This window comes from Semicossyphus pulcher, unplaced genomic scaffold (assembly GCF_022749685.1).
Source record: "Semicossyphus pulcher isolate SPU_LCO1_2020_fin unplaced genomic scaffold, fSemPul1.0.p SCAF_9, whole genome shotgun sequence".
Taxonomy (NCBI): Eukaryota; Metazoa; Chordata; class Actinopteri; order Labriformes; family Labridae; genus Semicossyphus; species Semicossyphus pulcher.
In genome coordinates this window covers 19248802-19370122 of record NW_027211770.1, presented here as the reverse complement: position 1 = coordinate 19370122, position 121321 = coordinate 19248802, and the positions used below count along the sequence as shown (strand labels likewise).

The window sequence follows — 121321 nt, the reverse complement described above, 5'->3', positions numbered from 1 at the left end:
AAGGCGCAACTTCTTACCCTTCGCACCACTGACATTAGACACTGCTTTAAACATATATGTGTATTCATTTCCTCCAAGGAATGACTGAAATGTAAATACTGTCCCAGCAGGTCCAAAACCAGCCAGTGATTCACGGGCCTCCGACGACCAGCAACAGGATCCTCCAGCTCGCCTTCATGCACAACACGAGCAGCGACTATCAGCGCGTCCCTCTCTGCCAGCAGACTTCCGCTGCTCAAACATGGGGTTTCCTCATGATTCGTTAATCTGTCACAGAACCAAACGTGTAACGAGGCAAAACACAAATCTAAAAATTCCCATCCCACGAGAACACCTCCTCTCGCCTGGTGCGGCCAAGAGTCAGATGGCTGGGGTCGCCGCCTCACATGTATGTACACAAACACAAGCAAGCGCACGCTCTCTTCCTCTCTGCAGGCCCTCATGATGCTGTTGTACAAACCATGGATGACTCTCATATAGTGAGACATAATCCTCCCACAGCTCGTACAGCCACACACACACACACAGACAGGGATGACCAGGGATTGTGTGAATTACAGTAGAAGCAGAGAAAACTTGACGGCTCAAAAAGCTCGCAGAAAAAGAGTTTGATACGCCGGAGGGGCTCGACAGTTCTAAAAGTGGATTAAAGGAAGCCGGGGACGACCTGACAGCCGTACAAACCTTTCAGCAAACGGAAACCGGCTTGTTTATTCTTCGCGGAACTTGTCTCCAGGCGGCACAGTATCTGCCACCAGTTGTTCAGCATGCGATGGAAATCCCACTCTTACATAACATACGTAATTAAGCTAAAAAAACACACAGAGTGGTGCTACCTGTTCCTGATGTGGCTTATTTTAGCATTCCGACTCAAGCACCTTTTATTGGAAGTGAACATGATGAAAAGTTTTAGGGAGTGAACAGACACATAAAACAAAAACAGATGGTGTCAGAGCAAGGAGAAAAGTATCACCCGAGCCCCGCCAGAATAAATGTTTTGATAAGAGGAGTTAGGGATGTGTGGGAGACAGATATTCAAACAGAATCCCCTCAGACCATTAAATTTTCAATCTTGTTTCCCTCCTCTTCTTCTTCCTCTTCGCTCTCATCCTGTCGGCCTCAGGCAGGGATCAGAGCTGGTCAGGGATCTCTGTCTTAAGCTTTGGAGGGCTTTTGCGAGACTCGAGTACACACAAGTCTGATAAGAGGAGAGAGAATAGATCAAAATGAGGTGGGGTGAAACTTTAAAAAGTGAGGTGTTACAGAGAAAAGACGCATGGAAACAGTGTGAGTCAGCTGAACTGAAACGTAACAGGGATGGTAGAGACAGTCCTCCGGCGGGTGCATGAACCCATCTGCCCGTACGCAGGCTTGTGCTTGTACAGGTTTTTATTGGAGTTTGAAGACGTGTAGGAGTGCACCCATCCCTCCCGTGGTCTGTGTTGTTGCTGCTTTTAGAATATGATCACATTTGTGTCTCTTTTTTGGTCCTGGCTTTATCACGTCAGCAGCCGTCGTGCCCTCGAGCTGATGGCTCTCCTCTCTAACCTCTCCCTCTGAGAATAACCTTCGCAAGCACTGAACAAAAAGGTCAGAGGGAAGATAGATCAACATGATGATACAATGAAAAGGGTATAAAGGGGCTTTAAGAGGCTTAATCACCGTAATATGCTACTTAATGACTGTAGTCGAGCACAGACTGCATTCCAAATAATCACCTTTTGTTCACCCAGCCTCTGTCATTACCGTTAGCTTAGCCTTGTTAACACTTGGCATTGTTTCATCTACACATGGACAGCTTGTCGCCCTGCTGCCCTCTGTCCCTTTATCCCCCGGCCTCCTGCGGGCCTTCGGCCCTCTGGCTCATAGCGGCACACTCCGACAAGCTGCTCCTTCTCTGCCGCCCACAAAGGCATGTCTCCCGGCCTCTATTCAAACCCATTCATCTGCATACAGGTGGTCTCCATTTCAAACACAAGGGAGGCACACTTCTGCTTAATGGCGCTCCATGTGTCGAGATTTTCCCGGTAGGGGGGCCAAAAAGTGATTCCTGCAAAGACAAACTTGTAATGAAGTGCTCAGAGCATCTTTTGGTAGCAAGGGAGGCTTAGGTCTTTGCAATTGTGCAACACATACGCTAACAGGGGATCAAAATAAGCACAGGCATACAAACAGAGGAAAACAATGTTGCATGTGTGTGTCAGTAGGGGGTAAATGAGCCTCCTCCCCCTCTTCCTGGACTAACACTGTCTCACTATTCAGACCACAGGAATCATTAACTGGCCCAGTCAACAGGCACACTTCACTCGTTCGCTCTCTCCCCGCCACTCTGTCCTCCTTTCGGTCTCCCAGGGACTCTCACTACACACACACACATGCTGGCACACAAAAGCACATACAAACCCCAGTGAAATATTTAACCACGCTAGTCAGCTTGCATTGCCTCCGCTATCATTTGTTATACTGTATCTCCTTGTCTCTCCCCGCCTGTTCTCTCAGCTCATCTGTCGTCTCTGCTGTCTTTCCTTCCTTCCCTTTCTTCTGTTCATCTGTTCAGTTATTTCCACGGAGCCCTCACCAGCCCCTGGCCAGAATGTGCCGGGTACATTACTTTACTTTTCTCTTTGCTTTCTTTCGCATTGCTCTTGAGCATCATCCCTTTCCTCTCCTCTCTTTTATGCTCTATTGCTTCCTTTCACTTCCTACTTTCCCTCATCCTAGAGTTGTCCGATTTTCTTCCTGCTGCCTCTCCCCTCCCTTCACTTTCAGTCTTTTCTTATCCGTGTTTTTCTCCCCCCCCGCCACAACTACCTCGGGCAGTGCATTTGTTAGGAGAGAATCCATTATCCTCCTCCATCCTCCCACCTTCTGTCCTCTTTATCTCTCTCTCTCCATCTCTTTCGGTGTCTCTCTCTCCTCTCGTCTCCTCGCATGCTCCTGGCCCCGGCCCTATATTCATTAACATAGTGTTAATGATCCCAGATGGACTGACATGTACTCTATGGGGGCGAAGTGCGAGTGGCTTCTTCCAGGGTGTGCGTGGGTGGTTGTGTATGTGTATGTGTGCGCTAGTGCATGCACGGCTGTCGGATACATGTGTGCACGGTTCTGTGTACATATGCGCGTGACTGTGTTGACATGTGTGCATGTGTTCATAGCAGCATCACATGAATAAGAAAGACATTGCTTGTTTCTCTCCCGGCAGGAGGCTGATTTGTATGATAATATTCATCTCTTACGACCTTCTGTAAGAAACCGAACAATAGACGAACAAACATGAATGTTCCAGCACTTTAATGGAGGACAAAAGCTTTTTCATACGAGGCTGTCACATTCATACGTGTTCCTTATGGCAACAGTAAGAGTCTGTCATTCGGGACAGTGTCTCAGCGCTGCTATTACATGGGGCATTTCCTATTTGAGAAGGGTTTTAGAAATGCAAACCATCCCATATACATTCTTTTACAGGCCAGTTCTAAACATCTGTGTGTGAGGTTACAATATGAGACACAAAACTGGCTTAAAAAATTGGGTAGTCGATATCCAAAACCGAGACTCTCTCTTCTGGCTGGTCGTCGTTTACTGTAACGTTGCAGGTATAAACAAAAAGGAAGAGGACCCAGATGCAGATTGATTTATTAGAACAAACAAAAGGCAACTGAGTCCAGGCAAATCCAACAAAGGTCCAACATAAATCCAATCAAAAAACAGGCGAGAACACGAGGCAAAAACACAGGGAGCCACGAGGAAGCTAGGCAGGTGACTACAACAGGTTTCATTAGGGTTGACGAAGACTTAAAGATGATAACGAACTGGCGCGGAGATGGGAAGACTTCAGCTGCAGATATACTTGCTTTTAACTACGCGTTCCTTGCATCTGTTCGGAGCGTCGGCTGTGCACGTCCTAAAAAATTAACGCTGCGCATACGCAAGATGCAGTATGCACATGAACAGCAGGGGCAGCGTAGAGCTAGAGGGGATGTGTCAACACAGGGACAACAAGGGCAGAAAGTTCTGAAGACAAGCTGATAAACCAAGCCGGCAATTATCTCCATCTGTACGATGTGTCATTACCACTGCACAGCGACAAACATGCTGGTGACAGATAAGTTCCACTTTAGAAGTCGACATTGAAACCTGCAGGGAAGGAAAACGTTGGAGAAACGGAGTGGGGATGGTGCCGATGGTGTGTTCTGTCCACCGAACACATAAAATGTGTCGCTTTTTCTGCCCTGATCTCAGAAATAACATTGTAGTAACCTCCCGGAGTGTCGCCACGTCAGTTGTTTACATCCCGGTAGTTGCATACGGTCTGCGCTCTCTGGTGTGTCCTCTAGAGGTATCCTCCAGTAACACGCGTAGTGCATAGACAAGTATGTGAACAATTACTTTCATGACGCAGCCGGTTGTGTACGCCAACGCAAGGTTAAGCAGCAGGTATATCTCCGGCCTTAGACTAAGGCCATGTCCACACGGAGACGGGTTTAGGAGTAAACGCCAAAGTTTTTTGGCGTATGGTCGTTTCGTCCACACGGAACCAGCGTTTCAGGAGCCTTTATACGCACATTTTTGAAACCGCCTCCCAGAGTGGATAAATCCCTAAACGCCACCCTGGCGTTTCCGTGTGTACAGCCTATACAGATCTTTCTTGAATCGCGCTGCCTCCGTACGTCGCGCATGCGCTAACCCCACCACCACCATCGTCTTCAGCTTGTGTTTCTTCTTTGTTGTTACACTTATACGCATGCTCTATTTCTTCTTCTCTGGTTTGTTGTATTTGTGTGGCTGCGTTACAGCGTCACCCACAGGCCGGTTGTATATATTAGTGCGTTTCAGCGGTTTCGTGGGGACGCAAACATTTCCTCAGACGGCGCCGCGTTTACGGAAAACTTTTTCAAAACAAAGTCGGCTCTGTCTCCGTGTGGACATGGCCTAAATACACAGGGGAGGTGAGGCTAATCAGACACAGGTAAGACAATCAAGGGGCAGGTGAAAACAATCAGGGCAGAGCAAGTAATCAAACAAGTGGGAAAAACACATAAAGGCAGGAAGTGGCTCAACACGAGGGACACAGTAAAACAGAAAATGATACCAGAACATGAAAATAAACTAGATATTAAACTAAACAATAACAACTTGTGATAGCTTACAGTCCAGCTAGCAACTATAAACACAAGAATGCAGTTGAGAGTGGGATTTTGCTCTCTCTGACCCCTTCTCATAACAAAAACCTTGCTCCTCTCCTGAAGTTGTTAGTTCAGTTCATATAAAGTCAAATCTAACTGCAAAAGCATTCAACAACATAATATGCAGTATATAGAATGTTTCCAACTTTGGGATGAGGCCTTCAACACAATGATGCCTGTGTGAGAATAGCTAAGGTCATAAAGAAATGGTGTAAATTAGAGTGCAAGAGCTTGACTGGCCTACACAGAGTCCTGACCTCAACCTCATACAGCACCTCTCGGATGAATTGGAATGGCAAATATGAGCCAAATATCCGTGGCAGACGTCACTGATGTTCCTGTGGCTTAATGGAAACACTTTTTTTCAATCTAAACATGGATGTTATGCTAAGTATGTCAATGGCCAGACCCAAAGGATCAACAAGTTAGAGAAGGCCACAAGGAAAAAACCCCTCTGCTAACCAAGTTTAGGTCCCGTGGTACACACTCACACACACACTCACACACACCGTCTGCTAAGGTTACAATGTTACAGGTGCAAGGGCAGAGTGCATGTATGTGTGTCATGGATACGTTAGCATTCCCTAAACGCATACACACATTGCTTGGCCTCTCTCCAAATATAGTTTGCTGCATGCTCACTCGTAGCATAAATCTCAGCCGACAAACCGTTAAACCAAAGTTTCCATCTCTTTTGGCCAAACACCAAAAACACACCAAACAACACTTTATTTTTAAATTCTTCTCTGTAATACATTTTCTTTTCTCTCTGTGGTGTTTCTTGTCTTTTCTCAGTAATCCATCCAACCCTGTCACGCTGTTCTCTCTGCCTCCTGTTCCGTCTCTCTGTTCTTTCTTTGTCTACCATTGGCATGGTCGCGCTCATTGCATAATCGCACTGTCGCTTAATTATCGAGGACGCTCTGTCTGGCACTTGCCAGGTCAGGGGGCTGTCCCTGTTCCCTTCTACATGTAAACAACCTCAACCCAGGAGCTCAGGCTCTCAAAGGCACACCAAATCAATGGCTGTCTTTATCCGAACCGTCTTCTCTGCGTCTCTTGTTTTCTCATGCTGAGCTGAAGCGTGGCATGAAGCTAATGTGCCACTAGAAAAACACCTGTTGATGCATTTACAAAAAGCAACTTCCAATATCACACAGCCAGATCCACCTACACCAAAACACTCACACAAAATGAGTGTGCTAGCGTTTATATTCATTTATTTTCTTTCTTTTTTAGTAGTTTTACATCTTCTGCAAAGGATGCCTAAGATCACATTGTGCAGCTGATAATGGTAAGAGTACAAAGAGGAGTCGCTCAGGATGAGAGCGCAGATGTGATCCTTGAGGAGATTGTCTAATGAGAGCCTGAAAATGAATTTAGTGAGCACAGTCCATTAATAATTGATGTACTCTAGTCAAACAGCGGATGTGTATTTGTTTGTGTGTGTGCACCTCTTGGCAAAAAGTGGTCACCATGGTGATCTCCTAAACTAGGGTCTCCTTAATGACAAACGTGGGCGGCAGCAATATCTAGTCCAGTTATAATAAACAGCACACAGGGAACCATACATTTACACACAGGATTTATAGAAGCTACTTTTGAGCGTGGCTTTTATATTTACAATTTTGGTCATCAGTCGTGTTGGGTGTGTGATTTTTTTACACACCAAGTTGGCTGTGTAGAACTGAGGATGCGGTAGCAGCAGTCCAGATGGGCAACATTAGAGATCAGACCAGAGCCAGAGCTGCGTCTGTGGATTTAGAGGTCATTAACTTAATGTTTCTGCAGACTTTGGTAGTGTAATAACACAAAGAGGAATTTCATGTAGAATTTACATCCTTTATCAACACACATAGGCTATTGAACATGTCAGGTTTAATACAGGTGATTTTGCTATCTTAATTAGATTTGTATAAATATTTAATATGGGGGGGAAATCCAGTTACCGTCCAGAATCACAAACCTATTAGGACATAGATGGCTTTTAATTACCATTTTGGACAAAGGTAGGGGGATGAATAATTTACACAGTTTAATTGGGGCTAATAGAAAGACTTCCTAAGCTAATGATTTTCTACTGCAGACATGTAGACTTAGACATGATCTCAGTATTTCTAAAATCCTGGCTCTGGCCCTGGGTCAGATGGTCAAGTTAAGCCATGTTATCTTATCATGTTTTCCATCAGTACACAGCAAAACAGTGTAGATACACAAATTATGCAGGAATGTATGGTCATAGTTAATACAAAAAGTACTAAATCAAAAGCAATGCATAGATGGGTTAACATTTTTATGCTTGCCTTTTACCCCCACATTGTTTTGGAATTAAACAATTAAACTGAAACTATTAAGTTAAGTAAAACATTGTTATAAAACAAAGGAATTTACCTGTAACCAGTTGTGTTGCATGCCACCAACCTCAAACTGGCCACAATCTTAATGAAGCCTTATCTCAGTCTGTAAGGACTCGGTACTATGTGCTTTTAAACCAAAATGTCCTTTTAAACCAAAATCAAATCAAATCAAACTTTATTTATATAGCACCTTTCATGCAAAAAGAATGCAACACAAAGTGCTTCACAGAAAAATTAAAATCATATCACTAGAATTAAAAACATATCACAATAATACAAATACTGGAAACTTGCCCCTCCCGACCCACCCGCAGAGGCACACATACACTTTATCACACACAGATACAGACAGACACACATGTACACGTATGCACATACACACTCACACACATACACCCACCCACACACACGCACGCAAGCACGCACTCAGGATAAAACATGGTAAAGAGACATGGCAGGACACTGAGGAACAGGTGTCCTTTAAACCAAAATGTCCTCTTAACCAAAATGTCTTCATAAACCAAAATGTTCTTTTAAACCAAAATGTTCTTTTAAACCAAAATGTCATTTTAAACCAAAATGTTCTTTTAAACCAAAATGTCCTTACAAACCAAAATGTCCACTAAACCAAAATATCCTCATAAACCAACATGTCTATTTAAACCAACATGTCTTTATAAACCAGCATGTCCTTATAAACCTGATGGTCCTCAATTGGTAAGTGAGTCGACTTGACAATCATCAAAAAATGTACAGGGCTTAACCAGACATTCACAAAGATACAAATACTGGACGGTTTGAATGGTTTTATCATTGAGAGATTAGGACAGGCACAACATGTTCCTGTTGGGATTTTCTGCCTGATCAACAGAACCCCCCGCCCAACTGACACACGCACACACGCACACACACACACACACACACACACACACACACTTGCTCTACTTGAGTGATTTATGGAGTCCAAGGTGCTGGAATTATCCAAGTAACTTTCTTGTGGACAGGTTGTGCGTCCAGTTTTCTGATGACAGCAGGTGATAGGTTGAGGGAAGGTCGGGTCAGATTTTGGAGGTCATTGGGAGTTAAAACAGGCAGTGAGTGATAGTTTAGTTGGGGTGGTGGTCTCCACCCAAGCTCTTAACTGCAAACAGATGGTGTCTTCGACCAGGGAAGGACTAATGGAATAAAATACCCTGATTCAGTTAGACTCACGCACAAACACATTGATCCTGCAAGGAAAGAGGCTCATGGGGCTTTGAGGGATGTTTTTCGGATCATTCAGATGCAGGGAAAGGGAGGTTCTTTTTGGAGGAGTCTTCTCATCAGGGACTCTACTCATTCAACTAAAATGTTCTGTTCTGATGTGGGCTTTTTTACAGCTGTCAGACAGGGAATATGCTCACGACCAAGCAGTCTTAGTCACTGTGGCATGATGCTCAAAAATTAATATGATGCATTGTAATACATAATTCATGAATACATGTCCCTTGATGACTCTTGATTTTGACAAAGACACTAAGACTGGAATCAAAGTAGGATGGGTGCGTGCAGGCAAAACGAAAACTTTGTGATCATGTTTGGCTTTGATCACTGCCATCTGCACGCTTGTTGGCCAAAGCTGGAGACATTTCTGCACAGTTTTCAGAATCTGAAAGCTCCCAGATTTGGGTGTTGCACTGACCTTAGACTTAAGATATTGAAGGAAACCACCAGTTCTTATATCGCATGCTTAAAAGGGGGAAAAGCCTTTTGGTGAGCCTCCTCAACAACATCCGTACAGTGGAAGCATGTAATTTAATACAGCCCTCCTGCCTGAGGTCAGGTTAGCTTAGGATGCACTTAAAGGGCAGGTCAGGGGGTTATACAAAGAACGGCCAAAGAACAGTACCGGACAGGATTACTTAGCTCCTCAAAGTCTCTATTGTTACTCTTACACGATTAAAAGCAATCCCATTACCGCGTCCACGTCTGCGCAGGGGATGAGGAATGAAGAGGAGGCACAGTTTGTCTGGTTATAACAGGCTTACGGGTAAGGTCTGTGAACCTCAAAGCGCTACGAATCATTCCTCTGAACTTTCAATATTTGTCATTTCATCTGTACTTCACCTCACTTCTAAAATCACACTTCTGTAATTGGTTTAACTGCAAATAGAGAGGATATAGAGATGAAGACACTGGATATTAGGATGAATCCTGTGCCATCGCAGAGGACTGATTTCTCGGTGCATGCAGGACCCCTCCCTGCTTCACTCTCCTCCTCTCTGTCAATAGAATCGAGGATCTAATCCCATTATTGGATATTACACTTAAGTGGGTTAACGTCAGTGGCTTTGCCTATCACAGGGATGTTTGTGTGTTTGTGAGTCTGTGTGTAGAGTGAGCTGAATGTACAGAGTACGTCAGAGCGTTGGCTTAATCAAAGGAAGACGTCAATTACGAAATGGTTACTGCAAACGAAATAACTAGCTCATGCCCTTGTTACCACATCAGATGGACCGTGTTGAATCTTGGGTGTTCCAAATGTGTGCTTCAATTTGCGTCATGAGCATGTGCATTCCATAAACACTTTTAATATGTTTTATTTCTTATTACTTGTTATTTTTGAATTTGTATACAATATAATCCAATGTATGGATGCATCTTGGATTGTGCAAAGATGTCTTACTATTTTTGGCTGACCGCCAGGGTCAGCATGTGACTGACTGACTGACTGACTGACCGTTCTTTCACAGCTGTAGAGAGTTGCGACATCACAATGGTGGATCACGGAGCATATTGGACCTCCACTGACCTGACTCTCTCTGAGTCTACATGGCTCTGGATACTTTGTTCGGGGAGTAGGCGGGCTGCTCATCTGCTGTTCTCACCTACGTCCACAGTGCTCATCTGCTTTCAAACACGTTGTCATCGGCCTCATGAGGACAGTCCTTCTAACACATTGCCAACAAAAGCGCACATTGACCTGACGCGGTCAGCCACATACTAGATTCTGACCTAGTCTTGTGATATCCGCAGTGTGCCATTCTCCCTCTCTTTGTGTGGAAGAAAATTATCATTCCTCACTGCAAAATGTCACTGTTTCATATCACCCTGCTTGACTTAAGAGGCTTTCTAAAACACTGCGAGCGACAGGAGTATTTAGCATTCATGTGATCGTCTTAGAAACACTGATATGGATTTCAATAAAATGTCACCTTTTAAAATTGATTTGTCCTGCTGGCTTCTGCTCCGCACTGTGTTTTTGAAGCAAAAAAAATTTGTAGAAATAAAATAGTAAACCTGAAATTTCATTAAAGTAAGTTGGAGGATGATATGAACGCCCATTTAATCAGTGAACCCTGACGGCTCGGGGGAAAAGCTCTTAAGTCAAGCCCTCTCGAGGTTGTCATGTTCTGCAAGGTACGTAGGCTGATAAGCGAGTCAACGGTAAGCTGCGCTTGCAATTTCAGATTGTACAGAGACATCTGGAAGTGGTGTTTTTTAGTGTCTTAAAAGGAGAAAGTAGTTTAGCTTGGCACGTCCAGCTTCACGCTGTGATGTGTGTTTGTTTAAGCTGCACGGTCAGTAAAGAAGTTGACTGTTTTCTCACTATTCTGGGAGAAATCTTAATTGCAGTCTTTCTTTGTGGCGAGCTCACTGTGGTTCAGGGCTGTGCTCATGTGCTCACACTATTCTGGCTTTCTCTTACACACACACACACACACACACATGGTCATGGGAGCGATCCCTGCAGGTCTGCATCACCTCTTTGCTGGCCTCCACTCCATCATGACCACACTAAAAAATTAATCCCTGACTACAAATGGCTGCCAAAAGGGTGGCCGGTTCAATTCCCTCTCCAGCTGTTTGTCTTGTACGTCTCTGTTGAAGCGGGGCAGAGAAACGGCCAAAGATACACTCCAGGTCAGCTCTTACATTTCTAATTACAGAACAGAGTGCAGCAAGGAGAGGGCTGTTAATGCACTGTGGTCTGCTCAGACTGACTGCCATAATTACAATCAGGCTGGCAGAGCCGGGCCCCGTCTATAGGGCCGAGGTGTTAAACCACCCGTGGCTCTCATTAGAGGACATGGGCTAATGAGTGCACTCCACACACATACACTGGGAACCCACACAAACACACACACACACCATGTCCACAGTTCACTGTGCCTTTACTGCATCTTGGCAAGCTTAATTTCACACTTTTGCCTCCAGTGACACACACACACACACACACAGACGCACCTACCCTGAGAGGGGTGTGATTTTAAATAGAGCTGTTATGAATGGAGCTGGGAAAGAGCCAATTAAGAGTGTGTAATTCTAATTATGCCATTCATTTTACTGCACACCAGTCCACAAGGGAACCAGAAAGAGCAGGAAATGGGTGTGAGGGGGGAATTTTAAGGGAGAAGTAAAACGGTGGAAATATGCGAGAGAGGAAATGTTTCAAAGTGATACAAGGAAACAGGGAGATTTAAAAAGAGAGAGGTAGGAACAGAGAGAAAGAGGGAGGAGAAAAAGAGGCACAGGGTGAAGGGGGGGGGGTAACCTGAGCTCAGTCCTGATAAAGCCAAATTTATTTTGGAGGGTAACAGAAACAGCTCAGTGTCACCACGCAGATCTACAGGGCTGGGGAGAAGAGGAGAGTTGGATTCTGTCAAAGAGAGTAAATGAGGGAGAAATATGTAGATTGGGTTCAAGAGGTACACTAGAAAAATAAGTTAAAAAAATAAAGAAAACTGGGAATTAGAGACATGATTTTACACTAGTTTTAATATAAGGAAAGAATAAGCAGGTAAAGCGGAGAGGCGACTGAATGAAGGACTAGGATCGCCTGCAGGGCTGTCTGAAGAGATGACGGCAAACACGGCACCGATTTCAACACAGCAGCAACAAATTATGTTTATATAGAGAAATTATGATGTCAAGTCTAAATGTCAAGTTAAGGAAATCACAGCGTCTATGAAGTAAACACCCAGCGCACACGCAGCTCTGGACGTGTCCGGCCTCTGGGGCCTGGGCGGTGTATTTGTTAGTGTTTGGGTGGGGTTCATATGCTTGAGGGCCGAGCCATGAAGTGTTTGACTTATGTTGATCTACATCTGCGTGCTTGTTGGCACTGTTAATGTTTTATTAGGATTAGTGTTGACTTTTCTGCAGAGAGTGACCTCATGCGTGGATATGCAGCAGAGAGAACGAGACCAGAATCACTCAGATCGTCTGACCCAGTAAAAGACAAACATTTCATGGAAAAACACAAGGGTGTGTGGATTCATACAATATGTCCAACTTGGCAGTGTCCACCCAAGGGGACTGCTCTGACCTACATCTTACTGTCCATAGTTTCAGACAGCTAACAGTAGGCTAAGCCCTACTTATGGACAACATTACGGACACCTCCTGAAGCTTAGCAGATCCTGGTCCCTTGCCATTAATTCAGTGTTAATACGGCTGTAGGAGAAAATGAAGGCTGCGCATTTGCTTGTGTGAATTAAGAAAAAAGATGCTCAGAGGACAAACAGTATTAAGGGCAGTTTTTTTTTGCAGACGTTCAGCCCTGATTTTCTGTGTCCTTAAAGCACAACCCAGTGCACTGGAGTCTACGCAAATGAGGAACCAGTTATTACTGTCAAACCTGGATCGGACTGCTTGGTCTCCTCCGGGTCAGGAGGATCAGACGGATTCAGACAGACTGCATTTAATTGACAGATGCTTGAGTGAAAGAAAGAGCAGGCAGTCTCACATATCTATCAAAAAGGCACATTTTCTTGTTTCTGTCGAGCCTGAGACGAGCGGATTGAGAGGGTTATGCAGAGAGAGAAGGGTGGATGGAAGGGAGGAGAATTGGAGAGAGTGCAGGGTGCTAGATTGTAATTATGCTCTGCTTTCCAATGGCCAGTCAGTCTGGGTAACCTTGACAACAACAGGCACAGCTGGGTGGTGATATGGGACGTGGAGCTGGCGTTTTTCTCACATATAATCTGCAAAAACAGTCAAACTATGAGAGCAAAGAAAATGACTGCAGGATTGACTGATCAATAAAAGGTCGCGTGTACGTGAATACTCACACGCTGCATGCTGATGTTAACGTGATATATTGCCGTGCTGAGTCATGTGTAAGTGTACGTGCGTTGGGTCATGGCGAGCTTTTATTGCAAGATCTATTACCTAGGTGTGTGTGCACGTAGTTCCAGATAAGAAAGTCAGAGAGACAGAGATATAAAAAAAAGGAGGGAGAACCTGTATAGTTGTTCTTCTTATCATCCAGACAATAAAACTTTTATCTCACAATTGTGTGCACAAAGTTCACCTGTGTACTAAAGAACGGACTTTGTAAGCCGTGTTGTCTGAGATGTCAACTCAGCTCCGAAGCTTTTTTCTTTCTGAGCGTCTGACTGAAGTGGAATCCATTAAATTCCCACAGAGACAGGCACTGCAAAGCCCACAAGGCTTACACAGGCACTATTGTCCCTTCATCAGACCACCATTGTCTCTGTTTGTGCATGCATGTGCGTAGTTATTGCCTTGCGCACCAGTGTGTGGAAGGCATCTGGTAGTGTATATAAGCATGTGAGTTTATGTACGCATGCATGATGGCATGTCGGCGTGTCTTAGGATAGGCAGCTCATGGATGTCGGGGTTTTATGGACTCAAACAAAACGCATGCATTGATGTGAAAATGTGAGAGGGAGCGAGAGAGAGAGGCTGGAGAAATACTGAAAAAGGATTGAAATGTAACAAAAGAAAGCATTGATACATAGATGTGAAAATGTGTGAGAGAGAGTGAGAGGGAGTGAACGCTTGAGAAATTCTGAGAAAACATTTTTCCAGTGAATAGGTGTTGACATAGACGGTTAAAAATGTTCAAAATCCATGATTAAGACAAAGAATGTGAGCACTACGGTCTGTCCAAACATGACCCCATTATTTCCAAAGATGGAAGCAAGTCAGAAAGAAAGAGAAAGAAACAAGAGCGAAGGATCCAAGAGGCCTTTTGTCTTATCACACATTAACTACGTGACATCATGCATGCTGGTAAGGCAGGCCACTGATACTACACTATTTACATCACCCAGAAACACTACTCCTGTTTACCTCACCACCTGCTCTGTGTCCCTGCATCTGACTCAACCATCGACGTGCTGTAGTGTCCACTCCCCGCGTGATGCTATAGTGCAGTCAGCTTCATTCCAGGCAATGAAACCTGAAACCTCCTGCTAAGCGCTGCAGCCTTGCGATACCTGTTTAGTAGTACCGCTCCATCATACCTGCCAATTGCAGCTTCTTTGTTCTTGTTAGCTCAGACTTTGTTATTGGGGAATTCATTTGGTTTCAGGAGACAGGCGGACCGAGCTGAGTAAACAGTGAATTGCAGTAAATCGGGCAAAGCTGCTGGGGGATCTTACACAGAATCTCTTTTATAACTCTGTATCTTTCCGACAGAATAGCCAAGGCCGCAGTGAATGACTTGCTGCGAAGCACTGAGCTTCATGGAGTGCTCTTCTCATCAAAACATCATCCTTATGAAAGTACTGACTTTACAATGGAAAAGTAAGTCATGGTTACTAACATGCTGCTCTGCTGTATAGCTTTAGCTTTTATAAAACACATTGCAAATCAAGGTGAAAGTAAAAAAGAAAAAGTTTGATCTTTTAGAAAACTTACTCAATGACTTTCTCACTGAGTGAAGGATTGATACCTTTCTCATGTGTGCACACTAAATGTGTGGTAAACGGCAGAATCTAAAGCTACTTAGCGTACATCATAAACAAAAACAACCAACCGTCTTTGTCCAAAAGTAACACAATCTAGCGACCAGTGTTGGGGGTGACGCGTTACAATGAATCCGTCAGAGAACTCAGATTACTTTTTTGTTCTAACAAGTAACGTGATGCGCTAGTTTTGCAATTCAAGTAATTTGTTAGTTACTTTTTCAAGAAAAGTAATCTGTTACTGGAAAAAAACCGCTGCATTTCCCCTTTCCTCTAGTTGCCACAAAAAGAGAAGATCACTGAAGCACTGTTTCTGATTCTGTCCTACTTCTTGGCAGGAAGCTGCGTACCAGCGGAAGGTAAAGCTACAGTTGTGTCAGCGCGCATGCGCAGCTACCTAATTCAGCCAGCGAGATAGCAGAGAGGACAGCATTTACTTTATGGAAATATTACCATTATTTTTAATTTGGGGGTAAAAGAATAAGAACACCATGACGGTGAAATGTAATGTGGCTCTGGAGGATAGGTGCTTGTCAGCTGCGTAGAGCTCTACTTCAAATTTGAAGTAGCATCTGCTAGCTAAACACAGCTCCGCTACACTGGTGGCGACTAAGAGCCCGTGCAGTATTGTTTTCTTTAAAACAGCTGCGCCTAATACTGTATGCCTCTGCCCAGTTCACTGTCATTTCTGTTATTAGGCAGCAGAGTTGCAGATTATGGGTTGTAAACGTGGCTATACAATGACAGTAGAGTCAATACATCCAAAGATAGAGTCCTGACAAAATAACCGACACGCGAAACAAGTCGTAAAGGGGGTAAATTTTGGTAACTTAAAAGTAATGTAACGTGTTACTTTTCTCAGTCGGTAACACAGTAACGTAAAGAGTTACCCCACACTGCCAGCGACCAGCATTTCAAAACTCACAACTTAACAGCCAGACAGTTTCCCATGTCCAGTCTAGCTACTTAGGAAAGCTAATAAACAACTGGCAGTAGCTTTGTGTTTGGCGTACAGACACATAATGTTCTCATCTTGAAATTTTCACACTCTGTAAGAAAGAATAAGCATATGACCAAAATGTCAAACATACACAAATCGGTAGAAAAATTAAAAATATGGCTCAATAGGTCATCGGTAGGTCCTCATAGGGAAGAGGTCAGGTTGAATGGAGGGGTCAAACAACAGATGACTTTCACCCATGTGTGTGTCACACCAAAAGTCAATGTTAACTTATTTAGACTTAAACATACTAATGTAAATTATTTAACCCAAGTCATGATTTTACCTATAATTACCCATTTCAAAATGTTAACCACGTGTTTGTTCTGTTATTGAGGCACGAGGACAAATGACCTCAAAGAGAGATCAAATTATACAGCTCAGTTTTGTCGGACATAGAGGAGTAAAGAGCTGTACTGTACAGTATCTATGTATTGTAAGTCTGACACTACAGAAATAACTGTGCCTCAGCTCTCAATTCTAGGTCAGAAAAATCAAAGGCTCTACTCGTCTCTTCCCATCACTTCACGGTTCCATCAGTCAACCAGTCTCTGTTTGGCTTCACTGCCATTTCCTCGTACCACAGAGCCCTCTGTGTCAGTCAAAACCTGGCGTGTTTCTGCTCAGTGATGGATCTGGACAGATTTCTGTTTGTGTCCAAAGGGAAACAATTAGCTCAGTGTGTGCGTCTGTGTGTTTGTGTGCTTGGGTTGGTAGTTGTGTGTACCAATGGGAGAAGAGCAGGCATTCAAGGCCTTCACTGAGCAAACTCATTAACCCACCATTTGTTAGAGCCGAGACAGGAGCAAACAAGATATCAAGAAAACAAGACGAATGGAGAGATTTGGGATTCATGTGAGAGAAAGAAAATGAGAATGGAAAGTTTCTCTGGGCTTAATGATTAAAAAACTTTTGCTGGTCACTTTGGTTCGTTGGAAATCTTCATTTTTTGAGTCAGCAATCGCAGCGGATTCAAATGCACCACACATGAACACAGAAAATGGCTTGATGTTGCAAAACCCAGCTCACCCAGTGTTCATAAGGTTCTCTATGTCTGCAGGCTTTCTTTGCTGGTAAGACAAGCTGAGGATCAGGTCTTGCTGCAACAGTTTGCATAAGCTCATGAAAAATAACTAGGCCAAATTGCTAATGTGGCAGTTTGTTCCTCTATTTCTGACTCAGTGACTCAGTGGTGCAATTCTCAAGTCTGATGTGGCTGAACAATGGCTAATGGTCACGAACTGAGGTGACCACAACACAAGTTGGAAGAAAATCACCTACAGTCTGAAAGTTTGTATCTGATTCGACCAACTTTCTGACATGTGTAAAATAACACGCACGTTTAAAAGCACAGACAGAAAAAAGACAAAAACTGGATCATTAACAGCTCAGTCTTTTTCTACCTTGAACCAGCTCTTATTGGTCAATAGACTGTACTTATGTAGCGCTTTTCTAGTCTTTGCGACCACTCAAAGCTGCTTTTACACTGTTCACCCATTCACACACATATTCATACACTGATGGCAGAGGCTGCTATGTAAAGTGCCCAACTGTCAATCAGTCTTCACATTCATACCTGTTGGCTATGCCAACAGCAATTTGTGCTTCAGTGACTTGCCCAAGGACACTTCGACATGTAGACTGAGGGAGCTGGGGATCGATCGAACCTCCGGCCTTCCGACTGGATGACGACCGGCTCTACCACTGAGCCACAGCCGCCCCTTGTTCTTGATAAACAAACAACAACGTTTTGTATTCAAGCATTTTTCAAAAAGTGGCTCCTCATAGTGAGAAAAGAACAGTTGTGATTAATAATGAACGATGGCCTTGGTCTATTTATTTGTATTGTATACTTTCAGAAGACAGCAGAAAAGGCACAGGTAAACACAGTGCATTGCATTTTTCCATAATTGTCATTGTGAATGTATCAGTGTATTCAAAATAACAATTGTAATTGTACAGAAGAATGCAAATTGAGACACAGACCTGGTTTTCAGACCTGTCTATCAGGTCTCAAGTTTAGCAGACGTTAATTTCATCGGTAACACCTGTGCTTATCTACAATGACAAGTCAGTCTGCTGTGAAAAAGGCTTGAAGAACAAAACAGGTGTCTAACTGTATAGTTACTATAGATACGTTGTAAAACTTGGTACATCTTTATGTCCATTACTGTCCAAAACAAATGTGGATAAGTGCCTAAAATATACAGTAAGGCTGGAATGAGCCTTGTGAGTTTTATGTGCCAAAAACCAAACGTAAAATTATAAGAAGACTATAAAAAACATAAGGGACGTAAAGTCAAGGTCGCTTACCATTCTTGCTCTGGCTTTTAATGCTCTCAACAGAAAGACACTCTCCCTGGAGAGGAAGAAGCAGACATGTCTTATCCTTCACCATCAGTAGCTTCAGATGACCATGATGCATTACAGCCTAAAACACGTGTTATGAGTTACTCTCACTTTTCCCCACAGGAGAACTCTTGCTGTGACTGTCATTATCACCTCCACTATCACCATTGTTGCTCACACCTCTATATATAAACAATGGCTGGATAAGTCCAGGCATGTTTGCTGAGACATGGTGAAAGTGGTTCTGGGAAATGTAGGAAAACACAAACCGAGGTTAGACAACTGAACAAAGGAATATAACAACACTTTGACCCAAAACAACAGTGAGAACAAGATACAGTGGAATATTGTGAGGAGAGGCCATCTGAAACCAAACCTTTTTCTGGGTCATGCAATAATGAGAAGTCATCTCCGTCAGAGTGTAGACGAATTGATAGCATGTTTGTATGTTGATCAGTGTAAAACACCACCTCTGTGGCGGCATGTCCAGATGTTCCCAGATTATTACTTTTCTCTCTCTATCCATCATCCTCCGGCCTTCTGTCCTGCCCCACTGACTTACTGCTGTTGATATGTGTAATCCCCACCTTTTATCTCTCCCCTCTCTCCCCCTGCGCCATGTCTTCATGATGTATTTGTCCTTCCATCACTCTTACCGTTTAATCTTTTCCCTGAAACAAGTGATATTTCTGTACTTGTTATGTATAACTGCTCTGTGGAGGGCTGAGTGTATTTATAGCCTGTAAACTGGAATGGTTTAACCCCCCAATAGACATGTGTGTTAATATGCTGTTGATTCCTAAATGAATCAGGGACAGCCTGCAGGATGTGTGTTAATGAGGGGTTTGCATTCATTCTAATGTACTTTATGTATGTCAGTGTGTGTGTGTAACGTGGATCTGTGGTGTTTTATCTGGGTGTGTTTACCAAACTAATATGTTCATATAGTGAAGACATAAGGGAAGCCATGTGATCAAAGCCCCCCTTGTGTATTATATCACATTATTTGATATCAAATCAGACTATATGACGAGACAAGTTTTTTTAAATGATGTGCATACCAGATTACACTAAGACTAAAAGTTTAGGAACCTTTTTTCATGAACCAATGGGACCAGATAAGTACAGGTGTGAAGTCCCTCTGTGAGTTTTTATTTTGGGGGGTTTAATGACCAGAATTTACTGATGGAGAACAAATAATCCCCCCCCGCGCGCGTTCTCCGGCTTCCTCCCACAGTCCAGCGACCTCTCATTGGGTTCATTGGTGAGTCGAAACTGCCCATTGGTGAGAATGTGAGTGAGTCAGCCCTGTGATTGACTGGTGATCAGTCCGGGGTGTACCCGCCTACTGACGGAGAACAGGTTAAGCAGTATAGATAATATATGGATGGGTGGGTGTAGCTGGAGCAGGCACCAAATCAGCTCCTTTTAAAAGTACACTCTGTCACAGCACATTTACTGAAGTCCACTTTAATTTATGTTGGTGTGATGCGACAGTACACTCTGTTAACATTTCATTAGATACATCTCTGTTCTTTATGCCCACTGATACCACAGCCGACACTGTGAGTGGTATTGTTTTTGGGACAGAGCTTTGAAGCAGTGTTGCATGTATTACATTATACTGCATTCAAGTGTTTTCAACTCTAACTTTTACTATCAAGATACGCAGGGGCCCGGTTATACAAAAACACTTCCCAATGTTACAACACAAGTCTCCTAAGGACTGTCAACGAGCAGGTTAGTGATGTATCGGCACAGCATCACCTCCAGCTACATGCTAGTGTTAGCATGCTACAATGACAATGCCAGGATGGTGCTCAGAATCAGTTTTATTAGCAGCTTATGTGTTAACAAAGGAGGAATTTGACTTCAATTTTAGCTGCTCTCTGTGTAGTTACCCAGAATGTAGATGGAAAATGAATATTACTTAATGAAATTGATTTACACTCCGGGAATGCGTCATATTAATTTGATGGCAATCAGTCGGATCATTTAGTTGAGGTCATGGTGGACGGACGAACTGATACTGCCATCACCATGGTAACACCTCTTGATTGGCCGAAGTTAACAACAGAGTAAAAATATATTTCTCTGACACAACATTACAGCCATCACATGCTTTACTGCAGCACTGTTATAAAGCATTGCATAAGACCGTGCGGATGTTCTCAGGGTTACACACTCCAATTTTATAATGTTACACAAATACATCTTCTCAGAATGGCAGATCTAACCCGTCTGTAAGCCCCTGCTCTGGATGCCCTGAAATATAAATCAAATGCTCCTGAGTGTCATGATGCACATCATCAGGAAGACCGACAGGAACTAGATGTGCACGTCCATATGAAGTGAGAGCATATGATTTATGTAACGTACTGATTAAAAAGGCTGCATTTAGTTAATGGCTTTGTTTGCATCAATATGCGTTATAATATGACCACAGACAATCAGAGGTAATAAGCTGATTAAACGCTTAGAATGATTGCATAAACTGCTAAATCAACGTAATCCTCTTCTCTGTAAAAGTGAGGAACTATTTTCTTCTTCTAAAAACATTTCGGAGCAGAAAATGTAACCGCAGCTGGGTCTTACGTGACTGTTCCTGCTTTTACGCCTGGTGCTGGTTAAACAAGGCTAATAGTGGACGAGGCAAACATTACTTGCTTCACAAATCAGAGGTTGCAGATTGAAAATGAATACCTGTCCTTCAGCCGCTGCCTTTGAATTGCTTTGAAAGTGGGTGTCTTTACACAAACTGTCAGCAGCGGTGGATAAAAAATATTCCTAAGAATTGCCTCATGTTCTATCACAGTACATGTTTCTTGTTGCACAAAGTGCCTCTGTGAAAGTGCGTGTGAATTGTTGTTTTTGAAGCGTCTACATGTGTCAGGATTTAAGGAGGACATGCAGCATTATTTATGATATGTGATGGTGAGATTGCAGCGGTAGTACAAACATAAGAACTGTTGTATTTCAGCATGTGTGCAGGCAGGAATCTGCTTTTGCCTCCTACAGCTGCCACTTCAGTGGTGTTTAAAAGCTTTTATTTGTGACCATCATGAAACAGGGCACTACAGCCCAGAACAGAAGCAAAGATAAGCAGAAGCACAGAAACGATGCATTAGAAGACCACACATTATTCCATCAGAAAATATTACAATCACATTTACAGACGAAGCGGGTTACTCTGTTAAGCATTGTGAGTTATAACCATTGACTGTCTATAAAGATGGACGAGGCGTCTCCATCTGCTCTCATTCCATGCCATCTTGCGAAGGTGACGTCATTTGAAGCTGGAGTTGCGCAGTAGAGATTGGCAGGTGGAGCAGTTGTAGCCACTTCCGCTAACCAGAACACACGCTTAACTTACTGAAAAAAACCCTGCAAAGATCCCGCACATCGGTGTATTACAGCAGAACAGCTTCCTTGTGTTGGTCTGAAGCATACGTTCACAGATATGGAAACTTAAATGACTGTAGTGACTGTTGTAGTTACGTCTCCTCTCGCCGTTCCTCCTCTACTCTGCTAATCAGGAACAGATCGGCTGCAGGAGCCGGATTGGTCAACGGAGCTGTCAATCATCCTTTTGACAACATCAAATAACTAATCAAAACTAAACTTGCCAGAAAACTGAACACTTGGACGTAAATCAACATGATAAGAACTAACTACAATGACTGAAACCGTGTATTTGGCGTGTGTTTAGATTTTATAGTTTGACTCATGTCCCATCTGTTAACATGGAGGAGGCGGGCTTTATGATCTATACTGCAGCCAGTCAGCAGGGGGCGCCCGAAATGTTTTGGCTTCACTTTTAGGGAGCTGTCACGTCGTCCATCTTTTTATACAGTCTATGGTTGTAACTAAGAATTACAGCTGATGTTGCTGTCAAAATTCACATTAACATTGATGCATGTTGAGAGCATTTCACTTAGACTTAATAAGCAACCATTAGGCTAAAATGTGCAGCAGGTTAAGCATTGAATGACCCGAGGCCTCGCCCGGAAACAAAAGATCAAAACCAGGGTTACATTTAACAGATTTTGAGGCGGCGGAACGTTAGATAACAAATCCATACATCAGAAAATGCATTATAATGATATGCAGTTCATTATTAACTCGACCTCAGGGTTAGTGACCTTATATCGCGGCACATTGCTTTAATGAGAAAGCACTGACAGGATCTATATTATAAAGAGCTGTGACCTGAATGGCTACAGACCTTACATCTGCTGGACAGGCAGGGATTTATCACATAATGATAATAATGGTTATACAATGGTCATCATAATGGTCCTATTCTCATTGCCATTGTAAAAACAGTTGTTTTTTTCCCGGCATCTGATTGATACATGTCAAGGGTCAGGGCAGAGTTATACAACCACTGGATTATAACGAGCTGTAGGCTTCAATTAAATCTCATTATGATGGGCAATGTCAGCAGATTCATGCACACCATTAACACAATCCTGGAAATATACGAAATCTAAATACTGTGATCTTTCAGTTTGTAACATCTGCCATTTATCCTCACATGACAAAATCTTGACCCCTGATAACACAACTTTATTTCATAATGTACAAAGGGCACAGATTATATGCGACACAGCTCAAGATAAACCCGAAATCCTAAGGAGATTTTAAATGTCGAACTTGAGGGTTGATTTGAGGCAACACGCTGCCACAACATGAAAGGACAGTCCGGGACACAAGAGGAACAGCTTTGAGAAAACTGAACATGTAGCTCCTGCAGCAGTAAGCCAATGTTGATTTGTAATTACATGAGATAAGATGCCGAGTGGAGGGTTAGTGCATGTCTTGACTAAATGAGAGAGGTTATTTGTGTTCCGCGGGGCACGGGATGATACACTCATTTTACAAGATTAAGTCTGGGCTGCAGAATCAGGGCCAAGAGTGGACGCTTCCCTCTGTCTCAATGCGATTACATGTGCTAACAAATACACGTGCGATTAAGCATACAAATAAAAACACATGACACACAAGCACACATGTAACAACACGTTGACACAGTGTTATATTTGCCAATACACGCCTGTTACCTAAAATGCACAATAACCCACATTGTCAGGATTCAGGTTGCAGCCTCGGAGATGTTTAGTAATCAGTGTCTGCGAGTGTGTTAGTGTGTGAAACGCGGACAGGAACTGGCACTTGGGCTCTGAGTGTGGATCTGATTTTCCAGCTTCGCTGCAGCCGAGACATTTGGAACAACAAGGAAGGATGCAGTAAAATATAGATTTAAAGTAAGAGGATTAGAAGACAGACAAAAAGGAGAAATTGATAAATGACTGGTGACATGACAGTGTAGTCAGCTGTCTCCTCAAGACTGACAAGCTTCTCCATGAATTTTAAACCTGCTGGATTACATTAAGATTGAGTAAAAGAAATGTGTGGTAGTGAAAGCACTTTGAAGGCAGCAGAGCTTGTGCACTGAAATCACTCGTTTGCAGGAACTGATAAGGTTGTTTTCAATTAACTCCTAAGACCTGAGCTTCTTTAAAAGTAAATTACAATGGCAATTTGACAGCTGAACAATATACCAGGAAAAACAAACGTTAAGTGATTGACTTTCAGTTCAGTCTCATATTTAGATGTTTATGCATGTCATTTGAAACTACACTTACAGCATGATGTCATTCCCCTTAGATAAGCATAATTCCAACGAGACGGTGAATACAAAGGTTAAAGTTTCAGGTTACTTAATCACTTAGGACTACGGTTAATATAGGACACAAGGCTGGACTAACTGTCATTCCACATCAAATAAAAAGCTACATGCAGAACAAAATACTCCTCAGGATGCATTATGTTATATGTCAGGTCACAATCCACATTGGTTAGTGTGTAACAGCTGTTTTAAATCTGTAACACATACACATTGACACAATGTCCCATCAGGACAGCCTGTTATTTTTTTCCCCTCGTTAATTCCTCTATTTGGCCAAAGCAGGAGTCAGCATGTTGCAACGTGCTCACAGCTTCAGTCGTGCTCATCCGCTCCTGTGTGTGTGTGTGTGTGTGTGTGTGTGTGTGTGTGCGTGTGTGTGTGTGTGTGCGCACGTGCGTGTGTTGTGGCCAGACGGCTCAGCTATTTGTTTTCAGAGTCGTTGGGTATCTGAGGGACTTGTGGATAAAAGTAAAACTGGGACACTTAGAGTAAAAGAAAGATCGGCTGATTTTTGTGCAGAAGGGCAGAAACGTAGAGTCGAATGAGACACACGAGAGATTAAGAGGAGTTCTAGGGACACACCAGTAGCTAGACGACACGCCATATGCCCCCATGGCCCATTATCTACCACTACAGTCTAGCTTGTACTTGTGTGCACCCTGTGGATTTTCAAAGCTCGACCACAAAGTAGAGTATTAAGCTTTTTGTCAAACTTAATGGGACATAAACATGCTTATCCTCAGAATTACACTTGCATTCACAATAGTTTATTTATCTGAAATTGTACTGACATCAGGGCTTTAAAAATGGATGCCTGAAAGTTTAAAACAGGTCAATATTTTGGGGGAAAAAAACAAAAAAACATCAGAGCTGGGAGTTGATTAGCGTAGCTTAGCATAGGAGGCTAGACGCAATGGCATGTGGTTATTGTGTCTTTCTTCAAAGTAAAAAAAAAAAAGGCCTTCCAGCAGCTCAAATACTAATTTAACAGGTTGTATATTGTTTTTTTTTGTTAGCAAATCTAAAAAGTTGGATGAACTTCTGACCTGGAAAGTCACAAGTCTGACCTAAAAATCCAAGATGGCTGCTCGACATAAAGCTGTGGTAATGTACTGTTTGTTTTAGTCATACTCAAAGAAGGCTACTATTCAACTTCTATCTTTAGTCATGTTGCTAAGGTGTTAACGCAAAATACCCCATAATATGTTTAAATCTAATGTTATTGCTAACAACTCACCATATTGACAAGGCTACCATCATGCTAATAGTGGGAAGCTCAAATACATGATATCATGATGTCATTCTGCAGTATTTCAGTTGTCTAATCCTTTAAAGGACGACCATGACACATTCAAAATCAACAAACATATTTGATAACCCTTTAGCTTACAGTTAGACAACAGGTAACATTAGCATTCTCCCATTTACCTAACATTACCATTTGTAGTGTTACATGATACAATAGAAAGGGAGTAAATTCCCAGCTAAGGGAAATGTTAGCTAGCTAAGAGTAATGTTGGCTAGCTAGGGTAATGTTAGCTAGGAATTGGCTGACTGCTAATGTTAGCGGTTGTGAGTCGGAGTTCTAAAAAAATGTTTTACAGCAAAATGTCCCTCCACATTCTCAATATCATATTTTTGGTAATCAACAATTGATAAGCCTGCACAATGAAATGATAATGATTATTAATCTGTGTGATATTTAAACCTGGAACTCAGCATGTACAACATAATAACAGCATTTGAGCTCCCCACCCTGAACGTGATGTCAGAGACCAGTATCGAGTATCGGGCGATATCGGAGCTTACTCGTAAAACTATGCCGATACAACCGCAACCGATATCACTTTACGGCTTTGACGTTAGCCTCGTTAGTTAAGCAGGTAGGCGGAGATGGAGCAATGTAATTTTTCAGAAAAAGGCTTAGTCCTCTCAGCACTAGCATAAACACTCACGGCCAAACTGAAGCTAACAGAGTGTAACATAAACATTAAGGCAAACTCACTTACATATTCATGGACGCACACACGATAAAAAGAGTCCGTCGGCGATCACTGATGTCTCAGTAGTAGGTGCCGAAAACAAGTCCGGCCATGTCGCCCTCACTGCCGTGTTTGCGGGGATGCGCTGTGTAGTGCTGCGTTCAGGTGCGCTCAGAAATGGGAGAGTCCATCACGTGACCTTTTTTTTTTTTTTTACACTATGTGTTATGTTTGTGTTCTATTGAAATCCACTGAATGTGTTATAGGTTACACAACAGTAAAATGTGTGGCAGTGTCATGTTTGTGCGTTAAGTAAAACAAAGTTGAGCGTTAAAATGTCTGCAAGAGTTGCATCATTCTGTCGATTTACCTCAGAAAGTGAGGAACATCTGATGAAAATGTCATATCGGTACTCGGTATCGGCAAGTACCCAAATTTAAGTACTTGTCTTCAGTCTGAAAAAAAGTGGTATTTGTGCATCCCCAGTTTAAATGTTTCAGAGGCCACTTTGGATACAATTTTTTCTACTAGTCCTTCTAATCTGTGATAACAACTCCAAGCCGACCACACTACAAGTACAAATAAAAAAACTTGCATGAAAAATTCCATATTTAACCAAATGAGTGCATATTTGTCATAACCCAATGCTGATGAGCATCTGCACCTTTTATGAATCAGAGAATCATTTATGTCACCCTGACCTGACCTTTAAGTTGGAAATTAAACCCTTTTGATGAATAAATTAATATTTGTGTCAATTATGAAACAGCAGTCGTACTCTGTGCTGCCGGTGGTTGTACTGTACATGTGCACAATCGTTATGTGTGAAGAAATCCATCACGTGAGAACAAATACCACAATATGTCAAACCTGATGGCAGCCCCACGTGTGTGCGCGCGTGTGTGTGTATGGATGTCTGAGTCATGTGTGTGCATATGTGTATCTCTGCATGCATGTGTGTCATGTTTTTGACGACAGATATGATTCAGAAAAGCTCGTCACATATGTCTCACTCAACGCACATGTCACTTAGCGGTGCCAATGTTGTGTTATTTACGTGTAGTCAGTGCCTTAGAGAAACCAGTTGCACTTTGAAAAGCTATACAAACTCAGTTACAGTTCGTTTTCTCTATTTGTGTTAGTTATTGAAATTATAGGCCTGTTTTACATTTGTGTTCATCAACAGCTGATGTTGGAAAGCCTTCAACAAAAGCAAAAAACCAAAGCTGTGATTTTGTTGTTCGAAAAATAATAACTTGGAATTAGTTCAGATTTTGTCTGGCATTTATTTGATTAAGAGTCAATCAGAGTAGGAGTGGATCTATTCAGGCCTCAGTTTCGCTCTTTAGATCTTATTTCCACCACAGAGAGCACCTTTAAACAGATAATAGATATAATCTATATATCTTTGGTAAGAGTGACAACAATCAGTCCCGAGAGCAACCCACAAGAAAAGACACATGATGTCACATGGTGTCACATGCGTCACCCAACTTGTTGTTGTTGTTTTCAGCAATACAAAAACTAGAATGAAGACCAGAGCCTGTCGGTCCGGAAATCCAGCTGATAATCCTGTGATTAGAGGATAATGAAACAGGACATGGGTGGTTAGAGGTACACTTAAATAAAACATGTACGCTACCTACGCTCTGATTAATCAATTAGAGCTAAATCCATTAAGTGCGTCTTCTACCTCGCTTCACCCCAGACCAGATCCAAGCTTGGTGACACATAAGAGTACAATCACTATCTTATGCATTAGTGCACAGCAAAAACTCTTATATAAACACAGTCAATAACAACACACACATCTCTAATATTGATTTAATCATATACCCCTGGGCTGACACATTTTATACATGGGCATGTGAACACACCGACACGTGTAAGGGTGCATCTACATAAGCTCTGCACAGTGCTGATTTAAAGGACCAAATTACACTTTATAATTAACATTTTGTCCTCAGACTTTTATTCATGAGTCTGTAATGTGTGTTAAAGTATATGTGTACTGTATGGACTGGTTTGTGTCAGACCGCCGAGCCAGAGTAAATATAACCCTCCCATCTGTTAGTGTCGTACAGATGCTCTCTCAGAAATAGAGGATTAGTGCTAAACTTAGAGAAGAGGGGACATGTGATGAGAGGACGAGGGGAAAGCCAGGCAGTGACGAACACCACGGGCATAAATCTGGGGGCGACTGACAGCGTCAGAGCAGCCGCTCGGAGGGAGGATGAGAAAACGGAGAGACGGCAAAGCAGGCAGTGTAAAGTTGTGATGGAGGCCAAGCACGTTGCATCCATGTGAGGGAGGAAAGATGGGGGAGAAAGAGAGAGATGTCGAGAGAGACGTTACATTCAGCTGTCAAAGCGTCTCATCAAAGGCTTGAATGTGGTCGGTTAACAGCTTCTATCTATCTAGGAGAGAAATGTATTCATATCTCTCTGAGCGTATGCAAATAAAATAACTTTTACTGCATGTGTGCCACTTTTTGTCTCCAGAGACTGGCTCAATAATGATTCCTCTGTACACACCAAATCTTCTGGGTGTTTCAGAGAAAAAACTTAATTTAGTTTCATGAGAAAACAATGGAAACGTTGTTATTTCAGCACAAAACTTAATTTGGTAATCCTCAGGGCGCAACTTTATTCATTCATTTTGAGAAATTGCCCGTGTACGCTTTGTAAAATGTCATGACGCATTCAAATAAAAAGATACGAGAGGCCGTAATCAAAATCTCATCAGTTTTGTGTTTGTCAGGCCGAGACGCGTCGTTGCATTGGAGAGGATGCAATGAGCCGCACGAGCCTGATTGCCTTTTCATGGCTGATGGAGACAAAAAGTTCAGCTGTGTCCAACCTCTCAGTCGAGAAGCTTGTGCAGTGTTCAAATGTCGCTCGACTTCCACACTGGTGTGAATGTGAAAGAGTGAAGATGTCTACCAATGACTGTATATATAGATGTACAACGCATCTCTATCTGCTCTCATTGTACGAAATTGAAGCCAAAGTAGCCCCTGTGACGGGCGCTGCAATCTTGTTCTGATGACGTCATTTGGAGCCAGAGTTGTGCAGAAGCGATCGGCGGGCTGTAGCCACTTCCACTAACCAAAACACACACACTTAAATTAACGAAAAAAAACAGCAAAGATCCGGCACGTCTGCGTATTTCTTTGTGTTGGTCTGAAGCAGACGTTCACAGATATAGAAACTTCACTGACTGTAGTGATTGTTTTAGTTACGTCTCCTCTCGCCGTTCCTCCTCTACTCTGCTAATCAGGAACAGATCGGCTGCAGGAGCCGGATTTGTCAACAGAGCTGTCAATCATCCTTTTTACAGCGTCAAATTGAAACTAAACTTTGACACATGTCCCATCTGTTAACATGAAGGAGGCGGGCTTTCTGACCTTTACTGCAGCCAGTCAGCAGGGGGCGCTCGAAATGTTTTGACTTTACTTTTAGGGAGCTGTCAGGTCGTCCATCTTTTTATACAGTCTATGATGTCTGCAGATTGTAAAATTATGTAGAAATAATGTTTTCTTTGCTTTATTTACCCACATCAACTCACCATTTCTACTTTCATTCATAAAGACAGATCACTTCCTGTTCACAAAAGGATTTTCCTTTCCAGGAAAAAGGTCGGAGGTTAAATGAAATGTAATATGTTACAAAAAGTGGTTATGAGTTGATTTAATTTGGAACGGTTTAACAGAAGTGCATTTACAGGAAAATGACCCAGATTATTACTCGGGCTTTTAGCATGAGGCTCGTGAAACGGAACAATCGTAAAAGTGGGGATTCTTCGAAACGTGCAATTTTTGGGCCGAGTAGGTTAAAAACAAAACAAGAGCAAGTTTGAGATCTGATTGATTTCAAAGTTATACATGAAAAAGCTCCAAACTAGTTTACATCCATCACTGATCAACCAAACCTGCATTAAATCCCACAGACCTCATGATGAAGCAGGTGAGAGAAAAAGGTCGTCTGAATCTGGCCCAAGGTGCCACAACGTGACATCAGTGACTCAGCTAGCTTGCGACCTGTGTGGCTCTGCATCACTCAGCACACACACACACACAAACACACACGCATGGGCACCCAAAAAATTAGCACGTTGACGCAGTCTCGCCTTATATTCAGACTCAATAACACACAACGTTCAGCGCTCACTGACGGACAGAAGGGTGTGTTCACGTGGAGAGGAGCAGCTTTTTGAAATGGGAGCCATAAGGCAGAGTGGGAGGGCTTCCCTTGCCTCATCGCTGCGCCCGTCACAGGACATCAGCACACAGACATGAGTCAGGGAGCACGGGGTGCAGGGCGTGTGTCAACACAGGATCATCATCTGTTTCAGATGTGTTGAGGTTTTTCTGCTGATATTTCTTTGGGTGGTGCAGATGGATGGGTGTGAGGGGGCTGATGTTTTTCTGAAATATGAAAACCATATGTTCAGAGTTGTATCACATTTACTTGTCATACTGTTGTTGCTAAGGCCATGGTTCAAATGGGTATGATAACATTTACGCAAATAAGTGTTTTCTAGAATCACGGAATGCTGCAAAGTCCTAAAAAGTAGTTAATGACAGATGTAAAAAATAAAAGCCAAGTTGTAAAGAATTATAGTTTACTTTTAAATCCTTTAATTTTAAGTTATTTAAGCCACGACAGCTTCATGCTACGGCGTCGTAGCAACATTATCTTAGAACCCTATGAGCCTTCCAGTTATCCGCACATCTTTGAGGGGCTGGTTGTCTGCTACACGTTTTCAACCGATGTTTTTGGTCAGGCAAGGCATTATGGGTAAAAGTAATCTAAAGTGAGTTTTGTATTGTTGTTTCTCGCAGTGAGAGCCACAACTAAAGGTTAGCCGTGCAGTGTGTCAACAACTGTGCATGTGTGTGTGACATTAGTAGAACAAGCCAGCTTCATATTTACAGGCCTGACCATGCATGACATTGGTTTCTCGCTGAAACAAACACAATCAGAGACAGCAGAATGTTTCTCTTCTGCCTGAGTCATTGAGATAAATGAACGCAGTCACAAGCTGGCTGCGTGTGCGTGACTGGAAGAACCTGGAGTTTCCACAGCGGTTCTCTGAAGCAGCTGATGGAGAGATGTTGCATAATTTGCTGCAGGTTGGAATGCGGGAGAGCGCGTTGTTGCCCTCCGCAGGTTACATTCTCACCTCTGAGGAGACACAACAAACTCACCTGCGTCAGCATGCGGGACATAAACAGTTATATCATAACCCAGTTAAATAAATCTGCACGTTTAATCCCAGTGACAGCAGTTACACAATGCCCATTGTGGCTTTAATGGATTTATGTTTTTTGATAAAGGATTACACGGCTGGGGCATCAGGGAGCAGCACCTCGACTTATTGGAGCTGTGACTGAACAGCGGCACCCAGTGGTCAGCTTTGGGTACTGCAGCAAAAAGACCCATATGAAAGATGTCAGTTCAAAACGTTTGTCTTTCACCACATTTGAGCTTCAAGCTCTGTCACTGTAACTTAAGGTGAGTGCATGAACAGAGAGACTTTTACCTGAACAAACTCACTCTATCAGTTTTTCAGACCCAGATAATCAGTGCTGCAGGCGAGTCCCTGATTGGTTAGATTTTGACCCAATGAAAACACCGGGCACGATGAAGAATGATGCTCTAAGAGTGACACAAGGCGGATAATTTTGACTGTTAAAAACAAAATATCTCCAGCCTGCAGTGAGTCAGTGATTCTCGGAAGAACACACTTAATGTTCCCAGAATATGATCTGCTGCCAGTCATTGCACTCATCCCTGAAGTTCATTTTTCAAACCCCACTGAATGTCTGATTCACTGCCCGGATCATCTTCCAGCAGCATGATGACGTGTCTGACTCCAAATGGAAATGATAAAGATGCTTTCTTTCTGATAAGCAGCCAAACACCAGACCGCATACCTCTGATGGAGAGCCGAAAGGAGGGGCTGCAAAGGTTGATGTTTTTCGAGATGTAATCGAAGAAGAATGTTTTTAATGGAGAACAGTCTCAGCAAGAAACATTCATTTGTTGTCTTGCAAACTGATGTAGTGTAAATAAAGCAAACCACTTCTTCTTCTATATGCATCTCTTTACTGTTGATGCTGACCGATGTGAGAGAAACTACACTGTCAAACGCTCCCTGTAGACATGTTCAATGTCATTGATTACAGAACACAAAGGCTGTAAAACTAAAAGCACTTGCTTTAATGAACGTTTTCTAAAGCTACAGGCCCATCAGAAGTAAAAACTCATTTATCTAAAGCTTAATGTGACTATTGGATGTTTTGTCTGAGCCTCAACAAGCAGAAGATATTTGGTTCACTATGGCAAAAGATAAACAAAAGCATAGATATCAATATAAATGTTTGAGGGAGGGCAATTGATTAAAAAATATGGAGACAATTAATAGAAAAAATAGATGCAGGGCAGCACAGTAGTTAGCGCTGTCGCCTCACAGCTAGAGGGTTCCTAGTTCTAATCCCAGTTCTGACGAAGAGGGCCTCTCTGTGTGGAGTTTCCCTCCGGGTACTCCAACATGTTTGTTCATCTGTGACTCTAAAATTGCCCGTAGGTGTGAGTGTGAAAGGTTGTCGGTCTCTGTGTGTCAGCCTTGTGATTGACTGGCGGTCAGTCCAGGGTGTGACCCCGCCTCTCACCCAATGACAGCTGGGATCGGCTCAAGCCCCCCTGCGACCCTGAACAGGATAAGCGGTATAGATGATGGATGGATGGATAAAATAGCTAATTAATAATAAAGACTGAGTAATTGACTGACCAATGGATTCATATCACCTCTCACATGTCTTCAAGAACCGAGTCCAGTGTCTGGATTAAGCTTAGAATTAGCACGACCTGGATGACTGAGAACCTTCAGACATCTCAGGATTGTTGTGGAGTGTTGAATAGATTTTGTAGGCCGACGTCTCTTTACTCTCCTTTTAAAACTCAAACTTGCATGACTCACGCTGCCACAATTCATACGTGTGAATGACTTATCTTTAATCAACCATTGTTCAACTAGGTTTGAATAAATCTTCCTCCTACAGTACCTGCTGACCTCTATCAGCCCATCTTCTTCCTCATGCTGTCCTGTCAGTTAGAGGAGGATGACTCCTGTATGACAAACACCTGTTGCATAAGATCACAGACAGCGAGCCTGGCTCAACTCTGACACCAGCAGCAGCTTTATCCCTCCATCAGCCCGCTCCACACACACAGGTACACACAGGCAGCCTGTGCTATTGTCATTCAAATGTGTGGCTGCTGATTGAAGCGCTTATCTCTCCTAATCGGAGCGTGTAAAGGTATTACTGCTGAGGGAGAGCGTCGCCACACCAACTTTGATATGGAAAATCACATCAGTGAGCTCACAAACAGCATTATCTACAGAGAGGTGAATATATCGCAGGTAAAGCCTTCGCCGCAACCCCTCCATCTGTTGTCTTTGATTAGCTCCATGCTCGTTCCCTCGTTCCTTACATCCTCAAAGACACAGAGAGCAGCGAGGGCGGAGGAGGGGTTAGAGGAAGGAGGCAAATAAAGAGGCGAACACACATGTGGTTAAAAGTAAGATTTGTAAGCTTATTATTTTGTTATCATGATCATTGTTATAACCTCTGTTATGGTTTGTTCAGTTTACAGTTTATTTTCAAGTTCATTTAAAGTCATTCCAGTCGAAGGTAAACATGATTGTAATCGTTGTTTCCAACACTATTAAATGCTTTTTTTTGTTTTGCCAGACAACAGTCGGTCACACTCACTCACACACACACACGCACACACACACACGCACACGGGAGGAGAAGAAACAAAGAGACTCACACACACACACGCTGACACCAGCACACACAAACACAGACAGCATCTCATGCTACAACTCCTGCACACAGACATGAAGTGACGAAGAGGAATGAGCTCTGCTTCTTACTCTCCCTCACACACACACACACGCACGCGCACACACACACACTGTCTTGCTCTCGTGTCTAAGTTCGTAAGTGCAACTTCTTGAAGAGTGATTTTCCCTCTCGCTTCACATCAAACCCCTTCTGACCTCGCCCTCCCAACAAGAGCCATATATACACCTGGGTTTGTATCATTATGCTATACTGTATATGATGCTCTAAATTATATGGTTTGTTTTATAGGTATAATCTCTTGTGTCTTGTCTAAAGTTTTGTTGCGAAAATACTTTATGTAAATGACACCCACCTTCAAAATAAAAGCCACATTACTCTCAAACAAGCACAAAACGTGCAAGAAAAAACATCTCCTTCAAAATAAAATCCTGTCTCAGTGGTTCCCGATTCTTCTGGACTTGACCTCACGGAGAATACTCTGTGTTGATGGGAAATGTAGTCCATTAAAGCAACCATTTTTCAAACTCTATAACAATGGTTTATGATGCTGTTTTGGTTTGAAGAGTTTAATGCTCGTCCAATTTAACATCATTGGGGTTAGGTTGCAGTGGTTAGCGCTGCTGCCTCACAGCTAGAAGGTTCCTAGTTCGAAACTCATTCTAATGTGTATAATTGGTGGACTGTCCCTTTAAGGAGTCACAAGCTCAAAGGATTGGGAACCACAGATATACAGTATATATTTTCTGTCAATATTGATCTTTCAAAAACTTATAACTGACAAGATAACTTAACCTAAAAGTTATAATATTCTATTGGCTGTGAGACTCACAGAGTGAAGCCCAAGTTTACATATGGCTCAGCCCTCCCTATTTTCCATCTTTTAAACCCCCGTCTTCCCCCCCCCTCTATATGACCAAAAATACACAACGGCAAACTCAACAAAATAAAACCAAAAACATGAAAATAAAAACAACCACAAGGAAACTGAGCTTCAAGTTTGTCAAAATGCTTACATCACATTCCACCTTGGCAAATTTCAACACATTGGAATTCCATTCTTTGTCCGTTTTCTGACATTTACACGAGCGCTCGAACGCCTCACGTGCCGGTGGGTGAGCGGCTGCGTCAACCCGGTCGCCAGTCCGTCGTCGTCTTCATTATCGTCATCACCTTCATCATTGTTATCAGTTACTACGGTAAGCCATGCCTGACTAGAGTCCATCGCTGGCAGGGTGGGGTAACCATGACGAATAAGGTGCTAGTTGCAATGGAAACGTTATCCTGAAGCAACCTCTGGTACAGTTGTTTGAGTTGTGAATTGCCGTACCTCCCCACCAAAGCACTTGGTTTGTATGTATTACTTGTTGCTTTAGTTGTGTTTTGATTTTTTTTTTTTTTGCATTTTCATACTTATAAGATGTACGGTATGTGGATGTATTTCCAGGCTGTTAGTACCATTTAAAATAGTCTCTGACACTCTCAAACAGGCACACACGCGGCACACACTCGTACAGGAACAGAAAACTGTTAACATGTGGCGTCTGATAAATGTGTTTACAGAGATGAGATTTGAGCTTCTGGTTGTCCCGGACTGGACTTTGTCTGTAGATGCTTCGTGTGAGTGACTGTCCTTCCTCCCTGCTCCTCCTCTGCAGGCTGTAGAGAGGAGGACAGTATTGCTGAGTGTATCCACGGCTGCTCCGTAGCCATCGTGTGCTTCGTTAACCTCGGAGATGATGGAGGACTAACTTCAGAGACAGGACAGAAACGTAACACAGCAACTTATAACATGAACAAACCCTTGCAGTGTCTGTGTCGATGGCACATTTACAGTAAACTCCCCCTTTTTTTTCACCCCCAACAATTGATCTTTACGTGAATGAATCATGGTTTAAATGCTCTGAATTCCCCCCCCGACCCCGTCCAGTCTTGTTGCCTTCATCAGAGCCGTGCTGGAGACTGATGGTGAACACAGGATGACAACTAAAACACTGGTGTTGGACTCCCAGTTGTGTTTATGTACTATCAGCTACTTTGACTAGTCTCCTACACAGGACCTGCGCAGTTCTTGAGCTGGAACCTTTTTTTTTCTCCTCCAAGTTACCAGCATCAAGATCGACAACGACGACAGCAAAAGAAAAAAGGCAATTTAAGTTCAGTTCTGCTGAAATCTATTTGATTCAGTTCATTTAAGTTCAGTTTATGTCTTGTTGCAAAGAGAAACTATGGCAACTAGCCCTAAGGAAGTGTTTCAGCCAATCAGATCCAGGGGAAAGTCCTCAAATGGTTTTCAATAGGGTGGGTGGATTTGATGCTTTTTTTCTTCTTTTTATTGGGACTCAGCCCCGCCTCTTCTGTCGTAGAAATGCTTTGTGTGGCGAGCATGATTCAACATGCTCAACCTGTGGCCTGTTCAGACACACAAACACACACAGACACACAAACACAGACACACACTCACACACAGACTACCACACCTGCATCTGTGTGCACAGGCCGACTGCGATGCAACAGACAGTTCATTCTGTGTCACAGACTGCCTAAAGGTCTGTCAACTGCACCAAACACACAGCTGTACAAACACACACACACACACACACACACACACACACACACACACACACACACACACACACACACACACACACACACACACACACACACACACACACACACACACTCATTCACTCACACTGTGATGCTTGAAAACTCTCTTTCCTCGCTCTTCTTGCCTTTTGTGGTACCTTAACTCTCCTCTCCCCGCACACACACACACTCCCACCCGCTGATACTGTACACCCTCCCAAGGCTAGTTGGCATGGTGACGCTGATGGGATGGCCGTTGCTAGGAGATGAAGAGAGCGGCCAGGAGGAGCATCGTCACGGTGAGGAGGAGGCGATCCCTGGACGGGCTGCTTCCGCTGACGCTCTTCTCCAGCTTGGGAACGAAGGGGTTATATTCATCTGCGAAAGCAGGAATAGAGAGAGGGAAAGGGGGAAGAAAGAGAGAGAGTGATGTCTTAATATCGATTCATTACAATGCGAGCAGTGTTTTTATTCTACACTTGAAAAACTTGAAAGAAAAACAAAAATAAAGATATTTATCTGAGCTGTTTTAATATTTAAAGCTCCTGTGAGGAACTTTCGGCTTGTGTTGATTTTGGCGCCCCCTGTGGACAAAGCCGTACCTCTGATCTGATTTTGTCCTGTTCAAACTTAAGTGGTGATTTGTTGGACATATATGTATCACTCACTTTCAATTTTTGCCCTGGAAAAAGTAAACAAAGGCAGCGTGCAGTTAATCGCTTCGTCTGACAGCGACCCCTCGTCAGCAGTTTCAGGCATTAAAATATAGAAATAATCACTCTTGTCGCTGATGGTCTGGTTTGCTTTGGTAGCTCATATAGAGTCATCAGAATTAATTTCATTCTGTTTTATAACCAGCGAAAAACTCCTCACAGGAGCTTTAAGCAATATCACACAAGAAGGAGTGCAGTTGTACTAAATATCAGCACGGCTGTGATTATCAAAGCCGTGCTGATATTCAGTTGAATTGCATGAGTTTTTATACAACAGTTCTTTAAGCTGCATAAAGTCATAAACAGTAATACGCAACAACAGATTATTATCATTCTCTTGTTTGTTTATTCCTTTTGTTCTGCCAACACAACTAGTTCTTCAACTTGACTAGATCTGGACTGTTGCCAAGTAACACATATCCGTTTTCCTGCACACTTGCTTCTTTGTGTACGTCCACATGTTACTGCAGACTTTGAACATCTGGGTGTTTCCATTTATTGCATAAGTGTCTGCTTTGTTGGCATTTCGATTCAGAGGTACGAGCTTGATCAATTATGTTTCAAACACCTGAAGCAGAGTGATACACATAGATAAAAGTCCCAGTGCTGTTATACCCTATATCAGCACTCTTAGAACGCCTCTCGTCCAATGAGATTACTTGGTCATAATTAACTAAGTAATAACATATGATCTATAATCTCTTCACACAGCACAGCTCTTATCAAAACTCAACCACTTTTTTAATGTAACAGACTGAACAAAGCAAAGAGTCACACTCCCACTTAAACAAGTCTGACACAAAGGCAACAGTGCGATGGCAGACTGCTGCAGCTGCGATTAGAGAGCTCTTATTGTTCTAATAAAGTGACACATTCCCAGCCACACAATAACATACAGTAAAACACAGACACTGTGTGTACTGTAAATCTGGCAGCATGCACACCTGGTGCCATCCTAAAAATAGTTAGCTTCCTTTCATTGCAGGCTGCACGCTGAGCATTGATGTCTAGTCAATGTTCAAAAACACAGACACCAGACAGTTCGCTGCATGCCTACACTCATGAGACACACGTGCGGCCAGACACGCCCGCTGTAGTCACTTGATTAATGAGACTGGAGAGCAGACAGAAGCACTGTTTTCTGTCTCTCCGCAGGACGGATGATGCTGATTAGCGACTGTTGTGTTTATGGTGCGATGGCATGGAAGATATTCTCAGTGTTTCCACTCGGCGCCAGAATATTTCCAGCTGCTCTGTGGGTCAGACAGCGGAGTAATGACTGGCTGACACCTGGTTTTAGAGATGGCCTCCTCTGGTATGCTCCGCCGGCCGATCTAATGAGGTCCATGCAGCAGCGGAGCTCAGGTTAAATGCTTTGACCGCTCAGTAACCGAGCATGTGGCGGAGGGGTCAGGACGCTGTTACTTTGCTGCTTTCTGACTGAGGAATGTGGCTTTGGAAGACACAGACAGCAGACCGGGGAGCATCCTTGCAAAACTGGTCCTAAAGTGCGGGTCTACTAATCGCTTCATTACACACACACATGCCCGCTGTCTCTCACTAGCTGTCACAAACACGTAATTATTGGCTCGTACTTTTGGCGAGATGTTTGTGCGGGGGGCATGTGACGTACATCATGACCTTCTGACATGTTCCCGAGCCAGACATCAGCTCACACCAGGAAGCTGTGTGTATTACTGTGTGTGTGTGCTGTGTGTGTGTGTCTACATGCCACATTTTGGAGCAGAAAAGCAAGGCAGCATCCGCCCGATAATTAGAAAGCTCAGACACCTGGAGGCGTCTATGAAATTGAATGTCATGTTGACAAGAACAAGAACATATCTTCTGATTGTGTTTACGAGCGTTTCTGTCGATGTGTGAGGTTTATGTGTGTGTGTGTGTGTGTGTGGGTGATTGAAAATGTGTGTGTATATTCTACAGTATGCATCAGATGTTGACATGTTTCTGTAGGAGCTAAAATAAGCAAGACTGTAATTAAATGTTTGTCATTCTTTTACAACATAATTCAGTTTTGAATTTTAATGTAGCTTACATGATAATGCCGACTTTCACACACTTTATTCTACATATAATTGAATACGCCAATTAACACCTTGCATTGATCTGAAAAATGGATTCTCCTTTGAATTGTTAAACAGTACAGGACGCATATATCATTTATCTTTAATTGCTCATGTCAACGTTTTATAGAGATGTTGTTTAATTATGTAGGTATCTTCATGAAAATGAGTAGTGGGCCCTGATCAGTCCTCAGTAAAGTGTCTCTCTCGTGGTTTACAATTGCATCTCCACAGACTTTAGTTGGGCGAGAATGGTTACAATGTTTCAAGTAAGTCCTCCTTGCTATAGTAAATTCATTCTGACATTTAAGAGCAGATCGACGGAGGCGTATTGCATTCACTCGAGAGAAGAAAGTCTGCCCTGTTTTTTGTGCTCTCTCACGCACACGCTAAAGTTGCCGCTGCTGATCATCCTGACCCTCCAGCAGCACTCCTTTACAACAATACCATCTATATTACTTAAAGTATCTCCCAGTGTCTCAACAAAAAACCAAAAATAAAACAGGATTAAACTCAACAGGCGGGACACGCCTGCTTTCCTAAAATCGATCTTTCAGGTAATGAGAGCTAATCGCAGGATTTTGAGGTGTAACGTTAATTCAGATTTTTTTTATTAGAAACTTTTCTTGTAATTATGTCGTTAATTCAGAAAAAGAGCAGAGCAGACTTTTTTTTCCTCAAGTGAATGCAATATGCTTCTGCACAGCTCAGAAGAGAGCCAGTGTAGGATAAACATAACATTTGTACATTTTGTTGACAATACCTAGAAAAAAAAAAAAATCGGAAGTGATTTTCACAAATACGATCATTTTTAAAAGAACATCTGAACATTTTCGGGGCCTCTGACAATTCACAATGTCCATGTATGTAATTTACCTACACGCACTTGAACACAACTGAATGTAAACTAATAATAGTGCATAGTAAATAGTAAAAAATAAAATCATAATAAAACATTTAGGGGCTGTAACTGTTAGATTAAGTTCATTATGTCATTATTATCATACTTTTGTGCTGTTTCATATTGTGCCAAGTCATTTACTCTTACAGCCTAATCAGGGGACAGGAACAGGGACATCTACAGACAATGACTGACAGCCAACTAGCAGATATAAACCTTCCTTATTCATTGGTAGGAGCTGAACCGGACTACATGTTGTTGGCAGCAGTGTGTTCATATATGAATCAGTGGAGGGTTGTGACATCATCGGCCTAATTAATGCACCTGTGACATCAGCATGCACACCTGGTATTAATTAGCCGTTAGTGGCACCTCGTCCTGATGGTTCTAAAGTGAAACAGGAAGCTGAAACGGCAACAATGTGAAGTATGTTTAAATATTAATGGATCCCCTGTTTTTAACGAGCATGTGGTATTGATTTAGGTCAGAATACAGCAATGTTAAATACAAAAAATGGGAATTTTATACGTAAAAACAACTGTGGTGTTTGTTTGTGCTGCTCACTAATGCTCCACTCCCAACACAGTATCACTTAAAGATGTGGTTATTGCTACAATAAAGCTCATTAAAGAAAAAGCTTCTGATTTCCCCGACTAATGGTCTGACCTGATCATCAGATGCAGTAACCTGAGCCAACAGGGTGGCTAAATGAGCATCCTCCCACTGAAAGCCATCAGTAATCACATGGCTGCACGGGGAGCTGCTAGCACCGTTCCATCTGTGTTGTAAATGAGATCTAAATGAAATCTAATACTAGAGGCCGTATTCAGGAGGGAACCACTGTTGAGCTGCAGACACTGATTGAAAGGGGCAGAGCTCAGGAAATAAACTGAGAGCGGTGAAGGGGAGAGAGGCGGGGAGGTTTACAACATGCGCCTGCAACATTCAGCTTAGTTAAACATTTTCAGACACGCTAATCAGGCTGATTTGTGTGTTGGTGTGAAAGTGCTGATGGGAAACTTTGAATAACAGGAATTAAAGCGAGGATGTGATGGGTCTAATCGGCAGTCAGGAGCGGAGAGAACGAGGAAACGGTTCAGCCTCTTTGTTTTGAGTTTATTTCACAGCTCCCTGCTGATTTGCTCACTTCCTCTAACACCACTTGTGTTTTCAGAATAATTGAATTGGTAACACAGGACTACAGGCGAAAATGACCCACAGGAGCTGGGGTCATTTGTGCTCTTCTATTGTGTCAGCCGTTTGCTAAATATTAACAATATTTTCCTGCAGTTCCTTATCTGTTTGAGAACTTCCAAAGCAACTTTTCCTCTGGCGTAATGACTGCTGCTGTTCTGTATTTCCCTATGTGTAGTATGGACTGTGTGACTCTCTAAAAGTGTGTATTTCCTGTTATTCAAATGAGCGTGTTTGCATGCGTGTTTAGAAATATTTGCAGGCAATTTATTTATGTAACTTACATTGGAAAAAAAATACCACAACCTTAAGATTAATATCGTCTTGGGAAAAAAAATTAAAAGAGGGAAAACTCAATTTCACACATCAAAAGGTGAAGATTTTGTGGCTCTCCTCTCCGCTGCATTCCTACTCTCGCTTTAGGAGCAGAAATGGTGGACGGGAATTAAAGGGCGGGAGGATGAGGAGGGAACTGAGACGGGAGATGGAGTGAGAGAGAGCCGAGATGAAAGAAGGATGAAGGGAGGAAAACAAGACAGGGAGAGGTATCTCAACAGACTCATATGACCTGCAGCCACTCGCCGCAGCCAGTGATGAGTTTTCTTCTGACAGTTCTGAGAACAGACTGATTTATTACGCAAGCGCACACACACACAACTAGATGAACAACAACACGGCACCATATTTTACAGGCTACCTTTCAGAAGAGTGTGAAAGCTAGACAGGATGATGATTGATCTCCTCGTCTGCTTGTGTAATGTGCGGCAGCTTGCTAGCCACGCTAGCTGTGCATGTTGTTTTTGTGCCGCGGCGCTGATGTTGCCATAACACTGAGAAGCAACCACATGACCATCTAATAGATTATCTGGAGTCTGTCGCTTATTGATTTACTGCTCAGCTTGTCCCTTAAATCGCAGCCAGATTTCATACAGTTCCAGCGCTAACAGATTTGAGCGTGATTCCCATGATTCCCATGATTCCACCAGTTGTGTAATCCTGACGGGAGCAACAAAAGGGCAGAGGGCAGCAGATCTGAACAAGCTTTTCCTTCGATGAATGATTTTTTTTACGTAAACATAAAACTGTGTGTTCTTTGTGTATCCGGGTGAAGACAGTAAATGTTAGATGAATATGTATGTCGTTGTTTAACAGGATGAGCAGCCTGCCAGGCCAGCTGGTGCTGTGAAGTGGACTGTGCTGAAGGTCTCTTTCGGGAACGGCACACTTCAGTTTAGCCGGTCAATGAACTGGTCACTGCGCCTTAAAATATCAGTCATCAGTCTGCTGTCTGTACAGTCTGCTGATGTTCTCTGGTTTTATTAGTGTAAACAAATCCCATGAAAAGACAACAATCCTTGAATCCTTGAACATGTAATGTTCAATGCGGGTGAAGGGGAAACACACCCTAACTTCTTGTTATCGTGTATTTGTTTTTTAAGCTTCACATTTAAAGTTACTCACTGCAATCTGTCTCATCAGTGTCTTCTTATTATCCAACTGTCATAGTCAACTTAAAGCTCTGAGTCTAAGAAAATGCTGAATCGTTCATTTAGTTCTCCATATCACTAAGAGCTCACAGACCAGGTGCTTCATGGGCTCTCTGCGACCCTGGATTTTGCCTTTCAGGCTAGATACGGGCTGAGCTGACCTGATTGGTGAGGTAAGTCAGGCTGAATGAAGCTGGACAAGACTTTATTTCACTTCTGATTTACAGGTAAAAACTAAACATTCACCTCAAAGAAACCAAATTAAAGATAAAAATTGGAATATTTAATAATGTGACTAAGCAACTAAAATCAGGAGTCATGTTCAAATAAAATCACTTTCCAGAGTCCTGATACTTGTGACAAAGCAGTGCTGAAACAAAAGTATTTTGTATTTGTGAAACCGATACTAAAGTATTCTCATGTAAAACTGTTAAATGTGCTTGATCTCGCATGTTATCTCGAGGTACATGCGTGCTATGCTTCCATGCTACCGGCTGTGTTCAATAAATATAAGCTCGATACAACTTATAGTTGAAGTTGTATCGATCCGCCTGTGCAATCATTTACAAGCATAGCGTCACAATACGCTCACTGTGAAGGTATACGTCACATGTTCCTCATTGTAGCGCAGGCGGCTGGCTGCGCCTCTGATATTCCCTTTTATAAAAACATATCGGCTAACAAAAAATAAAATTACAACTTTTTATTCTCTTTATATTTCAACTTTCTTCTCTTACGACTTTATTCTCATAATCTCTGATTTTTTTATTTTTTTTTATGTGTCCCTAACACTCCGTCGTACAAAACACACCATTAATCTGCAATAAGAATAAGAATCTATATTTTGTTTAAGATGTACATATACCTTTTTTTTTAGATCTGTATCCAAGAATCCAAATATAACTTTCACTCATTAATAATCTAGAAATTAAGATTAGATCATTTGTTGAAGTTCCATTATAATTAAATCAATGTTATAACAAAGAGTCGTTTGCTAAGGCGATATTCATCACCATCAGTGCCGTCATGCTACTCTTTTCTAATTCTTATTTTCTTTCATATAATTCATTCATCACTTCAGCTTTTCTTAAGTAGAATAAACTCAGCACATTTATTTCAAGTCCCACATACCCTTCCTGTAGCTGCAATTAGTGAGTGTGTAGTGAAAATAGTCCCCCAATTACTCTACGCTAAAAAACTACAGTTCCCACCTGTTTGAGGAAATTGCTACGCCTCTTTTAAAAAGTAAGCAATATATTTTTTTTTTACCTTTTATTAGAGAAAATGTGAACGCTAGTTTATTTTTACCTTCAGCAAAAAACAGACGGGCTTTTGTTTGAGTGCGACAGACGAACTCTCTGAACACACACACGGTTGTTTGAGTCAGCTGATGGGATCGGTTAAAAATAAGAAAATAATTACTTTAACTTGAATATGTCAGCATGACTGTGGGTAATATGATTCACATGATTGGAGTCTGATGTGATCTGAACGATAAACATGACTCTATGTCTGTTTTTATGTCCAGAAGCGCTGCATAGATTTGCTCCACATTTACTCACATCTACTTTCAGTGAGTGTGTGTGTGACTCACCAATATCATCGATTTTTAGGCCCGGTCTAAGTGTGTAGTCTGGTTCTGTCGGCTCTGTCTCATCGTCCACGTCAGAGGCTGAAAGAGAGAAATAGAGAGAGAAGAAATTGAGTGAGACTGAAAACGAGGCAGGGAGAGAGCGAGGGTGGAAGGGTTAAACCATTGCTCCAACCCAGAGCATTTTAATTACATTCAACTTGACATGTTGAGAGAACAGCCTGGGGAACAGCAAGGCGAGAGTGTAGGGGTTAAAAAAAATCCCCCGGAGCAGACAGACTGACAAGCCATAACACGGGAACAGGAGAGAGGAGAAGGAAGGAGAGAGAGAGGGAGACAGAGGGGAGGTGAAGGGAGGCAGATCAAGCTGAAGAGAGGCAGTGTGTGAAAAGAGAAGGAGAGCGCTGGAGTCGGGGGTGTGAAAGGGAGGAGAGGTTAATACTACAGGGCGGTGGAAGTTAAAAGGACCGGACAGGCCAGGGATCAAAGTCTGTGTGTGTAAGTGTGAGTCTGTGTGCGTGTTTGTGTGAGCGAGAGAGAGGGCAGAGAGATTGAGGGAAGGCAGGAGAGCGAGAGAGCGAGAGAGGTTAACACTACATATACATAGCCACCCACTGACCGCACACAGCAATAAATGGATTCTGACAGGGAGCGAGAGAGGAGGGGTGACAGAGGAGGAGAGGAAGGAGGTGAGGGGGGGCCTTCAAAGCTGGAGCTGCTCCTTTCTGCTGAGCAGGAAGAGAGAGAAGACAGAGACAGAGAAGGAGAGAAGAAGAAGAGGAGCAAAGAGGGGGTTCTGTGCTGTGTGTGAAAATGCTGCAGGGGAAACTCAGCAGGAGTATTAATAGTTCTGCCTGTTTCAGACTCTATTTAGATTGTGTATGCATCTGTATGCAGCCAGTGTGTGTGTGTGTGTGTGTGTGTGTGTGTGTGGGTTTGTGGGTAGCCTGGTGGCCGCCAGATGGTAGAGTAGCCAGATGGGCACAGATACAGTCTGCAAACAGGTCCAAGCATTACATTACAGGTCAGACACCGCACACACACACACACACACACACACACACACAGTGAGAGACTCACCCGTGGAGCAGCAGACGTACACTCGTAGTCTCAGACAGCTGCGGCCGTGATGATGGGTGGGTGTGGCTGTGAAAACATTAAAATGCACAATAGATCATGTTGTTATTCACATACGTTTTATTGCTTCAACCAGGAGGTCGACCCAAACTCAGACGCACCAACAAGCTGTGTTTTGCTGCTTCCAAAGCTGAAGTCGTCTCTCTGATAAAGAAGTGGAATTACCGCACTTATAATCCACAACAGAAACACCAGCTCTGACTCTGACCTCATGAAACAGACCGGACATCAGATGCTACACATTCAGCACGCTTAATATACAATTTTACACCAAACATAAAACTTTAAGAACAACATACCAAACATTAGCGGCACATGATCTATTTCGAGTGTCGGAACATTTCCACTTGTGAGAACATGAGTGTATCAAACCACCTTAAATCTCGCTGTGACAAACTGTCCCAGGAGAGGAGACCGAGGGATCGGTGCATCGCTTAAGTTATTTTTCATCTCACGATGCTTAAAGTGACATAGGTTAACGTACACAAAGCAATGTTTATTTAAAATCAGTAGTCTTAAACTGAGTTGTATATTTAACTGCAGAGTATAAAGAGGCGAACAGTCAGTTCTGATGGCAATCTATGACCTTGACTGTCTGTGGCAGGCCTGCTCTGCGTGTTTATTTCAGGATACCAGACATAGCTTTGATGAATGTCTGATTGACACGTCACCTTTATCCCCTCCTTTTATACGTCACCAGACACCGAAACCAAACAACACGCCAGTGTAGATTCTCTATGATGTGGAACACCATGCTCACCATTTAACCATGTAAACAAGCTAACTAGGGCTGATTTATCAAATTGCGATTATTTAGATTTTTATTGCAATGTCGATATGATTTGCGATATTAAAGGGAATGATCATTTTTACATCATTATTCTCATTTTCATTGACAAACATTAAAAAGGTTATGGTGTGTTTTTTTTGGGGATCATTACCAAACAAAGATATTTGATGCTTTTTTGACTCACATTTCACCTTTAACAAATATTGCGCCTCCCGCGATTTAAAAAATTGCAGTAGGCCAAATTGTGATTTCAATAAAATTTCAAGTAATTGTTCTTGTTCAGCCCTAATGCTAACCAACCATTTAACCATGCTTAGCACATGAGGGGAAACATTTCCATTTAGTGACTGTGTGAACAAAAGCAACTCATTAATGGTCCAAAGCATGTGTCAGAGTTCTCTAATTCATCTGCTGTGTTCGTGTGTTTGGGCTGTGGTAGAAAAAGTGTCACACTGTCTTGATTATTGGGTCGGTTAAATTAAATGTTAGTGGTAACACCTGTTCTCTTCTGACTGATATAAGGGCCTGTAAAAGCTGCACAGCATTTTTAAAGGATGAATTCACATAGTCAAACTTTCCCTTTAAGTTAAAATTTAATTCAAATATTACAACCAGCCATCCATCAGCTGTAGTAATACTCTGCAGTGAGAGTCGGGGTGCATCCTAACGAGGTTGCCACTCATCCATAGGATAACATTGAAACATTTAAGGGCTCCTCAAGCCTTAAATTAACCCAACCTCAATGTCTCTGAACTGTGCGAAGACCAGGAGGAGAAACCTCGCATGCACAGTGAGAAGAAGCAAACTCTGATTTTGGCTCTTCAGCACAAAACTTTGTAGAGACATTTCCAAACAACTAATGTAGCCTAAATGATCACAGCACTTATTATAGAGCCATTTAATGCATGACAAATGTATTATATGCCTGACATAATTCCTTTTAAATGGTTTCATGACAAGCTGAGGTTCATTATTTATACACACATATCGAGGTGTTGTGAGTTAATTTGATTAGCTCTGAACTAAATGGATTAGCCTGCTTGACTGCAGCAGATATGATTAGATGTGAAACAGCAATTTGTTGCCTCAAATTACCTGAGGACAGACTTTGTCTAATCTCAGCTGATTAATCATCAAATTAATTTAACAATAAAACACACTCACAGATGTAGTAGTACTCCTGTCCGACGTGGAACTCGTATCCCAGCGAGAAGGCGCTGTACCGCTGGAACTTCTCCGAGAACTTGATGGGAGCGTGGGGGGCGTGGGGACGGTTGCACTCCCACCTCTTGAAGCCCAGCTGAGGGTCGCAGTTCCTGTAACCACGGTAACTGACCATGTAGAGGACGTACTGCTCGCCCGTGCCCACCATGCGCTGGCTGTCGTTGTAATGAGGGCAGTAGATGTCCAGGTAGTCGTTGACGTTCACCTGCATCGTGTAGCCCTCCCTACGCAGACTGGACAGACAAAGAGAGAGAGGAGAATGAGTTTAATCACGATGGCAGTACAGTATCATTTAAATGTTCCTCTGGAAGATTCATCAAAGCTGTTTCATTCAGACCACTTCTCAAACTTCTGGGGCCGGGGACCTACCTGGTATGCTTACTACCATCTGCACTCTTAGATGCCATCAGAACTATTTGTGTTCTAAAACTTATCAACCTAAAAACTTCCGACCTGTTTCACAGTCATAAACAGAAAAACATTTGAATCATGTTAATACCACTTCTATCCTTTAAAAGCTCATTTGATTCAAACTGACAACATTTAAACTTTTCAAGCAATTGATCTTAAAAGCTTTCAGAAAATTAACAGTAGCATGACGGGAACAGTTCTTTGCCACCTGAGTGAGTTGAGTGATTCATGACAGATTGACGTGATGTGTCACAAACAATCACATCAGTTTCTATTGGTCCAAAGCTAACGTGGGTGGGTGGGAGTAATGGACACAATATGCTTGTTTCATTGGCGCAAATGGTCCTCATATGTAGACATGCAGTTTTAATGACGCAGCTTAATTATTATTTTTTTTTTTTTTTTGTCTTTTTATGCCTTTATTTGGAGAGAGGACAGTGGATGGAGCTGGACACAGGGGAAGAGAGAGTGGGGATGACACATCAGGGGCCGCCGCATCGAGGACTACAGCCTCTGTGCATGGTTGCCGATTTAACAGCTGAGCCAAACCGGCAACCTACAAGCACAATTTTATAATTTCTTATAAATTTATTACAATTATTTCACAGACCCCCAGTGATCCTAGGACCCCACTTTGAGAACCACTGATCCAGACATTTAATGCGTCATCTTTTACAGGCACTTTCAAACTAACTGGAGTCAGCACTTTATAATTAGGCATGTTAATGAAATCACAAACTGTTGGCAGAATTAAAGGTAAAAAAACCTTTTTCCTGCCAGTCAGACTTTAGCATTGAGGCTAAAGTAGCTAAAGTAGCAACTTTAGCTACTTTTATGAACCATGTTTTCCAAATAGTACATTTTATTCATTAAGTAAAATTCACCCATTAAATGCAGCTAAAAGTCCTGAGCCTAACCCTCACCCAGAACTTAAAAAACACTAACTAAATATACAACACACTGTGTAAAATACACTACTTTTATAAACGTGCAAATAGTATACATTTATTCATTTGATAGTCAAAGAAACAAAAGGAAAAGTTAAAAGGGGTTGTGAGTAGGGATAGACCGATTATCGGCGCCGATATTCAGCATTTTGACGCATATCGGCATCGGCCTTTTTTTTTTCTTTTTTTTTTATCTGACGGCCGATAAGAGTTCATTCTTTGCAAATTTTATTTAACTTTGTTTTATTTACTTTATAAAACTTCAGGAAGTGATTTATTTATTTATTTAAATTTTCAGTTAACTTTATAAGAGATGCTGCTGACCCTGAGAACTCCCTGCGCTTTTTGTTTGTTTGTTTAATAAACATATGCTTAAAGGCATTTAAACAAAGTGTTGGAGTTTATATTATTCAAAATTTTGACGCCAATATTTTCACTTTTACTGCAAATGAATATCGGCTCCAAATATCGGTTATCGGCCTCCTTGACTACTAATAATCGGTATCGGTATCGGCCCTGAAAAAACCATATCGGTCTATCTCTAGTTGTGAGTACACAAATTAAACTAAATAACCCTCCAACAGCACACACACACACACACACACACACACACACACACACACACACACAAACACAAGCTGTAGCGGCACTATTTTTTGTATTTATAATAGTTATCACTTCTACTTAAGGTGTTCAACATTTATGGATACACACACATTTGGGCGTATACACACACACACACAACACTCACACACATACACCCCCACAAAGCACACACAGCTTCTCCTGTTTGTACGCTGTGTTTTCAGATTCATGCATTTCAGCTTGAATGTTCACCTGGGGTCAAACAACTCTTTGTTTGAGAGTTATTGAGTTATTATTAACACAAAGCAGGTGTGTGTAAGTGTGTGTGTGTGTGTGTGTGTGTGTGTATTTGTGGCTGCAGGGCTGCTGCATGCAGAGAATGCGGAGCTGGCTCTTCAGTATGGGCTGAAGGCCCCAGGGCCACAGCTCCTTCTCCCGGTGTCAGCGCAGCGCTGTCCCCTAACCCCACTGCTCGTACATCAACCTGAGCGCAACGCTGCGCTCACGTCAGCCGTCAACGTCCCGGCCACGTTTCTCTCCCCCACCTCCCCCCCCGAAGCTCATATATCAGCGTCAACCCTAAAAAAGACTCGGCGTGACAGGAAGATAAGGTCTGACTCTGTGTCTGGGAGTGGATGTGTGTGTAGTTTGTGTGACAAAGTGAAATAGATTCTTTCCTGACATCCAAAAGCCCTCTTTTTCTCCCCATCACAGACGCAGGCCCGTATCTGTGTGACAGAGACAGGTTGCAGTTGTAAATCATACACACGCCGATGAGCATGTTCGCGCTCACACACACAAACTCACTGGGATGTTAGAGTGGTGACATCATAAAGTCACAAGGGGGCAGCAGTGTGTCATCCTCCGCCTGATGCCGCCTCTCTCCCTCTTTGCCAGTTCTAGGTCATGTCTCCGGGGAGATTATTATTCAATTATTAAATGAAGATCGAAACACTGCTCCCCATGTCTCCCTCTCTCCATCACTTCTTACCGCTCCCTTCAAACCCTCCCTGAATTTGTCTTTCTCCCCCTGCTCTCCATTTCTCTCATCCCTTCCTTTCAGAGTGACATGAGCGGAAGATTAATTGTTCAACATCCCTCCTTTTGCTCTCCTCCTCCTCCACTCCGCTCCTCACTTTCTCTCATTACATCATTTACTAGCCTGCAGAAGAGATTTACTTCTTGTGGTATTAGTGTTGGGGGAAAAAAAAAGGCCTGAAAATGCTTGAAGGGAACTATATTTATAGTGGATGCAAAAAAAGAAAGAGAGAGATGGAGAAGGAGAGAGAGAGGAAACAAGGCTGAGGGATGAGTTTGGTTCCACCAGGGAGGCGTGAATGCAAATGGAGAAAACCAGAGAGGAGAAGACAGGAAATTAAAAAAAGAGATTTTTACGCTACCAAAGAAAACAAGTTCTCCTCTGAGATGAAGGGATGATGGCAGGAGAGAATGAGAGAAAAACGAGGGGGAGGGAAACTTGGAGCATCCTGAGTAATCTGAAAGTAAATCACTCCTCCAGAATAAAAGCTGGCTTTAGGATTCCCACTGTGCAGTGATCATGTGTGTGCGCTTGTGTACATATGCGCCTTAATCTGCCATGTGTGCCATCTTAAGGGCAAGTGTCTGTCACACACACACACACTTACAGAAAACACAAGAAGGGTTGATTTAATACAAGTGTCTCAGAGCCACTATCAGCGCAGCGTCAGAGCCTTGAACATCACAATCATCTCTCCGCACTGTGCTTCACTTTCAGCCTGTGAATAATCAGCGAATAGTCATGGCCAATTTCAGACTGAGTTTGTAATGAATGGAGCATGTCATTGAGTGGGAGTGAAGGATTAGGTATTAGACATGATTTTTAATTATACCTCTGCTGCCTCATTTGTACACAATGACACATTACGTGCACTAGGGTGACCTGAGGAGGAAACCCCTTCAAAATAAAGGCATCCACTAGAAAGATTGTGCACACTGATTGTGAGTAAAATCAGGGACGTATTCTTCTGGATTCTCTTTTTTTTCATGATTTTTTTTTTATGCCTTTATTGAGAGAGGACAGTGGATAATGTTGGAAACAAGGGAAGAGAGACTTAATAATTAATCATGCACCAGTTTGTGCTTCTTTCATTTATGAAACAGCAAAATTTAAATCTGTTGTTTAAAATGCCACCGCTAGGCTGTTGACTCGGACCGGCCGGACAACTCACATCACATCCATCCTGTTCTCTCTACACTGGCTCAAACTAAAATTCAGAATACACTTTAAAATCCTTATTTTTGTCTACAAAGCCCCGCGCAGCCAAACACCCAAATACACTGCTGACCTGCTCCATCCGTATATCCCCGATAGATCCCTCAGGTCGTCTGACCAGGGTCTACTTGTTGTTCCTCGTGTACGACTGAGGACAAAATGTGGTCGTGCCTTCGAATGACACGTCGGCTTTTTGGTGCTTTAACAAATAAACTTTACTTACTTATTGATAGTATCGGAAACAGGGGAAGAGAGAGTGGGAACAACACGCAGCAAAGGGCCGGACCCGGGGCCGCCGCATCAAGGACTACACCTCACTACATGGGACGCACGATTTAACCGCTGAGCTAAACCGACGCCCCCTTCTGGATTTGTTTTTTTCCGCTGATACTGACCTTTGAGTAGATCGGCCTGTTGTGCACGATCCACACTGAGTACAGCTTTGTAGCTGCTGTGGTTACAAATAACAACAGTTTAACCCTCAATAACACCAGTTAAACAGTGAATGTGTGTGTGAATGTTTGCACTTAAAGTTGTAGTAGAACTATGTACAGTTAAACTTTCATATAGAAACACAGAACACAGAGTCACTATACATTTATAACTGTAAATGTTGTCACCGTCAGTGTGTCAGAGCCTCATGTTTGATGCTGCTTTATGTCGTGTTGTTTCAGTGGATAAGATACCGAGATGTAGTATAGTTAGGTGTTTCTCAAGCTGTAGCTCAAACCAAAGTCCTACTCTGACTATTTAAACTGTATTTAAATATTATTATAGTAACTTAACATTCATTAAATTGTGTTTCACTGTAGAGGTGTTTCTTCAGATCACGCAGCATACGTGCACGTTGGTATGACAACAGTTTTCCTCCCTGTGTTTACCACCATAATGACAGTGCCCATGTGCACAGAGGGAATAACATAAATGTACTCTATTATTAAAACAGGCTCTTGGTAATAATGAGGACAATTTGGACTACAGAATAAAAGCTCCACAAACCAACCAAACGCACTGCTCGGTTTTTATGTTCATATTTTAAGAGTAGCAGTCTGATGTGAACGTGCCCTTTCCTCTGTGCAAAGCTGATGTGACAGCCTCATACCAGTCATGATCATATTCTTCCTTCAGTGGGCTTCAAGACGACAGAACGCAATAAATATATATATATTTTTAAACTGGTTTCACTAAGAACCAAGAGGGAAAATCAACTCTGACTGAGACAATCATCGATCTTATTTTTTTAGCTTTTATTTTGGAGGTCTATTCTTGAGAGTAATGCTCCCTGAAAACCAAATAAAGACGTATGAAGGGACAAAGAGACACAGAAACTAAGAGGTGGAGCAGCTTATGAAATGCCGTGCCGCCTTCCTCTGCTCCCTCCCGATGCTTCCCTTTCCTTTTGTGTTGGATCATCGCTAATTTCCTCCCTCATACGTGACACCTGACTAGCTGAAGCCGATAGCGCAGAGAGAGGGATCACGGAGCGGGAGGTTTCATCAGCGACACACAACGGCGAGGAGCAGAGGAGAGGCTTCCAAGAGCAAAAGAACACTTACATAGAGTACCACCAGAGAGATGGAGTGATGGAAAGATGGAGAGAAAGATGGGAGGATTTATGGGATGAGACGAGGGGTAGTCGGGGTTAAAAGCTGCAGAGTCTGGCCACCAGGGAGCGGAGGGTGATAGCGGGAGGGAGCGAGAAGGAGCAACAGCTAAGAGCAAGATCAAAGTGGGCCTGGATCAATGTCACTACTGTAAAATCACATCAGAGAGTGTGAGAGAGGGAGAGGGAGTATGTTGCCTATATAAATCAGTGGTAGTCGGTGGTTACCCCCTGCCTGCCTATTATCTGCCCGGCCTGTTGGAGCACTGTACATCCATAAAACACTCTGACAGTAAGAGCAATCATTCCTTTTTGTAACAAGAGCTCGGAGGAGCGGCTTACTCTGCTCTCCTCTGTTGGTTTGACTTTGAAAAGAAAGGGGGGAGGTGGTGGTGGTGGGGGGGGGGGGGGTTGGAAGCTCAGAGATTTAAGCCAATAAGAGCAGTTTTCCCCTTCAACCATGACAAAGTCACAGCATGGTAGGACACTGAATACATACCATGTTTTAGCAACAATAGCACAATGGTCAGTATACTGCATAAGCAATGAGGACACCAAAATGATCCTTGTGTTCGGCTAGTCCCAACAGATAATTTACTCTGTATTATTAACATGGTTCATCCTGAATAAATAGGCTTAATGACGCACAATGGCCACTGTTAGCTAGCTTCATAAGAAAGGTGAATTTTTTTTTTAATAAATTTGAATTTTCCAATGAAAACATTTTGATATGTTAGAGTTGGAAAAGCAAAGATATTAATAATAAAATGTATAATGGTTGAATGCTGGTGTCAATGCTGGCACACTTTCACACACGCATGGCTAATAAGTACAATTCATTATCAATGATCTTATTAGTTACACCATAGACTGTATAAAAAGATGGAAGACATGACAGCTCCCTAAAAGTGAAGCCGAAACCTTTCAGGCGCCCCCTGCTGACTGGCTGCAGTATAGGTCATAAAGCCCGCCTCCTCCATGTTATCAGATGGGACATGAGTCAAACTATAAAATCAAAATACAAGCCAAATAAATGTTTCTCAAACATGGTTTCTTTCATTATAGTTAGTTCTTATCATTCTGATTTACATCCAAGTGTTCATTTTTCTGACAAGTTTAGTTTTAATTTGATGCTATCAAAAGGTTGATTGACAGCTCTGTTGACAAATCCGGCTCCTGCAGCCGATCTGTTCCGGATAAGCAGGGTAGAGTACGACCAGCGAGTGGAAACGTAACTAAAACAATCACTACAGTCAGTGATGTTCCCATAACTGTGAACGTCGGCAGACCAACACAAAGAAGCTGTTCTGATGTTAAACACGCCGGTGTGCGGGATCCTTGCTGTTTTTGTGTTAAGTTAAGTGTGTGTGTTTTTGTTAGTGGAAGTGGCTACAGCGGCTCCACCTGATATCTACTGCGCAGACTCTGGCTCCAAATGACATCACCAGCGCAAGATGGCAGGGCCTATCACCGGGGCTACTTTGGCATCAATTCCATACAAAGAGAGCAGATGGAGACGCGTCGTCCATCTATATACAGTCATTGAGTTACACTTGTACTTTTACAGTCAAAAGCTCTAAAGGGAACTTTTTTTTTTTTTTTTATAAAAAAGAAACTCAGGTTTGTTTTTAGAAGAATTCCAAATGAGCGCTTGTGAATTGTTTTTAGCTCTTACAGTGCAACCGCTTTAATGAAGCTACTGCACCTATTAGAAACAGTTCAAAACCACTTTTTAAATAAATCACCTAAATGTGTGATCGGTGCATCAGAGAGCAGCTTTATTGAAAAAAGAATGAAACGTTCCACACATTGTCTCATCACTGCCAGTTCATGTGTTCATATTATATTTCATTCAAACAAACTGCCCTTGGTAGCCGCTATTCAGACACGCATCAGAACAGATCCATACATAGAAACTAGGTCATGTGTAGGTGACCACTCATGATAAGTATTGGCAACATCCCACTTATACCTTTATCTATTTACCTTGACACTGTGTTGTCATAAAAATGTCCCCCTTAGTTACTATAACAGCACTGTGCGTTTGCTCAAGTAGTTTCATTCAACAAAGCAAGACAGTGAAGGTCTAATAGGTTGTATTGTTATCTGTTGTGACACAACCTTGTAAGGATTGCGTGAAATAAATCTTCTCATGAGAGAATCTCCGTCTCTACCAGCCAAGCAACACAGTGAATGCTAACATGTTAGCATGTAACGTCTGAGGGACTTGATCCACAGGGCACACTCGGACACAGTGTCTGAATTATTTACTCTTTTTAACTACTAAGTCCTCAGCCATCAAAAGTAGAAAACTACAGGTGGCTGATTGGGTTGCAAGGGTCTAAGTGTGGGTAAGTGTGTGAGCATCAGCTAACAGCAAAATAAATAAATAACATGCATGCCAAGATAAATCAAGGTTACAGAAATCAAAGGAGACACCGCTGATGGGCACAAGGCCGCGCTGGATTAAAACCTGTCCGGCACTGTTACAAATGATTTCCAATCAGGACTTTAAAAGCCACTCTGCCTCCCGAGGCCAGAATCCTTAATCCCGACTCAGTTACGGTATAGAGATGCTAACATTGTTGCGCAAGGACTCCAATCAGCCAGCCGAGCGGTAGGTATAATTGAATGGCTCCCCCGCTGAAAGGAGACTCCCAGAGATGTGTGGCATCAATACGGCCCTCATCAAACACAGACAGGAGTCCTTCCTACTGTATCCTCCTCTTCACACTCCCTCTGCTCTGCCTCTCTGTCTCACCCTCCTCTCTTTTGTCTCCTTACATGCATTGTTCTTTTCTGGGTTTCCGTCTGAGTTTTGCCGGAGAGACAGCATGCAGTCAAGAGAGTTAAAAAAAAATAAACTTGTGTGTATACATGTCCCCTAGTGATGCCAGTGACTGCCTGTGAGTAAGGATATCAATGCCCGCTTTCCTTGTCTTTAGGGATGTCCCAATACCATGTTTTCTGACTGATACAGATACCGATACTTAAGCTGACTAGCATCACAGTCTCCGTCAGCACCATAGTGTTGTTGTTTATCACAGTCACATGATAACTTACCTCAAACCAATTCCTTTTTGGGCTGACAAATAAATCATCGTATCGGACCCCACTACCAATACCACATTTAAGTCTGTATCGGAGGTCGATACCAATACCAATAATATCGGTATCAGAACGGCTCTTCTTACCTACTGTCTCTTTTAATTCTTATCCTCTCCATCCCCCCATCTCCCTGACTCTCTCCCTGTAGGTGTGGGTGGGTGGGGGTGTGTCTGATCGGGTGTAGTGCTTGAGTAGGTTCTAAATTCTCCCCGTTGAAATCAATACCTGTCTAGAGTGTGTCCAACAGACTGGAATATGCTGCCTCCTCTCAAGGCCGCCACAAGCTAACACACACACACACACACACACACACACACACACACACACACACACACACACACAGTCTTGCCCTGCAGAGCGATGGTTCATCATTGGTAATTGATCAAAGTATTACAGCTAACAGGGTTTCTTGCCAAGCTGCCTCACACATGGCACCGACACGGACCCACAACACGGTGTCCGAATCTTTCTCTATTTCCTTTCTTACATCTTCTCTTCTCTGCTCTTGTCTTGAGTACTCTTCCCTCTCCTCTTCTCCTTCCTCCGTCCATCCATCATCATCTCTCTCTCTCTCTCTCTCTGTCCTCCTCTCCCTGCCTGTATCGACTACGTGGTGCGAGAGAGAGTGTTCCAGCCGCACGAAACCTAATGGCAGTCGATGTTCGCCCTTTGAACTGAGCTGTCTCACTTCCACACAGAGACACACTCCTACCTACCTACTATCCCATTATGTTTATAACCAGCATGTATCCGGCAGATGCATGTTTCCCTTTGCAATCCATCATACGTGCTTTATGTTGCGGGGTTTTGTCCGAACGCACATGACGCAGATGGATGGACTTGAGGAAATTAAAATGAACAACTGCACGGAACAACAGATGGCAGGAAGCCGAGGCCGAAACACACGCGGAATAAGAAGACAAAGGAGGAAAATAAAGCGAGAGGAGGGGTGATCAGAGATGTGGGCGGATGAAAGGATGAACGACAAGAAGGGGAAGGAGGAAAGACAGAACGCTTCGATTAAGAAAAATGTTGTTTAACCCCCGGATAGGACCGGGAGTTGTGGTCTTTACCTTAATTTGTGTGTTTATTGATTTTGTTTTCAACTTTAATTCATCGTCCTCTTCACAAGCATCCCACCCAGCCTATTTTACGCTCCGAGGGCTTTCTCCGCTTTAAGGCTTCTTCTACCTCCCAAACCCCAAGTGTCATCCACCAAGAATCTGCCAATACCAAACAATCTCTTCCTCTTATTCTATCATTTTGCTCCCATCAATCCTTCCCGGGATGCTCTATCCCTCTCTTTCCCTACATCTTCCTCCGTCTGTGCTCCCAAAGCCCTTACATGAGCAATAGTGATCCCATCAGACACTGGGCCAGAAGAGAAAGAGAGTGTATGTTCCCTAAGCTCTCCCGATGATTGATAGTGATCCTGTCTGATGGCTGTGTATAGACTCAGCACTCAGCGAGACATTACCCTCTGACCCAGCTATTGATTCTTGCATTCGCTGCCCCCCAAACACACAACACCGGTCCTGACCCTGCCCGCGCAAAAACCGCACACACAAACACACACCCGCCCGCCTGTGTGTACAGTCCTACAGATTGATAGTTTGCCCGTGTCCTGTGAAACCTGATCAATCCGCTGCATAACAATCGTTCTCCCAGCCCACTTCCTGGCCGAGTCACATGGCACCCGTGTCCCGCTGACTGATGTGTTTGGGTCAGGGTCTGGAGGCTTGGATATCAGGGCTGCGGGGAAAAAGGGCTCCAGCGGAGGGATAAGTCCTTCTCGACAACAACAACAACAACATTACTCAGATCCCTCTCTAGAGCCAAATTTAATAAGGAATCCGGGGCAAGAAGCAGCGTTTGCCAGGCAGAAGGACAATGTGGAATGAGAAGTAGTTACATCCATCAAGTAGAGCTGGGTCGGACAGTTTTTGCAAATTATTCTTTATCGGCTGGCACTTGTTTTAACCTACTTGAACTGCAAGATGGGTGGGGTCTAACGTACAAAAGCTATCAGGAACTAAAGGGAAGTATTTAAAACTCACTTTCCCTTTCTTCCTTGTCCAACTGTGTGTGTGTGTGTGGCCAAATTGGCTAATGTAAGAATAAGAAACCTCCTCCGAGCACTTCAAACAGGCTAAAACAAAAGGCTCAGAATGATTTGCAACCGTTATTTGACCCATGTCTGATATCACAGACAAGTTAAACACGGAGAGGATATTTTCGCCATTGTGAGTCCACCGAGGCGAAGCCAGAAAGAAAAGCGAGACAGAGAGGAGTGCCAACCCAGCTCCGGCCTAATGGGCTTCCAAGACAAAACCACAGCTGGCTTTCAACATTAGTCTCCATGACGACAGAAGAAGCCTTAGCTATGGAGCTATTGTAGCAAAAAAAGGGGGCGACAGGGGTTCACTGCTTTGTGCTGAAAAACCCATCCATCCCCTCTTTATCCACCATCTCCTTTCCGTCTCTCTAATGGCTAATTAAGCACCACTTATTACGATTCCACATTATCACAAATCAGCAGCTATTACCGTGGAAAATTCTGTTTCGTTTTCAGGAGGAGGTTTTCTTTTGTTACATGTCAGTTTGGCTGCGAAATGAACAAAGAATTATGTCTAAAAGCAGAGAGGCAGAGCAGGGGTGTGTCACGAAGGACGACAAGCAAAATTGGGATCGGTTGAGTAATGTAAGGCCGTATAGATGTTCAAGGCTGTTTGTCTTCATGCGCGCACCAGAGAGGACTCTTCGGGTGAAGTTCAGACCTTGTAACTATGGTGGCCTCGCTGAAATAGAAGCAGCAGTCTAAAATTCCTCAATTAACTGAGCAAATGACGAGCCGTAACTACTTAACATTCATCTCACAGAGCTTTTCATTTGCTCAGAAAGAGACACTTCAACAAGGCCAGGAACAGAACTTGCAAATGGGTTTAAGGTGCAAATAGGAGCTCTGCTACTCTCTGGGTAAAACAGATAAACACACACACTTGCAAAAGGGCAGTGAGATAAATAGCAGTCTTTGCAGGAAGAAAAAGGCACAAGAACGAAGTCTTTAAGTGTTTAAAATGCATCTGGAATTCCTGCCAGATAAATGACATTGAGCCGTAAGATTTCAAGCATCATGGATGTTCTCTTAACACAGTGTGATGTCGATAATTAATTAAATATATTCTGCGTATACTCGGTCACAAAGGCCTGAAATTTAGGCATGCAGATTGAGACACAGGGCTAATCTAAATGATAAGTGCTCAATTACCCGTTCAGGAAAATTATTTTGCTGGGTGGAATCAATGGAGCAAAAACAATGAAGGCTGGAAAAAAAAAAGAGAGCCTGCACTCCATAAAAATAAAACAATGTTCAGGCTCACTTCATCTCGAGAGTTTTCTATTTTTATACCTTATCAAAGCGGAACATAAAAGACGAGCACGGCGCAGATGTTTCAGCGATGAGACCTTCCGCGGCGCGAGGGCCAAAGTGATAAGAGAGACAAAAAGATTTCATTGGGGGATGAATGAGCCAAAAAGTCTATCAATGCCACTTTTAACTCTGCACACAATGGGCGTACAAGTGACGAGTGGTGGTACGCTCTGAGTGGGAAACAGCTATTGACTGCCCGAAGCCAAAGTTTCTGAAGCACCTTTCACACATGCACCGCACTCCTGAAAATTACCCGACATTGTCCGGGGTGGGCTGAATGTGTGAACGCCAATTTTTTTCACCCCGACTTCATGTGGATTTTTTTCCTGCCAGCCTCCTACTTAAATGCCCGGTGTGTGCCAAAGTGTGAACGCAGCAGGTGATAGTCAGGAACATTCAGCGCTAGCAAGAGGGCGGGGTGACCAAACCAGACGAGCGCTGACGAAGAACAATCATTTACGAGACGAAAACAGCAAAGATGTCTGCAAATCGGAGAGATGAAAAGACTGAGGAGCTTCTGGCTGTGAGGGCAGAAATTGTTCGGCAGTCACAAGGACCGCTGCGTACTCTTGTCCTGCTTCATGAGACCTGTCCAACAAGGAAAATCTCCCGCTGTGAGGGACATGTGTGAAAGGACAACTCTGGAAAATTTAAAGGGCAGACTGTCTTGAAATGTTCTGGAAATTGTCCGGAGTGCATGTGTGACTAGACCTTAAGTGATGCAACCAAAGCTTTGCTCCTCCGTTTTCAATTATTCCTCCTAACCAGGCCTGAGAGATGTTGCCACAGTCAGCCTACACTGCACTCAGAGTCTAGCCTGCTGCTTTATATCCTCCTAACAGTCCAGTAAATTACCTGTCAAAAACGTACAACTCTGCAAAGACTGTTAGAGCCGATACAAATAATAAAACACAAAAATGCAGCAGGAAAATGATAAAAATTGAGTCATCTGCAAAGAAACATAAGTTAGCTCGAGGACAGGCGACAACATGGCACATGCAGGCTTCTTCGCACGGTTAAAATGTAAGCTAACTGAGGTGTAGTTCAAGGAAACCTGTTAGTGTACGATAAAGCTGTAAATCCTGTTGATTCTACAAGCTTGTGTATCCGTTTGTGTGTGTTTGGGGGTGTCAGTGCTTCATGATGTGGCTGCCTCTCTCCACTGAACATGAGCAGACTCTGTCAGACTCGACAGTCTATCAGTGGAACATCCCTCTCCCGTTTCCCTCCCTTCTCCCCCCCCCCACACTATCACTGCCTCTGTCCTACTCTCCTCCTCTGTCTCTCCATCCTTATCAGCGTCCTTCCATCCGTCTCTCGTTCAATTTTTCATTTCAGGTTCAATCTTTTTGACGTCCTCTCACTCCTCCTGCGACGACACCTCTTCCTCCCTTTCTGTCTTCTTCCGCTGGCCTGTCAATCTCTCGTCCACGCCCTTCTTCTCTCTCTCGCTCTCTTTCTCACTTTCTCTTGAAATCAATATGCCTCTCCGTGTGGTGGCCACCTGTCAATCATCATGCGACAGTCAGCAAAATGTGCATTCATGAGGAAGCTGCGTGTTTGCACATGTAGTGGTTTTTCCAACTGTAACTAAAAACATGTGTAGTAAACTTTTATTCAAAGGGAAATGAAACTCTTCTGCCCCTCAGGATGCTAGCTCAATTCAGGGGCTGCATCCTTCGAAGGATGCAGTCTAAGAAGGTTGCATCATTCGTAGCCTGTGTAGACCGCTAAGGTCGAACTGAAATGAGACGGTCTGGTCTACGGAGGACTTCCTATTTACGTCACCAGCTCTTCCCGCTGGACCCTTGCGTCACAAAGCGCCGCTCCAGTCGCCCAGCAACAGGTAGCTAGCATCACGTAACTTAAAGTATCAAGGCCCCTTTTGTGTTTTAACATTTGTATCATTAGCTATTCGAATGAGTTGAAACCAAAAATCTTGTTTGAATTGGTGCGCAATAAATCTCGGGATATGTTGGGCCACGAAGGATGCACCCGATGGATCCTTCGTGGCTCGGGAAAAGGGGGACGCATTTGTCGGCCGCATCTGAAAGAGCCTTCGAAATGGGAAAGCCCTCTCCTTCAAATACGGCCTTCCAAGGATGCAGCCCCTGAATTGGGACACAGCTAATGTATCTCCCATTTTACTAGCCACTCACATAAATGCCAACTTGATGTCCATATCTTAAGCAGTTCCGTGCATGGTGCTTGTGAAATTGCTGAGAAAAGGAGGGTGACAAACTCTCCCTAAAAGAGTGTATCATGGTTTGACAAAGCAATTCCACATCCCAAAAAAATGACTTTTTCCTGCCTGTGTTTGTGTGGGTGTACTCGCGCTGCAGCTTCACTGTGACTTACTGCTTTAATTTAAGTGCTAATCCACAAAGAGACCTTCTTTATTTTTTTTTTTATTTTGGCAACAACTCCTGCAACAAGCTATCATTGCTTACTCTTTTTAACTGCACATCCCAAAAAATAAATAAAATAAATAAACCCCTTCACTGAAATAACGCTGGGACGCCTTTTTCATTGTACCTCCTTTTGATGAGGTTTGAGTTTCTGTACGATTTCTTTCATTCTAACTATTGAGCTCTTCATCTGTTTATTCCCAAAACAAACAGCGGATGCTGCCGCTGCCGGAAGCATAAAAGACATCCCTTTCTGTGCGCCTAGGGGTATTTCTCAAGAAAGAACAGGAAATGAAAAGAGGCATCGGCTGTATCACTATTGTGTTTTAGAAAAGGGAATGGAAAGCGGAGTTGGCATTTATTCATATAAAGATACTTCAGGTTATTGCTTTAACTAAACTTCTGTCCTTAGTGACATGCAAACATGCACCCAGAGGTGATTCACACAACAGGTGGCCACATGGGCGCATTGAAGATCTGATATTCCATGTGCGACATTAAACTTTATGGATATGTAGGTGTCTTTCTGAAGGGGGTTGTGAAACGTGTTGTATTTGTCCGTACTTGGCCGTTTATTCAAAGGGGACAAAGCAGTGGGTTGTGTATATGAGCTCTCATAAAGTCAGCCCACGTCCCAGTGCAACATCCTGGCCATATAAGCAATGCCTGCTCTGCTCTGCTTTGCTGCTGGAATATGAAATATGCATGGACCATAAAGAGCATATGGACCATCCATCTCAATATCCGCTACACCAGACCATCAAAAAAGATCATTAAAGCTAACACACACAGGCTGGCCAACACACACACGTACACACAAAATGGCACATAAACATGCACTCCCACGTCGTGCATAATGGTTTATCAGTTTCAGTGCCAACTTTCTGCTGACGGTGCACACGCAATAACAGGCAAAGGCAGGCGCGCACACACACACACACACACGCAAATGAGTTTTGGAAACGGAGGATATTTAACGTTTGTGTACATTTGCTCGCTTCAGATTTCTGGTCTTAATCTAAATACATTACAAACAGCTGTCACGTAATAACAGTGGCAAAAAGAGAGAAGCCGGAACATATGCCTTTGATCCTCTCTATCACACACACACACACACACAAACACACACATGCGCCACCCTTCTAAGCTGTCACTCTGTCTATATTTTCTCGAACACACCTCTGTCAGGCTCCGTCACTATCGGGCTCTGTGGGCCTCCACTGCAGGGAATTAAAATTTAATATGAGACCCACAAGGAGAGAGAGAGAACGAGAGAGAGAGAGAGACAGAAAGAGAGAGAGAGAGCGACAAAGTCACAGTGACACTAAATCAAAAAAAAGGCCCAACTCATGACCAGTTGGATTTTGCGAGAGAGAGAAAGTCGTGCAAACTTAACAGAGTGGCAGAACAAAGGATGAAGGGATGAAAGGATGGACACAAAGTGAAGGTGAGAGATAAATAGGAAGAGGTTGATGAGGAAGAAAAAGAAAGTAGATCCATTCATGTTTAACAGTGATAACTTTAAAAAGGGTGCACACAAATGATCTAAATCTTTCCGTTTGTCCTCTTTCATCTCCTTCTCTCCATCCTTCGCCATCTCTCTTCCTCCCTCCCTCCTCCTCTTCTCTCACATCTCTCTAATCTCTTTCTAACTACAGTACGTGTCAGCGAGACGTCTGACACTAAGTCAGCGTCATATTCTATCATCCATGCAGACGGGGGACGGGGAGCGCGCGCAAGCAGGACAGCTACAAGACGGGCCTCATCTTTATCTGATCTCTTTACTGCTTCAGCCCTTCTTCCTTCCTCATCCCTCCATCTCACTTCCGCTAAAAGTTGTCAGCGCAGGTGAAGCCAGCATCCATCTGCTAATGGGCACTGCTCTCGTTAGTTTACCCAGCGGCCTAAAAAGCCCATTTGGTCGGCGTAAAGCGACCGAAATGGGGCACAAAATGTATGTGTGTACTTTTCTACACCCACCTTGTTATCACCTTCACAGCAGAGTGATAAAGTTGGGAAATTCATTCTTTGTTGCCAGGCGTTACCTGCAGATGTAATAATTCACTTTTTATGTTGAAGGTCGCAGAAGTACTTTTTCCCATGGTCAAATCCTCATTTAACAACTGTATAGATTTATGTTATTGTGGTTAAAGAGTTTCACATATTTCATTTCTGACAAATCATCTTTTTCCAATACATGTGGTGTCGGTTAAACGTTCCCAATACGACCGGTTCCCATGAGCCAACTTTGTTGCTTGTCTGTTGAAACCATGTAGTCAAAACGCTTTGTCTTTGTCACAAATACCAACCACAGTGGCCAAACATTTACCGGATTGGTCCGAATATAAGACGACCCTCATTATGAGACTGTTAATCTCTTGGAAGCAGCCGCTTTGAGGACCACGGTACTCTGTTAACATCTGTTAGCCAAGACTGCGAGCAATCTTTTCGGACTCACCATCTTTGGACATTGCACTCTGTGACACCATATTTCTCGGCTGCTTGACAGTTGTTAATGACTCTGCTGCATTTATAACCATTGTCTCAAAATCCGCATCATAACTCATAATGCGCAGTGGTTAGCACTGTTGCCCCACAGCTAGAAGGTTCCTGGTACGAATCCCGGATCGTACGACACGGGCTTTTCTGTGAGGTGTCCACGACCGTGCATGCGTTCCCACCGGATACTCCATCTTCCTCCCACAGTCCAAAGACATGCTCATTGTGAATGTGAGCGTGAAAGGTTGGTCTGTCTCTGTGTGTCAGCCCTGTGATTGACTGGCGATCAATCCAGGGCAGTGTTATTTTTTTCGTTAACGAAACATTTTCGTCAACGATCTATTTTCCATGACAAAGACGGGCTAAAAATAGATCATTGATAATAAAAATTCTTACAACACGTATGTATCGTTTTCATTAACGAAACCAGACGGGACTAAAACGTTAGTGATGGCCTGTCAGACATTCAAAATGCATGTTTTCCCCCACTCTGCGTCAAATCTGTCGAAATACAGGCAATGCATTCCTGTAACTGGGTAACCCAGGTGGAGATAACCGCGAAGGTGGTTGTGAACTTTCTGTGTGTCACCAGACTTTCTGCTTCAGGCTCTGTGCACGCTCACAGAAAAAAGGGGCGTTTTAAGCGTCATTTGGCTTCTTCTGCACAAAAAGGAGCGATCGTTGGCTGTCTGCTTCAGTCAGACTGTTTAAATGAGAAGGGATGATTAAAAAATAATTAAAAGTAATCTGTGTCTACATCGTTTATTCACCTTATGGATGATCTGCTGAAATTCAAAGGGCCATAACTTCTCAAAGGAGAAAACGTTTTGACTAAAAGTAATAACTAAAATGTGATGAATTTTATTGACTGAAACTATAAAAGGCAAAAATGACTAAAATGTGACTAAAACTAAAAACCGTTTTTGTCTGAAGACTAAGACAAACTCACACTGGTCCAGGGTGTACCCCACCTCTCGTCCAATGACAGCTGGGATTGGCTCCAGCCTCTCCGCGACCCTGAACAGGATAAGCTGTATAGAAAATTGATGGATGGATCGCCATGCCTCTCCATCTTTCATCCCCCTGGCTCTGTAGCTGTGAGAGACAGCTGGCCTCATTAATAAGGGGTACACTTACAGATGCGCTGTCTACTGTTGTTAACGTATATCGGCCTTTGTAAGTCTAAACCCAAAATTTAAGACAATCTCAGTTTTTCAGGGGGGAAAAAACCTGTCTCATATTCGGACCAATACGGCACTATTGCTCCTTGCAACATTTTGTTACGCTCATGGGAAAATAAACCCAATTGCCTTGATACAAATGATGAATGAGTTGACACTGCAAAAGTTGCACTTACAAAAACAAGCTTCGTACGAATCCCAGACGTTGCATGCATGGAACGTCAACCTGTGCAACAACATGTTCAGCTTGCCGACGATAAATTGGGAGTCGTACTTAACTTTGTCCTGCGTTTTTTTCACTTCTGGCTTTCTATCAAAAATCAATTGTTTTTAAGCTCCGTTGCTCATCTTTTGTTCTGATGATTCAGCCAGAAGAGCTTCAAAACCCACCTAAGCTATGTGCTCCCACTGCTGGTCCCCGAACATTTCCCATCCTGTGCTCAAAATGATCTGAACTTTTACTTCCGGAAACCTGGAGACCCAAAAATATCTCCTCCCACTACCACGAGTTTAACCACCCGCCTCTTCCTCGTGGATACAATACACCTCCATCTGGCTCCAGAAGACCTCTCCAGTGTATCGGATTCTGATGCAGAAATTCTGACAATCACTGGTTATATTGTTTCTGGTTTGAGATGTAAAAATATCTCCTGTGAAACCAGATGGGCCTCCTCCTCAGCTGCTGCCGAGCTCTTTTGACAGACGACTCTTTAACAGCTCTTTGATTCAGCCAATTTCAGGAGTATGAGGCGATACGTTGCGTCCTGGGAGGCCATTGTTGTATCTATATGAATGGCGGTGCGTATGGTGTGTAAGGTATTGATGCTGTAAGAGTTGTGGAGAGAAAACAAACACCCAGCTGGCATTACAAAAAACACAAGAGAGAAATAAATCAACAGTTTGCTGTTTGACGTTTCGTCCCCTCTGGCAAGGACTTCCTCCCTCGCTCGCTGTCCTCGCTCCCCTTCAAACACACTTTCCTTTACAGTCTTTTGCGTCTCTGTTTGACATCACCTGTTCTCCTCGTCTCCTGCACCTCTCCGTCCTCCCTCTCTCTCCGTCTGCCGCTGCCAATCTATCCACCCTGGTGTAAAGTTGTAATCCCTTCCCTTCTTTCTCTCCTGTCGTTTACTCCGCTCTGTATCTTAGTAATTATCTCTCCGCCCTGTCCCCCTCGTCGCACCCCCTGTCATCCATCTATCTGCCTCTATGTAAAATATCTCCATCTGCTTTCACTTTCATACTCCGTTTCTCATTCCCTGCCCTCCCTTATCTCACCGGGCTGACCCCTTCATCTCTCCCCCGTCCTTCCCTCCATCCTTCTATCTCTCCTCCTCTCATCAGCGCTTCCTTCTGCCTTCCTGCCTCCATCTTTCCGTCCCTCCTCCCGGTCAGCGGCTGATTGAAATTCAAACCCGAGCTTTATTTGTTGGCTCGTGCGGTTGCTGATTTGCTTAGCGCACCTTCCTGTGCGAGGCCGTGGAGGTTGTGAGCAATCTGCCGTTGGGTGTTCAGAGAGAAGATAACCGGCATCAGAGGCCGCGGCCGCCGACTCGCCCGTCCATTAGCTCGCTGTAATGTTTATCATTTCCACCGAGCTAAAGCAGCGGCAGCCGGCCAACACACGCTCGTCTGCCTGAACTCTGAACTAAGTTTGTCCCTCAGAGGCAGATTTAACTCTCTCTAAATGCTTTGACACACCTGGATTCAGCTTGCCTTATGGTGGCGGCTGTGTCACTTCCTCTCTCCCTCAGCCACCTCCATCTATTCGCCCTTCTGCCAACCAGTTTTCCTCACCCTTTCTGCTCTAACATGGTCATTGTATCTTCTTTTTCCTGTCAGAGGAACAGCTCGGGGAATCAGACACAATGGGGACATAAAAAGACATGATGACAATCAACATCCAGTAGGGATGCACTGATTGAGAAAATCCCAGCTGATACTGACGTTCACCAATTTTGCCAATGGACGATAGCAATGGTTTTTTCAATAGCTGTAAATTTTGTAATAATGAATGCCCTGGCTGGATATGGGGCCATAATTAACTTTGATTATGAAAAAAAACCCAATTCAACCAAAGGTGTCCTTTACAGGCAAAATAATGTCCTCATTGTCGTCTTTCACAGCTCCAAAAACAACAACAATAACCCTCTCGGTTCAGTTCCCCAGGGTAAATTCACTTCACAACAGTTTTAAGCTCCCAATTTCCACAAAGAGTGAGCCCTCCTGTCAACTCACTCTGGTAGTTTAGCTCCCACAAGCTGCAGAGTGAAACCTCCCACTGAGTAGAAACCATCTTTGGAAAACCCAAAACAAAACTTCTCTGACACAGTCGGAGTTAGCGCCGGGCTGTGAAGGTCTTCGTGTTAGCAGGATCCAGGTAGTTCCTCAAAGGTAGAATCCAGAGATTGTATGTCCAAGGAAGCAGAGCCAAAATTCAAAGGATTACAACTACTGCAGATTTAACTGACTTAAGGCTGGGGCAGCCACGGACGCTCATGCACTGACCGGAACGCCACAAAAACATCGGCTACTGCCATCGGCGCATGCCACCTTATTTGCAGATGGGCCGATGGCAGTCAACACGGCCACCATCGGCCGATTCCGATGTTCAACCGATGCATCCCTAACATCCAGTGATAGGTGTGCATGTATGTATGGTTAGAAGGGAAAAATCTCAATAATCAAAACTGTCCCATAAGATTCAACATAATTTCTTTCACTTTTTCCTGCATACACACAGAAATAGCGTAATTTATTTTATCCATCCATCCATTATCTATACTGCTTATCCTGTTACGGGTCGCAGCTGTCATTGGGCGAGAGGCGGGGTACACTGGATGGATCGCCAGGGCTGACACATGGAGACAAACGCTCACACTCACACCTACGGGCAAATTAGAGTCACCAATGAACCGAACGAGCATGTCTTTGGACCGTGGGAGGAAGCCGGAGAACCCGGAGGGATCCCACGCATGCATGGGAGAACAGTGTGCGAATGCGGTGTGGGTGCACATATATGACTATACTTGACTTATCTCTATCGCTAATTCATCCGTTTTCTCAACTGAATTTCCGGGAAACACAATACAGTACGACGTGTGCCGTCTTCTGATATAAAATGGGTTATGGTACTTTACGACAGTTTCGTCAATGCAGCGAAAATGAATTTACAACTTTCTTTCCAGAAAAAAAGCCAACTATGTAAAGGCCATAAGCTCTGATATGTTAGCTTTAGTTGGCCTTAAATCACTTACAATGGACTATCTTGGGGTAGAAGAAGACATTGATCACCATGGGCTCTTGGGTATTCTGATAGGCCTCTTTTACTGTTTCTGATGTTTTAGACTAAGCTACAAATCCAGCATATAATCAGCAGCCTTTTAAATAAGGAAATGAAGTTGTAGTTGCAGCTCGAGCTTCATCCATATAACCTCATTCTGTGAACAGTCGTTGTAGAAACGGGCAGATTGGAGGGAAAGCTGTTGTTCTTAACGCCTTTTAAAACAGGAGCAAATTAAGGTAAAGCTGTAGCGCCCACAACGTTAACAAAGAGATGATAAGCAGATGGTGTGTGTGTGTGTGTGTGTGTGTGCGTGTAAAAGTGTGTGGATGTGTGTATGAGCATGTGTGCGCTGGCTAGGTAAGGTAAAGGGTCGCCTGGTTGTTAATATGTGTGAGCAGCAGACAGGTTATACACACATTTGCAGGTGTCACAGCTGCTCCGACAGGCAGACTCGTCTCCATGCCTACGAGTGTGTGTGTGTGTGTTTGTGTTTGTGTGAGTGTATCAGTTATTGTAAGTGCATGGATTTGTCTGGCACGCGCGTGCGTGCGTTTGCTACGCGTGTATACGTGTGCGCGACACTGTCATGCGCGGGACAGCTGCTTCAAAGATGGCAGCGTGAGCTTTTGTTCTGTCTCTTCAATCAAAGTGCTTCCCCACAGCTCGGCCTGCCAGACAAAACCAAAGTCAGCCAACACACCGGGCGCTGCTCTCGGCTCAGTCGGACTGAGACACAAACACAGAGAGGGAGAGGCAGAGACCTGTGGGTGAGAGGCCACGAGGTCTGCTTCTGTCTCTGGTGCAATGTGATGAAACCGGCAGGCAGCCAATCAGACATGACGATGAGCCAACCGGGGAATAACCTGCAGGTCAGCTGCAGCACACACACACGCACACACACATTCCTCTGCATGTGCTTGCTCGAATCGCAGCATTGTTCGCTCTTTTCTTGATATCAAGTGTTGCATGTAGACGGTAATTGGATTGGTTGTAATTGGCTGTGGTCGGCTGGTTTGAATAGCAAATGCTGGCTTTGCATAAACACACAAATTAAATCCTTGTTTGTGTTGTGTGTCTCACGGCAACAGCGTCTCTGCTGTTATATCCGTTTGCGTGCAAAAACAAAAAAACAGATCAGAAGCTAATTTTTCTGCAGGGAGAAAAAGATGCTGGTGGTGAAACTGGGGGGAAAGGAGGAGTGAGTGGCATGTGCAACAAAAGGAGCGAGGGATGGAGGGAGGAAGTGAGGGTGGTCAGGGAGGAGAGAGAGAGAGGCCAGGGAGGTCAGGGGGGAAATAAAAAGGAGGGTGAGGACTGATATTTCCAGTGGTGTGTGTGTGTGAGGCGATGCTCTGTTACAGTGAGTCATGCTTGCTGTAACAAGGACCAGATTGCTGTTCATTTATATGTAGCAGCCATGTGTGTGTGTGTGTGTGTTAGTTATACCACCCTAGTGACTCCTCTATAAGGCAGTGAATGCAGCAGCAGGGAGTACAGACACACACTAACTGCACACACCCATCACTGCTGTGTTATGAGAGACTAAACGAGACAAAGAAACTTCAGAGGTGTGAGAAACACTTTGGACCTCCCACTGAGTACCAATGTGCAGCGTCAGCCTTCATTCCTCTGCTTTCCCTTTAGTACCCCCTTGTCTCTCGCTTCCCTCTTCCTCTACTTGTTTACTTTCCTCTCCTCTTATTCACTACCTCGCTCTCTCGCTCCCTCTCTGTGCGCTCGTTACGGGAGCGGTGATGTCACGTCATCATGTCTTCCCGGTGTAACTGCGCCTATATGATGTCGTTTATACATCTCCCTTCGCCGCCTATTACAGAGGCCTAAACGCACCATTTAACCCAGGCGTGACAGTGTTACTGTATGTATGGTGTATTGCATGTGAGTGTGCAAGCAGTCCTCTCTTTACATAACCTCTGTGCAAGGAGCAATGTGGGCCAGCCAGAGAGACGGAGTGTGTCGAGTGTGTCTTTTGGCTTTTGCATACCCTGTTCTCGCGTGTGTGTTTCTGTGTGTGTGGGGGTCAGAGATGTTTGAGAGAGAGACATGCTGAAGAAATGTAGGAGGACAGGCAGGCAGAGGAACCAGGAAGGAGAGGTTTGTATTTTTTTTCATCGCAGCCTCACTCCAAACATCCAGCTTGTGTGCTGAAAATCGATCGGGACCTTCCACTCTCAAGGACAGTTCAGCTGCTTCTCAGGGGTGAGACGGTCCACAGAAGCCTGATGAAAAATACACAACTGCGCCCTATAAAGGAGTCGTTAATTGTAACATGCGCCACATACATCGACACACGGCTGAGTTAAGGTCTCCCATTTAACAAGTAAGTGTTGCACCATCATGTTTCCTCGCTTTGTGGCCTTGCATCTCTGTCTGGCCTTGTAAGTAGGAGGAAGTGAAGGGAAAGAAATGAAGGACAAGCGGCTGAGTTATGGTGATGTTAGCACTTTTTTACATTGCGGTTCCGCCACAGCGCTGTAACGAAGCTCCGCTGTTACGCCGCCTTTACCATTTTACATTGAACCGAGCAACGCCGTCGTTAAGCCGTCCTAATGTGCGTTTTTACTTCGCGTTCTGGCGTTGTGGAAGCAAAAGGGAGTGCACCATGTAAACAAAAAGCCTGTGCTTCACATACACGCACACACGACACTGCTCCGCCGGTTAAATGGACCGTACTTACATAGCGCTTTTCGAGTCTTGCAACCACTCAAAGCTCTTTTACACTACATGTCGCATTCACCCATTCACACACACATTCAAACACTGATGGCAGAGGCTGCTATGTGAAGTGCCCAACTGCCAATCAGTCATCAAACTCACTTACCGATGGCTATGCCCACCGGTAGAAATTTGGGGTTCAGTGTCTTGCCCAAGCACACTTCGACATGTCGACTTGGGGAGCTGGGGATCGAACCACTAACCTTTCGATTGAAAGACAACCGACTCTACCACTGACGCCGCTTTGCCTCTGTTACGCCTCTGTTACTACCTCCGATGCCGGCTCAGAGGTGGAACGACTTCGCCCCACCAGTCCGCCTCTGTGCGTTTTACAGAGCAGACGAGATGTAGCAGAGGCGTAATAATCCCACTTGGGCTGGCAGTGTAAAAGGGGCTAGAGTGAACAGTGTAACTGTTTATTAGCATTATCCTTGTCATTGATTATGAAGTCAATTTGAAATTTTACAATCAAAATCTCTTGGCAATAATGGTGAGAAACTAAAGTATCTGTCGGTGGATATTTTAATTCCTGGCCTGATACTGAACTGTCGAGACACAGTCCTCTCCTAACTAAGCTCCTTTATTGGATCACAACAGGTTTAAAGACAAATATCAACTCACTTTGTCTTTTTACAAAAATCATTTTGCCTGCTTTCCAATCCCTTTGTAACAAGGGTAGTTGTTGATCAGGTAATTGTAGGTTTCTACTGCTTTTGAGCAACACGCCAAACCCCAGAGAGCTTCCCATTGTGTGTAGTGTGTGATGATTGTGGGGGAAAATCAAAGTCACTTTGGACAAAAGCATTTGCCAAATGAATAAATGAATGCAACATATTTTCTCTCTTTCCTTCATTGGAAAAGCTTTGATTTTCTGATACAAACACTGAATAAATATTACAATACAGAGATCCCTTCTTGTGCTGTAAAATTTGGATCTAATTGATGTTTCATCAATAGATTTGTCTGCCTGTTGGATCATGCATTTGCAGATAGTAGATTGTACCACATCTACAGAGACAAAGAAGAGATTGTTTTCTCTTGATTCACACTTAATCCATGCCTTCTCTGTCTTCCTCCCTCCAGCACTTCACCCTGAAATCAATTGAGGTCCGCCATCTTTTAAAGAGCGGAAAGAGAAGACAAAAAATGAAACACAAACTTTATGTCTGGTCTTGAATGTTTTTGCTGTGTTCTGTTTCACTCACTGAATTGAATTCCTTGTTTTATAAATCTGTGTAGTCTGATGCCAGCGTGCTGATGCAACACTTAAAAAGAATACAATTATCGGCTTCTCATTCACACCGACTGATTGCCTTCACTGAATTAGATGTCTCTGGGGCTTTTCTGTGCTGTTTGTAATTGATTGGGAATTAATGAGCCTGAGAGATGTTGCAAGTAAGTACTTAAAAATGTCTTTAACCATGCATGTTAAAATAGGATTCAATGTGAAGGGATGGAAAATGTGAACTATGAGTAAAATACATTAGAAAGGGGCATAAAAACAGAGTAGGAGAACTTGTTTGGACCAAACATTAAACACAAAATTAGCTGATTAGCTTATTTTAGCTAAAAGACAACAACCGGGGGGGAACAGGCTTGGCAAAAAGCAACAATTAATGTTTTTGGTTTATGGTAGAGAAAGGGAAGATTTTATTACCTTTGAACACAGACAAGCTAACTGTTTCCCTCTATTTTCTGCATTATGCTAAGCTAACTGCCTGACCACTGTGGTTTCATATTTAGCCAACATATGTGTGTGTGGTATCAATCTTCTCGTCTCAGTCTCAGCAACAAAACTCTTTTAGGGCAGTGTTGTTTTAACCTTTGTTACTCGCTCACTGTCCCCTCCATGTTTTCTGCAAAGCTCAGGATCATAACACGCAACCTTTCCTCCGACTGGGCCCAGGCTGCTTCAGCTCCTACTTCTTTTTAAAATGAATATCACACTGCAGATCGCTCTGATCTCCTCCATATTTTAAGACTTTATTAGGGTCATCATTCAGGAAGTACAAGTTAAAAACTGATGAATAAGGATTATGCTCTCTGCCTTTCTGTGACAGGGAGTGGCAGTCATTAGCAGGAGATATTAATAGACAAGCTATTAGCTTAGGTCGAAGCTTCGTGTCAGACTCTGTTACAGTTACACTGACTTTCTGTCTCATCCCAACACCATCTCCTCCGTCTTCCTTCACCCAGCCTCAGATCGTCCACTCTCCTTTCCTACCTTGACTCATTTATTCCTCTTTGTCGCTCTCTCTCACTTCAGTACACTGGTCCTCTCTGTCACTTTTCTTCCTCACACGGATCTCCTCGCTACAGGCTCAAACCACTTCCCCACGCCGTTGTCCATCTAATCCTGTTTTCCATCATGCCGCACTCTCCTTTCTTTTTCTCACACACACACATCTTGCTATTTTCTCACCATAAATCCTCAAACCAACCCCCCCTTCAGTCACCACGCATCATTAAATAACACACTTTCACCCCATCTTCTCCAAGCTCGCTCTCTAGTATTTACTTTAGCCACTAATGCAGATGTATTTGAAAGCACTTCTTATGTCAAACAGGCTTCTGTCAACAAGCTGAAAAATATTCCAAAAACAGCTTCATCTTTCTCTTGTAGACCACCGTTGCTTCTTACCACACATGGTTTTCTAGGCAACACTGAGCCGGTATTTGATCGAGGGTCATAAATGCTATCTGTTAAACAAAGCACAGGTTAGGGTGAGGATTGAATAATTCCTGTGCAGCTTCATTTAGATCCTCACACCATTTCAAAATGGTGCACAATTTGACAACATAAAGGAACAGACATGTCGGTGATAAAAGCAGTTTGTCCTCAGTGATGCTTGCTAACATCTTGAACCATCGCAGAGACTCAAACATACAGACAGCTGGCTGCTTAATGTTTCTGCCTGGCTGATGACAACGACATTTGGATATAATTATATTGCAATGAGTACAACTACATGTTGGGTTGTGTGCTTGTTTCTTCACTCACTACTTTCTATATAATACTCACTCTTGTTAACTCTATAGTGAGCAATTCCATGGATTATAATAGGAGAAGAAGATATGTAAGAGATAATGTACAGTGAGCAGGTTGTTATCGCGGAATGATCCCTTTTAGTCTTTTAACCTTTACTGCTTTCTCTCCGCTCTTTATTCCCCCCCCCCCCCTCTGTAAACAGACCGTCAAATTTACCGGACTAGGCGGATTGATACTTTTACAGTTAGTCCTCCGGATTGTGTGATTAGAGCCGCATCCCTAGCAACGGTCTGTTCTTCATAGCAACGGTCTGTTATGGAGAAATAGCAGACCTCAGACTGCTGTGATTAACCAATCAGAATCAAGTATTGAACAGAGCTGTGTAACAAACCTTATTAATACACTCTGTTATTATTAGACACATGCTGCACACACATAGGCCCGGACGTGCATTAATGGAGAGATGTCAGAATGAGGGGGCTTCACATGGATGACCCCTCTCCCAACTTCCATATTTGGTCTGTAACGGGACTTGAACCAGCAACCCTCCTAGCCAAGTCAGACTGGGCTACTGTCATGCCCAAAGCTACAGACGTCCCAATTATGGTCAATTTATGTATCATCATTTTGTGTAGCACATTCACTTGTTTAGCATCTTTATATGGTGAAGTGTTGCATTGTGGGAAAGATGGTAGGCAGTCGTGTGCTTGCTATAAACTACCATCAAATAAACCAAGTATATTTTTTAACACATCCACTTTTAAGAGCTTTTTCGAAAGGTTTTTGAGGTGGAACTCATCGTCTTCTCCTTCCAAGTAAACAACAACAAACAAACCTAAGTACACATCTCCGTGTGGACACGGCCTCGCTCCTCATCCTTCATCAAATGTGACTTCACCCCAAAACCCCGTCTCCTCTTTATTCCTCGCTAACGACCTCTCTGTCCATCCGACTATCTTTAACAAATTCCCTCATTTCTTCCCAATCATCTTATCTCTCCTCTTATCGCTCCTCCATTGTGGCGCTGTGACCCCCGAGAGAGGGAGGTTAAGGGAGAGACAGTTTGTGCGGGAGAAAGGGTGAGAGCGGCAGAGGGTAAGGTTTCGATTTCACCGCAGACAAATAGGCTGACTTTACGTAGGTAACCTCTGTAAATGGGTTTTCGATCTCTAATTCTCAACAGATCTCTATAAACGATTCCATACAGACATACGTGTGAGAGGGAGGACAAAGAGGAAGACGGAGAAGGAGAGGAGAGGAGAGAAGAGGAGACTCTCAGACAAACACCTACATGAAAACTGACAAACCACCTCAGAGTTTCCCGGTGGTTTCTCAGTTTCCTCGATGAGTCAGAGAACTTACAGTCACACTAACTCCCACACTTACCAACACATAAACAAATCAACATTTAAACACTGATATACACATATGGTGGTCGCCCACACTGAATATGGCCGCATGTCTGACCCAGAATGATCTCGTTCTGTTTGTTCGTTTGCCCGACGCCGACCAGATTTTAACAACACTGTGGGAAAAAGATCTCAATGCTTCTTTGTGGCGTTTTTATTTTTTAAATTGACTCCAGACACGACTGATGTGATTTAGACAAACCTTGGAAATGATGTGTCTCATTAGCGTGCTACAGCATCTTTTAAAAGTACACAGAGATACAAAAGGGAACAGTTCATTACTGACTGGCTGTTAGAGAAGAGTACAGATAACCTCTTCCCTCGCTGTAACTGGTGCTTCACCTTAGAAAGACTGGCTCGGTGCTCAGCGCTCCATTAGATATACAAACACAGAAAGAAACTTATTTTGACATTTTTTAAACTTTACTGAGAGTTTTTTCCCTTTTTAACATCTTGTTATATTACAAAGTTTCTTCTTCTTTAAAGTAAATCTCATTAAAATTGTTTGTAGCAAATAGAAGATGCTAACATCGCAGGGGTAAGTCACAATACGATACATGATGCGATACATGACGCGATATACAATGCGATACACGATGCGTTACACGATGCGATACACAATGCGTTACACGATGCGATACACGATGCGTTACACGATGCGTTACACGATGCGTTACACGATGCGATACACTTTGCGATACACGATAGGATACACAATGCTATACACAATAGGATACACGATGCGATACACAATAGGATACACAATGCTATACACGATGCGATACATGATGCGATACATGTTGCGATACACGATACATGATGTGATACATGATGCGATACATGATGCGATACATGATGCGATACACGATGCGATACATGATGCGATACACGTTGCGATACACGATAGGATACACGATGCGATACACGTTGGGATACGCGATAGAATACACGATAGGATACACAATGCGATACACGATACATGATGCGATACATCATGCGAGACACGATGCGATACACGATGCGTGGCCCACAATAACTATAATACCACGATACAGCGATTCTTGACATATTGAATGACAAACATATAATTAACAATATATTACGTTATCTGATGAACTGAAGAGTACAAAATGACCCTTAAAAGATAAAGTGCAGGATATATGCATTTATTCACTGCAATTTGGTGTCAGTTTCACAGATTTTGACGCAAACTGAGATGAAACAATGAACGCGTTTTCAGTCTGTAAATTCCATGAACAGAACTACTGTTTAGAACAACTGTAAAAACTAATTTTCTGGTGCATCTCTTAACCTCTTTTCACCGCTGTCTGACATTATCCCGCTGCCTTTTATATTTGCAATTTAAAATATGGATATTTGGCGCCATTCTTCTGATAATAGTATTGCACGAGTCAGGACGATTATAAATATATCCATATCGATATTTTGTCCCACCCCTAAAATATGAAGTTCAGTTTGAGAACATTGTGAAATGTTCAGATAATGTGACACTAGTGGTGTTTCCATATTCTTGGCTTCATGTTGAATACATGGTAAAATGGTAAATGGACTGCACTTGTATATAGCGCATTTCCTGTCTTCCGACCACTCAAAGTGTTTTTACACTACAGGTCACATTCACCCTTTCACACACACATTCACACACTGATGGCAGAAGCTGATAAGCAAAGTCTAACCATTCACACAGTCATACATCAATGGCTCTGGCTTCGAGAGTAATTCGGGGTTCAGTGTCAGCCAGGGATCGAACTGCCAAATTTTGATTGAAAGACGACCGACTCTGAGACCACTGAGCCACAGCCGCCCAGCAAAGAAAAATAACAGAGCTAGGTTACTAAAACAAATCTTAAAAAATTGTGACTGACAAAAGTTCCACTCAACCATCCGTCTGTTTCTGGTACACATTAAGTACGGCGGGGGCAGGGGTCGATCCCACCATGAATTGGAGTGGAGGCGGGGCACACCCTCGACAGGAAGCAATCATTCACAACAAAAGACAGGACTCAAAGATTCCAGTTTACACGGCATGATTTTGGAATGTTGAAGCAAAGCAGCGCACCCAAAGGAAACGTATGTAGACAGTGGAAGATCCCCACCCCCCAAAAAATACATGTCTCAGAAACTTCAAACTGACGTACTACTGAACTATCACATGATTTTCATTAACACAAAATCTCCAACTTCTCAAATCTGAAGATTCACATTTTCCTACCTCACATCCCTTTAAATTGAATTACCTCGGACGTTGGACTTTTCATTAAAAACATCAATTTAAAGACGTCGCCTCGGGCTCTGACAAATTGTGATTGCCATTTCTCACAATTTTCTGACACCTTCTAAACTAACCAATTAATCCACCGACCGGTCGATAATGGAAATAGCCCCTAAATCAGCCGGAGAAGTGTGATGTGTAGTTGGGCAACACATTACCTCCTTTTACATCACGCTCACGTAAACATGAACATAATCACTCAGAAATCAGCTCCCTCTAATCCACGGAGAATTTCTCTCTGGTCTATGAATCAGCAGATATACGGGCGCACTGACGGAGATTTAGAAGCCAATTAAGAGAGAGAAAGAGAGGAAGGTAGAGCTCCCTCTCTCCTCGTAATAAGCCTGATCTGTACTTTCTGTTTATCCCATCTCGGTCCAAATTGCTTCTAGGTGTGGCTCCCTCGAAAAAGTAATTCTCCTCCACCATATTTAATTGTTTTATTGTGTCATTACTTCATGTTGCCGGAGCATTAACGCGCCGTGCATTCCACTATGCCTATTAAACTGTAATGGCTCTCCAAATGCAATATACATTGTGATCCAACGCACGCACGCACGCTCGCAAACACTATCAGGCGTACACACACTATTAAGCGCCAATGGTGCCAGAGAGTGATATGAGGCAATATTGCGGGCGAGCAATCTGATGAAGTGTGCAGAAACAGTCATTAGCCGAGTCCTCGTCCCTGTTCGGTTTGCCACACACTTAACGTCTTAACGAAGGCGCGGCGTTCGCTCTCTCGCACCGCGACGCCTTCTAATCACTCGCAGAGACGCTATCAGAATTATACCACGCTCGCTTTGTCACTCATTTACACGGCGTGAAACAGACGGTTTGGCTCGATTCTCGGAGACAAACTGTGGAAAGAAAAGAGGGCGTCTGAGAACGTGCGCATACATTACGGCGCGTCAAGAAAGTCTTAAATGTTTCCGAGAGCGCGAGAGGAAGTAATAAGACGAGGAGGAGCGTGCGTCTGCAGAGAGAGGCATGATGGATTGTTGAGGAGAGGCAGGTGAAGCTGAATATCTCCCTACAGCGCCGGTCATAAAGCAAGAGAGCAGCCTCCTCTCCAACAACACAATGAGATCAAATAACCTCCAGAGCCTCCGAGCACACACACACACTCACACACACTCAGAGGTGAAAGTAACATCAGTGGCTGGCACTGATATTCTGCCTTCGCGCCGCTTTAAACATCCATCATATTCCTGAGCAGAAAGAGAGGCGATGAAAGTATAACGGCACAAACACACACACACACACACACACACACACACACATAAACACACAGCCGTCCGTGAAGTGTGCGGGTGAGAGGAGGTGAAGTAAGATGAACAAGCAGGAGAGGAGGTCGGAGTAGAGGAGCAAGTGGGAAGAGGAGGGAGGGACACCATTCAAAGTGCTCGAGCGAGAGGAGGGTCACTGATGGGAGAGGCTCTCCAGGGCTCAGAGGGGGATCAGGGCCAAGTGTGTGTGTGTGTGTGTGTGTGTGTGAGAGAAAGAAAGAAGGAATGGCATCAATCTCGCTGCATCTGATCGTAACAATAAACCTGTGAGCAAGGCATTTTACAACCAGCATCTGTCACAAAGGCCTCTACACCCGCGCAGCGCCCGCTCCCCTCTCTGCCCCTCGACAGTCATTAACAGCCCTCTCTGACTCCTCGCTTTGCTGCGTTATTGTGTGTGCGTGCCCTCGTTGTGTGTGTGTCCGTCCACATGTGAGACCCCCCTCACGCCCCCCATTGCTTTACAATGTGTGTGGAATTTCACGCTGTAATCGGTTGGGGACCGGAACACACGGCAAACAAAGCAATACGCGCAAAAAACGCTCTATCTCTTCGCGCGCACATGCAAGGAACTGCACACACACGGTTGTGCACTCTGGCCTCTTCTGCAGACGGACGATTACATGCTCAGATGTGGTCCGTTACACAAAAATGTGCGTGTGCGAATGCATTGAAAATTCAAACGCGCACACACACACACGCAGAATCGTACGATGCCACATCATAAAAAGCTCGGTCCTAGGGGGTAATTTGGGATTAGCATGTGCGCTCCTCAAAACAGCCAAAAACATGCTCACATTGAAATGGAAATGAGGCCAATCTACCGCTGGCACAAATGGCTAAAAAACAGTTACTAAAATGGCCAAAAGAAAAAAGTGCATACACACACACACACATAGAGAGATATGCATATGAATGGCATGCGAGGGATCGGTCCCAGAGCTTGGTTGTGCCTATCAAAGGCCCGTCTCTCCCAGAGACCAGTCGAGGCCCAGTCGAACACACTTAGCATTAGAATACATCAATGGCGCAGGAATGGAGGCACGCAGGCTTTCATACCCACCTTCAGCCTCTATCTTCCCCTTTTCACTCCCTCTTTGGTCCATCCCAGCCCTCCTCCTCCCCCCACTGTTAGTCCTCTCCTATTATCTCCTGCTCCTCTTACTCCGCCCCCCCACCTCCTCGCCCGTCTCCTTCTCCGTCTTAAGACTCAACTCCCCCCCCACCTCCTCCTCTCCAGAAGGAAGCCTTTTTAACCGTGACAAGAACTCAGAGCTGCATGGACCGTGACCACATAGCCATACAACACCAGATAGTGTGTGTGTGTGTGTGTGTGTGACTGACATACAATAATCATACTTAGGCCTGCCACTGCTCAGTCACCCTCGGTGTTGTGTGTGAACAGTCTGCTTCCGATCCCGTTCAGCTCCGCCTGGCCATCAGCATTCAGCCCGATACCTCACTGACTAACTGACAAACTCCGCTTAATGGAATCAAACTTGGCCCATCAAACGTGTGTCAGTGCATGTATTTGTGAGTGTGTGTGCGCGCGTGAGTGTGCGCCGTCACTCGTCTGTCGATACCTAGAGACAGCCTTCAGCCTGAGAATAGGAGGGAGAGGTGAGAAAAAACAGGCCAGCTCTCCATTACGCTCTAATTACAAATGACAAACCTGCTACCAAGAGTCGGTCTGGCACCTGACGACGCATGATAACCTCTCAGCTCGCTGCCGATACTCTCTGACACACTGGAGGCTATGTGTGTGTGTGTGTGTGTGTGTGTGTGTGTGAGCGAGCTGACTGACAGATTAAAACAAGAGCAACAAAAATCAAACAGTGTCCTGCCCTCCGGCTCTGATTTCCAATGACAAAGCAAGAAGTCTACAGCCAATATCTCACCTGTCTCCCTCATCTTCCTCTCTTCATTGCCCTTTTACTTTCCCATCTTTTACTTTTAGCCATCGATTTTCTCCTCCCTTACTTTCCTCTCTTCCTCCCGCTCACTTCATCTCTTCCTCCATCCCTCCCGCAGCATTTAAAAAGCAGGCGTTCTCCTCCAGATCGTCCATTTCCTTCCCGCGGCCTAATAATGAGGTTAACACTGCATTGTGGCTTGTTCTCTTACTGCCTGATATCTCTAATTGCATTGTAATGATATAAAAGGCCATCTACTGCCAGTGTCAAGTGATATATTATCCTCTCAGCACATGGGAGTTTTAACCTGCTCTCATATCTCACTCTTTTCTCTCGCACACGCCCGACTCTGATACGAATATGAAAGATTTATTAATGTAGGAATCTAATATACTCGCTGAAAGTCATTTATGTCCGTTATGTTACAGCGACTTTCTGTTTACAGACTGCTTTTGATTGTTCCACTTCCCGAGAACTTGCTCCTGCTTACGCTTTAGCGGTGCAACCTGATCCTCAGTTTGAACCTAGTGGATTCACAGAGAGAGCTGGTAGGCCTTCACCCTCGTTCACAAGCAGGAGTTGGACACATGTCCATCTATGTGAAGTTTAAAAGCTTTGATAAGGCTGTTGAGAAAAAGATCTTAATGCAAGGTAGGGCTGCGAGACATCGGAAAAAAGTGACGTTGCAACAACTTTTTGTTTTGCGATATTTATTGCGATATAAAAGTAAAATTTGAAATTATACCAGATAAATGAATTTTTATGTACATATACAATTAACAATCAAAACCCCCTTCCTACTTTTATCACTCTTGATTCAGCGACTCTGACGCCCGCATGATAAAGTAGAGAAAGTTCAAGTGCAGCGACACGTTTCTTTATAACATAAATACAGACTTGTGCGCTGCAGCGGCGTTACTTATACAGTATGTCATCAACTGTTTCTAAAGACGTTCAAGTGTTTTATCAGTGTGACCAGCTCGGTGACGGTAACTAAACGAAAGCTCACCGTCTCCTACTTCCTGTCGGCACACACAACCTCACGCGGAGTGCGCGCTGCAGATGAAGCCGCTGAAAAGTAAACACTCCGCGGCACGTCCGCTCCGTGAACGGCCCGTTTATGTAGCCGCAGCGTTAACCAGCACCGGGAAGATAACGGGAATACACACGCTGAAAAAGCCGCCACACATAACTATCGAGCCTCGATCGTCCCGCTTACATGATCTGTGACGGCAGCAGCGACGCGTGCGTGTTTACTGTTTACAGGTGACACACGGGGTCAGGTCACTGTGCTCTCATAAAGGACTGCACTAATGTGATATCAGACAGACTTTAGTTGTAGATTAGTGATGGAGAACAAGAAAGCAACAATAAAGTAGCAGGTTGACAAGTTGCAGTTAATTTGCCTCACAGTCGCGCCTCCTGCAATATAACTATAGCACACGCTCACATCGCATCGTCAGTGTATTCTGGAGCTTTCAGGCACGTCACATGATTTCATTTGCCCACTTTTTTTTCTCATCTTACATGTTTATTTGGACGATACTTATTCTTGAAATTAAACCAGCCAAATGCTTCAGACTGACTCAGATTCTTCATGTTGTTCAGTAGTTGTAAAGAAACTTGGCTTAAATAAAACTCAAATTGCCAAAATGTGTGATCAAAGACTGAGTGAAGCGCAAACATTCAATGCCAGCTCCTGATATGTCAGATAGCTCTCTGCTGCGGACTCTTTCTGATTCGCTCCAAACACTAACTGAAGCACTGCCGCGCCGTCCTGCCAGCAGATGAACTTGAGAACAACCTAAAATGCGCACAGCAAAGTGGGGCAGCGACATAAAGAGGAAGAGAGTCGCAGAGAGACTCGCATATGCACACAAATACCCGCCTGAATGAACCGCCAGACACGGGTTCACGCTACAGGAGTGAGCTTACACTTCTTCCCATTCACACTTAGCATTGAGTTAGCATTGACTCCCCGCTGAATGGCCTTGTGAAGGCGCAGGGCGATGCTAACCGGGAGGCACTATCGCTAGCCGCCTTGCTCCTTGGCGGAGTAGCCGAGGCGGCATTGATATGGTAATGTCAGGGCCGTTTCAGGGCCAAAGCTTGGGACCGTGGGCGCTCTGTGATCCTCCAAGCCCAGAAAGGACAGATCTCAGGGGCATTGTGATTTCCCCAGTCAAGGCCCTGAGTGATCAGGATAAGCCCGTCCATGCTGCTTTAGTGCTGTCACTCAGCTGCTATTGTGGTCATGTGAACGGCCATTTTCATCACAATTGACCTCGGTTTTGGCAGCACTGTTCTGCAGGGCCCTCCTTCCTCTATTCTTCGGTGCCCTCCCCTCCGTCCCCTCCGCCCTCCATCAATGATTTTTTTTCTCCGTCTGGTCTTTCTTGCGGTGCGCTCCCTCTCTCTCTCTTTCTTCTCTCCGCAGCCGCAACGCGGGCCGGCAGATGCGGCCGACACAGAGTTAAACAGGCCCGGCTCTGCCTATCTGCTCCCATCTCTGCAGCCTTTGATTATCTGAACTGATACTGTAGAAAATTGCACCTCGTGATGCAATACATATGCTGGGGTTTACCATTCACCTCCAGGGGGAGAGGAATCGCTCAGCGTGTGATGCGAGGGACAATTTACAACACACACAGGGAGTGGGTGGACTGGTGTCATCACTCCGTTTTATTCAATCACGCTTTAGCAAACATGGGAGTGTGTGGTGTGCGTTTCCTATATGTTTGTGTGTGTGTGTGTGGCAGTGCGTGTGTGTGTGTGTGTGTGCTCTTTTTGCTCCACTTTATTTGATCATGGCTGGAAGAAAATAACAATGTGCTCCCATGAGGAATCTGTGGGAGGTAATGACAGAGATTGTCCCTGTGAAACGACTTTTCCCTGCTTTTCTCGGTGTGTGTGTGTGTGTGTGTGTGTGTGTGTGTGTGTGTGTGTGTGTGTGTGTGTGTGTGTGTGTGTGTGTGTGTGTGCGCGCGTGTGTGTGTGTGTGTGTGTGTGTGTTAGCAAAAAAATGTGTGGGTGGGTATGTATGGAAGGAGGTGGCGAGTAAGAGTATGCATATGTATGGGTCTAATACATGTGGGTAATGTGTGTGGGTGGTATGCTCGTAAGCTGTGGGGCATTCACTTCTTTCTCGCTCTCTTTTTGCGCCACACACACACACACACACACACACACACAAACACTAGCATGGGAGGAGAGTTTGCCCGGCTGCTAAGAACTCCTGCTCCATCAACACAACACATCCTATTTCGCAACATCTCCTCCCACATCCCCCCTGCCACCTTTATTTCTCTCTCTCCCGGGAAGTGACACAGAATCCTTTTTAACTGCGGTACATTCATTACAACAACCCCCTCCCCCTCCTCCCCCCGCCCCGCCACCCTCAAACATACACCCCACATTATGTCTTCTCCCTCCCTGTAATCCAAAAGTAAAGACAGAGTATGCATCCACCTCCAGCACCCATGCTGGATTTTTACACTTGCATATTTCGAGCAGGAGAGGAGAAGTTGGCACAGGGGGAGATAGTAAACACTCATTCATATTCGCTCTTACTACAGCAGCGCTAACGCGTTCCCGTGCCTGAAAGCGTAGGAGCAGAGAGCAGAGCCTACAGACAGCGTGGGTGTTAGCACTGAGGCCAGCCAGCTCCTCTGTAGCTCTCAGCCATCCTCGTTCTATCTCCCTCCGCTGACGACCACTGATGCTGCGCACACATGTGGTGCAGCTGTCCCTCACGTAAATGCACGTGCACGAGGAAGCATAACTAAATTGCACACCAAAGGTCACAAACACGCACGCACACGGACACCTACACTAAATCTAACAGATAATGTTGGATGCATAGACAATGCTCTCTGTGAGTCAATACTCATTTGTCAATTGCCATTTGCAGGCGAATCGATGACGAGGGCTTTAATATGGAAGTATTGGATTTTTGCAGAGCTGTGATTAAGTACCTGGATTTTTATGGTGTTTTATTCTGTAGATAAGACAGAAAAATACATTTCCCATTTGGTTAGTGCAAACGTCTTGCAGACAAAACATTGTATTTGCGAGATAACCCAAAAATCCTGCACATCATTCTCAGTGGTTCCAAAAGTGGGGGTCTATTTCTGGGAAAAACTAAAATTACATGTTTGATCCATTATTGTGAAAATACAAACAAAAATAGTCGTTAAATGTAAAATAAAACATGCACATGAAGAACGTGCTGCTGCTTTTCTTTGTTGCCACGTGACCCCACGAGGTGACCACAACAGATCAGCCACAGCGCCAGACGCAGCAGGTCGATTTACAGCAGCACAGGAAACACAGCGACATGTGAGCGAGGGAAGGAAAGGTATCTGCACACCAGACACATTTTTGGGGGAAATTCTAATTTTGTATTCATTCTTGTACATTTTTAAGGCAAGGCAGCATTTCATGGCGCAGACACGGCACAGGGCATTAATACAGAACATGATTCCTTGACTACATGATGAGATCTTAATCATTTCAACAGGCCATTCTTTTGCAGGGGGACACCAAGGGTTCTCCCAGTTTTGCAGTACTGTTTTTAAAACCATCTAAATTAAGCCAATATGAAACGTTGGTTGATACCAACCAAAGACAAAGCGGAGAGGCCAGTGGAGAGGCTCTACTTTCTTATGCGGAAGGATTTTCTGAGCACTGACTTACATAAAACAGGTTGCGACTAAACGTGGAGGATGATCTCCAAGTGGCCGTCTCCAAAATTAAACCCAGACCGGACATGCTCTGCTCCACACACAGCGCCCACTCATCTCATCAGGTGAGTTTAATGTTGAAAGTAAAGTGTAAAAAATCCTTAAACGTAAGTTTGCACCCGTGTAGGTCTTTGAACTTACACAGACATCACCTGTGTATCTGCCTATTAATTATTGTACGCCCACTCAGTGCTGCTCTCTATACATGGAGATTACTTTCATTGTGCTTCAAGCCTTTCTTAAATTACTATAAAATAATAATATGGTTGTTAAGCTGTTTAGGCCTTAAGTGCGTGTGCGCAGCTTTGTGCAACGTTATATGCTTTAACCACCTCCAGGGACAGTGGGGGGTTGTGGGCCGTAAAGTTTGGGAGCCCCTGCTCTGACTCACTTTGTTTACAATGTTTGAATTTTATCCAATGAGCATCCGCCCACTTTCATAAGGAGTGAAAGAGTGTGGGCGATTAACAGCGTGCAGGACTTTTCTAGGCTCATTCAACAGAATTTCCAAGAAACGTTGTATGATGACATCTGTGTTGATTTTGCACATTTTTTTTTTTTTTAAGATTTTTTTTTTGCTTATTTTAGAGAGAGGACGGTGGGTAGTGGCGGAGAAGGGGGAAGAGAGAGTGGGGATGACAGGCGGCAAAGGGCCGAGGGCGGGAGTTGAACCTGTGACCGCCGCATCGAGGACTACAGCCTGTGTATATGGTCGCCGATTTAACCGCTGAGCCAAACAGGCACCCCATTTTGCACAATTTTTTATGAATGCAAATTATATTTACAATTTTGATTATCGATAATGACTCAATAGATTATGTGTGGCGTCAAAATTCCCAGCCATCAGAAGATGTTTCATTTTAAGTGATGTAAAATAAAGATGTTAAAAAGTCTCTATTTGGAATTTTAGCTTCATAAATGACTTGAAACATTTATTTTATTTTGAAATTTTGTTGAGTAGGAAACTAGATTTTTAAATGTTGTTGACCTATTTATAGATTCACTTGTGTGTCTATGACATGCAGTCCACTATGATACAACATACACCCACATCACCCTTTCCTTCTCACAGTGGACTCCTATTTTATGAAGAACTTCTTGATAGAGCTTAATCTGTCCAAACCCGAAACACATGCAGTCTACAACAATATGGAACGGAGACAAGCATCAATTCCTCACATCCACTGAGACAGAGCAAATAGATATTAGGTGGATATTATCTAAATTATTGCACATTAGTTCCAAGACGCGTTAATGTTGTTTTCAATATTGCACTCATTAAAGTAACGACTGAAAAAACCAAAGAGCAGCTACAGTATCATATTGACATTCAGCACACCTCATAAGATGTGAGCCAAAGCAGGAATACCTCATAAAGACTAACACACACCTACACACACCTACACACACACACACTGAGAGCTTATAGTCTGATCTGAAGAGAGAATTGAGAGTAGTACGTTGATGCAGAGGAGGACACTGAGAAGGAGAAGTGATGGCAAGAAGCTGAGCCAACAGTAGAGACGGAGAGGGAGGAAGAGGAGGGAAGAGCAACAGATACACGCTGAGAGAGAGAGAGAGAGAGAGAGAGAGAGCGAGAGAGTCGAGGAACAGGCTGAAACATCCAGGAGAGGAGTGCAGTGTCTGTAGGACGCCATCGATCCAACACTGACATAAATAGACAGCCAGACCAGAACCAATGGAGGGACTCGCAAACACGCCGGCACGCAGCGGCGCAGAGCTGACGGCACACACGTCTGAACAGCGAGAGCGCGTTAAACACACATCTTCATGCACACGTAAGCACTTATGTCCACAAACACAAAAACAGACACATGAACAAAACAGACTGAGAGGTGCCAGAGCGAAATTAAAACAGCTTTTTTACAGGCAGCATTAGTGGTTTGAGACCAAAATGACATGTTGCAAAGGCGTCTATCCCAACAGGGTGCAGCTGCTCGGCTGAGTAGACCCACATTATGAAACAACAGCAGCATGATGAGTCGTACATCCGTCCTTCAGGCTGCATATTTATTTTGGCACCTTTCAGTTTAGCCGTGAGCACTGTTGCAGAGAAGTTAACTCTATGCATTTAAGCTAGCAGATGCTAGATGCTAGCTGGTTGAACTACAACGTTTTTTGCAAGGTGATTCGAGTTAAATAAAAACAGTTTTTGTGTGGATAAATACTGAACAAATTATTTTGTGCATGAAAGGAAAAAATCAACTGATACTGACTCCCCTTTAATCAGATGGTCCCCCTTTTCCTTTCATCCAGACTGCTGTGAAGCCTGCCCAGGCAAAGCAGCAGTCAGAAGTATTGATCATTGCTTTTTATTAACACCTCAGAGAAGTTGTTTTATGCTATTTTAAGACATTACCTTTCTCACTGAGTAGCCCTGATTGGTTCAATGCCCCCATCTGGAATGCAGTCCGTGCAGGCAGGTGAACAAGTGGGTACTTTTATCATTAAACTAATTGAAGTGGCCTTTTTTGTTTCTTAGAAATATATTTTGCTTTCTTATCATATGAATTTCATCCCTTTTTTAACAACTTTATTTGAAGAACTTTTTCTAGCTAGCTTCAGTAAGCTAACCTAGAGTCCGCCCGGGGGGGAAGCTCTGATGAACCTCTTCCAGCGTGAAGTAAGTGTGAAGCTCACAAAACTATGCTTTCAAAGTAGCTTTCCCAACACTGGCCGTTAAGCCAGACTAAGTGGGGTTGCGAGACAATTTATGCACTTACCATTAACGTAAATGTGTGCACTTATGTAAATGCACGAGCATAAAGGCCTCAGCAGGGACCATAAAGACAAAAAGTAACTCCTCTTAGCTAATAATTAACCCAATGATTTGTGAGCCCTCTCGCCAGCTGACGTGAAGCTTCCGGCAGCAAGGAGACCTCTTGTGAGCAAACAGTCTGCGGGGCTGTACTCGACCAGTCGCACCACATTCACACACACTCATTGATACAGAGCATCAGGACGAGGTGATTTGGCGGAAATCTATAGAAATATATTTTGGCATGGATCTACTTTTCCTCACGGCGCAAGCATACATCAGACAAAATGCTTAAAGAGGGCGTATTATGCTTCCCATTTTCAGACAAATATATAATGTTACAATGTTGGATGTCCAGACTAAACGTGGGTGAAGTTTCAAATCTGTAGGTAAAAGTATGTTTAATCCCCAGGCTTCTCAGCTCAGTCTGCAGAACGCCAGGTTTCACACTGTTTTTTCGACACGCTGCACTTTGTGACGTCACAATGAGCAGCCTCAGCTGGCCAATCAGAAGAAAGCGGGCTTGTAGGGGCGGGGGTTTCAGAGACAGAGTTGACTGGCTGTATGAGGGCCTGCACTGAGCGCCAGTGTGAGAAAAATGATGAGTTTTTTAACTGTTAATTATGCTAAGCGACTCCACAGGTATCACAGAGAGAAATATGAGGCTTGAAATTAGCATAATACACCCCCTTTAATTTTAAACTTTAGTATGTAATTAAACAGGGCTGAGGCAATTTTCCACAGGATTGCTGAAGTGATTTATTCAGCAAACTTTCTCTCGTGACTTTCAAAAACTAAATTGTAAAACTTTTCTCTGTTATTATTCCATTTTAGACTTCATCATTTTGAGCTGTTGGTTGGACAAAAGCCATTTGATGAGGTCGCTGTGGGCTCTGGAAAGTTGTCACTCATTCTTGAAATTTCATTGACCAAACAATTAATCAATTAGTGGAGAAAATTGCCTGTAAATGAACTGATAATGTAAATAATGGCGAGTCGCTGCCCATCATTTTGCTTCCAAAAAATTACACTTAAAGCCAGCGTTCGCTATGATTTAGAAATGTCCGACACACACGACCCTACATGCAACACACAACAGCAAACCAATCATGTATGAATTATTGGTTTGAACTGCTTCGCACTGACGCATCACACTGGCTGACAGCTTTACTGACTGGTTGCTGCGGCCATCAGGAGCAGAGTGCTTGTGAAGCGAACATTTTCTGCCTCCCTCCATGGCCTGGCTGGGACTGATTAAAGCCTTCTGCTGAAACAAGGTCATAATTCACTTAGCCATTTCCCAATTTCCGCATAATTACCCTGCTGCTTCACGAAGGGTAACACGCGCGGATACACACGCACCCACACACGTTCGCACCGGCGCTCAGACACAAACACATTTCCTCTCTGATTTGTGTCATTACTGAGAGGAGAGTGGTTAAAAGGTTTCAGAGTTGGCCTCTTAGTGACAGCTTAAATGGATAAAACCTCAATTAAAGACTCTCTCCGCCGCGCTCTCTCTGTGGATGGAATAAGCATAATTCTGTGTCCTCTGCAGTTTGGTGAGGAGAGGAGCCTACCGTTTCCTTCCTCATATCTCCTCTGATTGCTTCAACCTGTTACAGGAAGCCACCTTCAGAACAGAACGCAATAAAAACCTCTTGTTATTTCCGGCACGCTCGCAATTCAGATGTGAAATTGTTTACGTCTTGATGAAGCGATAACAAAATTCATAACCAAAGCTCGACAATAAGCGTCACTTCTGCCTCGGCGAATACACGCTCTTCCTGTCAAACGCGGCGCCTCTCCTCCCTGCTGCTCCTCCGTCCTGTCCTGCCCGGCGACAGTTGAATCCTGGTGTGTGTGCGCGAGTTTGGCGTTTTCACGTGAGACTGTATCGTCTTTATGTGGGAGACTCCTAATTGTTATGTCGGTAGAGTTTATTAACGCTGCAGCGCTCTGCTCTGTTGTGATCAGGCTCAGCATATGGCCTCAGACTGCCACTACGCTGCTACCATTAGCCACATCACAAACACACCATATGAGCATCTGGTGTGTGCGTGCGTGTGTGCGAGAGCTGACAGTCTGCATTATTAGCACCCCCTCCTTCCACCCCCCCGTCCACCAAAGCCCCCAAGAGCTCTGGTGAGGAGTAGAGTAGACGCGGCGCACACACTTACACACACAAGCGAACATAAAGCACTTTGAAACAGCTTGTAAACATCACAGCCTTGTTATTAGCACCTGATTACACTGCTGGAGCTTAGGCTCAGAGACTAATGTTAATATCAACAACATCCAGCGTGTGCGCCTAAGTGTGTGTACGTTTGGCTGTTTTTGTGCACCGCCTCCGGCCCATCGCTGCGGGATTCGTTCTCCGTGGACAATTTGTTCAAATTTAACACAAGGGAGGGGAAGATAAATTCATGTTTCGCCCCACATTTCGCCTAAAATCTACAGATAACGAGGGAAGGCGGTCATTCGGTAATTTGGCTGTCAGGAAAAAAAGGTTCCCGTCCGCCTCAGACGGCACCACTTTAACTTAAATCAGCACAAACACTGCCAGGCTCTGACACAGCTGCTCTTGTTACTGCAGCGCGAGCTCGGAGAATTTATCGTTAAGATCCAAACTGCCCTGAAAAGATCTTTTTAGTGTCACTTTACTGTCGCTATTTAAGTTAATTTGTGAGCTCTGCATTTCTCATACAGACGCTGTCCTAGAATAACCTCCAGCTTATGCAGAACGGCGATCACAGAGCGCCCAACCTCCTGAAATCACCGGCGCAGAGGCAAACACATCAATGTTTGCCTCTGTGAGAACTCCTCTGCGTCTTAGTTCAATCCAAAGTCACTTAACTGCAATGTAAAATAGATCTCTGCTTGTTAGCCAATGTTAAAGTCAATGGTATGCTCCTACAGAGATTTGGTATCTGCATCAGTTGGCAAACAGTCATTTAGGTACACCTGCTCATCTAGTCTCAGTGAATCAGACAGACAAGTAAAGCTCATGTCAAAGTTTGACACCAGAGAATAAAGCGGGAGAGACTGACACTGTAGGAGGCGGGTTACATTGATAGAAATATTGTATTTACAGGAAGTTAGTAACAGCCATCCTTCCTTTTGTTGGCGGTGTGAAGTTGCTGTGTTTAGAATCCAGTAGCGGCTGCTGTTTCCAAAGCAGAGCTCAGCCCTTTTTCACACCTGTACACACCTGGCAGGAACGCAGGACTGGACTTGTTGGTTTTAATCGAGTGAAAAAAGACCCGCCGTGTCTGAAAGGCATCGTCGTCAGACTCCTGAAACAGCGTTTTGGCAAAGTGTAAAGTGGATTTAACAGAAAGAAGCAGTTGCTCAAGGAAACATTCACACCGAGGGTACTTTAAGTGACTTTTATTACCAAACAGTCCATTTTAGCTTTGTATGGAATCATTATTAGACTTGTTTACGCATATCCAGCTGTAAAACTTTATTCTGTCCCCGTTTTAGCTTCCTCTCTGTTGAGCTACCTAGCGCAGTGACACAGGACTTTAAGGTTGAACTAAATGAACAGTCCACTTCGTTGATTGGTCTACGCACTTCTTTCATGACAATGAACTCACCATCATTAGGGCTTTTTACAATGCCGGTTCAAGGTGGGATTATAACGCCTCTGTTACGTTCCATCTTCTATGTAAAACGCAGGCGGATGGTTGGGCGAAGATGTTCCGCCTCTGAGCCGGTATCGGAGGTAGTGACAGAGGCGAGACGGCATCTTTGTAAACTGCAAACTGTGTGTGTATTTGTTTACACCTCGCGCATGTTCTGCTTCTGCAATGCCGGAACGCTATCTAAAAACATACATTGCGGCGGCATTGCGTGGTCAAATGTAGAACGACAAAGGAGGCATGAGGACGGCGCTTCGTTGCGGCGCTGAGGCGGAGCCGCAGTGTAAAAAAGGCTTTTGATTATCCCATTGTTCGCTACAGAGTAGAGTATCCCATAGTGCAGACATTCCTTTGTTCACTGTGTTGTGTAAGATATGATACTTGCATGGACCAACCCTGCCTACATTTATCACTGCGTTTGGTGAAAACACAGAACAGATCTAGAATTGAGGTACATGTACACACGGGTTTGAAGTACATTTTACAAGTTTCAAGGGTTCCTGATAAAGATATGTTTGGTGGAAATGGGTCTTTAGATTCTCCGATCTAACTGACTGCACGTGGTTAGAAGCTGGTGTAGAGGGAAGTGTCAAAGCACACTGTAAGAACACACACTCCATATACGTATTAAGCATTATAAGGAAATAGGGTTGGAACAAAATATCAAGATGCCAAAAAGACGTGCAATCGAAATATCGATATTTTAATGTACAAATATACGGCGCTCTAAACAGACGTCCCTGTGACTTTGACTCAAGGCATCACTACTTCACGACTCCTCGCGGTGGCGCTCATGACACGAATAAAGGTAACGTGAACGGCCGAAGAAAAAGTTAATCAGATATCGTGATGTATCGTTTTATGATTGTCTTACAATATATCAGTTATCACAGAATCACTGTATCGTGATATTATCGTTATCGTGGGCATCGTATCGTGGGCTACCCTGCGCCTCCCACCCCTATTAGGAAATCAGCGCTAACTGGCCCAACAGTGTAAGACAGATGTATATTTGGTCATCCTTTTAGGCACAGAGATAAAACCATGTTATCGGCTTTTTAAACTGAGAAAAGTCTGTCTGCCTCAGGATTTAGCTGAGCTGCAGCTGCTCTAAGCTGTTGGGATTCCCAGCAGGTGGTAAATGATATGATAAACATGCGTGCACATTTTGGCAGATGTGGAGCTAATAAATAGAATATTTGATTTGAAACAACGAACGCCATCGTGAGAGATATTCACAGAAAGTGGTTCGGTTCAATCATTCAAACTAACTGTGCCTAAGTGTGTCTGGGAGATGATGCTCCATCCAGACACGCCGTTAACGCTTTAATGGAGACAAAGACATACAGCAAGCACACGGGACATCACCACTGTGCGTCTAGACTTTAGACGTTATCAAAATTAAAAACATTTTGGTGAACTCGCTGACACGAATCGCAAAAATCACCGGTCCTAACATTGATGAGGACAGATTCTAAATAAATCCATATCACATTATCAACACGCATCGGCTCTGCATGCATTATCCTTGAAGTTTCAGCCAAATGACACAGACGTGCGCAGAACATTAAAACAGGCCCACAGCAGTGTCAAAACATTACCTCCATTATTATTTTAACTGTCAGTCACATTAAAAAGAGATGCACGCAGAAAGTGCAGGAAAAGGAGCGATTATTATAACTCTGTCGCATATCAGAACAAACACACGTTTATATTATCATAAAACTCTTCCTGTATATAAAATGTACAGGCGCTGGAAATTAATTTTCTGCATTCATTATGTCTTCAGTGTTCATTTTTTCAACACACGGAGAACGAAAATGAAGCACTGACGGAGAAGTCTGCTAAGGTGCAGCATTCATGTGCAGTTCTTCGCATGTGAATCTGCTGCAGCCCTCCACGCTACACCTCCGTCTCCCCTGAGGTTGGCTGCTAAAAATATACTCTGAACCGGTGGGAAACACTCGCAGTGACGGAATCTCTCTATTTTATTGGATTTTTCCTGCACGAACGTGTCTATATATCGGTGTTAAATCCACATTAAGATGTTCAGCTGATACATTATGGTATTGATGGGAGCATAGACTGGTGTACTCGTCGATACCCAATACTTAATTCTAAGCTGTAGAAGAGACACTGGTATAGGTATCAGAGCCATACCTAATAAAGCCCTTAATTATCCGCATAATGATCCGATCTAGACGTGTTTTTCACTGTTTTTCATTTAGCGCAACGTTCTCGCCATGCCTCTGAACGGCTTGATAAACACAGCTCTCCTAACCACCGCTCGTAATCCGCACTCCCTTAAATCAATGCCAATCCCAGACCTCCATTTATACCTATAAGGCCCTTATTTTGTGTCTGGCTGGATCAGAGTTACTCAACTTGGTCTGCTATTGTGTCAGCTTGGTCTTAGCAGAATTACACCCTTCGAACCTGCTTCTTTTGAATCCCAAACATCACACTGACCGGTTAGTGTTTGAGTCAAGACTGAGCAAGCTCCATTTTCACAGCAATGCTTCCGATTAGTTGATCGAGAGGGAATGAAAGAGCCAGGGCTTGATTTTGTGAGTGTCTTATGCGAGTGTGTACATCTATAGGAAGTCGTGTTTGCGTTGGTCAGAAACCTCAAAGCGTGTGAGCGTAGAGGCGAGGAGTAGTACAGCAGAAGAAAGCCTGGCTGAGGTGAGGTGAGGTGAAGGAAATCCAGATCCTCGAAGACAGCCGGGCGTATTTTCTCGCGCCGGAAAGATTCAGTCCAAGTTAATTTGACAAGAGTCTCACAACATTCGCATTAAGCCACATAGCTCCCAAAATATCACCACCCCAAGAGTGCTTTCCCATCAGGCAATTGGAGGATGAGAGGAGAACAGAGAGGTGGGAGCGCACTCCTGAAATCTAGCTCATGCTCAAAGAGAAAAAAAATGACGGAGATTATTCATTTCTTTTGCTCCTTTCTTGTACGTGTCCCTTATTGCTCGCCTCAACTAGCAGACAATAGCCGTCCAATGAGCAAAAAGGATGCACAGAGAGAGAGAGAGGGAGAGAGAGAGAGAGAGCTGGATCTTATTATGCAAACAGAAGTCATCCATCACACAGGTGTTCCCTATTGCTTTTAATTAATGACGTCTCCGTGCAGGCGTCTGCACACCACACACAAGCTCTCACACCCACACACCGCTACGCAAACCAGCATCCATTCACCTGTTCGCTCTGTGGCCGTATTATTCACTGCTAATGAACAGTCTGATCGCTGTGTCTATATGACTGTTATGATGATCACCGTGCCGCTCTGTGTGTGTGTGTGTGTGTGTGTGTGTGAGGGTTTGCATGTGCGCAAACACACTTCACAGTGGTAGCTGGCGTACGTAGCGGCGGCGCTAACGCCTATGATGGATGGGTTGTACACACACGCGCGCACACTCAGGCGGGCCGTGCGGCTCGTGATAGTGAGTGAGTAATACTCTCCATTGTGCACATATTCATAAATGTAAATGTTGTTGTCCTAAGTGGGGCTGGGAGACAGATAGGTTTGTGTAGCTGTCGAGGGGGTGGTTGATTGGCCTGCTTAATCCTCTCGTCTGCGTCTGCGATTCCCCCTCTCTCTCTCTGTCTCACGCACACACACACACACACATAAACAGGGCCTGTGTTGTGGTGTCTAATGTGAGAAGTCAGCGCGTGGATCGGGGCATTGGCCAAGCATTATTATCATTATTATGATGACCTTCCGCGCCACTGCTCTATTATAATTCAACACAAAAACCATCTGTATTCCTGACTTCCTCGCTCCTCTCCACAGTCCTGTAGTATTTCTCTCTCTCTCTCTCTCTCTCTCTCTCTCTCTCTCACATTCTTGCATTATTTCTCTCCCGCCCTGCGTGACGTGTCTCTGCACACTCTGACGAGCCGGATGAATATGAAACAAGTTCCACCTCAGCATCGATTACCACACATACGCATGTGCATTTATATGAGGAGTGAATTCTGCTTGCGATAGCTGGCTTCATTCCAGTGGCATGCATTGAGGTGACAGTGTCATTGACACACACACACACACACACACTCATATGCAAACACACAAAGCTACCGACCAGAAAAGCTTATGCGTTTGTTTATGCGGAACATAATCGCTTCCAAAATATACAACTGATAAATTAAGAGATATCAGCAGATATCCATTATGCAAACCAGTTAACTGCTGCGTTATTAGATTACATGCATACACATGTGCACGCACGTACGCACACGCGCGCACACACACTCACAGCGGTGGTTAATTGCCAGGTGGTGGAAGATAATGTGTGATTTAACGGACTGATGGATTTGTTTTTGTTTCGGTCACCCATCGATGAGCAGAGACATCTGTAACAGGGCAAACACACGCAAACACACACACCATTATACACACATTCATGCCCAGGGATATCAGTGACAAGTGACTGATAGGCAGAGGCAACAGCCTTTGTGCAAGACGCAAACGCGGGAAACGATCCATCTTCTGGAAGTTAAAAAAGTACACAGTGTGGACGTGTGTGTGTTTCTCACATAATCATAGATACATGTGAGCATAGTTAGAAGCATGTGTGTGTGTGCGTGTGTGTGTGCTGGAAGAAGTTAATCCATGGAAACGGCCTCAGCCTGTCTGTGGTGGTTGATGAGTGGCTCGGGGTCAGAAGCCGGTTGAGAAACTGCAGGGTCCCGAGGCTTTACAATGTGTTTACCACTCAAACTGACAGCTATACTACAGCTTATTATTGGCCTTCTAAACCTCCACTGTGCACTGCGAGTTAGAGAAACTCCAGAGACGCCGATTGCCAACGGCTGCTGACACGCCAGCCAGTCCTGCTAATGCTGAATGCCGCGGTGGTGAGCGCGGAGATTAAAATAAATGGCGGAAACGGGATCTGTTCTGAGAGAAACGCCACAGAGAGGAGTATGAAAGAGTAGATTAGACAGGTTATCCTGCAGTGTATCTGTCTTTTGTGTGCCACTGTCCATGGCCCCTTTGTCTCCTAATTCAATAAGTAGGCTGAATGAAAAAGTTATCCCCTCTCACTGCTCATACACTGTCATTGTGTCTGTGTGCAGCAAGAGAGAGAGAGCGAGAGAGAGGGGAAGATCAGGGATGAAGCAGGTCCACTGAGATGCAGTGTTCTTTAATTAACCACAGTCTTTTATAAAAGACACACACACTAAGACTCACACTGCAGGGGCGAGGAATATACTGCCGCTGGGATGAAAAGAAGAGCGAATTGGCAGTGAACATGTGGACCGAGAGAGGAGAGGCTGCAGGGCTCTGCAGCACCGAGGTCCTGGACAGTGGGGTTAAAGGTCAGTCCTCCCACTGCTGTGTTAGAAGAATTACTGAAGCTTTTTTTTTTGTTACAGCAAACAGTTTGAATAAACAGCGAAAAGCAGCTTATGAATCACTTAATTAAGCACACGTTTAACCAAGGTTAAAACTTTCTCATGTGACGTCGAGCTGAATGCACAGAGGGCCGGGGTTCACTGCTTCTTCTTCGTGCCTTTAAGCGTTTTCTCCACATTTTATCTAAATCAACTCATGTCTGATACGGAAACTGAAGGTGGAATTTCATTAGCATTCATTATCGAATTATTACACAGCAAAAAAAAAGTACAGAAAATGAGAGTTGGAGGAAACTATCAGCAGTGACCGTGCACACGATATTAGCTTCTCTACGACGTGTGGATATAATTTCCTCACATTCAGGGAAACTAATATAGTTTACAGTATTGTAGCACATCCAATAACATTACGTTCTCCGCTCCTCTAACTTTTCATCATGTTTAGTTATTCTCTCGTGAGGAATAAATTCACTTGACTCTCGTACTTTTATTTCACGCTGTAAACTAAAATCACTGGCCTGGAGTTTCTTTCGGCGGGGCAGAATTATTGATCCCCCTCCTGCAAAAACAACTGTATTTTTTCCGGCTTTTTCCGATTGTTTACGTCTTTAATAAGCGCGGTCATAAAATGTGAGTCGCTTTATATCAGACTGCACATCTTAGGAGGCCGATAAATTCCGCTGAAGGAGTAAATAAATGCTTTGAGGAGCCGAAATATAGCTTGCAAGTCGAGAGGATTCACTGCAAGATGGAGAGCGAGGAGGAAGGTGTGTGTAAGAGTGTGACATGCGCTCTTGGGCACCTCATAGATCTGCAATTTAGGTTGCATTATTTCCTGACATTATTGGACGCCACAACTCGCTGAATTCCAGCTCGAATTAAATATTTAAAATTTTTTTAATTTTTCACGTTAAAACGGGTATTCAGTTGCAAATTTACAACATTTTTTATGAATATTTGAGGCAGGAAAGAAAGTGTGTGTGAGTTTAACAAATGAAAACGGTATGCTTAGATTAAGACATGTTGAAACACAGCTAATACACTTTTAGAGGATTTTACTGTGAATTGTAGGAAGAGAGATACGCCTACACTGCTGCTGCAGACTGACGCTACCTTCTCCAGGATCCAGCAGCAGAGCCATGGACTTACGAGGACAGTATTAAAAAGGCAGCTTTGAGAAAAAAAAAAAAAAGAGGAGAGGGGGAAAAAAAAGCTTTTTCACTTGAATCAAGATAAGGGCAAGAAGCGAGGGATTAAGAGGATAACAAAAAGGCCAACGGACTGAGTGTAAACAAGAAAGGGGGTTAGAGAGGGATAGAAAAGAGAGAGAGCAAGTTGGAGAGGGAGCGAGGAGGAGAGATTGAATAGTGACACTGCTACAACACAATGGGGTCAGGATGAAGAAGTGCTCCTAATTGAACCAGATAGAGGAGAAGACAGAGAACGAGCCCTGAAAGACTGAGAGGGGAGAGTTACATGACGGAGATGAGGAATCACATGTGATTCTCTCTCTTCCAGTTCTTTCTACTCCTCCCCAATGCTTGGCTAGGAGGTAGAAGAGAAAGGTAATTGAGTACAGTAAGATGCACGAATCGACTGAGGCACAGAAACTAAATATGTCCGACTAGTTGTGCAAGTGAGGGTGTTGAAAAGATGGTTTGAAGCCACCTTGACTGCACAGCAGGGGTCTGACAGAGCAGACTCAAAAATAGCTTTACCCTAAGGAGAAACATGAGAGGCCGATTTAAATAGTTTTTGGAGATCTACATCATGTTTTCCTCTAAAAAGATAAGAAACACAATCAAGTATAACTGTAAAAACCTCTGATTAAATGAGAGTGTGAACCTGACAGCACAGGCAGAGGGAATAAGGGCATTCATTCCCCTTAACAGGTGGAGAATAGAGAGATCAAAGGAAATGGCACCTTCACACACACACACACACACACACACACACACTGATAAACACGAGGAGAGGGGGTCTTACTGTATGTTGGAGCTGTTCCAGTACACGGAATGCCTGTTGGCTGACACCTGGCTCATGTCCGCCCAGGTGAGACTCGTTAGCGCCCAGAGAGACAGCACCACCAGAGCCATGCTCCCGGCTCCCTTCTCGGCCTCCGTCCCTCGGGTCTCTCTCTCCGGCCACTCTCTCGGTCCCTTCACCCCACCAAACAACGCGACTCAAACATCCCAGCAAATGCCTAACAGACAAGAGGAGGGAGACAAAAGCTTCATGCCTGCATGTAAAACAATGCACACGTTCAAAGACTGTTCGACTTGCTGTGGTTAATAAGTGTTGTAAAACTCAAGTCTATTGTGGTGTTAAGTGACTATGGTACCCCCCCTTCCCCCTATAAACCTGAAACTGTGTAACCCTCTCCCTCCCTCCCACACAAATCCTGGGGCTTCAAACAAGGGGCTTTCTGGAAGTCCTGGTCCTCTCTTCTCACCGGGAACTGCTGCGTCTGAGCCCGCCAGAGGAGTGTGGGAGGACGGTATCGGGTCCAAGCGGGAGGTCGGTCTACCTCCGGGCATGAAAGGGTCCTCTCCGCTGGGAAAGAGTTGGCGTGAAAAGCCCTCACTAAATTGTAGAAAAAAAACGTAGCTGAAATAATTAATATCACAGACGTCCTCTTCTTGTTATAAACTGTTCTTTTACTGCGTGTTGCTGCAGTTTTTCCTCCCAAGGATCCGAGAGGTGCACAGCACGCCGAGCTGCAACAATTCGAGCAGCCAGTTTCACGAGCTCTTCCAAGACTCTATCCGAGAACCATCGCTTACGGTGAGCAGCCTGCCCACCCGTCTCTCTCCTTTCTCTTCCTCTCCTCCTTCTCCTCCTCTCTCTGTTTGGTAGGCAGCACTCGTTCACTTTCTAACTCCACCCCCTGCGAGCGACAAAAGCGCATTCCTCCAATATTGTGGACGAATCGGAGCACATCAGGCATCACTGCGACTTGAAGTTTTTTTTTTTTTGTCAACTATTCGACCTCCTCTTGCCGGTGTAAAAGTAGAAAGCCCTGAGTCCCCCCTTTGTCATATATACGTCTGAAGCCACCATCTGCAGTCTATTTTTCAACGTTACACCCCCCCCGCGCCCTCCCCCCTGCCACACATGCACGCACACTTTTGCATTTTTATTACAAAGGGTAAAAAACGTACACACGATATATTCCCCACTCCTACCACCCATCCTGGCTTTGATCCCCAGACACTGTAAGTCAGTCTAATACGGCACTATTATCATGCACAATCCTCTTAAAGCTGCAGCACATTAACACGCATGCTCACGCGCACGTGCACGCACCCCCCCCATCATGTAATCTCCACCAAAAAGAAAATATGATAGCTGTATATTATATTGTGTATAGGGCTCATTCACTGTGATTTCTAACTTCTGGTGTAATCCCGTAAGTGACTTTATATTATTAATAATTAATCCAATAAAATATATTTCACATCTAAAATACACCAAAGCAATTAAGCTTTCCATGCAAGTGTGATGTGGCTCATATATTTCTGCTCCATCCTGCTGAGACACGCTTAAATGTTCAGTAATTTGCCCCCCTCTGTCACCTCAGCTGCCACAAACTGTGCAGCTAAGGTGTGTTTGTGTGGAGAGAGAGAGAGAGACAAGAGGAGGGAGGGAGGGAGGAAAAAGAGAGTGATAGCAGATAGGAGAAAGATTGTTACAGTTTTCTCGCCGCCTGCTGGGAATGAGTTGGTTAAGGAGAAGTCAGAATGATTTATTGGGAGAAAAAAGGAGGGAAATAGGGAGAAGGAGAGCAAGAAAGAGAGAGAGATGAGATGCCATTGGGGAATCCCTCCGTCTTCTCCAGTCCTTCCTCGCCTCTCATGAGCTGTCCATTTAATCCCCTCCTCTGTCTGTCCCTCTCTCCTTCCTCTCCTCCTCACCTTATTCTGCCGTTTCAAATGCAAACTTTCTCCGCCGTGCGATCCCTGAAACCTGGCTCTGCTATTTTGCCTCCGTCTTTTGTTAACTTTGTCTCTGGTGGTCTACCTGTCTCCTCGCTCCGTTACAGCAGGCATGCAACTTTTTAATGAGCACTCCTCTTTTTCTCCTCTGTCTATCGGCTCTCCTCAGCCTCTCCGCGTTGTATCTGTGTTTATCACCACACTGCATCTTGTAGTATCACAGCAGCACAGCCAAACAGCTGGTACAATTAAATATGCATCCCAAGATATAAGCATGGGCATGTAAAAATAATCCACACTCCCCTCTCTCTGCCCTTAAACAGTTGGTTCACCCAAAAAGCAAATATACATATTTTATGATGAAGCACCAGCGGTATCAGATAGATGTTGGTTTGTTTGTTCTGCTGCCGTTGTGATAAACGCCATGAATAGAATGATACAACTCCCATTTCTGTCCAGCAGCCAGTTAGCCTAGCTTGGCATAAAAACTAAGCTAACCAGGCGCTTCAGTTTGGGTTTTGTAATGGGGGGTTATGTACAAGATTGTTTACTCGCTGGACTGCTGGGCAAGGAGACTTCCTGTAGTCTTCAGTGGTTGCCTTGAAACTTCACAGTCAGGCCAAAAGAAAAAGTCTTACAGTCTGAAGCATCACACTCGGGACTGCAACATGTTCTTTAATAAGTTTGTTTTTTGTGCAGATAAAACCACTAAGACTAAGAGATTTAGAGAAGCTGTTATGCAGATTTTGGATGCATTGGACAGACCCAGTACTAAGCACACGTACACAAAAAAGCTGCTCTTACAGAAAAGGACAAGCTGGGCTTGACTGGGCACACAAACTGTTGTAGTTTTAAATGTAACATTTAATGGTTTTTATTTACCATTAAACATACATATGTATGAATGGATTGAAATGTTTGTGCACACTTATGTTCAAAGCAGCAATACCGTAACGATTTAAAGAAACTAGATAAGTCCTACCTGTGTCCAGTTGGTGGCGGTCACACGGTGCATTTGGCTCCAATACGCCACTAAAATACAACAGAAGAAGAAGACCAGTCAAATCAATGGCTAATGTTGCTAGCTTCGGCGTGCTAGTCGCCAGCCTCTGAAGCTAATGACAAGCTTAGCCAGTAGCCAATCCAATAGGTTGCTATGTTGTTGTTTTGGCGCTTCTAAATCAAATTTATTATTATTTATTATTATTATGTTAGACGCATGACTTGCCGTGCCTGGTCGAATGAATAAGGGACTTCTAATTTACCACCGCCGTCCTCTCAGTTACTAGCACTGGCCAGATCAGTAGCTGGCTTCGGCAAGGATGTAGCCTCCTTCGGCCTCTCAATAGTCTTAATTTTGTCCTTCTTCCTGTGCCATACGGAACTACTTCTCAGCCAATTACCAGCTACTGTGGACAACTCCCTCAATAAACAACTGCAAAACAACAGCAAAAGTAACTTATACCCAGCGCTACAATATTTTTTTTAAATCTAACGGGCTGGATCCTACACACCTGTGCGAACAATATACCTGTATAAAATGCAGAAAGAGCTATCTAGCTAAAGCTTCGTCACGGACATGCGCCGTCATGATCGCCAGTGCAGCCGCCACCCTCACAACAGTCAACGTTACCGTAGGCTGAGCTCAACTACAGCACCGGTAGCTAGCAGGATTGCAAACTCAAAAACAGATGGTAGGCTGTAATTTGTGTGTTTTGAATGCGTTTCAACTGAAATAAATAGCTTGTATACACGTTTTTATAAATAAATAGCTATAGAAACTGACAGCAACTTATATTCAGGATCTACTGATCTAACTCTCAGCAAGGAAATGAATGAGCACATTTTCTAATGTGTCCAACTATTGATTTAACAGAGCTCTAACTTTCCCGAAACAAGTCCTGTTCATTTCCGACCTTGGAAATATGATTTCTACAAAATGTTCTAAACTCAAGATTCACTGACAAGCTTTTCTGAGGCTCTTGACCAGACACAACCGTCTTTTTCAGCAAGTCAGGTGTCATAATTCAACCGTCTGTCAAAAGCAGACCACTACCTGTAGACCAATTATTTTCCCGAGGTAATGTGAGAAGGCATAAGCACATTTTTATTCACTGAAAAACAGCAACAATATTTGATCCTACTTATAAAACCAGTTTGCAACTTGTTCTGTGTATTGTCTGGGACGACGGGGACACTGTTTCTGGAAAGATTTCTGTCTTTTGTAGTTTTCTTATCATTGACATTTGACTCAAAAGCTGCACAACTAAAGCAATTCACATCCATTTTGTTGACCTCTCAAGTTCCCTCTTACAGAGCACGCATGATTGACCGTACGGCGGCTGGCCGGACGCAGGAGGTTGCTTGTAAACACACGGCATGGGAAACCAGGTGCAAGAAGACGCATTTGGATATCGGACGCTAACGGAAGCGGGGATTTGCTGCTTTTCTTGAATAACAAAAATGCCACTTCACGCTTTTCCATTTGATTCCTTTTGAAACAGACGCTGACATGTTCTGTTTCAGCAAACGCCCCTGTCAATTCTAATCACACAGGTTGGATTTTCCGGGCGTGGGTTGCAGTGCTATTGGATTACTTTTGTATTGGGGTTATTATGAGAAACGACCTCGGGGCTGGCTGCATGCGGTGACACCGAGGCTCTTATGACATTTCCAACCCAGAGCCGGCCAACAACACATCTGTCAAGTGCTCCTTTCTGCAACCTGGAAATCTAATCGGAGCTTCCTCACAGCACTGATAATTAGATATTAGGCCCCTATAGGACGGGCACCCCTCTCCGGGGCCGCAGGAAGTGAACAATGCACACATGACTCTTGGATGTACATGTGGATATACAGTAAACACTTTATTTTTCGCACACTTGAATGTGTGCTGCATTTCAATGGCATTCTTGAACTGGGAGTCTCTTTCTCACTCCGCCTCCCGCTCGCTCTGTGTCTTGGCCTGCTTCGCTGTTCACTGTTGTGTTAGTAAATTGTACTGACACTCCCCCCGCCTCCTCTCGCTCCCTCACCACCTCCGCCGCTCTCCCTCCCTCCATGTCCCTCTCTCACCCGACTGACTGACACGAATTTTCAATCTCTCTGTTTACCTTTCACTGCTGTGCCTAAAACAACACTGGTACGGGCTAAGAGCGAGGAGGAGGCTGGAGGAGGGGGTGGCGGAGAAGGAGCCGGGTACAAGAGAGCATCAGAGGAAGAAGAAGAAGAAGGGGGGGGGGGGAAAGGAAGGAGGATGAGGAGGAGAGGAGAGGTGCCACTAAGATTGGATGGGAAGAAGGAGAACAAGCGAGGGGGGGCGGGTGGAAGGTGGGGAGGGGATGCAAAAAAAAAAAGAGGTGCAAAAAGAAAGAACAGGGCTTTCTCTGTGTTTTGGTTGGAGAGGAACCCAAGGGGGAACGAGCAGAGGGAAGGAGCGAGGGGTTAAGGGAAGGAGAAGAGGAGCTGATGCTTTAAAGAGTCACGCGAAGGGGATGGAGGAGAGGAAAAGAGGGGGAGGGGGGGGAGGGAAAGGAAATGAAAAGGGTGGAAGAGAGAATGTAAGTCAGAGTTTGGAGAAAGAGTTAGATGGGGCACAGAACATTAGGAGTGCAATGAGATATAGAGAGCGAGGGGGGGGGTGAGAGAGATTTATAGAGGTGTAGAAAGAAGGAGAGGACAGCAAGAGTGATGTGTAGAGAGGGGGGGGGGGTTTGAAAGAAGACGGCCGGGATGGAGGAAGAGAGGGAAGAGAGGGCGTGTAGAGAGAGAGAGAAAGAGAGAGCTCAGAATAGATACGCTCTCAACGGCATGAAATATTGAACGAAGGAGAGCGAACACAAGGAAGGGCGAGGAAAATGGAGGGACTGATAAAGACAAATACAATCGTTTTTGGGTGTGTGTGTGTGTGTGTTTGTGTGTGTTGTTGTGGAGACAGGGGAAGATGTGAGAGAAGAAGAGTAGGTGACAGGAATATGAAGAATAGTTGCTAGTGGCTGGAGACCAACACACACACACACACACACACGCTCACACCACACGCTGCTTTGAGTTTAGATTACTCCCATGTGTGGAGGAGATGGAGCGGAATTTGGTGGTGTTGAAAATATCACACTGTAGAATACGTTTCATCACCACCCTAACACACACTCGCACACGCGCACACACACACACACACACACACACACACACACCCTTCCCCCCCCTCCCTCCTTTGATCTCACTTCTCACTGATCTTCTCTCCTTCCATGTCAAATATTTAGGCTGCATTTGGCAGGTTTGACGAAAATTACCATGGAGAAATGATTTTATTTATTTAACTTCCACATCAGAAGTCAGCGGCGGCAGCTGCAACGAGAGGATGATCCCAAATTTTCAACGAGAGGAGACCGGCACTGATCCAAAGAAGAAAAAAAAAAAACTGCTGAGTGTCCCATTTCAGACGAGATTTTTAATGCAGGGAATTTCTGCAAGCGATTTTTCGAGGACATGACACGAGCGATTTGTTTGGAGAAAGTATTGAAAAGTTTCGATAAGAAGACACAATCATGGTGATGAGTCAACACTCTCAGCCTCTGTGTTTTACTATTAAAGTGTCAAGATGCTTTTTGATGTCTCTTTTTGGATAAATAAATGTGTGTTTTAATTAGTTCAAGCTGTGCAGCCCTGCAGGAAGTCTTCATCTCCGGCTCGGCCTGAGAGGTGCATCATTTCAACAAGAGCGCTGATGCACAGATTGCAGAGCTCTCTTTATTCCCCCTTATCTCTGTCTCGCTCTCACTCTCACACAGAAAGGCCTGTTTTCACTTACTCAGCATTTTTTAACCAAAGATCTTCACATAAATCAGACGGAGCGCATCAGTGAAGGGTGACACGAGTTTACAAAGCATGAAGAGGAAAGAAAATAAGGACGAGGTCAGGGCCCGATCCAGATTGTTTTGACTGGGGTGGCCCAACTGGGGCACTGACTCATGCAGGGGTGACATGAAGTATGTGTCCCCACCTATGACTGCATACAAAGATGGACGACATGTTTCCATCTGCTGTCATTGTACAAAATTGAAGCCAAAATAGCCTTTGTGATGGGCGCTGCCAACTTGCATTGGTGGCATCATTTGGAGCCAAAGTTGCGCAGCAGAGATCGGCGGATGGAGCAGCCGTAGCCACTGCTGCTAACCAAAACACACACTTAAATTACCGGGAAAAAACCCCCAGCAAAGATCCGCCATGCCGGCGTATTTAACAGCAGAACAGCTTCTTGTGTTGGCCTGAAGCAGACGCTAACAGATATGGAAACTTCAATGACTGTAGCGATTGTTTTAGTTACGTCTCCTCTCTTCGATCCTCCTCTACTCTGCTAATCCAGAACAGATCGGCTGTAGGATACGGATTTGTCAACAGAGCTGTCAATCATCCTTTTGACAGCATCAAATAACTTTTTAAAAATAAACTTGTCAGACAAATTAACAATTGGACGCAAATCATCATGATAAGAACTAACTTTAATGACAGAAACCATGTATGAGAAAAATGTATTTGACTTGTTTTTTGATTTTATAGTTTGACTCATGTCCCATCTGTTAACATGGAGGAGGCGGGCTTTATGACCTATACTGCAGCCAGTCAGCAGGAGGTCGCTCGAAAGGTTTTGGCTTCACTTTCAGGGAGCTGTCATGTCGTCCATCTTTTTATAAAGTGTATGGTCCGTTCCAATTGGGGTGGCCAATCAGAAGGGGGCCCAGGCCACCTGTGGCCGACCCTCTGAATCCGCCCCTGGAAGAGGGCATACAAGGCTACAAACACACTTGACTTGAATTCTGAGTTTCTAAATGGAGTTAACATATCCTTTTACAAAAACAAAAGTTCCCTTTTAGCGCATTAATATTGGGTAGAAAGAAATTAAATGACAGAATATTCTAAAAGTAATTAATGACTAAATTAATGAGGAGCAAATGTAGTTAATTTGTTAATTGAGGTGATTATTCACCTCCTGAAAATGTCTGACATCATTTCATAGTTCATACTCTTAATTTACCACTTCAATACCAGTAATAACAGAGTCTCACTAAGAAAAAAGTCCTCTCCTTTATGTATTCGCACTTTGCAAAATAGAAATTGTGATAGATCACACCATATGCAAACGTCTTATACACATGGGTGACAAATGAAAGGGAAACAAAACAACGTGTCTTGTGAAGGTGTTGGGCTGCCAAGAGCCACCTGAGGTGAACAAAGTCATAAAAACAAGCAACGGAATAACTTTAGATCTGAAGGAGCACATTTAATATACACAAACAAATGTGTCCAACATCATTTAATGATAAGCAGCACTTATTAACATAACATTTACTGAAATTCGTCTCTACTCAGTCCTGTTTTACTGTCTGTTCTTTAATGCAGTTCATGTGTTTAACGCATTCTTTTTAGTTTGTTATTTTGTCAACCATTTGTTCAAATTACAGAGCTTCCTAGAATGGAAAAAGTTTAGGCCCCTTAAGTAGTTAGAACAATGTGTTCATTTGTGCGTGTGTGCGTGTGTGTGTGTGTGTGTGTGTGTGTGTGTGTGTGTGTGTGTGTGTGTGTGTGTCTGTGTGTGTGTGCACTGCTGGTTGAGCTTTGGGGCTATTTAGACAAATGTTCCTGAAGCCTCATACATCACTAGTCTCAGCTCTGTATTAGCCCCCGTGAGTGTACTTCTGCAGACAAGACAGAAACACTGAAGACGGCAGGTACGCACACACAGACAGACAAACACGAGAGCTCCCCCTCCCCCCCCTCGGATACACACACACACGCACACGCGTGCACACACACTGGAAAGGAACAGGTGCAGGTTGCAGAAGCCAGCTGCCACGCAGTCTTTGTAACATCTACATTTCATCAGAAACAGCAGCAGCAGCAGCACAGGTGACGCCGGGCCCAGTGGGCACTGAGATTAGGAGAGGGGGAAGAGGTTTAACTCAGACTGTCATCTAAGGTCAGATTTGCATTTTCTTTTTATTGTTAAAGGTTAGGTATTCCAGCGGCTAAGCTGATCTGAGATCAATGCCTAAAGGCAATTTCCCCCCTCGAGCACGGCTCCTCGGAGCATCTGATGGTGACATCACATCTGTGCAGGAAGTTGAAAGGACAGTGGGGTGATTTTTGCACATTTGGACCATCCTGATCGGTAGCCAGTCGGTGTCCTCTCCGCCTGTATCTCTGTCTCTCCTCGCTTCTTGCTCTCTCGCCTGTAGCTTCCTCTTTGTCATTCTATCTCAATCCCCTTATTTCTGTCTGCACTGCTATCTTTGTCGCCCTCTTGCCCCCGGCTTCCTCTTCCCTTGCTCTATCTCTATTTACCTGCTCCCTCTCTTCCCCCGTGAGGAAGTGCTGTCAGGTGAAACCCTGCTAGATTAACCTTCGACCCTCAGCAGGAGGCGGCACCGATTGGCTTGTAATTGCTATCAATGCTGCACGTGTGTGGGTGGAGGACGAGCGTCTATTTGTGTGTGTGTGTATCTTTTCTCTATTCGGGCAGCATGATGGCTATACGCGCTGGCGGAAGCAGCCAATCTAAATGGTGAAATGCATTGTGGGTTGTTAAGGTGCGTTGCAGGTGTAAGTGGGTCCTTTGGTGTCCGTACCAAAGAGGATGAAAAAGCAATTCTGCTGCTCTCAGCAAAGTGGAGCTTATGTCCAGAGCATCCCGATATACACAAACATGCTAACACACACACACACACACACACACACACACACACACAAGACACAAATACATATTTTTTCTCTTTACCGGCTTTGAATGGCACCTCATTTGTGCAACAGTGAGCGCTAAGGGCCCTCCTCCGCAGCTCGTCTGATTGGGCGTGTGTGCATGGGCACCCATGTGTGCGGAATATTTACGACTGTGTACGCGTGAACGTGTGTGTGTGTGTGTGTGTGTGTGAGCACATGAGTGTGTTTGTGCAGAGATGGGGTGCTGTGAAACAGAGGCTCTGACTCCCAGCAGTCCTTTGTCACACTGACTGACTGCTGAAAGGCTGAAAGCAGGAAAGCTATTCCAGACTGCGGGGCTAAATGATGGCAGGTACTCCGATCCATCCGGCGCTCGCTACAATAACACAATACAGACCAGTCATCAACAGGCCTGTCATCTCCATCGGTAAATGCACTTCACACAACCCCCTCCATCTCTCCTCCTCCGACTGCCACTCAAACACTTGTGTAACTGTCCCCTAAACCCAATTGGCCCTCTTATGGATGAAGTAGGAAGAGATTCAGACACGTTATTTTCTCTCCCCTTGTTTCCTTGCTTTGTTTCCTCGTGTCGTCCTCATTTGTTTTAGAGTTACTGAATTTATTGGCTTCTTATTTTGGGGGTGGTGTTGGTGGGGAGCGTCACTTGGCTTTAATGTATGACTAACTTGGAGTGGCCATGTATTTCTGCCACTTCTTGAGCCTACTGATGAAATTAATGACTGGAATGACTAAATGGGCCGTCACAAAACACGACTCTGGAGACTCGCAGGGGTGGGCAGGCTTTCACGCAGGCCAAGCGCTAACATGTACAGCTGCAAGAGAGACAAAAAACAAAAAGGGGGGGAGTTTGTTCAAGGTGAGGCAGGAGGAAAACAGAGGGAGAGACGGAAGAATGCATACGGTAAAAGGATGGAGGTAAAGGAGGGGGGTAAAAGCGCGTGGCAGGGAGGGGAAGAGAGATAGTGTAAGTAAAAGCAGGTCTGGTCCAGGTGGGGTTCAGACAGTCAGTGTGTTATTTTAGGAGGGCAGAGGGAGGGAGGGAGGGCGAGAGAAAGGGATGGATGAAGGGGAGGGGAAGATGAATGTAGTTAATTAAGATGAGCAGGCGGAGGAGACAGTGTGGAATTACACAAACACTAATTAGAGTCTTCGTTAGGGGGCACGAAACGAGAGCAGCACATCCATCATCGCAACCCTCCATCCCTCTTTTTCTCCCTCCTTCTTTACCTCTGTTCTTGCGTCTGCATGGCAACCATATTTCCTCCTTTCAAGGTTCCCCCCACTTCTCCCCCGCCGCCGTCTCCCGGCCCTCCTCTGCCACTTTTTCCTCCCTCCATCTTCCCCCCTTTTGCCTTCTCAATTTTCCAATCGATCCCATCAGCAGTTAACTAAATAGGTGCGATTTAACATGTGGAATCGAGGCGACCTGCGCTCTCCCCTTCCTTCACTCTGATTTCTCTTCTTTATCGTCACTTAATTCCTTCTTTTTTTATCACTACTCCGGGAAGGATTTCATCTCCACCCTCCCACTTCTCTGTTACTTGCTGACAAACACACACACACACGAGCTGCACCATGTCAGCACTATTTTTATTGTCTCTCCAAGCCAGTCAATGCTGCTCCTCCTCCATACAGTACACACAGCACTGTAAACCACTTACCTCTTCTTATCCTTAGCTTTCTTTCCTCTCTGCACACAGGCTCTTCTGTTGTCCTCTTTATCGTCTCGCTGTCCTCCTCTGGCTCATCCCTCGTTCTCTGATCTAACCGAGGATGGGATCAGCCTGTCGCTGTCGTCGTCTGCATCCCTCTCCCCTGATGAGAGCACAGGGATGGAGGGAATAATGAGGGATAAGTTTGGCCGAGGGTGGTCCGTGCCAGCTTTTATTTTTGGCATTCGTATACATACACACAGCAGGGCGCAAAATAGTGCCATATGCACTGTCTAGTCATAATGCAAATGATTGCACTGAAACGAGCCAGGTATTTTCAAGTTTCGCCCACATTTACTTAAGATCAACTTGCAGAGATTAGTAAGTAAGTGTTTGGGGGGGATGTTTCGCCTTTATAGGAGAGCTGACAATAGAAGAAGGACAATAAAGAAGAGGAGAAGAGGAGAGGTAAGATGGGGAACAAAATGCATCAAAGGTAGAACTCGAGCCAAGTTCAGGGTCGGGCCTCCAAACCAGGGAACCCCAACACAAGGTTACATTTGTGTTTGTGACACATATTTTCAGTTAAATAGGGATACCTATATTTTTACGGTTAGATGTAAACAACTTAAAGATCTGCTCCAGACATGTTTTAGGAAAATAAATAAATAACAATACTCTGTTTGGAATAATAATTTGTGTCTGATTTGGTTTTTCAAAATAAAAGTTCTTTTTCACAACCAAAAATTAATCTTTACCTGATTGAAAAATATCCCATGATTTAAGAAAACACTAATCATAAAGTTTAGCTGATTGAAACAAGTTGTACCCTACTCCTCCTCAACTTTTTTCATTAAATATATATGGGGGCGCTGGTTTGGCTCAGGGAGGCACGGTGGTGCAGTGGTTAGCGCTGTTCCCTCACAGCTAGAAGGTTTCTAGTTTGAGTCGTGGTTCGGACTATAAGGGAGCCTTTCTTTGTGGAGTTTGCATGTTCTCCCCGTGCGTGCGTGGGTCCCCTTCAGGAACTCCGGCTCCCTCCCACAGTCCAGTTAGGCTCATTAGGTTCATAGGTGACTCTAAATTGCCCGTAGGTGTGAATGTGATTGACTGCCGATCAGTCCAGGGTGTACCTGGGTAGGCTCCAGCCTCCCCACGACCCCTAAGAGGATAATGGATAATGGATGGATGGATTAATACCTGGATGGTGTAGTCAGATACAGGCTTCAAGGCAGCGGCTGCAGGCTCGACTCCCACCCTCAGCCCTTTGCTGCATGCGACCCCTCACTCTCTCCTCCCAATTTTCCTATCCTCAGCTGTCCTATAAATAAAGGCAAAATCCCAAAAAAGAATCTTTAAATATATACATATATGGGGCGCTGGTTTGGCTCAGTTGGTAGAGCAGGCACCCCATATACAGAGGCTACAGTCCTCGTCGCACTGATAGCAGGTTCGACTCCCAGTCTGCCGATCATTTGGTGCATGTCGTCCCCTGCTCTCTCCTCCCAGCATTTCCTGTCTATCTTCAGCTGCCCTGTCAATTAAAGGCAAAAAAGCCCAAAAAATAATCTTTAGAAAAAAAGTACATATATATGTAAAATGGGATTTAAGGTGAGCACAGATAAATGTTCCTCCTTGAGCAAAGACCTAATTTCACACAGTGAAGCTCAAACATCCGAGACAGGTAACAATTAGCAAAACACATTTGTGAAGGAGCAAGTGTCACATGCTAAAAAACTACAGTTCAAAATGAGCAAAGTAGTAATTTTATGTTGACATAAAAACAACCTGTTATGTCTCTTCATTTGTAACAGACAGAGCAGAGAGCTTGGGAGCTTCAGGTGAATGAGGTGTTACTGTGTCTCGTCTAATCGCAGTCAACACAAACAAAACATAAATATTGTAAAATGTTTTTCAGCGGTCTCATTCCTTTTCTCCAAGGCTCCTTACCTGAATATTTATCATCTACCTCTTGCTCCCTGACCTTTGACCCCCGGCCTGAGCACCGTGTGCAAGTTCTCTTCCTTCAGGATCGCAGACAGACCGAGCAGAGGACTCCCATCTGTTTGCAGCGCGCTCAAAGCTGGAGCCCGCTAACAAGCCGCTGTCTGCCTGCCCGTCATGTGTAGGTGACCTGAGAACACCTGCAGCATGGTGATACACCAGCTACTCTTTTGTTTGTAACAGAAGCAGAACAGAAGCAACACGAACACTGGAAAGATGAAAATGATGTCACCAAAGTTAGAAGGGGAAGAATTTCAGTCATTCCTTGTAAATGTTAAAGGATCAGTTATTTTTATCAGCATTTTTAGAACTTTAAGGAAGTCATTCTGTCTTTTATTGCCGTATTTTCTGACTCCTTTAAGACACGTTGTGCTTTATCTCTGAACAGGTAAAAGTCGGTGATCTTAACTGATCTTACAACTCGCGTTGTAATACTTTGAAACGTTGATTGCAGCAGCAGAACATGTGTTTGGCATCTAGCCACCGACCTCATCACTCCTCGCAGATTTATTTTCCATGCTAATGAGACAATATCTTAAACCCCTAGTCGGAGCCTGCAGGTTGATGATGGAGCTAAAAGTATGTGTGCGGTACTGGTGCAGGGCAGCGGCAGGAGCGACGGAGCAGATGGAGAGACCGCAGCTTAAACAGACCGCCAAATATGGGGGAGGTGTTTGTCAGGTGATTGTGGAGAATGACGCATGTCAGGTGTGAAATCAGTGCAGCTCGAGTTGCCTCCTAGCGTTGTTACAATACCAGCATTTCAAACTTCGATACGATTCTAGTAAAAAAGAAGTCTTCGATATCTGTTTCAATACCATGGCAACAAAAAAAAGAAGCCCTAGGAACAAAAAGTGCTGTAATTTCCTTGTTTTTAATTTCCCACCTTCTTACTCATGTCATTTGACATACTGTTAATAGCAATGAAAGACGTAATGAGCAGGATTTTCCATAATAAAATATTAACTCTTAATCATCACACATGATCTAGTAGGAGTGTGAGGTGGTGTGTGTATCTGCAGAGGATCTGCCCTTCGTCTGTGCTTCTATTGAAACAGAGTTTGTATCATTTAAAACATGTGGCATTGAAATAGTATCAAAGTATCGTTCATTTTGATAACCCCAGTTGGTAAACTTGTGTACTCAACTCAACTCAACTTTATTTATAGAGCACTTTAAAACAACAGAGTTGGCCAAAGTGCTGTACACACATAAAACACAAAACAGTTAAAACAAAAGAAGACAACAATAAAAGCCAGCATCTCAAACTGAGTTAAAAGCCAAAGAGAAAAAATGTGTTTTAAGAGAGGATTTAAAAACAGGAAGTGAGTCGACCTGCCTAATGCGCAAGGGCAACTCATTCCAGAGTTTTGGGGCAGCAACTGAAAAAGCTCCACAGCCATTTATGGTCCGTAGAGGAGGATTTTTACTCACTTTGACCAACTGGTTTTTCATTAAGCACCATTTTTCTTGCCCAATATTTTAGTTAACGACAAAATACCTGCAAAACTAAAGACAGTCTCATCAGAATCAGCTGCACTTTATGTTTAGAGCGAATTAGCTAAAGGCTGCATGCTAACAGGCTTAGCTTAGATGGTGGACATAAATCATAACTGCTAAACATCGGTGCATTATCATTGCCATGTCGGTCTTGTCATTCTGTAGTGAGCATTTAGCTCAAAGCAACACTGTGCTAGCATACTTTAGCAGAGCAGCTAGCATTTCAGACACTTGTTCCTAGGTGATAATCATTTGCTCAGAACATTTTAGATCAGTGTTAAGTGATTTCATTGACACTTAACAAACTGAATCCATGTGCAGGCTGCACCCAGCGAGAATCCTGTTCTGTCGATATTTACTTGAAGGTTTGTAATGCCCGCGAGTGGTAAGGTTTTATAATTAATGTGCCTCCTCGAAGGTCACGGAGGTTAAAATTCTCTACGAGCTACATGAGCTACGTCTCTCTTGCAACCAGTCAAACCAGTACGAGCATCACCTCCACCAGTAACCACGCGCAGATTCCTCCTGGCCAGCACAACGGCAGCATGCTAATTCACCGCGAGCCCACCGTACTGTGTCCCGTCACCATACCTCCCGTGCTCCCTGCAGGTGAGAGCGAGAGGGAGAGATGTATCAGTATCTGATTGAGCAGCACACAAGATGAATAATTGATTCGCAGGTTCTCAATCCCAATAAACACACCAACGCATAAACACCGACTGTCTTACAGGCCGAGCAGTCACCAGTCTCTCCGGCTGAACTAATCCTCCAGGAAATGTAATACGTGATTCAATTAGCAGCAGCGTATAGTGCCAGCTACCTTCTGTGGATGACATGCCAGCGCGTGTGTGTGTGTGTGTGTGTGTGAGAGAGCACTCTAAGTACAGAGTTGAAGTAAGTCTATTCATCAATGTAAAATCATTTATGAAAGTACGGTGCTCGGCCACATCTCTTGAAAGATCCTCGAGCATGAAGAGGCTACATGCTATGCTAAAGAGGAAAGCCTACAGATAGACACAGCAACAGATTCAATCAAAGGCCGTTCTTTAATATTAGAATTATAACTGGAAACATACTGAATCAAAAGAACCCCAAAATACAGCCTGAAAACCTGATAGAACAGCAAACAATCCTCTCCGGCTAATGTTTTCTCCCAATGATCTGTTTGCTTCTACATTATTCATCATCTTGTTTTCATGCACTCACTGTTGTTTTTCACGCTCGCAGCATTGCAACGACGCCTCTGTCTTTCAAGTCCTTTTCAAAGGGTCAACTCAGGCCCTGAAGAGACACACACACACAGAGGGCAAGAAAAGTGCACCCGGGATCTAACCGACGGGTATGAGCGCTGAAAGTTTTCCCCGACTTTAACAGTCGTGTATTCCAGAATTGAGTGACTTCAGATTAATCAGATAGAAGTTCTAATATGGGTTAAAAGTACGTTTCTCAGACTCCTTTTGATGCCTTTGATTCATCCGTAAGTAGGGCTGCAACTAACGACTATTTTGATAGTCGACTAGTCATCGATTATTGAAACGATTAGTCGGTTAAGCTTTACCAATCTTGCAGGCGATCCTTTTCTTTGCAGCGTAGAGGGTGAAATACTCCCAGACTTTTAGGACACAACGGTGTTACAACAAGGACTGTATGTATAGATGGACGAAGCATCTCCATCTGCTCTCATTGTACAAAATTGAAGCCAGAATACCCACCGTGACAGGCGCTGCCATCTTGCGATGGTGATGTCATTTGGAGCCAGAGCTGCGCAGTAGAGATCGGCGTAGCCACTTCCACGAACCAAAACACACTTAAGATCCCGCACGTCGCCGTATTTGACAGCAGAACAGCTTCTTGTGTTGGCCTGAAGCAGACGTTCAAAGATATGGAAACTTCAGTGACTCCAGTGATTGTTTTAGTTACGTCTCCTCTCGCCGTTTCTCCTCTACTCTGCCAGAACAGATCGTCTGCAAGAGCCGGATTTGTCAGCAGAGCTGTCAATCATATTTTTTACAGCATCAAATAACTAATTAAAACTAAACTTGTCCGAAAACCAAATTATATGGTGTGTATTTTGATTTTATAGTTTGACTCATGTCCCATCTGTTAACATGGAGGAGGCAGGCTTTATGACCTAAACTGCAGCCAGTCAGCAGGGGGCGATAGAGAGGTTTTGACTTCACTTGTAGGGAGCTGTCATGTCGTCCATCCACACCGGCTGCCACCATTTTGCTATGTTTTGTCTACCTGTCGCTTCCCAGTCACTGTTTTTGCAGGCGCAACTTTTAGCAGAGATTGTAATGATGCGGGATGGCTCACCCCTCTGCCAACTCAGCTCCAGACAAATGTCCTCGCACAGCATGAAAAACCTGCATAAACGACAATTAAATTCGTGCGCAACTAATTTTGTCATCGCTTTTTGTCGACAATGTGGACTAATCGTTGCACCCCTATCCCTAAGTAAATATTGTTCCTTCCAACTGAAGATTAATGAAACAGTATTTCAGAGAACTGAATATTCATAGTAACTGAGCACAGTTTGCAGGCAGGGAAACACGTTGTAAGTAGGAGGAAAGCTGTCATATTTGTGATTTGTGAAGACCTAAGACTTTAAGTTTCCAACTCTACTAACATTTGGCAGGCTGCTGTTTTAAAATAATAGTACCTCTAATTAGCTTGCAACAGGGAAATTATTCACATCTAAATTCAAACATTTTAAAGTCTGATCCTCACCCAAAACAGAAAAAAAAAATCACATTTTTTAGATAAAAAAACAACATAATTATTCTCAGACTTGGCACGTAATTATTGCTTTCCTTTTAAAAATGCACGTAGGGAAATCCAGCGCGTCTCACGGTCCAGTGAGGGGAGAGAACAAGAGTGTTACTCTTTATAGCTCCATCTCTCTTTCACGCTCCCTGAACCTCTCCATTACCCTGGAAGTCTTCTGAATCCCCAAAAACCACACACACACACACACACACACACACACACACACACGCTACAAGCTCTACGTAACACAAGGCACGTGCATAGGAATAATGAGTATGTGTGTGTGTGCATGTTCCTCGTGTATCTGACTTATGATTGATGTCTCTCTTCTTAAATTAGGCATTAAAGACAAATGTGGGGAGAGAGGGAGCAGTGGGATGAAGGGGGGAAAAAAACAGCCACTTAAGAGGCCTGAACTGTTTAACCACTTAACCTCAGAGCCGCTCAATGTCACGCTCGCACGGCCTCCTCTGTCTCCTCTGTGCTGCCTCGGTCCCCAACTCATGGTGGCTTTAGTAGATACAAATATGACGAAAACAAGGATTATAACGTGGGAAGTGTCGCGATTTGTTATTAAACAAGGCAACCGGCGAAGAGAGATGCACAGACGCATATAGTAAAGATGCATTCGTGTATAAATTGTACTTTTGATTCAATAAGCGTGATGTGAAATACAGAAGAAGAGCAAAGAACAGTTTAATTTAAATTCTTTTGCATAACGTTCAAACTCGACATCTAAGCCGACATGTAGCAGAAATCCACTCTCTGAAAAAAGGCACATCAAACGTCTACAATTCAATTAGCACTGAGCAGAACTCCATCTGCCAGACAATCCAGCCATACGCTTTCATTGACAAGAGATGTTTCCAAGAATTAGCTGTCAGTCAATCTTAATCAACTAGTTGTCGAACTAATTCAGCTCTACTACAACACAACTACATGTCCATGCTACGCACTGTAGTGTTACGAGGGAAGAAATATAGGACTGTTTTTACAGGATGAGACACGTTTGTATCCTTTATTGGAAAGTAATGATTTAGTGACAGCCTCTGATGTTTTGCTGATTCTATGATGAGGTCGGCCGTCTTCCAAAGTTCATTTTGTTTTGGGTTGGGAGTGAGTCAAACTCTTGACGGAGTCTAAAGGAGTTGGTAGTCGTGTCTTCCACAGTCGAGCAGGAAGTGTTGCTCCATCTCTGCCTTTTGTTGGAAAATATGAAACAGTCAAAGAAAGTCCCAAGTCCTTTAAAAGTCCCTGGCACGCAGGAGAATACTTTTACATTGGAAATCAATGAGCCCACCCAAAGCGTCACTGAGCGACCTGATGCATTTCACACAGAAAAGATAAAATACTCACGTCCAAGGACAAAATTCACTCCATCTGAGAGTGAAATCTGACTCTGACTTAAGACATCTACTCACATAGATCACATGCATATATAACTAAAGCATCAGAATTTTTTAAATATATATCTGTATCAATGTCATCATTTTTATCATCACTGTTATGGACTTGTCTTGTTTGGTAAACGGCCGCCCTGTTTTTCTCCTCTCATCATAAGATTTTTTGTGTATATTCCTACTGTGTGAAAATACTGTATTCAGCATTTATTAGCCTTGTACACTGCATTGTTGTGGCTCACTGGGACGGTGAAGTGGGACCTTTTTTTTGTCTTGTTTTACTGTGCTTCTTGGTGAGTGAACCTCATGTTCCAGGGGAGGGGGGAGGGCGTTGTTCAAATTTTTTTTTTTGCATATTAATAAAGATGGGAAATATAGAGCTTAACATCTATAAATTTGATTTATGTTTATCAATATTTCCTAATAAAAATATGTATTGAAATAAATACTAACAGACATTGTGTGTCGTATGTTGACACCTGAAAAGGGACAGATTTAAGTAGGCAAAAATAGGAAATGAGTGTTATGTGATGGATTTGATGGATTGGTATAAAATGACAAAGACTGTTATACTACCTGACAAAGAGACAAACTGTACAAACTATATTCCATTTGTTTTGGGACGCAGCATCTGTTTTCTCTGGGTTGCCAGGTCGGTTTATGTCCACCAGCCACAAAAGAGCCAACCTGTGGTTCCTCAATCAGTATTAAGTTTCTGTGTTTCTTCTCACTCACAATTCACAGTTAATCTGAAACTTTACGTTTTCTTAGTTTATGATAAGTTTTTTGAAGTAAACGTCCAAGAGTTGGGGCTGCACAGAGGTGCAGTAGTTAGCGCTGTCGCCTCACAGCTAGAACCCGGTTCCGGTACTCCAGCTTCCTCCCACAGTCCAAAGACATGCTCGTTAGGTTATTTGCTGATTCTAATTTGCCCGTAGGTGTGAATGTGAGCGTCTGTCTCTGTGTCAGCCCTGTGACTGACAGGCGACCTCTCCAGGATGTACCCCGCCTCTAGCCCAATGGCAGCTGGGATTGGCTCCAGCCACCCAGCGACTCTGAACAGCATACGTGGCATAATAATGGATGGATGGATATCCAGGAGTTCATGTTCTATTATTTTTCTTTTACTATTCAAAGCTTCATGTCCAGTTTCTCAACGATTATCATCATCAGGCCGTAAGACCTCACATCCCCAACTAGCCTTTTAACTTCCAACTGTTCAGTCAATCAATCACACCATTTAAAGCAACCCAACATTAATCCACATTGAGCAAACGCTTGGCAACAGTGGCAAAGAAAAACGTCTTTTGAACAGGCAGACACCTCGAGCAGAACCAGACTCACTGGTGTACAGCCATCTGCCGCAGACCGTTGACCAAGCTGACGTCACCTCCTCCGCAAACTGGGTAAAACATTTATAGCTGCCTTTGAAATCCGCCGCTCGCCGACTGATTCGCAGTGACGGAGAATTAACCCCGATTGGCCGTCCTGTCTGCCTGTAATCAAAGCGGATGAAGCGAGGGCAGGAATCAGACTCATTATTTTCCTCGCTACCTTCTTCTCCTCTCATCCTCCACATCAATTTATAATACGGCTCTCTCA

At 43.9% G+C, this 121321-nt stretch overlaps 1 protein-coding gene across 1 annotated transcript; it reads right to left on the bottom strand.

Annotated features, from left to right (window-relative positions):
• Positions 1-35048: 35048 nt before the first annotated feature.
• On the bottom strand, positions 35049-101536 carry efna3b (ephrin-A3b). Its single transcript, XM_069657023.1, has 6 exons — positions 101172-101536; positions 100706-100922; positions 47787-48079; positions 45776-45841; positions 44699-44776; positions 35049-37106 (listed from the first exon to the last, which is right to left on the bottom strand). Exons 2-6 carry the CDS (start codon positions 100813-100815, stop codon positions 36988-36990), a joined length of 666 nt encoding a protein of 221 aa, XP_069513124.1. The 5' UTR covers positions 100816-100922; positions 101172-101536; the 3' UTR covers positions 35049-36987.
• Between the last annotated feature and the right edge of the window lie 19785 nt (positions 101537-121321).

What these genes read in the sequence shown, in the direction of transcription:
- efna3b (XM_069657023.1), bottom strand. Translation starts at nt 100,815, where the DNA reads ATGGCTCTGGTGGTGCTGTCTCTCTGGGCGCTAACGAGTCTCACCTGG. An exon ending in ACAGGAGTACTACTACATCT is followed by an intron (nt 45,842 to 47,786) that starts GTGAGTGTGTTT and finishes ATGTTTTCACAG; the next exon opens with CCACACCCACCCATCATCAC. An exon ending in CCTAAAAATCGATGATATTG is followed by an intron (nt 37,107 to 44,698) that starts GTGAGTCACACA and finishes CTGCTTTCGCAG; the next exon opens with ATGAATATAACCCCTTCGTT.